Raw genomic sequence first — 144,179 nt, 5'->3', positions numbered from 1 at the left:
GTGGGGAACCTGTGACCTCAAGGCCATGTGGCCTTCGAGGTCCTTGGGTTCAGCCTTTTGACTGAGTCCAAGTTTTACAAAACAAATCCTTTTATTAAGGGGATTTGTTCTATGAAGTTTGGATTCAGTCAAGGCCAAGTGCGGCCCTTTGACTGAATCCAAACTTTACAGAACAAATCCTTCCTTGGTCCATATGAACATCTGGAGTGGAGATGTCTCTAAATTTAAGCATCTCGTGTTTCTTTTGAGCTACTACAGTTCTGCTCAGCTCAGAGAGCACAGAGCCTTCTCTGATACAAGCATACCGTGCTGGGTAGTCCCGTGCCAGCGTCTCCCATGTCTCACAATTGATTCCACAGTTATACCACCTGTAAGGTAGGGATAAATAATACTATACTATCTGCCTCAAAGGTAGTATTATGAGGAAAGTGCTCTGCAGACATTAAGTCCTATATAAAAGTAACATTATTCTGTATTATTATTGTTGTTGTTGTTGCTGTTATACCAGATCTGTGTGTGGAGCTCCCCGTGAGGAACTTCCTCCACCCAACCCCTGATTTACAGCTTATAGTTTTAGGGAATTGCCTGAAACACAGAGTTTAAGGAACTTGCCCAGGGTCACACATGTGATCAATATGTGTCAGAACTTTTCCTTGAACTTAAGTCTTCTTGACTCTAGGGGCAACTCTCTAGTCATTAGGCCCATACTGGATCTCATTATTGTTATTACATTTTAAATATTATATACCCCTCAGAGTATTTCTGGGCTCATACAAGGGAGTTTTGCAGATGAGAAGAGAGTGAGTGTGGCGAGGTATCATGTGGAAATGTGTGGTATGAAAGAAAAAAGGTGATAAGGGGCACAACTAAAAGTTGTGGAGGATTATCTCCTAGCTCCATGCCCCATAATGACAAGGAAGATGACCTTAATAAAACTGGGACACGGGGAAGGAGGTTAGCTCAGTCTTCCTTTCCTTTTGAACTTTCTCTGGCTAGAGTAGGAATGAATTATTTGGTGGTTTTAGTTCTCATTATTTTGGTAATGACTCTCCCCCCTCCTGAAGGCTAGAGAATAGACATCTCCATTAACTAAAAATATGTCCTTATTGCTAATAAATGGCCACCTCCCTTTTACAGATAAGAGATGTAAACAGGAAGGGAAGACGGTCTTCTCTCCCATTACGTAGACAGTGTGATTTTATAATTACGTTTTCTTTGTGACGTGGTTTTATGCAGCTTAAAAAAATTACTGGACTCACTAAACTTCTCTTTTGATCATCAAATTATATTATATAATGGTTCATATGATTAATACTCCTCCCTGCCCTCGCTGACCATTTGTGCTTTCTGTGTATATTAAAGGGCCACGAGGTGTTGTTGGCCAGACCACATCCAGAGTAATCGGTTCAGTTTGGGGCAGGAAAGTTTAGGGAGAATATTGACAAGCCAGAAAGATGAGGAAGTGAGGATTATTAAGATGCCAGATCAAGATCCCACCATTCCGGGATCACTTGAAAGAACTAGGGGCCTTTTCCCTGAAGAGGAGAAAACAAAGGAGACACTGTAATGGTCTTCAGTATTTGAAGGATGGCCAGAAAGAAGAGAGATTGCTTTTGTGCTACTTTGTCCTAGAGGGCAGAACTAGGAACGATGAGGGGAAGCTAGCAAGGGGCAGGTGTCAGTTCAATGGAAGAAGAAACTTCCAAACAATTAGAACTATCCAAAAATATAATAGGCTGCCCTGTAAGGTAGTGAGATCATCATTCTTGGAAGTCTTCAAGCAGAGATAGGATAATCATCTCCTGGGTATGCTATAGGAAGGGTTTCTCTGAATTGGGTAGAGAATTGAAATTGAAGATCTCCAAGGTCCCTTCCAAAACTAACATTCTAGGTGAGAAGACCTACCTCATAGCCCTATGCGTTTTCTCTTCCTCAGGGTTCTGTCCCCTTACTTCTGGGACTGAAAGAGATTGGATCTAATTGTTCAGAAGTTTCATTCCTCTTATTCCCTACATGTGTTTTATTTACCTAATAGTAGAGGGAGAAATTGTTCCTTTTAGATGGATGTTAAAATGAGATTCTGGTAGTGACAGACAGGATTGGACTGAGCCCAGGGCAGGACTGAGCTCCTTAGCTCACCTCTCTCTGTTTCAGCCAGCTGCCTCTTATTCCCTATTGAAAGTACCTAATGTCACCAGACCCTTAGCAGGTGATCTTGAGTTGATTTTCACCCTGGTCATACATTTTGCTTGGTTCTGATTTAAAGGCTCTGGGTCTATGATCAAGAAAAGTAGGTTGCTGTTATTCCAACTCCTCATGCCCCTCTTTGGGGTTTTCTTGGCAAAGATACTGGAGTGGTTTACCATTTCCTTGTCTAGCTCATTTTACAGATGAGGAAACTGAGGCAAACAGGGAGAAGTGACTTACCCAGGGTCACATAGCTCGTAAGTGTCTGAGTCCAGATTTGAACTCAGGAAGATGAGTCTTCTAGACTCTAGGACCAGCGCTCTATGCACTATGGCACCACCTCACTGCCCCTAATATGGGGTAGATTAATAGAAAAACAGGATTTAAAGTAAGAGCACCCAGGTTTATATCCTGGTTCTGCCACATACTAGTTATGTGACTTTAGGTAAGTCACAGCCTCTCTGTAAAAATATCTATAAAATGAAGGAGATGGACAGGATGAGGCTGTCACAGCAACAAGAGACCTTAGAACCAGTCCATGTCTCAGAAGACCATAGATGTCATAAATACATTCCTAGTACCTCTCTTTATCTGACGATGTTGACAGATCCAATCTGAGCTTGCCAAGGAATTAGTTCAACACAAACTTGAAGCCAGAAATGGTGAATACATAAAAGTAAAGTAAATGGGTCGGAAAGGCTCCAGACATGTGTACTGAGACTGAACAACATGGATAAGAGTCAAGGAACTTCTTAAAAAATGTACTTATTCTGTTTAGACAAAAGGATTGATTAGAAAACATTATACACTACATCATTGGTTTAAGAATCTTGTTCCAATGCAAATCAAAACAACTCTGAGGTACCACATCATGCTTATCAGATTGGCCAACATGACAAAACAGAAAAATGATAAATGTTGGAGAAGATGTGGGAAAATTGGAACACTAATACATTGTTGGTAGAATTGTGAAATGATCCAACCATTTTGGAGAGCAATTTGGAACTATGCCCAAAGGGCTATAAAAATGTGCGTACCCTTTGACCCAGCAATAGCACTTCTAGAGCTGTATCACAAACAGATCATAAAAATGGGAAAAAGATCCACATGTACGAAAATATTTATAGCAGCTCTTTTTGTGGTGGCCAAGAATTAGAAATTGAGGGGATGCTCATCAATTGGGGAATGGCTGAACAAGTTGTGGTATATGAATGTAATGGAGTACTATTGTGTTATAAAAAATGATGAACAGGCAGATTTCAGAAAAACCTGGAAAGGCTTGTATGGTCTGATGCTGAGTGAAGTGAAGGAGAACATCGTACACAGTAGCAGCCATGTTGTGCAATGACTGACTTTGATGACTTAGCCCTTCTCAGTAATGTAAGGATCTCTAAAAGTCTCAAGATGGAAAATGCTATCCACATCCAGAGAAAGAACTATGGAGTTTGAATGCAGATCGAAGCATACTATTTTCTCTTTTTTTCCTTCTGTTTTGTTTTGTTTCCTCTTTCCTGTGGTTCCTCATATTGGTTCTAATTCTTTTTTACAGCATGACTAATGTGAAAATTAAAAAACAAAAAGAATCTTGTTCCAGGCAAGCAGCACTCTGGCCTTATGTTATCCATCATGGACCCACAGGTCCATTGTAGTTTTGGTGAGATATTCATCTTATCAATGAACATTTCAAGGAATAGAAGGGGATAAGTCAAAAATTAGCAGAAAAGTACACAAAATCTTTACCATTCCACAAATGGATGGTTATCATCCTTAGGTTTTAAAATGAATTTTCTTCAAAATCTTGGGAATTTCTTGACCCAGACCACTTGTCAATAAACACTGGTACCTTTTTTCAGTTATATCTAGACCCAAAATTACAAAGTTCAAGGGTTTAACATAGAGTTTTAATAAATACCAAAAAGAAATCAATAACCAATGGGGTTGGGCCAAATGTTACAATCAGATATGAACAAATTAATCTAGGTTTCTGGAAAAATAAAGGGCATATTGAGGTAGGGCAGCTAGGTTGCATAATGGATAGACTGTCAGGTCTGGAGTCAGAAAGACCTGAGTCCAATCCAGTCTGACACACTTACTAGCTGTGTGACCCTGAGCAAGTTACTTAACCCTGTTGGCCTCAGTTTTCTTATCTGTAAAATGAGCTGGAGAAGGAAATAGCAAACCACTCCTATATCTTTGCCAAGAAACCCTAAATGGGGTCATGAAGAATCAGACATGACCAAAAAATGATTGAACAAAATAAATAGAAATATATATGTGTGTATCTGTGTGTATACTCTGTATATATACTCTGTATGTGTAGATATATATATATATACACCTACACATATACATATATGTGTGTGTACATATACATATATACATATACATATACACACATATATGTGTATATGTGTGTATGTATATATATTCTACCCTCTTTCTTCTGCTTTTCTTCCTTCTGTCTCCTTGGATTTGATGAATCCTGTTAAAATGAAGGCTCTGCTACCATCATCCCTGAAGCCTAACTTTTTTATATCTTGTGTTAGTAGGTGAACAATAACTACAGTGGTACCAAATAAGCTCTGTGTGTGTGTGTGTGTGTGTGTGTGTGTGTGTGTGTGTGTATGGAGGGAGAGAGGGAGAGAGACACAAAGAGAGAGACAGAGAGAGAATGTATTTTGTTAACAAGGTAAACATTTTCTGATAAAGTCTTAAATATTTCCAAGTTAGCAAGAAAGACTTACTATCCCATTCTAATCTATGAAGTCATTTTCATAAGGAATGGCAAATATAGCAGAACTCCAATATAACCTTTGCCCCAACTACAGATGGCAGCTACCCTCATTATCTGCCAGCAGGATAAGAAACCTCACCCAAACTAACCTAAACAAACTTCTACCTATCTATACCTTCTTCTCCCCAAAACTTTATCTCCATACCACAGATGCTCTTCTGTTAGCCTTTGATGGTTTGCAAGAGAAGTTTGGAAACTAGACTCAACTATATAAAGCAATAGAGGAAAAAATGTTTTATAACTTCAAAAAATTCTTGCAGGAAAATGCAGAAAAGGTATGCATACTGTTCGATTAAGCAGGGAGTATTGGCATAGAAACTAGCTACAAATTCTTCAAAGTGCTGACTGGTTCTAATTCAATGTAGCCAAAGGTTCACAAACTGCTGCCATAGATCAAAACTAAATTAATTAGGGGTGAAGAGGGAAAAGCAAAAAAGAATCTAAGAGGTAGTTTCAATGTGCTCTAGTGAAGGAAAAAAATACTACCAAACTCTACATCTGATCATATTATATTTAGATATGATGGACTTTAGAAAAAAAAAGTACAGTTCAGTAGAACACCAAAATCAGATATCCAGAAATGCAATGCAAAGATTAAAAGACGTTTTAAGGTATCCTACTTTCCAACATAGGGTACCATTTTTTAAAATTTAGGGCTACTGAGGGAAGGAGGTTCAGAAAAATTCAGATTATAACTTCATATGTTCAGAGAGGAGATGAATACAGACCAAAATAAATAAGGGAGGCTTTTTAAGCAAGGGAAACTCGAGCTATATACCTTGAATGATACATATAACTTTGATAGGCAAGGAATTAGAACAAAACCCAAAGATTTATAAAATAAATATCAACATTTCCAATTAGAATTCAAGTCCACATTTTGGCCGATCGAAGGTCAGGTGTTCTGGTTTGATGTGGTTTTTTGAGAAGGAGGCTGGGAATAAGAAAGGAAAGGGAAGAAAAGGAAAAGAAAAGAGGAAATTAAGAGACATAGAGCAAAAATATATGCTAAGAAAGAGAGAAAAAGGAGAAAAGAAAGCTATTTAGATGCGTATGTAACAAGAAAACAAAGGTGAGAAAGATTTTATATATATATATAACACATATATTTAAATATATATGACAGAGACACAGAGAAAGAGAGACAGAGGTATATATACACATATATGTATGGAGAAAGAGAGACAGAGACAGACAGACAAAAGACAGAAAGAGACAGAGATAGAGAGAGAGGCCTAGAGGTAACTATTTGAGGCAAATAGCGCTTACCATAGCCTGCTAATATACTTAGGCTATGTATTTCAGAGAGCTGTCACCTCTTCACTATGATTATAAATACCAATTATCTAATTAAGCACTAGTCACAACTCATTTAATCGACAATCATCATCCCTCAGGAATTAGAATTATAATAGTTGATCTTATATTTGTATAATGCTTTATAATTTTCAAAGAGCATTCCCATATATTACCTTGAACCCCAAAATTTTGTTGTATTTGCCGACTCCACTATTTGAGGTCCCTATATACCCTATAATTGTCCATTTAGAAGATAGCTTCAGAATGAATCCATCTTTTATGTATGAGAGTCAGTCTCTGAACTCCCACATAGTATGGATCCAAAATATACCATATGATTTCGCAATCCATCCAAGGTCTTTCTAAATATCTGATATCAAAAGGCATGTGTAATAAGCCTGCAGGTAATGACGCAGAAACACCCCTTTTAAAGGTATCTTATAGGATGTGTCCAGTCTGAAAGGGCAGGAGACCATGGTGTAGACTATGGCAGGTTTGTATGCCATAAACAGGAGACTTTTCAGACTACCAATAGATCAAAAGAAACCTGCCTTTTCAATTCAACTGAGAGAGCAGCCACTAGGTACAAGGTTCCATGGTAGATGCTACAATAGGGTATGAAGGTTTTAAAAACACAACACCTATCTTTAAGGGACCTTTACTCTGCCCTCCTTCCTCTGCTTGTCCTCCCTCTGTCTCCTTGGGTTGGATGGATCCTGTTAAGATGAAGGCTCTACTACCATCACACCTGAAACCTAACTTTTTTGTGTCCTGTGTTGGTAGCTGAACAATGACCACACTGCTACTCAAGAAGCTGTATGTGTGTGTTGGGGAGCTCCCAAATAGCTGCGGATCCTTCCTATAGAAACTTGCTCTTGCACTCTGTTGGAATGACAGCTCCAATGAGGCAGTGCAGGAAAAATCAGTGGTGCAGGGTATCACAAAAACCTGGGGAAGGGGGCAGTTATTGAACTGAAAACTCAACATGAATGAGATATTGAAGCAACAAAAACAAACGTGAGCTAAGACTGCATTAATAGAAGTATAGTGTCTAGAACCAGGGAAGTGACAGTCCTCCTGTGTTCTAATCTGGTCAGACCACATTTAGGTGCGACGGGCAATCCTGTGCTCCATATTTTTAAGAACATTGACAAGCCTGAATGCCTACAGAGGAGGGTGCTGCAGGAGGTGAAAAGAATGGAAATCATGCCACATTTTGTCCAGTTGGAGGAACTAGAGACGTTTAGTCTAGAGAAGAGAAGGCTTGGGGCTGGGGTTGGGGGGCCGGGGGGCAGGGAGGATATGATTCTAAAGAGCTTCCTTATGAAAGAGGGATTAGACCTGCCCTGCTTAGTCCCAGAGGGCAGAACTAGATGCAAAATGGGTAGAAGTTGAAGAGAGGCAGATTTCACATCAACGAAAGGGAAACTACCTAAAAAGTAGAGCTTTCCAACAAAGGAACAGGAGGTGCTCAAGTAGAAATGGGATATCATCTTCTTCGGAATATTAGAAAGAGAGATTCCTGTTCAGGTATCAATTGGACTCCATAAACCAAATTCAATTTAATTGAATTAAATACCAAGTAAATTAATTGAATAAAGGAAATTAAAGTAATAATTTAAAATTAATTAAAGTAATTAAATATAAGATAAATTAAGAATAAAAAATTACATCTGGGAGACAAGAGATGTTTTGTGGAGGAGGTAGCACAGCTGAGCCTTGAAGGCAGCTTAGGATTCTAATAGGAGTTGATAGAACCTAATGTAATAGGCAGAAGAGATGAGAGAGTGCATTCTAGACACAAGGGACAACCTGTAAAAAGCATGGAAAATGGCGTCTCAAGTTTGGAGAACAGGTAGTAGGTAGTTTGACTCGAACATAGCATTGTGAAGGAGATTCATCATTGCGTTATTCTTCGAGATCTTGGGAGTGGGGGGAGGGGTGGGCATGGCGGTACTCACATGCTCAGGACACAGCCTCATGCGGCAGAGGTTTCTCAAGAAGAGAGACAGCAGGCACCTAAAGGTGCCCTCTGCGAAGAGGAGCTGACACTGTGCCTCTATCCCTGTAGCGAAAGAGCAAATAAGTGAGCTCTTGGCGTGCCACCTCTGAAAGTTCTAAGTTTTCACGGTGAAGGGTTCTGCCTTGTTTGGAAATCAGTCGTACACTGTGATAAGCACGTAACTTCGGAGTTGGAAGGCTTCTTGGTGGCCACCTAGCCAATTCCATGCCCCCAAATAACCCCCACTTCACATGACTCCCCTCCCCACTACAACACCAGAGTCCCCGCTGTACAGATCCTGAGGTCTCATCCACAATGTTGTGAGTGAAAGTCTTCCAGAGCAGATTACCATGATATGTCATCAACAACAGAAACACTATTTATTAAATATATCATAAGGGCAAGGAGCTCTTTCTTCTGAGTACTTAGATACAATAGATGTATTGCTCTGTAAGAGCTCCTGCCCCCTGTAACTCAGGGTCAGCCAAATCTCCTACTCAAAGAGCAGTTGGAACTGAACCACAAAGACAGAACTGACATCAATATAATGGTTTACGGTTGGCCAAGCCCTATAAGTACATTGTCTCATTTGAGCCTTGCAAGACCTCTGTGAGGTAGGAGCTATGGGTGTTATCATTCCCATTTTGTAGATAGGGAAATTGAGGCTCAGGGAATGGTTTACCTACGGTCTCAGAACTAGTGAATATGGAAGGATGTGAACTTGAGTCTTCTTGGGTCCAAGTCCAACCTTCTATTGACCATTTCATAAGTTAGAAGGAGACTAAGAGGTCATCTGCTCCAACCCAGAAGGCCCAGGAATAATGAACTACCAAAAACTTGAAAGTTGATTCCAATAAGAGTGACCAAATAACAACGTCCGGGTCCAGAAAGACAGGTCGCCAAAGTTTACAAAGGTTTATAAAGAAGTAGAGCGGCAGCTAGGTGGGGCAGTGGATAGAGCACCAGCCCTGAGGAGGACCTGAGTTCACATCCGGCCTCAGACACCTAACACTAGCTGTGTGACCCTGGGCAAGTCACTTAACCCCATTGCCTAGCCAAAAAAAAAAAAAAAAAAGAAGAAGTAGGACAAAGCCTTTTCCCCCCATGCCACACATTGCAGAGTAGAGGGTTGAGATGGAAAGGAAGATAGAGATCTCTAATTTACAATGCCTTCCTTTGCCCAGTACAAGAATGTAAGTTCCTTAAATCTTTCTATCTCTGAGGTCTCTCTGCTCTCGTTGCAAAGTTCTCAATATTCTAGACTTGCCACCTTCTCAAATAACTTCCAGTGACTGAGCCTTTCATTTGCTCTTGGAGACAACTGGTTGGCCCCCTCCATGACAACTGCCAATGTCCCAAATCAACTGGCTGCTCTTAGTGGTTCACATTTGACATTCCGCAAGTCCCTCATGTTCTGATAAAATTACATGGTCCTTGAGAATAGATGCTGTTTTATTCCTTATATTTGTATCACTAGCACCTAACACAGGGACTGGCACATAGTAGAAACTTAACAATTGTTTGCTGATTAACAGTTTGGCTAGAATAGCTTCCAATATCCCTGGTTTACCACACATTGAGACATCTCAGGGACCGATATTCTGTCAGAACCAACAGAGAGCAATCTGGAGGAATATTCTGCAGTACCTTTTAGGGGTAGCCACAGCATTGGACAAGTCTTTAAGGAAATAGCTCTTTCCATAAACTGGTTTAGTGCCCTCTGGAATTTCAGTAAGAAAGCAGGCCCATGTGATATTCCTCTCTGCTACCCCTGAGTTTTAATTTCCTGTATGCTGAAGTTCAGGATAACATCCCTCCAGCCCAGATTAAGAGTTCATACTGCCCAATGGTGCCACTCCAAGATGGGGCAGTGGAGAACCCATCATTACTTCTTGGCAGAGTCTAAATTCAGAAATGCAGAGAAATTGGCAACAGCCTCAAATTCCTCTTTATATTATCTCTCCTAGGGCACAGGAGTGCTATGCAAATAAAGTCCAAGAAATAGTCCTGGGTATCTCATAGCTCCTTGAGGAATTACACAAACTGTATCTAATAATTAACCTGAATTACTCAACAATTTTTTTTCACATTTTGTTAGACTATTTTAGTCTGTATCTTAGACAATGAATTAAATAGAGCATTGTGGAAATAGTATTCCCAAAGACATTGGGAAAATCTCTAGTCTCTAGGTCAGCCTTGACCCTTTTGCCTTCAAATTGTGACCCAGACAGAGCCTCCTTACCTTTAGAACTTTATGAAAGCCAGATAGCAAGTGGCCAATGAAGAGGCCTACAATGACTGAAGTGCTCAGAGAGGAATTTTGCAGCTGTTTGGGGCAAGAGCTTTGCAATAACCACAGAAACCAGCAAAAGGAAATAAAGTTCCTTTTACCTCTCAGGGTCTATAAAATGAGCAGCTGGAGAAAGTGACTTCAAAGATCCTTTCGGGCTTTAAATCTGGCCTCCTACGAATCCGTACATTAGAAGATTAAACTGAGTGAAACAAAAACTTGTGATTGTCTATAGTAGGAGAAAATCTTGCTGGTTGAGGTGGATTTAACCTTGTAAAGTCAAAAAACACTTGCAACAAGACTTAATTTTCTAACTTATGAATAAAATATAATATAAGGATAGGGAAAGTTTGGGGAGGGGGTTAAAGAGAGAGTGTTTTCAAATTGCATTTGTACATGCCAACTAAAACAAGCAGAAAAAGAAACTCACAATTTTTTAAAAAGTTTACAGATAAAACTAAAAGGACAATGATACATCAGCTTGAAAATAGCTTCTTTCATATCATAAGGTCTGGATGCTGACAATGACATGCCATTTGATAACTGGTTTTGACTCCAAAAAAAACTTTCTGATTTTTTTTTTCTCCAAAAACACCTTTTTTCTTTATAGATGTTTGAACTGTGGTGTTGAAAGACTCCCAGATAGTGTCAACATCAATTAGATTGTGAGCTTCTTGAGGGCAGGGACTGTCTTTTGCCTCTTTTTGTAATTCCAGCGTTTAGTACACTGTCAGGCACATGGTAGGTGCTTAATAAATGCCTATTTATTGACTGACTAATTAGGCTTCAGTAAAAAAAAGTCCTGCTTTACAAAATTTTGCACATTTTGGGGTGAGGGAGGAGGTGGGAGGAGGAAAAGAAGGAAAGGGGTGACTTTGAAAGAAAGGCTTGCTATTAAACAGCTAACTTCATTGCAAACAAAAGACCCATGGGATTTGGAATCAGAAGACCTGGGTATGAATTTCAGTCATGTCTCTTATTATCAGTGTGACCTGACAAAAGTCATTTCACTTTCCTAGGCCTTAGCTTCATTAGCTGTTAAGTGGGGAACAGGACAGAATGATCCATTTTGGACAAGAACATACACAAGATTAAACTGAGTGCTATTTTATTATAAAGAGCAAGAAGATTGGCCCTAGAAAAGAGGTGAGAAAATGCATCTCCCTCTCCTCTTTGCAGAGACAAGGGACCAGTATATACTTATACTGGTACAGTATTACATATACTTTCTGGCTTGCTTGCTTGGTTTAGCTGAATTGTTTTATTTTGTTTTTCTTGCCTCTTTCCTTTTTTTCTTTGTTACAAAGGATGACTCCCTGAGTAGGTGAGGAATATAGTTGGAAATGAAGGTAAGGTAAAAACAAAAGTTAAACATTTTAATAAATTTTTAAAAATAAAAAACTATGTAATTACTAAAGTCCCTTCCAGTTCTAAATCCTACAATCTTGTGATCCGGTTTTCGTCAGAATATTCTTTTATTAGGGTATTAAATTTCACAAGGGCCGTGATGACTTTTTATACAAACTTTGTATCTCTTACACTGCCTAGCAAAGTCATATTTGAGGGATGAATAAATGGATAAAGGAATAAGTACTCTCTGACATCACTGTCTATGATCGCTCCACCAAAGGGTACCCAGCACTCTAGTTGGGCTGGGATTCTTAGGACTCCTACAAAAGCAGCTCCTTACCAAGACAGCTGCCTGAACAGAGGCAAACTTCCCAGTCCCCCACAATAAAAATCTCAGACTTGTACCAGACTCAATAATGATCAAGAAATCCAGTGAGAGACTATGGTGACTTCTTGAAATCCAGAACTACACAAGAGATCAGTCAGCAGTCCCCAGGCAATAGGATGGAGACAGCCACCAAAGCCAGTACCAATTTTAATAAACAAACTGAGCAAAAACAGTCAGAGAAAGGTGTTACCTGTGGGATTCTCTGTTAAAAGGCAGCAAAATGATAGGGTAGGCCCCCCAGTGAAGCTTCAGGTGGGTTATAGAATCACACTGGGCCTTTAGAAGCCCCATTTTGCTGCCACGACCAATGCACGTGTAGCTTGCAGCAGAACATCCCAGGGCTCTGAGGTCTCTGGCACCCTGTCCTGAGGTGTGATAGGGACACAGAAGATCCAGCACTCCAAATCTCACAGATCCATGGAAGGGTAGGTAACCCCAGGAGGAAAGGGTCAGCACAATAACTCAGACGACTCAGGTCAATACCAAGCAGGATTAATCACCCACCCAAAAGTGCAACAGGGGGCAGAGGCTGGCCTTGGCACAAAGCCCCAGTCTGGGAACTAAAGATGGAAAGATGGATAAACTGAAAAAGACACCAACCAAAAGTTTAAAAAAAATATTGCAAATCTAGACATCACCTCCAAAAGGAGGAGAGAATAATTCCAGAACAATTGTAAGCAGAGACTCAAGGGAAAAGGGGGGGATTTTCCATAAGGACTCCATGAATATATGGAAGAAATGAAGTATGAGATTAAAAACTAATGAAATAAAAGATCTTAAAGAAAGAATTGAGGAAGAATAAATATCTTTGAAGATAAAGTGTTAAAACTTACCTAAGTAACAAATTCCCTGAAAATTAGAATAAAACAAACAAAAGACAACCAATCCTTGAGATTGCAAGAAATTGCACAAAATTAAAAAAAAAAATAGAAGAAAATGGAAGAAATCTGAAAAAAAAACAACTAATCTAGAAAACAGGTCAAGGAGTGATGAATTAGGAATTCACTGGAATCCCTACAAACCATGGATTTTTTTTAAAAGCCCAAATATCAAGAAATCATAAATGAAAACTACCCACATCTATTAGAACCTGAGTTTATAGGGATCTTTCCAATGCTGTTAGCTTGAGGGCATTCCAGTCTGTCTGCCTCAATATCAATCAACAGTTACAGTTAATACTTTCTCTACTTCATTTGTTGACCCAGTTATTAGCACCTCAGTATCATTTAATTAATGTCAATTATCTTTTACAAAGATAGGAACAGAACCAGGGGGAAGGGAACAAGAATTAATTAAGTGCCTACTATGTGCCTGTGTTAAGTGGTTTACAAATCCTATCTAATTTGGGCCTCACAAAAATTCTAAAGAGCACCCCTAGAACCAAGAACTAGCCTTGCTCTGGTGGACCCTACCTATGATTGGGAGTTGAAATAAGGCCCACCAGAATCCATGATGGGCTACAGACATTTACACAAGGCCTTGGCTTTGGGGAAAATCACAGCCAGAGTCACTTCCCACAAAAAAGTTGCAACAATAACTCCTCCACAATCAGCCAACAATTCAATACTCTCAGGAATGCCAGTTAAGGTCTCTCAGGAATTCTCCTCAGAATGTCTTCACAGAAGGTTTTTTCTACAAAATAAAAGTTAATTCAGTTCTCATCGAGAATGAAGTACAGTTCAATTCTCTCCCTCTAAAATGGCAGTTAAACTCACTTCCCTCAAAATGACTCTTCAAACTCTCTCAGAGATGATGGTAACTTTCCAAGTCCCACACAGATTCATTTTTCCATGGCAGTTAACTGTAATACCTCACAGACTCTTTCTTCATTTCAAGTGATTCTCCAAATCTCCTCAGAAAAAACATTATGTTGTTCCCTTCTAAATACCTCACACAAGTTCCTCCAAGGATGACAGTTAACTGTCCCTCCCAATATTCACTTCCCTCTTTGTTAAAGAGACAATATAGTATACAGAGTGTCTGTGGGAGGGCCCAATACAGTATATATTGAAGAAAAATACCTATGACTCTTGGCAGAAAAGCAAGGAAACTGTAGAGGTAGCAAGTCACATACATTTTCATATCTGGTTGGTTTACTGCTTATTTTTACTTAACTTTTTTCTCTGTGAGAAGGAAGAGTGCATTTCAGATGAGTTTGGTCGTGTTTAGAAATGACTATGTAGACTGTGGTATAAAATATATAAAACTAAGATATACTATTGTATAAAAACAAATCATCAATAAACCATGTTTTTTAAAAAGCATACAGGCAAATCTCACTTTGCGTACTAGGGTACTCCAGGACACTGCATCATTATAAAGCCATCCGTAACAAAGCATATTTTATTTCCCCAAAGCAAGAGTGTGCTTTGATGAAAGTATTCTGTTACTGACCAAGGGCCATGGCACACATCCAAATAAGTGGGAGATACGGCCAACAGTATGCCATCAAGGCAAAGCTTCCAGAAAAATAAACTCAAATAAATCAGTGATCTCATCCATTCAGGGGCTCCCAGCAATGATGCAGATTGCCACACATCCATGCCTGCCCATTCCAGGTGATTCTTGGCCATGTTCTCCCAAAGTTCACGAAGCCAATGTTCTGAAAGCCTTCCTCACTTTTCTCTTGACATTACGAAGGTCTACCTATCACCTATCACCTATCACCATATCACCACCCCACCTCTTCTTCCTGTCATACCCTGCCTAAGTGACGTCCTTCACTTCTGACCTTCTTCAGAGTTCTTGGTTGGTTATGAGGAGCAGCATACCTCCACCACGCACCTGTGCGCTGTGGTCTGGGTGATAGTCATCTTTCATTCTTTAGAAATGGTGATATTCTTGCCACATCGAATTCTTTTACAACTGTCTCCTAACCACACATTAAAATCATTCAGGATTCCTTAGACGGAACAACACAAATAATCCTATTCAATGACCTTCTGGTGACAAGTAACAAACAAGGCATAAAAAGGGGAGACTGAGGTTCAGCAAAGGCATTCACCATTTAATTGGAGGAGATCCAGCATCCAAACAGGCCAAGTTGAAACGGGATTCCCCGGGGATAGTATTCTTCCTGTATGGCATGGTGACGATTCAGCAAGCCCCAGGGCACTGCGGAAGCCCCTGGAAGACCTTTAGAATCACTCAAAGTTGTTTGGCCCCAGATAAGAACCAATGAAAGAATATCTATTTCCCACATTACAAGATCAAAAATCTAGAGGGACCTCAGAAGGCAGTTAGTCCAATCCATTCTTTTTATAGATGGGTAAATTAAGGCCTAGGAAGTTTAAATGACTTGGCCAAGGTTACCCAGATACTAAACATAAGAGACACAATTTGAACCTAGGTCCACTGACTCTAATGCTGGTGTTTTTTCTGTTGTGCCAGTGCTTAGCACAAAATGCTGGGCAGCTAGGTGCTATAGTGGATAGAGTGCCAAGTCTGAAGTCAAGAGGACTCCTCTGCATGAATTCAAATATAGCCTCAGACACTTAGTAGCTGTGTGACCCTGAGCAAGTCACTTAACCTTGTTTGCCTCAGTTTCCTCCTCTGTAAAATGAGCTGGAGAAAGAAATGGCAAATCACTCCAGTATTTCTGCCAAGCAAACCCCAAATGGGGTCAAGGAAAGTCAGACATAACTGAAATGACCAAATAACAACAAATGAATTGATCCACATGGGCTGAAATACTCACTTGTGCTTGGCACTAAAAATGATTATGTGCAGGTTAAACTTGACAGGGAAACGACTGATCAACAACAAAAATCAATGCTACTTGACTGACTGGACCAAAGATAAGCTTCAATAATCATTAAAAAATAATAAAATTGTGTTCTAAATCCTGGATGTCCAACATTGACCCTAGAGTCACATGTCCCAACCTTGGCATGTGACTCATTTGAGATTCTTAGTAAAGAAAATTTTACTGCATTAATTTATACAAATAAACTAGGAGAGTCTAGCCACCTGAAATTTCTGATTAGGTGACTAACCTCTGAGCAATGTTTGAATTAGTGTAATACTATAAACATGCATTCTCTCTGATAAAATTGCTGAAATCCAAGCTGAGAGCCACCATCATTGATGTAAACCCAGAAGGAGAATTCAATTGTTCTTGAGAATAGTTGTTTGTTAAATATCAATATTTTCATTAACTGAGTCAAATACAATCAACAATTAATACTAAGCACTAGGATTTCACTTCTAGATAAACAAAGTTGTTTCAACTGTTTTAGGACTGCCCCCCCCCCCAAAAAAAGCCACATAAACTTCACCCTTGTCCTCAGTAATATTGTATGAGACCTGCACTCAGATAGATTTCTAAACAAGTAGCACACTGCAATAAAAACTTAGATGCCTTTTCTTTATCTCAGAAAATGGGCATAAATACTTCTGTGTACATGGATTATACAAGAAAGTACTCCAGTCTCTGATACCACGTAATAAATACAACTTGATCATATCATAAGCTGAACTAAAATTAATATGCTTGCTGTATTCAACATTAAATAATTACCAACAGTGTAGTCTAAGGAATTGCCTCGCCCTTTCAGAAACTCCTCCTCCCCCTTGTTTGAAACAAGGATAGCAGATAGCTTCACCTCTAGGAGAGGGGCTCCCTGGGAAGACCAACCAAATGCCTCCATGAGCTTTGGTAGATCACAACCCTGAAACTGTAGGATTTGTCAATTCCTAGAAAGCTGAGATTAAGGTCTCAAGTTACAGAGGGAATAATGAAGCCTTTATTTAGCCAGTGTTCATTGAAATAGGAGAAGATATAGAAAAGGAGAAAAAAAAATATGATAATTTACAGAGTTCTTTGTCACCAGAGGGCTTGGAGCAAAGGTGAGACAGGCATTGGTTGTTCAATTCAACAATCTTTAGGTATCTATTGACCCTTGCCCCAAAGGGAATCTGGCTCTATAGGCCCCAGCTCCTTATTTCCCTTTGAAAGCTTTAGCCTTACCGATCTTATTCAGATGTGCCTTCCTCCCTAGCCCTAAAAAGAATCTGGCTCCCAATTGTCTGTGAAGAACATCCTTAAACTTTTAGATTCCTTATAGACTCCTCTTATCTCCCTTCCAAAGCCTTATCCTCTCCTTTTGATCTTATTCAGATGTACCTTTGCCCCTAGCCCTAAAAAGAATCTGGCTCCAGTTTATCTAGTTTATCTAGGAACACCCTTAAACTTTTAGGTTCCTTATTTACTCCCCTTCTCTCTCTTTGAAAGCCCTGGCCCAACCTTTTGATCTTATACCGATGCCTTTCAAACTTCCTCCTTCTGGTTCCTTTCATTGTCTATTCCCATTGTCTGTTCAATCTCTCAGACCTTCCAATCGGAATTCTCTTCTAGACCCTTTTCCCAGTCCCCTCCTCTGGCCACCCAAAGTTACTTTAGTATATAAAGGGTCCACCCTGGCCCCCATTCAGGCTCTGAGAATCTCTCATGCCCAAGAGGCTGAGCTTTCTCATGCCTGCTCGTCCTTATGGGCATCACCTGGCCTATATGATTTATCTCTAATAAACTTTTTCTCTGGCTGGAAGAAGATTTGAGTTGAATTCTTTCAGGCAGGGTCTGGTGCCGCGATCTTGGGGGTCCATTCGAGCACCCCGAACTTCTAGACCTCTTCATCTATAACATGTAAAAACACCATGCTAGCCACTTTGACACTAAAAAAAAAAATAAATTACACAGTTTCTGCCCCAGAGGAGCTTTGGGAGGGGGGATTCATAGGGACAAAAGAGAGATCCAAGGCAAAATGTTATGCAGTCAGAGGTCAGTCAGTCCATAAACATTTATTAAGCACCTACTATGTGCCAGGCAAGGTAAAAGACAGTCCCTGCTCTCAAGGAACTCATAACTTAATGGAGGAGACAACATGCAAACAACTATATAGAAACAAGCTAAATACACAGGTTACACTGGAAACATCAACTGAGATAAGGCACTAGCATCAAGGAGGATGGGGAAAAGCTTTTTTGCAGAAGGTGGGAATTTGCCTGGGACTTGAAGGAAGGCAGAAGACAGAGTGGATGGAGAGAATTCCAGGCATGGGGAACAGCAAGTGACAAAGCCCACAGTTGGGAGGCGGAGTTTCTTTATGCAGGGAGAAGAAAGAGGCCAATGTCACTAGATCCAAGAGTATGTGGAGAGGACTTAGGTACGAAACAACTGGAAAATTGGGAAAGGGCCAAATTATGAAGGGCTTTGAAGGCCAAACAGAATTTTGTATTACTAGGAAGGCTAATAGACTGCTGTGTTGGAGAAAACTGAGAACTTAGGGTTTTCTAGTGCCTTGCACATTGTGTGGAATAAATTCTTCTTGAAACGAACTGAATTAAATTAGAAGAGGATGGACAAGGGCAAGTGGACTGTGCCAACATGGGAAGCTGAAACAATAGCTTGAGCATGAACCTGGGAGTTGGTGAGAAAGGAAAAGACTGGGCATGAAGATGGGATTCTTTGTTCATAGTTTGGGCTAGATGGCCTTTGCGGTCTCTTCGGAGGTTCTTTGAAGGCAAATTCGCTTCGGAGTTGATTTGAACTGATAGTGATGAGGGTGGCTAAGAAATTACTAAGAAGACAAAAGGAAAGAGGGGAAAGAGCACTAGTCAAAGGAACCTGAGTTAAAATACGACCTCAGATACTACCCCTGTGACCTTGGGTAAATCACTTCATCTTTCTAGCTCTCAGTTTCCTCATCTGTAAAATGAATGGGGTTGGACTAGTTAGATTCTGAGTTCCCTTGATCTCTAAACCTATGATTTTAGGATAAATAATGGAGGAAGACTGCCATTGAATGAATGAATGAAGGATTTACAAAGTACAAAACACAGGGATACCCACTGGGGATACAAATTAAAAATGGCGATGGGGCCAGCCCTTAAGGAATCCATAGTCCATGAGGAGGAGGCAAGAAAAGACTAGAGAAGCCACGCCTCAGGAAGGCAGTTTTTGGTGTGGCCTGAGGGCAGTAAATCGGCACACCCCTCCAGGCAGCAAAGGCAGTCATTATGTGAGTTATTACAGATTATGATTTGGTTACAGAACTGGGGGGGGGGGGGGGAACGAAAGCATATTAAAACGTTTATGATTGCCACGTTCAAAATAAAAAAGAATTTTTAGAAAAAAGAAAGTTGAAGGTTTTCTGTACATTGTCTGGGTGGGTCTCAGTTTCCCCAGGTGCAAAACTAGGAGTTTAGGCTCCACGACCTCTGAAATCCCTTTTAGCCCTCAAGCTAAAATGCTAGGGATTGGGTTAAGGGGATGCAGAGGGTGGACTGGGTCACCTTGGAAGAAAGGTACGGACCTTTCACAGGAAAGGAAGGCGGAGTCGCGGGGGGGCGGGCTTACCTTGAAGTAGGCGTACTGGAGGAACTTGTAGGGCTCGCGCCGCTGGAACTCCTCCAGCACCTCGCGACTGGGCTGCGACTGGCGGAAGGCGGGGAGCCCCTGCTTGCAGCGTTTGAGGCACCTCGCGCGGTGCAGCAGGTCCCCGAAGAGCCGCAGCTCGGGGAAGCCGGCGAACCTGTCCCGGGGCTGGGGCTGAGGGTCAAGGCCAGGGTCCGGAGCGGGTGCGGGCGCGGGCGCGGGCGAGGGCACGTCCCTATCCATGCGCACGGTGCTGCAGTTGAGGTGGCAGAAAGCCTCGCTGTCCCGCAGCAAGCGGTGCAGGCGCATGCTGATCTCCAGGTAGCCCACGCTCTCGGCCCAGTTCTCGTGGCCGTACTGGTCCAGGCCGTACTTGTAGGCGGACTCCAGGGGCATCAGCTCGTCCCGGGGGAAGCTGCGGAAGCTGTAGCGCTCGTACTGCGCCAGCCCGGGCCTCAGCGAGCAGCAGATGCACAGGGCGCAGAGCAGGGCTCGCCCCGCGCCAGCGGCCACCCAGAGGCCGGGGGTCCCGCCACGGCCGACCTGCCCCATCCGGCTGCCGCAGATGCCCTGCCCGGCGGCCTTCTCTCCTCTACTATTCCCACCAAACTCACCAAACTTGCCTCCTACTCCTGACCCCAACGGCTCACCCCTCTCCCCACCCCCACAGGGGGTGCGTGCCTGAACTGTCGGGGTGTCAGTCTGGGCACCACCACGTAGAGGAAGAGGTTAGGGGAGGGGTGGGTCAAAGCGGCAGGACGAGGGATCAGGAATGCGGGAGGAGAGTTTTCTCTTCGTCCTCCCACTCTGGACCCCAGTGGCTTGCCCTTCACCCACCCCCACGGAGAGTGCCTGCCTGATTGTCGGGGTGTAGGCCTGCGCGACCACCACGTAGCCAAAGAGGAAGAGGGGCGGGGGAAGTGGGGGAAAGGAGCAGGAAGAGAGATCAGGAATGCGGGAGGAGAGTTTTCTTTTTGCCCTCCCACTCCGGGCCTCTCTTGGTAGGACTTGCCTCGCTCGGGCGGGGATTTAGGAAAAGATTGACAACTTGAGGCTAGCTAAAGAGGGGAGGCGTCCCGGCCCAGCCAGGCTGCTGCCTCTGCCACTCTGGCCTTCCCTGGAGACAGAGGGGTGTTGTGTCTGGCAGGGGCCTCCATCAACTTTCCCTTCCTATAATCAGCAACGCCTTCCCCTCACATCTCCATCTTTTGGAGTACTGTGCTATCCATTAGACTTCCAGTTTCAATATTAATATCATCCACGAATTTTTCCACAGTCACCCTAGTCAGTCAAGAAACATTTGTTAAGCACCTACTATGTGCCTAGAATAGCCAATAATGATCTCTTCCCAAATACTCAACACTTCCTTCCTACTACTCTTTTGCCGTTGTACCTGTCTACTTTTAGCTATAAATGTAACTTATTTTGCTTATTAGGTGTTAAGCTTTTTGAAGGCAGGGAGCTGATTGGACTTTAGTCTTTGATCACAGATTTATAGCTGGAAGGGACCTTAGCAGCCATAATTTAACAAGAGGAAACTGATTCCTAAAAAGGTTATCTGATGTACCCACGATTACACAGCTAGTAAATCTCTGAAGTGGAATTAGAACTCAGTTGTTCCTGACTCAAGACCAGTTGCCTATCTGATTACACCACATTTACCCTGTGCTACCTAACTGCCTTGCCTTCCTGATTATAGTTGCCAATAGATTCAGAATTAAATTAGCCAGTTCTAGACCTTAAGAAATTGAAACATATAATATTTAAGAAACATATACTACTTAAATCTAACTATAGACTTTTTATTTTATTTTTATTTTTTGCTTTTTGGTGAAGCAATCAGGGTTAAGTGACTTGCCCAGGGTCCCACAGCTAGTAAGTGTCCACCTAGCTGCCCCTTAAACATTATTCTATTTCATTCCTTTATTTTTTTTTTGAGGCAATCTGGGTTAAGTGACTTGCTCAGGGTCACATAGCTAGTAAGTGTCAGAGGCCACATTTGAACTCAGGTCCTCATGACTCCAGGGCTGGTGCTTAATCCACTTGCCACCTAGTTGCCCCTGGACTTTTAAAATAATAGACAAACCATTCATGGTACACACAGGAAGGCAATGAGTCCTACCATATGCCAACCAGCTTCTCCAGTCACCAAATTTCTCTGCTGTCTATTCTGGTTCCTGATAGGCAGAATAGCTCACGTGACAATTCTTTAAATACAAATCTCTCTGACTTTTAAAGCCTGTCTCCAATTTACCTTTTTAGTTTTAATAGATATTGTTTCCCTTCATGAACTCTAGATCCAGCCAAACTAGCTTCCTTTCCATTCCTCTGGGAGTAGGGAGTTTTCCTAACACAAGTCATTCTATCACTCATTAGTAGTGTTAAATGGGGAAGAACCTGATACACGCCTAAGAGGCAGTGTTACAGAATGAATAGAGTGCTCCCACATCAGATACTTACCAGTTGTTCTGACTATGCCCAACCATGGTCCAAAAGGGAAGACGCTTCTTTCACTATGGAGCCCTGCAACAGAGACTCAGATCATCTGGACAAGTTACATCATTTGTAAAGGTTTCAGTCTACACATGCATAAAATGGGGTTACAAATAGAATGCTGATGGTGAAGTCAGGAAGATTTGTGTTTGATATTCAATAACTGCATGACCATGGGCAAGTCACTTAATGTCTTGGGCCTCAGTTTCCCATCCATAAAATGAAGAACGTAGTAGGAGTCAAATCCGTTTTATGTAGGCTGGACTCTAATCCTCTAAGGGGCATAGATTCCCATTCTGGGAATTTGGTTAGTCCAGGGACTTACCTTGGTTTTCTTGTCACTGGACGCATAAAAAATGATTGGTGCTGATTTGGTGTTCTTGTGGTTTGGCAGAATTTCCACCTCGGTGGAATATCAATCTGTCAGGTAACAAACATTTATTAAGCCTTTACAATGTGCCGGGCACCTAATGGCTTTCTTCCTCAATTTTGCTGCCTTGGTGAATATGAAAACCAAGGGGAACAGCATCTATTTGAATTGGTAATGGTAGCCTTTTAAATCTCATATTTTTATTGAATTTCATAGTCCATGAACGTTTCATTGCATTCCAGTCCCAAAGGAGTTCAAAAGATAGCTTTTAGCCTACCTAAGGGCATTACTAAATATTTTCAGGGGTGGGGTGTTTTCATTTGGAAAGAGCTAAACATAACTCTTAGGGTAATTAAGTTATCCAGGGGCCACATCCTTCCGTGCCTTCCCCCATATGGGGCTAAAACCTCTAGCAGAGAGACCATTGCTGCATGGGGTCCCTCCTCTGAGGACACAGCTGCTTACCTGATGACAGCACCAGACGCTACCCATGGTCCCCCAGCATCCCTGGGGAGGGTTTCCATGTCTCCTGGCCATGTATGATCCCCAAACCTATGTCCTATTAAGTGTTCCTGTATGTGAACCCTCCTCTACTAGTGCTATGGTATCCTCTGTACATGAGGAATATGGAATCCAATAGCAGCTGCTTTGAACTAAAGTGTCTTCCCATTCCCAGAAAATCATAGATTGAGAGCTGAAAGGGGACCCCAGAGGATCTCTAGTGCAGCCTCATTCCATAACTTTACAAACTAGAGACCAAAGCTTCCAAGCTAAGTGACTGGCCCAAATTTACACTGGTGGTAAGTGACAAAAGTAGAATTTGAATCTGGCAAAGATGGGATCTAGACCCCAAAAAAGAAAAACCCTGGACTTTCCCACATGGCCAAATCTCTGGCATTCCCCTGAAGCTATCATCCCATCCACTGGCCTTTCATTGTGGTTATGCCCAATCTGTTACCCTTAACCTAGCCTGGCCCTCCCTATGCCCTGGCTACTTCCCACCCTTAATCCTATCTAGGCTCCATTCTCCCTTGGCCACCCCTGGAGTTCTATTACCTCATAGACTCTATGGCCACTTCTAGATCCCTCCCATAGTCTTTATGTATATAAGGTCCACCTCATCTCCATTAAGATGATTGGATTCTTATAATCTAGCCACTGCTCAGATTTTTACAGTCTAGCCAATAGCTCACAGATGCTCAGATTCCTAAAATCTAGCCACTGCTGAGATTTTTACAATCTGGCCACTAGCTCACAGGTGCTCAGATTCCATAAGAGACTGGCCAATATGACGGATGTCTCACAAACCTCGTCTTTGGCTGAAAGAAGGCTTGGGTTGAATTCTTTCGGGCAGGACCTGTGTATCGTGATTTTGGGATTCCAGCATCCCTAACCTCTAAACCTCATCAAATTCAGGATCTTTGACTCCAAATTCTGTATCCTTTCCACTGTCCCAAGGTATCCCTTTTACCTAGTCTGGTTAAAAAGAAACAAATCAGCTGGGGGCTCAGGAGCTACCTACAGTTTAAGAGGCTGCCCACCCCCAGCCACAATGTTTCTCACATGTAGGGTGGCATTCAGAGGAACTCACATATGAGATGGAGCCATAATTACAGCCATTAATTAGGCTGTAAAGCCAATGTTAATGGCCAAAGAAAAAGAGGAAATGGAGGAAGAGTGGAAATAATGGGAATTAATAATTGTTGTTTTATGTTGAGGTTTAAAGTTGGGAGAGCTGGTTCAGGTGTGAAAGAATTCACTTAGACCTCTGTAACCATTTTGAGCTTTATTTCCTGAAAGCTTCACAGGTCTGAGATTAGCAAGGAGCTAAACAAAAGCCCTGACATAAGGGGAAAAACCAGGGCTATATAGACAGAACACTACACAGCCTGCAGGATGATCATGTAATGTTAGGGTTTCTTATGGGGGTTGAAGATGAGGGCTTACAAGATAAGGAACCCTGTGTCATGCCACCAGTTTGGGAAGATAAATGACCAAATAGGGAACTCAGGACAAGGGAGACAAAAGCAATTCTTTTGGTACAAGTTGTATAGTATTTCAAGATAAGGGGAAAAGGACTTGAGAAGTTCTCAAGTTCCAGGATCTCAAGATACAGGATGGGGTATAGAATGAGCTTCAAACCCCCTTGGGGGGCTGGGAAAGTCATTCTTAATATTCTTTTAGCTTTTAGGACACCATTTGTATCCACAACAATAACTAACATTAATATTACCACTTCATGATTTACAAAGTACTTCACAAATATTATTCATTTTATCCTCACAAGAACTGTGGAAGATAAGTATTTTTTATGTTGTTAAAAAAAAGATAAAGAGGTAATGACATGTAGGATCACACAGCTACTAAGAGTTCAAAGCAGGATTTGAACTCATGCCTTTCTGATTTGGGGCAGTTAAGTGGTACAGTAGATAGAGCAGCCAGTGCTTGGAATCAGGAAGACTCATCTTCATGAGTTCAAATCTGGCCTCAAGACATTTACTAGCTGTGTGACCCTGGGCAAGTCACTTAACCCTGTTTGTCTCAGTTTCTCATCTGTGAGCTGGAGAAGGAAATAGCAAATCATCCCAGTATCTTTACCAAGAAAACCACAAATGGGGTCACAGAGAGTCAGATATGACTGAAAAACAACTTAACAATTTCCTGATTTTAGGTCCAATGCTCTTTGCCACCAAGCCCAAGAAGCCAGGAATTAGAAGTATCCCCAAGAATGATCTCAGTGTTTTCGGTCAATTTGAAATTTTAGCCAATTGAATTGGGGGCCAGATAGGAGAGAATTTTTTTGCTTCAGAAATTAGTCTGGGGACAAAAATGGAATTTAGTTAAGATTTAAGACAGGAGTAGCAGGTACTGATGGCAAAGTGACTTAAAAGGAGAGAAAATTAAGCAGGGTCTGATGAAGCTAATGCATATATATATTTTTTTTAGCAAGGCAATTAGGGTTAAGTGACTTGCCCAGGGTCACACAGCTAGTAAGTCTCAAGTTTCTAGTTTGAGACCAGATCTGAACTCAGGTCCTCCTAACTCCAGGGCTGGTGCTCTACCCACTGCTCTACCTAGCTGCCCCAATGCATACTTCTGTAAGACAGCTTCATGTCATTTGGAAATCTGATAACACTAAACTCAATAGATCTCTGTCCAATGCTTTCTAACTGTAAGTTAAAATCACTGGAAGAGGCTGAGTTTATCAAAAGTTAAGTTTACTTGTAAAATCTCTTTATCTTAGACATCTCCTCTCACCTTGGTCTTCAATAAGGTTATTTTTATGCACCCAGCCCCTGTACTGTGTATTATTGTATATGGCAACTGAAGGAAACCAAGACAGAAAGTTAAAAGGTGTATCAGTTGTGTTCTTGGAACAACATTCCCATTTGGGCATTTAGAGGCACTGCCCCAAAACTCTGCTAGAAATCTCTTCTGAATTCTTGTTCTCACTCCCAGTTAAGAATGATACTTACATGTAGACAGGGTGTTCCAAGTCTTGGCCTATATATCATTTTAAGGCTTCAAAAGTACTTTGCTGAGAAGAGAGGTAAAAAGCATGAGTGCAATTATCTCCATTTTATAGCTCAACAAAATGAGGTTCAAAAGTCTAAATGATTTGCCCATGGTCACACAGTTGGTATGTGTCTGAAATCAAACTTAAACCCCAGATTTCCTAACTGTGAACCTATTTATTGCTCATTACACTACAATCCTCAGATAATTACAAATAGCCTGGCACATGATAGGCACTTAGGAAATATTTATTGGTTTTGAAAATTCTAGGGGATGTAAGAGTGGATAGTCCCTCAATCTACCTCTGTTGCTTTGGTCTTTCCAGGGCAATGGCTCTTAGAATTCCTAGGTTCTTTCCAAACTAAGCCCAAATGCTCCTGGAGATCTTTCCTGATCCCTCCCCACCCCCCAAACCACCTTGTTCAGGGTATCATCTGTCTTTAGGATTGGGTTTGGACCTGTGATTTCTTTGGCATCCAAGGGTGTGCTAATAAATGTTTAGCTCTATAGGGGGAAGAGATATGCAAGATACACTTTTAAATTTAATTGCATAATTAATATTTTCTCTATCACTTTCTTAAGTTTGGACAGACAATAAAACAATAAGTTAAGCCCTTATTTGTAGTGTTTGTCAAACACAGAAAATTTAATGACTAGCTTTCCCAAAGATGGCACCCCCTGGCTCCAGCATACCCCTGGAAGCACAATGGTTTTCAGACTTTTTGGTTTTAAGACCCCTTTATACTCAATAATTACTGAACACCCTTCGAAGAGTGTTTGTTTGTGTGTGTTTTAAAAATTTCGTATTATGATAAAAATAGTTTTGACCTTTCAGACCCTCTGAAAGGGTTTCAAGGACCTCCAGGGATCCCCTACCACCCCTTGAGAACAATTGCTATATGGAATTCCCAGGTGAGCAAACTCTCCCCTACTATGGAATGTTGCACATCTGTGCATTTTAAGGTTTACAAAATACTTTTCTTTAAAGAACTCTTGTGAGTCAGGTAGTATAAATGGATAGCATTTCCATTTTACATTTGGGGAAACTGAGGTTTGGAGAGGCTAATCAATTTGTCTGTTGTCACAGAACAGGTAAACATCCAAACCAAGACTCAAACCCAGGTTTCCTCACCCCAAATTCATTGCTATTCTCAGTGAACCACAGGGTCTTGTAATTATTTTTGGAGCCCAAATAATACAAACTTTGTGCATACAGTATTGGATGTGGTTCTAAAACTTTTGACTTAGATGGGATTCATTTCTTAAACCAGAGTCTATGAACTTGTTCTTTTTTTTTTAATTAAAATGAGCAGGTAGATTTCAGAAAACCCTGGAAAGACTCACATGAACTGATGCTGAGTGAAATGAGCAGAACCAAGAGAACATTGTAAATGCTAATAGCAATACTGTGTGACAATCAACTATGATAGACTTAGCTCTTCTCAGCAATACAATGATCCAAGACAATTGGAATCATGTGCATGTTGTCTGTCTGTCTGTCTGTTAGTATGTAAATGTCTGCCAGAAAAATTTTTAAGTCTGAAATTAGAGAAAGAACAGTGGGAAAGAACTCCCACTTTAGGCTTTCAGTGGGAGATTAAGGTTTTTTTTTTGGGTGGTCCCAACACTGGCCTAGTTGGGAGACCAGAATAAGTTAGATAATGAGTAATGGAATCAAAAAAGCAGGGAGGTACTGATAAAGGTTTGGAGCATGCCAGCCCAAGATGGATGAGAAGAATTTGAATTCAGATTTGGTGGGATCCCAAGACTAAGAGTTTGAATTGCTGTCTTGGTAGCCCTCCCATCAAGGCAATGTGTTTAGAGTTGTAAAAATAAGGGCTTTTCTGTCTTCTGTCCTCTATTTATGTAATGCCATCCCAATTAAGTTACTAAAGAATTATCTTACTGAGTTAGAAAAAAATAATAATAAGGTTCATTTAGAAGAACAAAAAGCCAAGAACTTCAAAGAAACCAGAGGGGAAAAGATGTAAAGGAAGCAGATCCAGTAGCATCCGACTTTAAACCATATTACAAGGTGAGAGCATTCTTGAAGTGTAGAATGAGTCATTTTTTGATTATTTTAAATTAAAATTTTCTTGTATAAATAAAACCCATACAGTCAAGAATAGAAGGAATCTAGAAAACTGGGGAAAAAACTTTCATAGACAATCTCTCAGATAGAATGGGATTGGGTTGGAATATTGCTGTGGTGTAGGAAATGATGAGCTGTTTGATTTAGAAAAACATGGAAAGACTTGGACTTATGAAATAAGATGCTCTCCACCTTCAGAGAAACAGATGACAACTAGAAATAAGCATAGTACAGTCTTAGATATATGTGTATATGAGTTTATTTGTGTTTATATGGGTACATTCATAGACACATGTATGTTTTATATATATATACTTGTATGCACTTAATTGTAGCCTTTGGGGGGAGAGGAAAAATAAAGAGTACACAGCAGAAAACAAAAGAAAACCAACAAGGAAGCAAAGAAAAGCTGGACAGCGTTGAAAACAATATGCAGTATTTATTAAATAGGTTTCCTTGAAATGGAAATTTATTGCTTTATATTGACTCCTCTCTTATGGTCTGCTGTGTACATGGCAATGGTTTTTTTTTCCTTTTCTTATTTTGTACTTAAATTTAAAATAAACTTAAAAACAAAAAAAAAGAAGTTGTCCAAAGCATAGCACTTTTGCACATAGAAAACACTTGATAAATTCTTTATTCATTCATTCATCAATGTATTAAAAACACAAGCGCGGGCAGCCAGGTGGCACAGTGGATAGAGCACTGGCCCTGCAGTTAGGAGGATTTGAGTTCAAATATGACCTCAAACACTTGACAATTACTAGCTGCATGACCCTGGGCAAGTCACTTAACCCCATTGCCTAGCCAAAAACAAACAAACAAACATCCAAACAAAACAACAAAAACAACACAAGCTCGCAGATCCCAGGTTAAGAACTCCTAATAAAGATGGATCCCCAGTTGTGGCCTCCTGACTTCACACACTATTCATTGAATGAGCGGTCTCTCACTCAAAGTGAGAACCTGAAAAGATCTTGGCTTAAAAGGGCCAAGGTCTCCCACTGCATCCTGGGCCACCTCAGGTCGTCCTGATCTTATTTGGCCACTGGACCTAGATGGCTCTGGATGAAAGTGAGGCTGGTGACTTTGCACAGCCCTGCCTCACTTAAATCCAATTCATTTGCAAGTCACTTCATCATCTCCCTGATGTCTTGGTCCAACAGCTGTATGACCCTGGACAAGTCACTTCACCTTTATGTGCCTTAGTTTTCTTATTTAGAAAATAGGAGAATTGAATCTGATGGCCTCAAGGGCCCCTTTTGGCTAGAAATCTCTGACCTGCTGACTTAAGGCTAATAATAGAATAATTAAAACAGTAAATTGACTGATTATGAAACATGGTGTGGTAGGAAGTGGGTTGAGTTGTGAAATAGGAAACTTTATCAAGGTTCTACCAATTGCTAGCAGTGTGACCTTGGGGTCTACCATTGGCAAACCATTCATTTAAGTTCTTTGAGTATCATTTCTCATCTGTAAAATGAGAACAATAAAACTTGCTTTGTTAACTTCATGGGGTTTTTTAAAGGGATATGAATACATTTCACAACGTATAAATGTTATATTAAAATGAACATGAAGAAAAGTTTGTAAGGCAAGCCAGGGCAGGCTTTGGGGCTCTAAGGTCCTGTACTCCATTTAGCTTGCACCACAAAGAGCTAAGACTACATTCTCCATGAGGCACCCATTGCCAGGTCAGCCCCAGACAGAGTGCCTGCAACAGTCTAAGCTGGAGATCAAAAAAAGTGGACCAGAAGGGAATTGGTGGCAACTTCTGAGTTCCCTAGGAAAAGGAGAAGGAATTCATACCTTAAGATCCTGCTTCCATTAAAGCTTTGCAGTTTCCTCCCATAGTATTCACTTGGTTACTAAGGAGATAAGGAGCTATTGAATCCCTGGTTTCCTGACTCTCATTCCAGCACACTAGCTATTGGATTGCTGACTTTCATAATATCAAGATAATGCAATCTTAGAATCAATCATGGGACCGATGGAAAGCCCCACGTGGAGTTATCTTGGTTGCCCTATTGTCTATAGGGAGCCGATTGCTCAAGTCTTGCATGTGAGTCTATCCTAAGGTTTAGAAATCCATACAGGAGAAAATCTTGGGGCCCTCCCAATGTTACCATAATCCATTTCCTACCATTCCCTACCTCTGTTTTTAGAGAGTTACCTTGGGGCTCAGAGACCCAAAGTCACACAGACAGTATATGGTGGAGGTCTTCTAACTCTAGTCAATCAACCAACAAATATTTCTTGTTCTTTTTTTTTAAAATTTATTTTAGACTTAAATATTTAAATACACAATAAGAAAAGAAAAAGAAACATTATAAACTTAAATATTGAAACAAGTACAAAATAAGAAAGAAAAAAATGACCATGTGCACAGTAAAACAAAGAGAGCATTAAAAATATACAGCAATAAATTTCCATTTCAAGAAAGCTTACATAATAAATACTACCATTGTGTTGAGAACTATCCATCTTTGCTTCCTTATAAGTTTTCTTTTGTTCTCTGCTGTGCACTTTTTACTTTGTTTTTTCCTTCTTTTCCCTTCTCCCCCACCAAGGTAACAATTAAGTGCAGATACACACACATATACATACATACACATATAGACATTTATGCACAAAGATGTGTGTGTATATATATATATATATATATATACACACATATATATATATGGATATGTATATATGGATATACATATGATGAGGTCTGGGAGTTAGGGGTGCTGGAGCCCCAAGATCACGAAGCATGGGTCCTGCCCGAAAGAATTCGGTCCAAGCCTTCTTTCTGCCAAAAACAAAGTTTATTAAAGATCCACCCTTGAGGAAAGTAGGAGTCTGCAAGTATTGGCTAGATTGTAAAAATCTGAGCAGTGGCTAGATTATAAGAATTCAATCATCTTAATGGAGATGAGATGGACTTTATATACAGAAAGACTATGGGAGGGAGAACTCCAGGGGTGGCCAAGGGAGAATGGAGCCTAGATAGGATTAAGGGTGGGAAATGGGGGGGGCCCACAGGGAGGTAAGACAATGGAGGGCCAGTCTAGGTTAAGGGTGATAGAGATTGGGTGTAGCCACAATGAAAGGCCAGTTGATGGGATTATAGCCTCAGGGGAACGCCAGAGATTAGGCCAAGTGGGAAAGTCCAGGGTTTTTCCTTTTTGGGGTCTAGCTCCCATCCTCATCACATACACACATATATACATACATACACCCATATATACATACTTACAGATACATATACTTAGATATCTATAATCATACTCATATAGGGACATATACATTCATATACATCTATGTAAGACCATACTATACTTATTTGCCCTCTATTTCTCTGAGAGTGGATAACGTCTTCCTTTATAAGTCTAAGTCTTTCCATATTTTTCCAAATCCACGAACTCATAATTTCCTACACCAGAGCGATATTCCAACCTTGTACTGTCTAGTTATTTTAAATAGTCCAAAACAACATTGATGAATGTGGCTGACACATAGTGTATGGTTTCCCTATTTTTCTCTTTTGATTAAATCTATTTTAGCATTAACTTTCTCCAGGATAATGATTACCACCCCTGCTCCTTTTCCCCTAACAAATTCTATTCCTGATTTTTATTTTATGTTTGTGTGTATCTTTTATTTCCTATCCCTCCTGACTCCTCTACTTTACTTCTACCTGGTACCTTGCCCTCCTATTACTTAACCTACCCCCCTCACCCAAGATCCTTCCTTAACCTTCCATTCCCATTAATCTAAACATGCTTCTATACCCCACTTTAACCTATCCCCTTCTCTTCCCTTCTAGGGATCCCTCCTCTATCCCTTCCCCTCTCCCTGTCACTTCAGTTCCTTCTAAATATAGATTTTTATACTCTTCTAGGTATATATGTATCATTCCCACTTGAATCCATTCCCGATGAAAGTAGGTTTCCAGAACTACCAGCCCTCCTCCCCCATCTAATTCTTCTAAGTTGGTTCTTCCTCTCACACCTCATTTGTATAAGATAATTACTCTTTTTAGCTGTTCCTACACGGTTTTACTTTTTATAATCATATCATATTCAGGTCTACCCTAATCTTTCTTATGAACTACCTAATTACTAATAACAATCTTAGACATGTGTTTTACATTTCCTCATATAAAAGGTAACATTCTGCCCTTATTGACTCCCTTGTAACTAGTCTTTGGTATGTACCTTCTATTTCTCTTGGCTCTTCTATGTCAAATCTTCTATTAAGTTCAGTTTATTTTTTAAACAAAATCCTGAAAGTCTGACAATTCATTAAATGTCCATTTGTTTTTTTCATTCAGATCAACAAATATTTCTGAAGCACTTGCTATATTCCAGGCGTTGTCAGGGGCTCCAATACACTCTCAAATGGATTTTTGAGCTCATTGATTTGTACAAGTAGCTCTCTACCAAGATAAAAAAATGAGACAGGCCTTTCACTCAGGTAGCTACTAAGGGAATACAACATGTTCCCAGATAAATCTAAGCAGGATATTTTCAAAATAAATACACAATGATTTGGTGGACTGGGACCAAGGAAGGACTTCCTGAAAGAAGAGGCCTTGGAGTCAAATTAAGTCTTGGAACTAGGCAGCGATGAGGAGATAAGACATTTCAGATATGAAGAAACAGTCTGTGCTGATCACAGAAGCAGGAGATGAAATCTGGCCTGTGGAGAACACTAAGAGGGCCATTTTACCTAGAGAGAAGAATGCTTCGGGGGAATAATGTGTGATCATCCTAAACGAATTGTGTAGTCACTGATGTTTTCTTAAGTTTAGGAGTGATTCCAAGGTCACCCTTTATCCTGTTAGATTTATACTACAATGGTGAGATCAAAGAAAAAAGGGAAGATCTTGGTTTACAGGAGGAAGGAATCTTAGGGATCATCACCCAACGACTTCATTTTACAGATAAGAAAACTAAGGCTCAGAGAGCTTAAATGGCCTCTTTAAAGTCAAAGAGCAGGGAAGCTAGGTGGCATAGTGGATACAGCACCAGCACCTGGATTCAGGAGGACCTGAGTTCAAGTCAGGCCTCAGACACATAACACTTACTAGCTGTGTGACCTTGGGCAAGTCACTTAACCCCATTGCCTAGCCAAAAAAATAAAAACAAAAAACAAAAAAATTTTTAAAAAAATTAAAAAAAAAGTCACAGTGGCAGTCAGAAGCAGTCAGGATTTGAACCTAGGTCTTCTGAATCCAACTGTAATACTCTTTCCAAGTTATTGCACTAAACTGTGCTTTAGCTTACTGAATGCTAATGAACCATTCACAGGGGAGCCCTTTACTTTGCACTCTGGACATTGGTGTGGATAAGCAATCACCTGCCTTGAGACTCTTACTTCTATGACATCATTTGTGAGTAGGGGTCAGGTTCACTTTTTAAAAATCTCATACTTTGTGCCAAGTTTGGCTTCTTTTTGTTTGAGATTGTGAGATTCTACTTGTGTGTTGATTTTACTACCATTTTTATAATTAATTTTCCTTTACATTTTTTTTTAGCTACTGGCTTGCTGTTGCTTTGAGATGCCATGCTTGCGTGGCCTTTAGTTTTCTCATCTGGGAAATGGGCGCTTAGCCCAGGTATTGTGCACTTACAGAGAGCATGTGGTGTGATGGGTAGTGAGCCAACCTTAAAGCCAGGAAAATCTAGGTTTAAATCCTGCCTCTGACAACTATTGGCTGTGGGATTCTGAGCAAGTTTCTTAATTTCCAGTGCCCTAGGCAACTCCCTTATTCTATAATTAAAAACGAGTTCGTTTACCTCCTGGGAATTCTCTACCCTCTATCAAAACAAAGTTTTTTTAAATAGTTACTGAATAGGCTGGAGCAGTCAATGGGTAACATTAAATGACCACTATATGAGCCTCATTTGACTGTACACGGGCTTTGTATAATAGCTATGTTCTTGGAAAATGGCTTTCAAGAGACAGTGTGGCACATAAGAAAGGCTCATCTGCTGACCAGTGGGTCACTTTGGGCAATCCACTTCAGTTCTCATGAATAATGGGGTTCTGCTAAGTGATCTTCAAGGTCCCCTCCAGCTGAGGCACAGTGGCTAGAGAGCTGTTCTTGGAGGCAGAGTTCAAATCTTGCCCTCAACACTCACTAACTTTGTTCTAAGTAAGTGACTTGACCTCTTTCAGCCTCAATTTTCTTAGCTGTAAAATGGGAACAATAAGAACTTTTACCTTACAGGGTGGTTGAGAGTATCAAATAAGAGATATGCTACTTCAAAGCATTACATAAATGCCAGATACTATTAATCTAATTATCACTTATTAATTAATTAATACTATTAATTCCTGCAATGATTTAACTCTGAATCTAATTTTTGTAAATAGAATTCTGTTTTAAAATGCATGGAGAGGGGCAGCTAGGTGGTGCAGTAGATAGAGCACTGGCCCTGAACTCAGTCAGGAGGACCTGAGTTTAAATCCAGCCTCAGACACATAACACTTACTAGCTGTGTGACCCTGGGCAAGTCCCTTAACCCCAATTACCTCACCAAAAAAATAAAATAAAATAAAATGCATGGAGAGGGGGAGACGTTGCTAGTTAATAAATATATTGACAATATATTTTTTTGAATTAAGGTGATTTATGAGACAACTCAGAGAGGAAAGCTGAACTTTTTTTCCAGTTATTTTTCTTTCTTTCTTTCTTTTTGCTTCACTATACGTATTTATATATATATATATATATATATATATATATATATATATATATTTGTTTTTAGATTTCAGCATTCACTTCTATAAGATTTTGAGTTCTAAATTTTCCCTACTTCCCTCTCCTCTCCCCTCCCCAAGATGGTATGCAATCTGATATAGGTTTTACATACACATTCATAATAAACATATTTTCACAACAGTCATGTTGTAAAGAAGAATTAGGACCAAAGGGAAAACCCACTAGAATGAAGAAACAAAAAAAAAAAGAGAGAGAGAGAAAATAATATGCTTCCATCTGTATTCAGACTCCATAGTTCTTTCTCTGGATGTGCATAGGGTTTTCCATCATAAGTCTTTTCCTGCAATGTCTTAGATCCTCGCAATTCTGAGAAGAGCTAAGCCTATCAAAGTTACTGTTACTGTGTACAATGTTCTTCTGGTTCTGCTCACTTCACCCAGCATCAATTCATGTAAGTCGTTCCAGGTTTTTCTGAAGTCTGCCTGCTCATCATTTCTTATAGCACAATAGTATTCCATTACATTCATATACCACAACTTGTTCAGCCATTCTCCATTTGATGGGCATCCTCTCAATTTCCAATTCTTTGCCACCACAGAAAGAGCTGCTATAAATATTTTTGTACATGTGGGTCCTTTTCCCATTTGTATGATCTGTTTGTGATACAGCTCTAGAAGTGCTATCGCTGGGTCAAAGGATATGCACATTTTTATAGCCCTTTGGGCTATAAATTGCTCTCCAAAATGGTTGGATCATTTCACAGCTCCACCAACAATGCATTAGTGTTCCAATTTTCTCACATCTTCTCTAACATTTATCATTTTCCTGTTTTGTTAGTTGGTCAGTCTGATAGGCGTAATGTGGTACCTCAGAGTTGTTTTGATCTGCATTTCTCTAATCAATAGTGATTTAGAGCATTTTTTCATATGACTACAGATGGCTTTAATTTCTTCATCTGAGAACTGCCAATTTGATTGTCTCAGTACAAAAGAGGGTAAGTTTATGATCTTTGGCCTTGTGATTGCATTCTCCTTGAGGAGACATACCTGAAAAAAAGGCAAATGGACAGATAATGACAACTCAAAATTACAAGCAATGATAATAGCTGGCATTTACATAGCCCTTTAGGGTAACAAAGAGCTTTACAAATATCCTTTATTGTCATCACAGTGACCTTGGGAAGTAGGTGTTATTATTATCCTCAGTTTACAGATGAGGAAACTGAGACAAGAGGTTAAGTAAAGGGTCACAAAGCTAGTAAGTGTCTGAGGCTGGATTTCAACTCAGGTCTTCCTGACTCCACATTCTAGCACTTTATCCACTTTGCCACTTAGCTTCCTCAATGAGAAATGAATGTGGTACAAGTTTACTGAGGCCTAATGCTCTTTCTATCTACTGCACCATCTAACTGCCCAACTGCAACTGTTTAGATAAGTGGGGCAGGGGCTATAAAAAGTAGTACTGCCAAGAGATATAGAAGGATAATGGTACCCTCAATAGAATTTTCAGTTCAGTTGTTTCAGTCACATCTGACTTCATGACTCCAACTGGGGTTTTCTTGGCAAAGATACTAGAGTGGTTTGCCATTTCCTTCTCCAGCTCATTTTACACATGAGGAAACTGAGGCCAAGAGGGTTAAGTGACTTGTTCAGAATCACATAACTAGTAAGTGTCTGAAACTGAATCTGAATTAAAAAGTTTTCCTGACTCCAATCCTAGTACTCTATCCAGCGTGCTACCTACGTGCCATATTTTGACGACTTTCAATATAATTAGTCTCCTTTGCAATCCTATGCATTTTATGCATTTAAAAAACATTATTTTGGGAAGGTTTCATCAGATACTGTCCAACGGGGCCATAATACCAAAAAAAAAAAAAAAAGTGAAGAACTGTGCTCTAGTTCAATTTCTCCCTCCACCTCCTCCATTTTACACATGATGAAACTAACGCCCAAGTATATCCCACAATGCAAAATCCACAGTCTGTGAAAAGATTGGCTGAAATCTTCGGCAGAGATGGTCGCTAAGGCTCATGTATAAGAAAGGGTAGATCATAAATTTCAAATGCTATAATAACCCAGCAGTTTATGCATACTAGAGTACTAGTACTATATACTATATATTAGTAGTATACTTAGAGACTAGTATAATTAGACGAAGAGTGGTACCAGTCGGTCATGCTACAAGCATTTATTAAGTGCCTGCTATGTGCCAGGAGCTGTGCTAAGTCCAGGACCAACTGGACAAGAAGACAAGCCCGGACTTTTTTTTTTGACTTGTGAATGATGATGTCTGAACCCCTAGTATTTCCACTTTTTCAACCCTAGGCTTTCACTTTAGGGCCAAAGGGTGGGGTCCAAGTCACCAAATGTTATTTGAAGGTAGGAGACTGCTTGATAAGCAAAGTCAGAAAGCCCTCAGCAAGGTCGAAATATCTGTACAAATGCACTTCTCCGCCCTCTTCCTCCAGGGGATGCCGTCACGTGTCCCACGTGGAGCTCAGGAGCTGAACATAAAACAACAAACAAACAAAAACAATCCCACCCCCATCTCGCTCTTGCTGTCAGCCCCTCGGCCAGTGGGGCCGCGCTGGTGATGCAAGCACGGCTGACAGCGGCTGGGGGTATGTAAGCAGCGGTAGGCTGGCCACGGGGCTAGAAGGAGGAGGCGGAGGTGACTAGCTGGAGGAGGAGGAGACTCGCCGGGAGAGGCCGGCTCGGGGCTGGGGCTAGAGTGCAATCTGGTGACTCAGGGCGGGCCCCGCAGGGCTCCTCTTGCTCGCACTGCTGGGCTCGCGTGGCCCGGCAGTCATGACTCGTCGGGAGCTCTGGTGTTTCCTGCTTCTGCAGCCGCTGTTGACTGCCGGTCTGCAGGTAGTGTGCTCGGAGGGGAGGGGGCCGGCCTGAGGCCCAGGTTGTAGCAGGAGCGGCGGCAGCTGCTCCTGCTCGGCCAAGCCACCCCCTCCCAACACCTCCTCATCTGGGTTTTCTTCCGGGACCCCACGCGAAGGGTCTGTCGCGCCGTTTGTGCGTGGTTGGGCAGGACGCAGTGTTCCCCTGCCGGGTGTGTGTGGTACGTGTTGTGTTGGTGCTTGCGTGGTGGTGCAGGCAGATGCTGCAGACGGGTGCAGAGGGCTGGCTCGCTGCTCGCATCTCCTGGCTGCTTCTGGAGACAGGGTGCCGGGCTCCCAGGTGAGCTGCAAGCTGGAGGCTGGGGACTGGCGGCCGGCTTCTCCCCGCTCCTCTTCCTCGCGTTTCCCTCTAGGAAGGCTGGCGGTCCCGGACTTGCCCCCGACTCTGCCTGCCTGTCCCCGGCCCAGGAGACTTTTGCTTTCCCTCCGCACTCCCCTGCGCAATGGGCAGCGGTTGGGGTGGGGGTGGGGAGATGGAGGACGCTTTCTTACGCCTGGGGCCTGGATGGGGTTTGGGTTGTTTGCCGGGGCAGAGCTGCTTCCCGCTCCTCGCATTTCTTTCTTTGCCCGGGGTTAGGGAGGGCTGTGCAGCCTGGGGTTGGTCCTTACCATGCGCATATTTCCATACTCTGCGCTTGCTTCTTTCTCTGTGTTGGAAAGATCGAGTCAATTTCCTGCTTGGCCCCGGGGGAGGCTGGGCTGGGTAAAGGAAGTGGGGGTCCTTCTAGCATCTTAGCCCTCCGGAGCCTTTGCGGAAGTCGGTGGCAGGAAATCCCCTCCTAGGCTCATGGGGTCAGTGCTGCCCGGCCCCTTGGGCCAACCCCTCCTTTAACAGGTGGGGAAACTGAGGCAAGAAGCCCGGCGACTTGCCCAAGAAGTGGTAGCCTATTTCCACCCAGGGTGCGCTTTGGTTTGCTTGGTTTCCCAGTGGGCATTTCCCATCTTTGTCCCAGAAGTTCTCGGATGAGTGCTTTTAAGCACTTTTAAGTACTTAATACCCACCCCCAGTTGGCCAGCTCAGCTCTGCCCACTGATCGGCAGGCTTGCCATGGTTTGAGCAGGAGTTTTCAGTTGGGTGACCAGATGTGGGCCAAATTCACCATTGTGTACAGTCAGAGAATGCTAAGATAGGGTGTGAGATGCATTTCTGCCGTAAAAGAAGTCATACAAGAAAAAGGCGTACAAGTCACCTTGAAACCTGGGCTTGTTAAACATAGTACGGAGAGAAGCCTGGATCATTGAGTCATCAGGTGGGAGGTGAGATGCATTATTGCTTGTGGATGACTGATCTTGGCCTCCAGGATCGGAGCTGGGGAGGAAAGAATCATCCACCCACCTTTTGGTTGGAGAATGAGTGGGTGAACTCCCACAACCCCTGCTTACTGTGTTTTCTGTTGGGAGAATATGAAGGAATTCTTTAGCCTGAAAGTAATGGGACATCATGTTTTTTATGAAGCAGAATTGAGTTGAATAAAATTTCACTTTTTGGTAATTATTCAGGACACCTTGCATATCCAGTTTAAAAATGTTTGGTAAAAGGCACAGAACTCTAAAAGCAGGGTTAGCAGCAGTATTATTAAAAAATTTTTTTTATTTTGTTAAATATATTTTCCAATTTACATTAAAATTTTTTTAACATTCTTTTTTTTAGAATTTTGAATTCGGAATTCTCTTCCTCCCTCAGGTCCCTTCCCCACCCATTGAAAAGGTAATCAGTATGTTAAGAAATTTTTTTAAAATAAAAAAAAATATGGAAAAAATCGTTCAAGAATTAGGGGCAGCTAGGTGGTGCAGTGGATAGAACTCCAGCCTTGGGAGTCAGGAGAACCTGAGTTCAAATGCAGCCTCAGACACTTGACAGTTACTAGCAGTGTGACCCTGGGCAAGCCACTTAACCCCAATTGCCTCACCAAAAAGCAAAAAAAAAAAAAAAAAGAAAAAAAAATTCTGAGGCAGGAGGGTCTTAATTTGGTATCCCTGCATAGATTTTTAGAGAGGGTATCCATGTACTTGGATAAGGCAAAAATTACATGTTTATTTTCACTTACCTCTAACAGAGTTTTAACATTTCTATCAATTATTTAAAAACATTGTTGTGGGAAGGGGCTTCACCAGAATGGCAAAGGGGTCTGTGACCCTGGACTAAGGGAAGGGCAATTTAAAAGCTGGGAATTAGCCCAAATAAAATCAAATGAGATAATAGTTAAAGCATGTGCCTGGCTTTGTAAATTTATATATACATATCTATATATACACACATTTATTTAGAAAAGCACATGCTTGGCCCTGTAAATTTACATATATGTATATATTTATTTATAAAATTACATGCCTAAAGCTTCTAATTTTACATATATTTTTATTTCTAAAAGCATATACCCATCACTGTAAATTTAAATGTATTTATTTATAAAAACACATGCCAGGCACCATAAATTTCATGTATTTATTTACAAAAGCACATGCCTGGCACTGTGAAGATGCATGTATGCATGCATATTTATATGTGCATATGTATATGTGTATGTGTATTCCCCATGTAGCCTCCAGCTCCTTGAGAATTCCCTATCTGGCTGGTCAGGATCCTCCCAGGGGCTTTTAGATTGCAAGGTACAAGACCAGTGATGAGTTCCAAGGTTCAAGACCAGTTTGCTATCAGCAAACTACAGGCCATGTGAATGCAGGTCATGTGAATGCTGTGAACTGGCTTCTTCTAACTCATAAGACTTTAAGATATTAAAATAGTCAGCTGCAAAATTACCACCCCCACTTAAATATATAATTTCCTATGATTTCAGCATAGGAAAATTTGAAAACCAGCAGTCTAATTTTGTCCTTGGGAACATTCTAGCTTACTTTAAGGAGATCACAGGGATATAGATTGAGAGTTGGAGGGGACCTCAGAACTCATCTAATCCAAAAAAGTATTTTACAGATGAGGAAACTGAGGCATAGTCATTAGATAAATGACTTAATAAATGAGACATTTATTAAACCCCTGCTCTGTGCCAGGCCAGAGAATATGTGAATCGCCCAAGGTCAGATGGGTCATGATCAGAGAAAGGACCTCTAAGGTCTTCTAGCCTGTCCCCCTCCATTCTTTTTTTTCCCTGGCGAGGCAGTTGGGGTTGGGTGACTTGCCCAGGGTCACACAGCTAGTAAGTGTCAAGTGTCTGATCTGAGACCAGATTTGAAGGTCATGCACTACCTACCAGCCCCATCTCCTCCCTTTTACAGATAAGAAACTGAGGAGTTAACTGATTTGCCGAGAGTTACAGTCTGAGTGTCTGAGGTGGGATTTGAACCTAGGTCTTACTGATTCCAAGCCCAGCATTCTGTCCATTATACCAAATAACAGGTTCTAGATTTGGACTTGGGTGCTCTGACTTCAAATCCATGACTTTTTCCCCTGCACATAAGGGGAAAGGTCCTAATTAAGGTGACAACATAGGTTCAAACAATTTAGAACTCTGCTTAGGCCACACTTAGTTACCTTGAAGTGCAAATAGACCATAGGAGGCAAGTGTAGAGCCCCTGTTTCATTTGTTACCTTTTAAGGTATCACTCTGCTTTGAATTTTATTCAGTAATATTAATAGAAGATTTTTTTTTAAGGTTTACACATCACTTTTCATCACCTTGTCTTTTTTCCTTTCAACAACTCTATGAGGAAGGGGCTATTATACTCCTCCATTTTGAGGAGACTGAGTCCGAGAGAATTTAAGGGATTTGAACAGGGTCATACAGGTATTAAATATCTGAGGTAGGATTTGAATCCAGGTCTTCTGATTTTAAACTCAATATTCTCTATACCTCTCAGACTACTCCTGCCAGCTATATTTTTCAAAGGGGTCTTTGAGCCTACCTCTGTGTAGAAAGCACTGCAATCTCATCCTGAAAATTTCATTCTAGTAGGCATCATGGTGGCCCTCACATTCACATAGTGACTTGGACAGACTGCTCTAGCATTTTGCGTGTGTGTGTGTGTGTGTGTGTGTGTGTGTGTGTATGTGTGTGTGTTCATTTTTCAATCATAAAGTCCTAACAACTGCCTGCTGCCTCTCTTTGTGGAATTCAGGATAGGGGAGGGTAGGATTTGGGCAGATTTCCTATTGTGTAGGGGAAAGGGATACTTGGATATTGAAAAAGAGCTGACGAAGGTTCCTGGTTGCAGGCAGACCCGACCTGGACGCATCTTCCCAGCTGGACTGCTGCCTGAAGGACCTCCTACCATTTGGACATCTCTCTCTGGGGAGCAGAAACAATGATTGTCCTCAGACAGCTGTCCCTGGAAGCAAAGGCCGCCTTGGCTGCGGCTGGAGTCTTCTTTTCCATGATGGTATCCCGGACCTACCTGTCGGGAAACCTGGAGATTGGGGTGCGGCGCTGGCTGTTCAGGCTACAGCTGGCCCTGTTTGCCAACGCGCTTATGCTGATTGGCTCCATGTACATCTGGAGGAGCACGGTCACTTCCCTGTACCACTCCCCTGCTGTGGAGTGGGGGTGTTTTTGGCCCTGGAAGGTGACTATCTTGGCCTTCCTGGCCTTGGCCCACTCTAGCTTTTTCACCATGCTCTTTCTTGTGGCTGAGGAGCCCTACCTGCTCGCCATGGTGGCCTACTCTAGCCTTGGTGCTTATATTATTATGATTTTCTTCCTCTTTATCCTGGGTTGCATGGAGCAGGGGTACCAGCTCTTGGCCTGGAGGGGGGGCAGGGTCAGCGGAAGCATTGACAAGACCAGGAGGACGGTCCTGAAGCCGGTCCTGGCTGTGGCTGTGACCGCTGTGCTCAGTGTGGTTGGGCTTCTCAATGCCGCCCAGCCTCCAGCAGTGAAGACTGTCCAGGTGCCCATTCACCAGTTGCCGCCGTCGATGAACGATCTGAAGGTCGTGCTCCTCTCAGACATCCACCTAGGCCCCACGGTCGGCAGGACCAAGATGGAGTTGTTTGTGCGCATGGTGGAGGCTCTCAAGCCAGACGTCACTGTGATAGTGGGGGACCTTTCTGACTCCGAGGCCTCCGTCCTCAGGAAGGCCGTGGAGCCCCTGGGCCGGCTGTATTCTCGCCTCGGCACCTACTTTGTCACGGGGAACCACGAGTACTACACATCCGATGTCAACAACTGGTTCGAGCTCCTCAAGTCCCTGAACGTCCAGCCCCTCCACAACGAGAATGTGAAGATCACCGCCTCTGGGACGACATCAGCGAAGAGTCAAGATGACTGGATCTGCTTGGCTGGGGTGGATGACATCGAGGCAGACATCTTGCATTACTCTGGCCACGGCATGGACCTGAACAAAGCTTTGGACGGCTGCAGCCCTGACCGCGCCACCATCTTATTGGCTCACCAGCCCCTGGCGGCCAAGTGGGCCCTTCAGGCCCGGCCGGACATCAACTTGATCCTTTCTGGCCACACCCATGGTGGGCAGATCTTCCCGCTGAATGTGGGAGCTTACTTGCTGAACCCATTCTTTGTCGGGCTGTACAAAGTGGGGCAGAGCACCTTTGTGTATGTCAGTCCGGGGACGGCCTATTATGGGATACCGATGAGACTGGGAAGCCGGGCAGAAATTACAGAGATCATCCTTCGCTCTCCCTGAACAACTTCCCTGCCCTCCCTCTGCCCATCCCCCATTGAGAGGATTTTGTCTACCTTAACCTGTACTGATCTGCCCTCTTTAGCCTTGCAAACAGATGGTGGGCTACCAGCCCGGGTTGAGTTGGAATTGATAATGGTATGATGTGAAGAAATCAGATTTCTTATTTTTCTACATAAGTGGGGAGGGGCAGGTTGGTTAAATATTTATGGGGGAAAGTCATCTTTTCCTATTTATTTGCAAGGCTTGTAATATAATTTATATTGGGATTTGTTAAATTTGTAGGTACTGTTTGTTAGGGGCAGGGAGCTGTTTGGAGCAGACACACTATAATGTCCAAGATCTTTAGATGATGGGGGAATGTTGAATATTCAGCAATATTTTTTTTTTATTAGGACTTTCTTTTCAGGATTTAGCTCAGTTTCCAGGGACTTTTTGATTCAGGACCTTTTTTTAGAAAGAGTTAGTGGGAAGGCCAAAGAGGAAATAGTCTCTCTTCCCAGTTCCATCCATATTTCTATCAGCTACTCTGGAAATGCAACTAATACAAAGACAGAAAAAATCTTGGTTTCCTTATTTTCTATTAAAATCCTGACAGTATCAAATTCTTCCATATAGACCTAGATCTCATAGTCCTCCAAAGTACTTGACTGAAATAATTAACTACCAGTCACCTGTCCTAGAGAGATGTTACCTAATTAACCCTTATCCCTTCAGCTTTTGAAGAAAAAGTACATAAAACCTTGAGTGTTGCAGTTAAAATCTGTTCATAATACGAATACATTTGTATAGCACTTACACTGTATGTAGTGGTTTGGCATACCCTTCATGGTAGGTTGGGTGAATGGTAGTCTTCTCATTTAAAAGTGGCACCTACCTTCCACGATAGGTTGTTATGAGGATAAAATGAAATATTTGTAAAACTCTTTGCAAACCTTAAAGCACTATATAGAGCCTAGTTATTATTATTATTTGCAGAAGAGACTGAGGGCTCAGAGAGGTTCAGATGAACCACCCAGGTTCACATACCTGGAAAATGTGAGGCAGAACTCAGGTACATTGACTAATAGTGCTGGGGCACTCTTTCAATGATCCCAGGCTGCTTTGGCATAGCTGGCTGATTCCCATGCAGTATTTAATTTTTGAATTTACCAGAGCTGGGATTCCTTCCTTCCTTGGGACACCCTTTCAGGTTACTAGCAAACTAATTTATCTTGCCACAGGTTAAATATTCATTGGCTCCGTGGCTCAGGAATTGGGGGTAGGGGACATCTAGTTTCTCAGGGGCATGGTAAGCTGATGAAGGTGACAGATTTTGCCTTCCCCCCCCCCACTTAGCCTCCCAATGATTATTAAGTCAACACTTGAATATGGTTGTTAGCCACTAAGCAAAGACTTATAGGAAGATTCATAGAATCCTAGACTTGCAGCTGGAAAAAGGATCTTAGGTAGGTACAATCCAGTTTCTTCATTTTATGAGGAAACAGGTCCAGGAAAATTAATTCTGGGGAAGTGAGATTTGAACACAGGACCTTGGACTCCCGAATCAGTGTCACGCTTCTACTCTGAGTGTGAAGAATTCTCCCCAAACTCCAGAAAGATTCTCTGCACATTCACGTTAGCCTATCATACCCAGTATGGTCCCCAAATGACCCAATGTCATTTAAATGGGAGCAACTCTGTACTTTGTATTTGTGGGTCCTTTCCCTTCCAAAGCACCCTGAGTTTGGAAGAGCCCTCTGCCAGTGATCCAGTGACTTCTCCAGAGGAAGTCTTTACCAATGCCTACCCATTTAGGAAATAGCCAACCCAACAGCACTGGGTGGGCTCTGGCCCTGTAGGCCTGGATAGCTAATGATCACAGGCATGGTGGGCTTCAGGCCCAGACCCACCCGGCATCTTATTATCAGTGGAGGATCCCAAGGAAGTAGTTACATTGGGTTGAATAGACTGGGGATTTTCGCTTACCCCTTTATTTTCCTGTTGCTTCAAGAGGATTGGCCCCTTGACAGACCATAGGAATTTACCACTATTTGAATGTGCTTCTGAATGGAAACCCAAAAATACGTTTAAAAGCCCTGTTGCCTGGGATCCTTCTCTGAATGTGTAGGATTAGACCTCAGGTACATAAGGAATGTTGGGCAGCTAATCCTGGAGAGAATGTTCTTATTGTGGAGGCCTCTCTGTATGCTGAACAATGTTACTTGTATGTATAAAAATACTTTTTGAGTTTGTTTTACTGTATGCAATTTGATTTTTTAAAAATATCTTTAATGGCTGTTGATGTAAACTCTCCTAAATCTGAAAAAGCTTATTTTCTTAATAGATTTTGAGCTGGAAGGGCCCTTAGAGGACATCTGGACCAATCTTTTACTTTAAACTGAGGACACTTAAGTTTTTAGAGATGAAATGGCCTGCCCATAGCCACCCAGATAGTTAAGTGATTCAAACCCAGATCTTCTGACTTCAAATCCAACTTTCAGTGCCATAGGAAGGTGCATTTTTCTCTTTCCCTTTCTCATCTTCTTCCTGTTAGGGTATCACAATTGGAAAGAGGTATGGTCTACAATCCTGTTTCCCAACTTCAAATGTCCTAGGGACCAGGAAGATAATCTAAAGTCCCCACTGGACCACTCAGCCCACCATGGTCTTAGTGTTCAGGCTCTCAGCAGCTAGGAGTGGTAGAGGGGGAGCGAGAGGGGGTGAAGGAGAAGGAGGGCGACCAGAGCTGGAAAGAAGCCTGAAGCTAGAGTGGGAAAGAGCCACATGCTAGCAGAGGCTTCAGGAAGTGAGGAGCACTGGTAGGAAGAGTTTGGGGGCCCAATCAGAGTCATTGCTTTGTGTGGAGTAGAAAGAAGACGCTACTCAACTCCAGGTAGATACCACCTACAGCCTCCTGTTAATAGAGCAGCCGATGGGGAGCACAGATGTTGGGTGCTCCCTGTGCCTCAGTTTCCTCAAGTGTTACTTTTAAAAGTTTGTTGAATCCAGCAAAGGGATTATTCCTTTAAGGATCCTTGTAGTTCTAAAATACCATGACTGGTGGATGCTTTTCCTTCTTGCTGACATGATGTCCCTGGCATATAGTCGGCACTTAAATGCTGGCTAATTAATGGGGTGAAGAGTCAGACAACAGTTAATTGATCAGCAGCTAGGTGATAAATGGATAGAGCATCTGGCCTGGAGTCAGGAAGACCTGAGTTCAAATACGGCCTTAGAATCTAGTTGTGTGACTCTGGATAAGTCACTTAACCGTGTTTGCCTTAGTTTCCTCATCTATAAAGTGGGCTGGAGAAGGAAATGGCAAACCATCCCATTCTCTCTGCTAAGAAAACCCCAAATGGAGTCACAAAGAGTCTGACATGACTGAAATGACTAACAAACAACAAATTAATTGATCCATATGGGTTGTCATCCTTCAAAAATGTGTAGAATGATAGAATATTCACTTGAGCTTGGCACTAATGTGCATTACCATGTGCAGGGTAAACTTGAGACCATCCATGTCCTTGCAAAGCTTACTGTTTCAAAAGGAGATTGGATCTACATAAAGAGCACATATAAAAAACATAAGTGATTTCAGCCATTAATAAATATATCTATGTAGGTTTTCTTAAAGTGATGAAGATATTTATTACTTTCTTCTTCCATGGAATTCTAGTCCTAAAAAGAGCTTTTTGGGATGATCTTGTCCAGCATCCTCCTCTTACAAATGAGGGAATGAGGGGCTAGAGAGATAAAATTATGATAGTGTTGGCACCATGTAGTGTTTGTTTTCATCTGTTATCCCTTGTATTTTGTTCCTTTCCAAGCATTTGTGCCTGGCTCAGTCTCTTAGGAGTGTCCAGTTAATTGTGCCTCTCTCTACAGCTGTTAGGTCCTTACGTGTTCTTGAATTGTAGAATTTTACACATGGGAGGGACCACAGGGGTCTTTGTCCAATCCCTAAGACGAGGTCATCCCAATTCCAATGGACATTCTGCCCACTACTTCCTTAAAAAATTAATTTAATTTAAATTAAATTAGCTTAAATTAAATTAAAATTAAATTTTAAAAAATTAATTAAAAAATTAAAAAAAAACTTGAATCCCAAATTCTTTCCTCTCTCCAGCCCCTTCTCCACCTATTGAGAAGGCAAGCAATATAATACCCATGATACATGTGAAGTCATGCAAGACCATATTTCCATAGTGCTCACCACTTCCAAGACCCAGTCTTTCCTCTCTTGCCATCTGGCCTTTACAGGATCAAAGAAAATCATAATTGTGAGGGACATGTAGACCAATCCATACTTGAGTGAGAATTCATTCTCTGTCACACCAGTACAAGAAAGGAATCTCACCTGGCAAGTTCTCATGACCGCATTCCCTTGGAGATCTCCGGTGAGGAGGAACTTACGATCTCCCTAAGTGCCCTTTTTCCATGCTGGACAGCTCTCAGTGTTAGGAAGCTGTTTCTCACATCCCACTTAATTAGAATGATGACCATCCATCCATCCATGGTTACTGGTTCTACCTTCTGGAACCAAGAGGAAGAAGGCCAGCCCCTTTAAGGACTTGAAGATGGCTCTCACTCTCTCCGCCCACAGCCGCCATTTGAGTGCATCCAGCTTCCTATGCTCTTCTGCCATGGCTGGGCCTCTGTAGCCTTCGCCTTTCTCACCAGTACTAGCTTTTGTCCCCTGTCTTCTCAGAGGAGTCGCATTAACCCATTTTCTTTGATCTTACTGCCCTCTAATTCTGCTCCTTCCTTGTCCTCATTTATACTTTCCTTTGTAGCATTTACCTTTCAGATTCCTCTGCAGTTCCAGATTTCATCAGCTTATCACTTTCTCAGTCACTCTCATATATGTTGAGAAATGAGTTTCAGAGATTCATGTCAAGGGTGGCCTCAGGAGACTCCCCATGGTAGTTATCCTTTCAAATGCAGGGAGCCTCAGTTGAACCAATCCTTCCTTTGTCCGGAAATTCGTCTTAGTAACTGTCCTTTCTCAGGTTCATGCCTTTGTGGAAAAAGGACATCATGGGAGTTGTGGGGTAGTCTTTGTCAGGCCTGGTGGCTATGGTGGATCCAGACATCCTGTTTTTCCTCTGGTGAGTACAAGAGTTGGTTTTAGGGGTGGGGAACCTGCCCTGGTTTAACTGTGTCTCCAAAGGTCCCTCCCAGATTAGGATGCTATGGCTTTATGGGCAACTAGTCCCATTTGGGATCTTTTTATTAAGCCACCTTCCACCTTCTTCCTCCATAATTTTTCCCTCTTCCCTTCCCCTTGGTTATGAGAACCAGCATGCTTCAGACACAAGTTTCAGAGAATGACCCAGAAATGATCCAGAAGTCATTGTGTCCCATAAGCTGTTTTCTCCGTTAGTCCCATTTACCTTGTACCTACCAGATTCAGTCTGATGGTGCCTCCATCCTGGCTTTTGAACAGCTCATAGGAACTTGCTTTAGTAGTCATGCCAAAATAAATCTTTCTCCTTCATCTGTGATCCAGGTAATCCTGGCACGACCTTATTCCCTTCTGGGTCTTTGTGAAATGGCTACTAAGTTTAATATTGCCACCCTCCCTCCACCTCTCTGCCCACTGAAATTCTATTCATCTGTCATGCATGACCAGCTCAAATCCGGCCTTCTCTCACAGGCCTTTCTACCCAAGAGTCAACTCTTGGGTAGAACCAGACTTCTTCCTTGGCGTTCTTCTAACTCCTCCTCCCCCTTTTTTGCAGTTAGTAAGTACTTAGCCTAGTGCCTTGCATATAGTAGGGGCTTAATGTTTATTGATTGACATTCCATATTTTATTTTTTGGCAAATTGTTTTATCTTCCTTACTAGAAGCCTCTTGATATCAAGGGCCATGTTTTAATCATCTTTGCATCCCCTTCAGTACTTCCCTTGGGTGTTTTTTCATATAATTAATTCTCATGAATTAGAGGAATTAGAGGAAGATGGTAATCTTACTGGATTTAGAGCTGAAAGTAGCCTAGGGGCCATCTAGTACAACCTCATTTAACAAATAAACAAATAGAGATTCAAAGAAGAGGGTGTGGCCTTATGGGAGTGCCTTCCTATGACTAGGGGAAATGTCTAACATGAACTGCATACCAGAAGAGGGCTCATTGTGGAGGAAGGGTAGATATAGTCATTGATTTGGAGCTGAAAGGGACCTCAGGGGCAATCTAGTATTTAATCCCTTTATTTTTAACAGTTGTGGAAACAGGTCAAGTAAGTTTCAGAGGTGAGATTCAAACCCACATCCATCTTCTTCCCAGTCCTCCTTAATCTTAGTGCCTTCCCTCTGAGACTACTCTTGATTTATCCAGTGTATATCTTGTTTGTAACCTCAAATGGAGTCACAAAGAGTCAGGAACAACTGAAAAACAACTGTACAACAACAAACAGTTGTATGCATGTTGTCTCCCCCGTTAGACTGAGAGCAGGGACTGGGTTTTTGGTTTTTCTTTTTTTTTTTGTTTGTGTGTTTTGGCTTTTATTTGTACCCCAGTGCTTAGCATGGTGATTGGCAAATGGTAGGTGCTTAATAAATGCTTGTTGCTTAGATTGAGTCTAGAATCCATACTCTTTCTCCTGTACTAGATTCCTTCTTGGCTCCACTGTGAAAGGGTCTTTGGGATCACTTGACGCATCCTGATGGTTTTGAATCTCTTGGGAAACCCTGACACATCTCCAGATCTTTCCAATGGAGTATTAGCATGGTAGCTCATTGCTATTGGAGAGACTAGGGAAGCCAAATACGGAAATGTTCAAAAACCAGCATGTTGGCCAGTAGGTGGCAGTGTTTTATAGGGAGTGGAGCTCTGGGCTTGGAGTCCGAAGACCTGTCTTTGAATTCTACCCCTGTTATCGACTGCTCTGTGATTCCTCATCTGTGAAATGGGAATAACAGGAGATAATAGGTTATCTCTTAGGGCTGTTAAGAGGATTCAGTGAGATCATGTATGCAGCACATTTTGCCACCCTCAAAAATGCTCTCCATAAATGTTTATTATTATGTGATAAGTTTTTGACCATACTAACCCATCAAATATAGCTCTTTCTTGTCAAGAGTAGTAACCCAGGCTATCTGTCAATCATCAGCAAGCATTTAATGGGTGCCTACTGTATACCAGGTCTATGTATGCTGTGGGAGGGGGAAGGTCACAAAGAAAAAAAAGACTGCCCCTGTCCTCAAGTAGCTTCCATTCCGAAGGATTCTCTGAAACCTTGGAGGAGGTTACTCACATGAAGGACTCTTAGTGAAGTCTCAAGGCCATGGGGAGGGCTCATACCCAGTACGTAATTGTGGAACTTGAGGGTGGCATGGCCCAGATCCCTCGTAACCATAGATCTCATGACATGAAGCCACAGTTGCTGCTATTAATGTTCTCACATGCTCTAGAAAATGTCTGTTGTGATTGTATTGTACTATAAACAGTTGCCTTTCCTCGTAATCCTGAAATGTGCACAAATAATGTAACAAGAACTGAGGCTGAGGGTAGAAAAACAAAGGGAATCTTCACAGATCCTCATTATGTGAATTGAATGTTATGTGCAATGTTTTAGGAAGGATTGTTGTCAATGACCATTGGAATGTTTCAGCAGGAGAGATAACTTTGAAAAAGACAAGAGCAGTTAAGAAGCACTTATTTTATTATATGTTCACTGTGAGATTCCCATCTTTTCTGTTCCGTTAAGCAATATTTATATTATATCCATGTGAGGGATGATGATGGGGTCCGTGATACATATGTGTTTTGCTTTGCACTGAATTATTTCTGTAGCTAATGAGTTTTTCTGGGATCACGTAAGTTGTAAACACTAGTATCTCAACAACATCCATACACTGCATTCTGATTATGAAATAAAAACGTCACACTTGGATTATCATTTCAGTGCTTGTGCCAGTTAATTTATTAGGTAAATATTTGGGCCTCAGGCAAGCAAGCTGCAGGGGAAAGTCCCTGACTTATTTCTGGCCTTCACACCGTTCACCGTTCACACCTGTTGGGTTTTTTTGTTTGTTTGTTTGTTTGTTTTTTTTTTACCAGTAACCCAGACTTGGAACTTGACAGTCATTTTCAAATGTTCCTTCTCTCTCTACCCCATTAATGATGGGATCTCAGGGCATATGGTATGGTCAATATTATACTGTACTTAGAGCTGGAAGACCTGACTTTGAACCAGCATCTCAGATACTCCACGACCCTGGCCAGTCACTTAATTCATGTAAACCTTAATTTCTTCTGTGAAGTGAGTATGATAGCTCCTATCTTACAGTGCTGTTGTGTCAAGATTTTGTGAACTATACGTATTTAAATGTGAACTATTATATTATTTTGAGATGTTTTAATATCTCTCCTGCCTTCCTATTGTCACCACGCTAGTCCAAGACTTTATTTTTTCTACCTTGATTATTTTAATAGCTTATTAATTAATTTTCTCTTTCTATTCTCTGATTCACCAGATGATCAACCTTCCAGAAGTTCAGCTTTCGTTATCTCTTATTTAAAAATGAATAGCTTCCCTTTAATAAGGGACAGATTTCTTTACCTAGCATTTAGACTCCTTTCCCCACCCCCCAAACCACCAGGACCCTCCATTCCAGTCTCCACAGTGGGAGATCGGGGTGCCTCTGCTCATTTCTCAAACATACTTCATTCCTGTTCCCACCTGGAATTTAGTCCTCTGGCCCCTTCTTTCGGTCCAAATATTGCTCATCTTCGGGTCCAGTGGTGAATAATGGGCACTTTTGGTAACTCTTTGCAGTTGCAAAGTACTTGATAGTTATCAACTCAGCTGATCCTTGGAGGCAGCTGCTATAAGCATTGTCCTCATTTTTATACTTAGAGACCACCTCCTCCAGGAAGTCCTCGGCTCTTTTGTGGTCTGTTTCCTTGTAACCCCAGGCAAATCTCCTCCTCATTTGTCAAATGGTATTATCCAATTATAATTTGTTATGTCAAATTATAAATGTTATATATCAGATTGTTAGATTAGATGGAAACTTTTGGAAGTTTGGTGAAGCCCATGAACTCCTTAGAATAATGTTTTTAAATACATATCAAAATATTTTGAGAAACAAGTTCATGGCCTCCGGCTTAAGAACCCTTGGTCTAGGGGCAGCTAGGTGGCACCGTGGGTAGAGCGCTGCCCTTGGAGTTAGAAGGATGTGAGTTCAAATTTGGTCTTAGACACGTAGTAGCCGTGTGACCCTGGGCAAGTCACTTAACCCCAGTTGCATCCCTTCTCCCCCAAAAAAGAACCCTTGATCTAGCCCAGTCCCTTTATTTTATATATAGGGAAACTGAGGCCCTGGGAGAGAAAATAGCCTGCCCAGGGTCGTGCAGCTAGTAAATGGCCGAGGTGGAGCTTGAACCCAGGCCTTCTGACTGTCTCTCATGAAATTTTCCTGACACTGCTGGTCCAAGTGACTGAACTCCAATATCACTTGCCCTAGGGACTAACTCTTTGTTCAGTATTTAGCAATATATTGTCTTAAGTTCTTGTAATCTTCATGTATGAAGGCTCTTTCTTCCCATTTTGAGGATAAACACCCTGATGCCAGAGGCTACAAAATACTTTCTTGTGTTTCCCTCAATAGTGTCTCTGTCTCTGTCTCTCCTCTCTCTCTTTTTTTTTTTGGCTAAGCAATGGGGTTAAATGACTTGCCCAGGGTCACACAGCTAGTGTCAAGTGCTCTTCTCTCTCTCTCTCTCTTTTCCTCTCTTCCCCTCTTTTTTTCTCTCTTCTCCTTTCTCTCTCTCCTCTTTTCTCTCTTTCTCTCTCTCTTCCCTCCTCTCTCTCTCTCTCCATATAGATATCCATAGAAAGATATAGTGAAAGTAAAAGGTAAGATTTGAACCCAGGTCTCCAGATTTCCAACTCTACCCATTTTTCTACCACACCACCAATGCTTTCTAACCATAGTTAGTGACTGTTAGTTCTCCCATTTTAGCATATCTCTCTCTCTCTCTCTCCTCCTCTCCCCTTCTTCTTTCTCTTTCTGTCTCTCTCACATCTCAGTTGAGCACATTTACCTTTCATTGACTTCCTTCCTTGCCAACCAAACTTTACTCCTCAGAGACATCCGTTCTCCCCCAACAGCCCTTGTGGTGTGTCCTAGAAATTCTAGACATCTACAAGTGTCTCCAAATAATAAGAGTTAGGAAATGTAAGAGGTGGCCTTGTACTCTTTTGGGCAGCTTTATGAGGCCCTTCAGAGTTTCCCTGAGCAAATCTGGGCTTGTCAGGTCCATGATTTCGAGGAACAGAGACAAACCCCAAGACTCATTTGCTTTGAATTTCTCAGAGGCTTCCCAAGCACTGGTGGACGTAGTCATTCAGGAGGGACGCAAGAACACCTCTGCATTCCACTGCATTGTGCCCCCATGATTTGTCTGACTCAGTGAAATAAAGCCACCTCCATCCAGACCTAGCAAGACCTCCAGGTAGCCTGTGGCTATTAGGGGCAATATGGTGGCTTCATAAAGAGCACCTTCTTTGAATGAATGCACCAGTCTGAGCTTAAGCAAGCCCCAGGAGTTGTAACTCTTTGATTAAAATTGTGAGTAGATCAAATAAGGGATGGGTGGGATTCCTTTGGAGCTGGGGGCTGTGCTCAGGTGCATTCATTGATGCCTATCACCATCTGAGGGCAGACGCCTAGTCTAACCAGCCCCATTAAAGGCTGACAGAAAAAAATGCCAGTTATGAATTTTACTGATGTTTCATGTTACAGCGACTTTGAAGCCCGAGTGTATTTTGGCTGAATTCTGCTTATTAAAAGTCCCATAATTCCTGTGTGGCCTTGGACAAGTCACTCAAGCTTGATTTGATGTATCAGTTGTGCTGTGAATATAATTTGGAAGTGATTTAACTGACACACTATCTTTATGCAGCTACTGATACTGGTGCTGTGGATGTGGCCGGAAGCCTAGAGAAATCAGGTCATGTTGCCTTTTTTTTTTGGGGGGGGGGGGGAAAGACCTAAAAACATCCCAGGTATACTCCCAAATAGTAAAACCCTCCTTTTTAATAGTAGGACCAGTTTAGAGAAATCATCATTGCCCTTTTTCAAGGAGACTGATGATTTCTGACTCCTCCTCCTCCCGGTCTACTTGGCCATTCTTGGCACAAACACAGACGCTGAGATGCCATCTAGATACGGCAGCCAAGAAAGTCAGTCTGATCCTGGGCTCCAGTTAAGAGGTGATATTTTAAATAATAAATGCATTTAACATTAAATTTAATATGTCCAGTAGTTCAGTTTTATATACAAGCCTCTCTTTTTGTTGCATATGGAAATGTTGATCTCTTGATTTTTAAGTTCGTGATTTAAAAAGGTGGAAAATACCTAGAGAAATGTAGTTCCCAAGAATAGAAAGGTGATAATTTTCCTCAGCTTTTTTCCTGGTGTTGTGCTCTGGGGGCTGTAATTTACGAAGGACATTAACAGGCTTCTAGAATAGGGTTACCAGCATGGTGAAGGGTCTCAGTTTCATGCCCTGTGAAAATTGAATGGAAAAACTGGTGGAATACTGAGTAGAGGGGGGCATTGTGGCAGTCTTCAGTTTTTTTGAAAGGATGGGATGGCAAAAAGGGGTCAGATCTGTTCATTTTGGCCCCAGACAGCGAGACCTAGAAATAGAGGGGGGGAAATTGTCAAGAGGCTTGAGGTAAGGGGGATCAAATTCCCAAGGCTCAGAGATAGCCAGTAGTGGGATGGGGCTGCTCCAGGAGTAGGTCTGGGCTTCTTCCTCCTTTTCAGGTCTTTGAAGCAAAGGTTGACTGACATTGGTTGGGTAGGTCACACAGGGGATTCTTGTTCAGTTATGGGTTAGGGTAGAATTGAGAGGTTTATAAACTCTGGTTCGTGAACTTTAAAAAGATTTTGTTTTGAGTACTTCAATAAATGAGTTTCTTATGTTATTTTATGTTGTGCATTTAAAAATCACTAGGCTGATTGTTGAAGGAGGCCAGGACTCAAAAAAAATTTTTTTAGAACCCTTAGGGACTCTAGTTTCTGGGATTCTGGGATTCTGCTTTTCTCCACTAGAGGACAGTGGTACCTTGACTGTATTCTCTCAGTCTTAGGGAGGGTAACAGGATACATCTCACTTCATCTTCATTTTCTCCTTGGGCCATGAGTATGACCCAGATAGTTACTGAGCAAAGGTCTCACAGTGACAGGTGTGTTTGCCTGTGGTTTCTCTTCTCAAAGGGCATAGGATTTGGAGCTGGAAGGGACCTTAAGAGGTTACCTGTTCCATTTCCTTTTAGAGAGGAAGAAATAGAAGATTTGAGTTTAAATCCTGCCTGTCTCTATCTGTGACACCTTGGGCACATTACTTAACCTCTATGGGCCTCTGTTCCTCACTTGCAAAATGAAGGGGTTGGACTTAAGTCTAGTCCCTTTATGACCCCTTTATATAGGAATAGATCCCTACAGGCAGCGCGTTGTCTTAGAACACCACAAATTAGCATTATGGTGTGTTATATTTTTATTTATTTTGTTAAACATTGCCCAGTTACATTTTAATCTGGTTCCTTTCATCTGATATTCAAGGTCGCTTCCAGCAATAAATCTCTGATCCTTTGTCCTGTTGTCCCTCATACAGCTAGTTATGTGCCGGAGATGGGGTTTGAACTCTTATCACCCTGACTCCAGGTTTAGTACTTGATCAAAGGGTGCTCTATGTGCTTGCCATCTTCAGATATGATCCGAATAGCATGGATACTCTTACCCTGTAGCACAAAGGATCAGAGGCCTTTCTGCCCTTTGGTCTAGCTGTTTTATTATTCTAGTTTTGTGTTGGTATGTTCTCTAGCATGGGAAGAAACTATAGGGGAAAAAAAAACCATATCATATAGTTAAGCTTTTGCAGATCACAGATAAATGTGGTATTTTTAGATAAAGGTCCCTATGTGTTTTTATTCCAAGCTCCCAAAGGCTTCTGCCAACTCCAGAAGATGGAGCAGCAATAGTGAGGAGATTCTGACAGAATCTTGTCTAAGAATGAGTGAATGGACAAATTCACACACACATTCATTTTGTTGTTTTATACAGGCCAACAGAACGTTTGAGATCGATTATAACGGGGACCAGTTCCTCAAAGATGGCAAGCCATTCCGCTACATTTCTGGGAGCATCCATTACTCCCGCATACCTCGGTTCTACTGGAAAGATCGTCTTCTCAAGATGAAGATGGCTGGGCTCAACGCCATCCAAACGTGAGTCACCAAGTACTTCTGAGGTTGGAATTGGGAATGAAGGCTGGCCTTGGGATCCCATCCCACTGGGAGTAAGCAGTCCTAAAGTCGCCCCATCAGCGCCTGAAAAGAAGGGTTGATTGGTCAAGAGTATGGCTTATAAATGCAAGTAGGGATAAGGGTTTTTTGAGGAGTATGTTTTGTTTTTTGTTGTCAACTACCTCTCCTTATCTCAAACTTTAGTAACTAGACCTAGATAATATTGTCATGGTTATTATTATTTTGGCTCAGACCTATGATTTTATCAGTGTTGGGAATTCCCAGTGTATAAACTCCGTCCACCAATGTACTTTTCTGTTACTCATCCTAGAGAGTTGCCTGGGCCCCAGGTTAAAGTGACTTGCTCATGGTCACACACAAGGGAAAAAGGAAGTTAACATGTATCAGAGATGGGACTCAAGTACAGGTCTTCCTGACTCCAAGGCTGGTACTGGAATGTAAGCTTCTGTCTTTGTGCCCCTCACCAGTTCTGACATGTAGGTGCTTAATAGTGGATTGTTATTATTGTCTAGACCTGAGACGTCTCTACCACTCTGGTTTCTCTAGGCTATTTGGGAAAATTGCTCTTGGTGGGGGGAGAACACTCAGATGATTCCTACCTGTCATTTGCCCTTATCCCCTTTCTTTCCTGTTAGTCTGTGACTAACCAGGTTATCACCTCCAGAGAAGGCTTTGGTGGAGATATTTCCTTCATCCCTATTAATTCTCCTCCTATTACTATAGTGCTTAATAGAGCAGGAAGCTCAACTGAAGCACCTGCCCTGGCTTTTGTACTGCTGATTATCAGCATTGATGATTTTTAAAGATATGAAAAAACCCAGAGGCTGGTGGTGACAGAGATAATTCACTGGAGAAAGCCCTGCATCTGGTGAATCACCCACCTCCGTGACCTTTGTACAGAGGCAAGAGGCGAATGACCTCGCTATCTATAGCCATTGGATGCTTTGTGGTTTAGGCATTCCTTGGCCAATCCTAGCATCCCTTAAATTCCCTGTTTGATGGGCTCAAATTCAGCAAAGACAGTTCTATGCTGTGTACAGAAATCCTAGTGTTCTTATCCCCATATTAATAGATAGAGAAGCTACAGAAAAAAAAATTGTCATCTAGTCTTGTAGCCAAAGCTCTTAACAGAGATGTGATTTCAATAGTTCACTTCAGCATGCATTTATTTGGCACCTGTTACGTACCAGGCCTTGTGCTAAGCTCTGAGAATACAGATACCAGCAGAAAGATAGTCCCTGCCCTCAAGAAGCTTACTTTCCAAGGAGGGAAGGTAACACATAAAAGGAGGCTGAAAAGGTGGGGCAAGTGTCTTGATGAAAGTTAGAGCCAGAGTGATCCAAGACAGTTCCAACGAACCCATGATGAAAAATGCCATCTACTTCCAGAGAGAGGACTGATCAACTATGAGTGCAGGTGGAAGTATATTTTTTCACTTTCTTCATTTTTTCTCAGGAGATTTTTGTGTATTTTCTTTTGCAGCATTGCTAATATGGAAATGTTTTGCATGACTTCACATGTGTAATCAATATCACATTGCTTGCCTTGTCAAGGGGTAGATGAGGGATGGGAAGGAGAGAATTTGGAACTCAATTTTTAAAAATGAACTTTTTAAAAAAAAAATGTAATTGAGAAAAGTTTACCAAAATAAATAAAAATATATTTTAATAAGAAAGAAAGTTAAAGCCAGAAGTACTTCCTGTAGAGGAATGATTATGAAGCTAAAGTGTCCACCGGTATCCTTCCCATACATTCTGAGCCAGTCATCTCCCCCCCACTCTCACAACAAAGATTTCCTTCTAAGACAATGGTCCATCCTAATTGTTTCAAAGACAAAGATTTCAGGCTTCTTCTCCTCTTCAGACTCCGAACCAAGGAGCGAGAAATACCCTCAGGAATTATGAAGGCAGCTGTGTGGTACAATAGATAGAGTGCCAGATTTGGAGTTTGGAAGACATGAGTTCAAATCCTGTCTCAGACACTCTGTGATCTTCAACAAGTAGCTTGACCACCCCAAGTCTCAGTTTTTTTATCTGTAAATGGTCATTATAATAGCACAACAATTACAGGATTGTGAGGACCAAGTGTGAAATAAGGTTTGCAAACCTTAAAATGCTAAGTAAATGCTAACTATTATTATTACTACCAATAATAATTTTCAGGCTTTTTCAGTCATATCCCACTTTTTGTGACCCCATTTGGGTTTTCTTGGCAAATATACTGGAGTGGTTTGTCATTTCCTTTTCTAACTCATTTTATAGATGAGGAAACAGAGGCAAATAGGGTTAAGTGACTTGCTCAGAATCACACAGCTTATAAGTGTCTGAGGCTAGATTTGAATTAATAACAATAATAATAATAACAAATTATTCTCATAGTTAACACAGTAAGTTGAAATGATGCAGTGTGAAAGGTTCAGGGACCCCTCAAGAGCCAGAGTACAGGACAGGATCTGGAATGAATTTAGCATTCTTTAAGTCAAATTGGCAAAGATTTGTTGTTACACTATTAAGTGGGCAAAAGTTCTTAAATAACCTGTGGCTTTAGGGGGCACATACAGTTTATATAAGATAAACTGTATGTGCCAAATATGCTAACTAGGTGATTCAGAGCAGGGATCAGGGAGTGGTTAAGGAATGGTAAGTTCTGAAAGGAACATGCACTTTTTGTATCTCCTGCGCCGGTGTTTTGCGCCGGTGTTTTACTCCGAGATCACCAGGAAAAGCCCAAGGTTTGGGGGCGGGTACAGTGAGGTGTGGTTTTTAGGTCTTCTCAGTTAATTAGTGGTCAGGGCCAACTGAGGGTTAGCCAGTCTGCTGCCAATCAATGTCTTATTTGACAAGATAAATGTAGGGAGTGTATATATGTCCATATATCTATATTTATATCTATGTATCTTTTATGTCTATATATCTATATCTATCTATAGCTATATATCTATAGATAGGTATTGATATATATAGATATATATATACATAGATATGTCTATAGATAATAGATATATAAATAGATATAGATATATCTATCTATATATATATAGATATAGATATATAAATAGATATATCTATATAGAGATATAGATATATAGATATAGATATATATAGATAAATAAATAGATATACTATCTATCTCTATATATCTATATCTATCTATCTGTCTGTCTATCTATCTATCTATCTATCTATATGGCTTAAGTCTAGGATATACATGAGGAGTCCAGGATGCAGATAATGAAGTAAGGAGTTGGTATAGATAGTCCAGTGGGTACCAACATCTTTATGAACCAGCACAAAGCCATTTCAAACTAATAACTTCTACAAGTTCGGTTTGTAACTGCACCAGGGAGAGAGATAGGTGTGTTGCTGAGGCCCACTCATGAGTAATTGCTAAGCGTAGTGTCCATTGGCTGGGGAGAAACTGCCAGGGATAATGTTTCTGAGGCTACGGAGAAATATGGTCTTGGAATTGGGGTCTGAGTACAAGCACCCAAGCACCCCGTCAATACTATGTGGAACCTTGAAAGACATTTGCTAAATCAGAGGTGGGGAACCTGTTGCCTTGAAGCCACATGTGGCCTTCTAGGCCTTTGGGTGTGGTTCAAGTTTTCTAGAACAAGTCCTTTTATTAAGAGGGTTTGTTCTGTGAAGTCTGGATTCAGTCAAAGGGCCATACTTGAGGACCTCGAGGGCCACACATGGCCTTGAGGGCCTAGGTTCCCCACCTCTGTGCTAAATATTTGGCCTAAAAATACCAAAATCCTTAAGACATTAAAAAAAAAAAAAGAAAAAGAAAAAAAAAAATGGGATCCTTGGTTTCTTCATTTATGTAGTAAATTGTACTAGATACTGTCTAAAGACACTTCCAGTTCTAAATCCTGTGATCCAGTGGAATGAGGCTAATTAGCAATATTTTTACATCCTCAGTTGTTGGCAGATGCCACAGGCACTTGTAATTTTAAAGGATTGGCATTAGGTGGCAGCATTTTGTGCGTATGGTTATTATCTTCTTTTCAAAAGACCCATTGAGTTTCAGTGCTATGGGTGCTGTGAAAATAATCATTGAGGCCTTTTCTACAACAAATAATTGATAAGATTGAGTGCATTTTAGGTGCTTCATCTAGGTTTGCAGCCATATAGGCATTTATGTACTTCATTTAAGAAGTCACGTGGGCATTTTAGAAGCATGTATAAAAATAATATTATAATAATAGCTAGCATTTAGGTAGTGCATGCTTTATACACATTGTCTCATCATAGCTTCACAGCAACCCTCAGCCCTGGAAGGTAGGGGCTAATGTTATCCCCATTTTACAGATGAGGAAACTGAGGCAGGCAGAGGTTAAATGACTTGCTCAAGCTCACAAGCATCTGAGGACAGATTTGAACTTGTCTTCCTGCCTACAGGTCTAGTACTCTACCCACTGCCCCACTTGGTGCCTTCTAATTCTGAATGAACAATACATCTCTAGCAGGGTTTCTACTTCTAGAGCGAATTTAGTTTCTTCTCTCTAAAATAAGCTTTGTGTGTGTGGGTGTGTGTGTGTGTGTGTGTGTGTGTGTGTGGCAGTGGGATTAAGTGACTTGCACAGGGTCACACAACTAGTGACTGTTAGGTGTCTGAGGCCGGATTTGAACTTAGGTCTTCTTGACTCCAGGGCCAGTGCTCTATTCACTGCGCCACCTAGCTGTCCTGCTTTTTTTTTTTTAAAACCTTTCCCTCAAACTTTATTTTTTTAAAAGAGAAATAATTTTATTTTTTTATTGCGCTAATAGTATTCCTAATTACATGATAGTTTTCAACATTCATTTTTTTGTTTTGTTATTTTTAGGCAATTGGGATTAAGTGACTTGCCCAGGGTCACACAGCTAGTAAGTGTCAAGTGTTTGATCTAAGGCTGGATTTGAACTCAGGTCCTCCTGACTTCAGGGCCGGTGCTGTATCCACTGTGCCACCCAACTGCCCCTCAACATTCATTTTTGCAAGATTTTGAGCTCCAACTTTTTCTCCCTCCATCCTTTCCCTCCCCCTCCCCAAGGTAGCAAACGATCTGATATCAGCTGTACATATACAATTATGTTAAACATATTTCCACATTAGTCATACTGTGAAAGGAGAAGTAGAACACAAGGGAAAAACAACGAGAAAGAAAAAACAAAAAAACAACAACATAAAATGAAAACAGTATGCTTCAATCTGCATTCAGCCTCCGTAGTTCTTTCTCTGGATGTGGATAGCATTTTCCATCACCAGTCTTTTGGAATTGTTATTAAAATAGCTTTCTTTATGAGAGCTGAAGGACTGCAACATGGAGCAAGATTTAAGAGAAAAGCATCCACATATCACTTTCAGGATCTGGATTCCTTCTTGTAGAAAGGTTTAGGCTTCTTGTCTTGAATACAAGATACTTTTCTAGTTAACCACTCCCTTCTCTGTTATTTTATTTTTTTTTTTTTTGGTGAGGGCAGTTGGGGTGAAGTGACTTGCCCAAAGTCACACAGCTAGTGAGTGTTATGTGTCTGAGGCCGGATTTGAACTCAGGTCCTTCTGAGTCCAGGGCTGGTACTCTATCCACTGTACCACCTAGCTGCTCCCCCCCCCCCCCTTTTCTTGACTTAGTAATGCTTAAGCAAAAGTCTTTATTGACTTTGTCAAATAACTTTAGAAGAAAATGTTCCTGTCTTGCCAGATATGTGCCCTGGAACTTCCATGAACCCCTTCCTGGAATGTATCAGTTCTCTGGCGATCATGATTTGGAGTATTTCTTACAGCTTGCTGATGAGATTGGACTGCTAGTTATACTGAGGCCAGGACCTTACATCTGTGCAGAGTGGGACATGGTGAGTGATTCCTGAAGGTGGTTTCTGTCCTTTGGTGCTGAATTGCATATGTAGTTGTGTGTTTTCTTTTGCAACATGGCCAATATGGAAATATCTTTTGCATGACTTCGCATATGTAATCTACATCAAATTTCTTGCCTTCCCAAAGAGTGGGGAGGAGAAGTGGGAGGGAGGAATTCAAAACTTTAAAATATGAATGTTAAAAATTTTTTTACATGTCATTGGGAAGTATTTAACAAAAATAAATAAAAATATATTAAATGAATGACATGTTTACTCTTGCCTGGCATAAGTTAAGCTTCCTTTCAGCAAATGGATGGATGCCTGTGTTGAAGATAGAATGAGGAAGGGAAACTGGGAAAAGTGGATTGATTTCTTATTATACTTCCCTTCATTTAAATTGCTGGCAAACCTAATAAGAAATGGCCCCTTATTTCTAACAGTTTAGGCCATTAAAATTTCCTAGCAGTTCTGGGAGGGTGGATATTACAGGTATGATTGTCCCCATTTTTACAGATGAGGAAACTGAGGTCCAGAGAATGTTAAGTGACTTGCCCAGTGTCACACAACCAATATGTGTCAGAATAGGAATTTGAAACTGAAGTCTTTCCTATCCTAAGCTCAGGACACTATGCACTTTCCCCTGCTGCCTCTTAATAAACAGTTTAAAAATTATCCTAGAAAAGCACATGTATTCATAAGAGGTTATCTCAATGAAAAAAGTCTTACTCTAAGAAAGTCTTTCTATTATTTTAATTTTACAAAATGGTATTAAAATGGTTCTTCCTCAAGATACATAATGCATTAAGACACATTATTTAGGTATTGTGTGTCTTAATGTTCATAAAAGAACGGTAAGAGGAAGCCGAACTCTTATCTTGGCCCTGGAAAACAGCTAATGAAACACAGCTTTCTCTTCCCTCCTTGCTAGAGGGGTGGAGGACTCACACTTTTGGTTGTTTTGACTTAGCTATTTATCTTTGTTTCTAGGGAAACATCAGTGCTTGGGGTTGTAGGGGTAGGAAGAGGGGTCATAGCCATAAATGACTGATTTTAAAAACAAAAACTATCAATACATCTTTTTAAAAAAATAATTCTCTTTTTCTCCTCCCACCCTAGGGTGGCTTACCTGCTTGGCTGTTAGAGAAAAAATCTATTGTTCTCCGTTCTTCTGATGTTGGTGAGTTGCTACCATTTGATAAACAGGTTTGTTGATAGCCAAAAGAAAAAAAAAGTAATTTCAAATGTTTTGACAGAGCACGTTAGCATGCATCTATTTAGAAGCTTAGTAAATTTGAAAAGTTAGTTATAACCAGGCTCTAAATTCTCCCTGGATAAGGGCCTCTTCATGTTTTTCTGTGTGTCATAGAACCCTTTGGTGATTTGGTGAAGCCTATAGACCCCTTCTGAGAGTAATGTGTTTAAATGCATACAATAAAAACATAAGATTACAAGGAAACCAACTGTATTCAGATACAGTACTCTCAAAACAAGCCTTTAGATCCCAGTTTAAGAAACCCAGCTCTAGATAAAGTATAGAATAAGTTTCACCAAAGATGATAGTTATCTACAACATTTGGCCAGATGCCGATAAGGAAACTCCCTCCTATTGGCAGAGGGCATCTGTGATACTCAGAGGACCCCACGGTCAGTACCTCTCAGTGGTGAGGTGTGAACCCCTGTCTTCCTGACCTCAGGGCTGTGCCAGCTTTCTCTCTGCTACAGATTGTGCCACCTTGCCTATCTGGCGTTTACATTTACCAGTTACTCTTATCATGGAGCTAATAGAGTCTCTTTCTCTCTCTCTCTTTCTCTGTCTTGTGTCTCTCTCCCTCCCTTTCCCCCTCCCCCTCTCCACTCCATCTTTCTCTCCCCCTCCCCCCTCCCATCTCTCTCTCCCCTTCCCCCTCCTACTCCTTCTCTCCCTTTCCCCCCTCCTTTCCTCTCCCCTTTTCCTCTCTTTCCCTCTTTCCTTTCTCATTCTTTGTCTTTCTCTTCCTCTGTCTTTTCTGTTTCTTATTTTCTCTCTCCCTTTGTCCTCTCTCTCTCTCTCTCCCTCCCCCTCCCACTTTCTCTCCCTTTCCCTCCCTCTGTCCTTTCTTTCTTTGTCTCTGTCCTTTCTCTCATTCTCTCTCTCCCTCTGTCCTTTCTGTCTCTCCCTTTCTCTTCCTCTCCTGTCTTTTTCTGTCTCTGTGTCTGTCTCTGTCCTTTTGTCTCTCATTCTCTCTCCCTCTGTCCTTTCTCTCTGTTTGTCTCTCTCTGACTGTCCTCTGTCCCCAAATGCCTACTTCATTAAGAGAGAGTGCCTTTCTTTGGCATTGGCAAGATCAGGCTAATGAAGTCAATGGTGGATACTTAGGTAGTGTTGATTTCTGGGGTGGTTCCTGTTCCTTTGACCACTCTCAGCATAATACTTGAGCCCATGATGCTGTTCGTGTTCATTCCACCCGACTGGTGGTGGTTATATTGGTGTGCAGAATAACCGGTGATCAATTCTTATGAGCCATTTAGCTGCTTTTTCATCCTCAAAGGCTCAAATTCCTGATCGATAATGACTTTGGTTTACAAAGCTCTTTCGCATGTTATCCTGTTTGCTCCCCACAACAGCCTTGGGACATATGCTATTCATATCTCATTTTATAGATGAGGAGGTTGAGGATGAGAAAACGTAAGTGACTTGCCCAGAGGTCCATATATGTCTGAGGTGGTATTTGAACTCAGGTCTTCCTGACTCTAAGTCCAACATTCTATTCATCATACCACCTAGTTATCTCTCTATATTGTATACACACCCCACACCCACACCCATATATATATATACACACACAGTATACACATAGACACACACACACACATAGAAACACACACACACACATATATACACACACACACACACATACACATATGTATATACACATACATATACAGTGTATGTACATAGAGACATACATATATGCAGGGGTGTGCTGGAGCCAGCTCGTACTGGCTCATAAGAACTGATTGTTAAATTTTTGGTGTTAGCATTTACATTTTAAGCTTCAGAAATTATCAAATGGTCCAATTCGGGGCTTGATTTATTGTTTTGTTTATTTTGTCTAGACTTAAGAAAGTGATGGAGAAAATGTCAATAAGGCAGATTAAACATAAAAGTGTGTCCTGTCTACTTTTTTCCCCCTTCATTGGAGAGCTGATTGTTAAACATCTACTAGCACATTTCTGCTATATGTATATATGCACATATATGGTGGGTGGGGAAAGAGAGAGATAGAGAGAGCGAGACAAAGGGAGAAAGGGAGAGGAGGGAGAGAGAGAGAGAGGGAATATTAATTGGACCTTAATGGGGATATGGGGAGATAAGCAGGACAAGAGAGGGGACTTAACATGTACCTACTTCGTAGGATAAAGTTAAGCTTTTGTTGAATGACATTGCTATTTCTGGGGACATGATTTAATGGTGGTATATTAAAAATCCCCCAAATAACCAAGCTCTATTATAACACACTTCTGGTCCTGCTCCAGGACATTGCAGTGACCCTGTGTTCCTTTCTTATTTCATGTTTTCTTGATTTTTTTTCTTTCATCTTCTCACTCCCCAGTAATAATCCCCCAACCCCAGCCCACATGAGACCTTCTCCACCTCTGTAACAAAGAAGGAACATTAAACAGAACCCTCCACTGTGACTCTGAACCCTGTAAACCCCTGCCCAAGGGGATGAGCTCTGGCAGATGTTACCTAGATGTGGAAAGGCTTGGGAGGAGGGGCCCCGTGGTGGACTCTGTGTCTGTCTCCTTCATCACCAGATTGGCCACAATTTCATTGAAAAGATCTTGTGTTATGAATTTAACAGACATGAGCAGTTATGAACATGTTAGGATACAAAGAACAGAAAAGAAGATAATATATGAAATGATGAAATTCTATTTCACACATTGTGGTTTTTACAAAAAAAATTAAAATGGTTGTAACAAAACTGCTCTGCATGTCTGTGTCCCCTTTCTGAACTTCCTACTACTCTTTCCTGTTTGTTAATATCTTCTTGTCGATCTTTTTCCTTTCTTTCCCTTCTCTCCTCTCTTCTCCTTTCTTCTCTCTTCTCCTCTCCTTCCTTCACCTCTCTTTTTCTTCTCTTTTTGCATCACAATCGCTACTCATCATCTCTCAAGCCAAACACTTAGCTTGAAAATCTCTAAGTTCTAGTAGATTCTAGTGGATCTAGTACAGAAGGGGTAATGAGTTTTTAAGCCGTAGCAACTCTGGAATTGTCTAAATTGTAGAGGATTTCATTTTTTTTCTTTAGCAGCTAGGTGGCGCTATAGTGTCTAGAGTGCTAGCCCTGGAATCAGGAAGACCCATGTTCCTGAGTTCAAATCTGGCATCAGATAATTATTAGCTGTGTGACCCTGGGCAAGTCACTTAACTCTGTTTGCTTCATTTTCCTCATCTGTAAAATGAGCCAGAGAAGGAGATTATCCTTCGCGTTCCACTATCTTTGCCAAGAAAACCCCGAATGGGGTCATAGAGAATTAAACATGACTAAACATTTTTTTGTGATAAGATTTTGGAAACACAGGTGGTGAGCTGTATGTTTCTTCTTCCTTTTGCCTCTCAGATTACCTTAAAGCAGTGGATAACTGGTTGGGGATTCTTCTGCCCAAGATGAAGCCTTACCTCTATCAAAATGGAGGGCCAATTATAACAGTCCAGGTAAGGAGTCAGGAGGGCTCTAGCCCTACTCCCACCTCCAAATGCTTTCTTTCAAGGAACTTCCGAGGGATTATGTGATGATGTCCACTTGTGACTGCTTTCAGAACAAAGTGCTGTCTTGCGTCATCATTCTGTTTTAGCTTTTTCTTATTGAATAGATGCAGTTTAGAACAAAACAAAATACTTCTTTTGTTATGTTTCATTATCATTTAGAAAAATACCGTGGCATAGTGGATAGAGAGTCCTGAACCTGGAGCGAGGAAGGCCTGAGTTCAGATTCTTTCCCTGATGCTTGTTAAATGAATGACCCTTCTCTGAGCCTCCATTTCCCCATCTGTAAATGGGGGTAAAAGTATAACATCTCCCTCACAAGGTTGTTGTGAAACTCCAAGGGGACAGTGCATGTAAAGTACCATAATGATTATTATTGCTCTCTGAAGGCAGTATCAGATTGTTTACAGCTTGTTGTAATAATAATCTTAATCATTATAGAAGTGCTTTGCATACATCATGACCCTCACAGCAATCTTGTGAGGGAAATACTGTGGTTAAATTATTACCCCATTTTGTGGATGAGGAAATGGAAATTCAGAAAAAGTTAAGTGACTCGTCCGAGGTTTAAGGGTGGGATTTGAACTTGGGCCTTCCTGACTCCGAGTGTGATACTCTGCCCACCATACCACACAGCTCCTGCTATATAGTTCATTTAGTCTCTCTGGTGCTGTTTCTTCATCCTCAAAGAGATTGGACTGAATCATCTCTGAGATCCATCCAAGATTCTGTGTAACAGGCAAAGAAAGTAGAAATGGACAGGTGTTTTTTTTTTCTTTCTTTTTTCCCTCCTAGGCTTTTAGGATTTAGAGCTAGCATTTTACAGAGGAGGAAACTGAGTCCCAAAAGTTAAATGACTTGCCCAAGGTCTTGCAGTGAGCTTTGGAAGCAGAATTTAAACCAAAATGCTCTGATTGTAGAGCCAACTATTCTTTCAATTTATTACACTTTGTCTCATCCTCTTTTCTATTTCTTGATTTCCTTCTTATCGCTTCTTTATTTTTCCTTACCCTCTTCTATTTTTTTGGGGGGGGGTTAGGCAATGGGGTTAAGTGACTTGCCCAGGGTCACACAGCTAGTGAGTGTTATGTGTCTGAGGCCAGATTTGAACTCAGGTCCTCCTGAATCCAGGGCCGGTGCTCTATCCACTGCGCCAACTAGCTGCCCTCCTTATCTGTTTTCTGTAAAATCCTTGCTTCTTCTGGGAGGGTATCTGATAAATGGTATCAGTGATAAGGATGGATCAGACGCTACTGTACATTAAAAATATCCCAGACTGGATTTCAGAATGACAGCCCATTAATATTGCTGTGGGCAAGGTATTCTTCCTTAGAACCTTCTCCCCATCTTCCCTTCAGTATCTCTCATACCCTCTTACTTTCTCTCATAGTCTGGCTTCCTTTATCTGTCCTTTTTCTTTAGCCCTCGTTTCTCCCTAAATCACTTTCGGTTTCTCCCCACAGCTTCTCCACCACATTGCTATTGAAACCTCTAAGTGATCTAAGTCATTATGAGCTCTACAGAATCTGATAGAGGCTTTAGGCCTCTCCTAGAAATTTCCTCCAGTATTTATTCATCCCCAGCAGATTTAGGGTGATAGGTAGCTCCCTCATCAGAGGAGGCCCGAGGCTATCAGATTTGATGAGGGAGATTTTGGGGGAGGATGAAGGGGATATTCCTGGTGTACTGGATGATAGCAGATGGCTGATTCCTATCTTAGACTTTCATAAGTCTGGTAGCCCATTCAGATCAGGAGACTGAGAAGGACCACACTGAGAGTTCAGGGCGTAAATTGTCTGGGAGTCCAAAGTCCTTGTGATTAGCCTGGTGATTATGGACTGTCTTTCATGGCAGAGCCCAACCAGAATTGAGTCAGATCAGAAAAATCAACCCAGTAGTATAAGGTAAATATTTGGCCCACTGACTCTGTGGGTTGTCTTGTCAATTACATGGGAAGCAATCATGACTGAGCTAAATTTACGGGAATTTCACCTCTATTCCTCTTTGGAGTTGTTGTCTACATCATCATCATTGTTATTATTTTGTAAAGTCTTGCTGGTCAGTGATTACTAAGTCAGTAAACATTTATTAAATGCTTTCTTTGTGCCAGCCACTGTGCTAAGTTCTGGGGATATAAAAAAAAGGTAAAAGATAGTTCTTGCCCTCAGGGAGCTCACAGTCTAATAGAGGAGACAAGAAGCAAACATATGTACAAGCAAGCTATCTACAGGATAAAAATTTTAAAAAGAGAAGGCACTAGAATTAAGGGAGGTTGGGAAAGACTTCCTGTCGAAGATGGGATTTTAGTTGGGCCTTAAAGGAAGCCAGGGAAGTCAAGTAGGTGGAGATGAAGAAGGAGAACATTCCAGGAATGGGGGACAGTCAGAGAAAAATGCCCAGAGCTGAGAAGAGCATCTTGTTCAGGGAATAGCCAGGAGGCCAGTGTCCCTGGACCAAAGAGTGTAAGATGACTGGAAAGGTGGGGGAGGGGGGTAGATCATGAAGAGTTTTGAATGACAAACAAAGGATTTTGTATTTGATCCTGGAGATGATAGGGAACCACTGGGATTTATCGAATTGGGGTTGGTGTGTGTGACACGATTGCATCTGTGATTTAGGAAAATCACTTTGGCAGCTGAATGGAGGCAGGCAGACTCACCCCCAGGCTCTTGCAGTAATCTAAGCCTGAGGCCCATGAGGTCCTGCGCTGGAGTGGTGGCAGTGACAGAGGAGAGAAGGGTGCGTATTTAAGAGATTTTGCACCGTATTGGATGTGGTGGAGAATGCGAGAGAAGTACATGATGGATAACACCAAGATTCTTATTCTAGATTCTTGAGGGACTGGGAATGAAGTTACCTTCAACAGGAGTAGGGAAGAAAGGAGAGGGGGAGGATTTCAGAGAAAAGAGAATCAGTTCCATTTTGGACATGTTGGTTTTAAGATATCTGCTGGACCTGCAGTATGAGATACCTGAAAGACAGCTGGAAATGTGAGATTGAAGGTCAGCAGACAGGTTAGGGCAAGATAGGTAAATTGAAGAATCGTCAATGTAGGGTTGGTAATTAAACCCCTGGGAGCTGATGAGATTATCAGATGAAGAGATTTAGAAGGAGAAGAGAAGAGGGGCCAAGACAGAACCGTGGGGGATGCCTATAGTTAGGGGTGGAAGAGGCGTCTGGGTGAGGATTGAGCAAAGGCAGCTGAGAAGGAGTGGTGTGATAGGTAGGAGAATGAAGAGAAAGCAGTGTCCTGAGAACAAGAAGAGAAGAAACTATCAAGGAGGAGAGAGTGATTAATGGTGTCAAAGGCTGCAGTGAGGTCAGGGAACATGAAGACGGGGATAAGGCCATTGGATTCGGCACCTGAGTAACTTTGGAGAGAGTGGTTTCCTTGGATCCATGAAGTCAGAAACTGGATTGTTAGGGGTTAAGGAGAGTGAGAAGAGAGTGGAGACATCAGTTAGAAGATGGCCATCTGGAGGAATTTAGTTACAAAGAGCAGATGAGATAGAGGATAGTAGTTAGCAGGGATGAAAGGATCAAGTGAGTCTTTTCAGGATGGAGGAGGCATGGGCATGTTTGTAGACAGAAGGAAGTGAGAGGGAGAAATTGCAAATAAGTGAAAAAATGGGAATGATGGAAGCAGTATTGTTGGAGGATGGAATGGGATTGATTGAGCAGATAGAGGACTTAGCTTTGGTAAGGCCACCTCATCATGTGAGACGGGTGAAAGAGGAGACAGTGGCAGAAGGCACCTATGTGACAGGAGATGAGGGAAAAGGGAGAAGAGGGAGTTCATAACTAATAACCTCATTTTTTTTGGTAAAATATGAGTCAAGGTTCTGAGCTGAGAGAGTGGAGGTAGAGGGAGCCATGTGAGATTTGAGGAGGGATGAGAAGATTTGGAAGAGCTGCTCAGAACAGTTACATGACTTTATCCATCTTCATTCAGCAACACAATTAAGGTTGTTGGCAGATTAACCAAACTGCAGCCCCCTTGTGGTGATTCAGTAGCCAGTTGGTCATATCAGTCCTTCCATAGTCCAGTGTCTCTTTCTAAACCTCAACTTGTATCCGTATTAAGACTTTATAATTTACTTAGATGCTGGCAAAGTGTTTGGCATCTCTCAGGCTCTTCTCGTAAACAAGATGGAGACATGTGGGCTAGTCGATAAATAGTTTAGTTAGGTGAAGTAGGAACCAGCGGAATGGTGGCTAGATCCAAAGGGTAGTCATGAGTGATTCATTGGCCCCTTCGGAAGTCTACAGTGGAGTATCCCAGAAGTCTATGCTTGGCCCTGTAATGTATGACATTTTAATAAGTATCTTAGAAGAAGGCATAGATGTTGTGATTATTAAAATTGCTGATGACCCAGAACTGGGAGGAATAGATGAATGATGCTGAATGATGGAATCAGGATCCAAAAGGATGCTGATGAGCTAGAACGTTGGACCAAATATAGTAAATTATTATTGAATAGGGCTGACTTTAAAGTCTTGCACTTGAGTTAAAAAAATTTCTGTGTGCAAGATGGGGGAGATATGTCTAGGGAGTAGTTCTTTTGCAAAAATCTGGGTCTTGCTGTGAACTTGCAGTGAACTGTAAGCTTAATATGAATCAACAGAGTGATATAGCAATCAAAGCTTATTCAATGTTTTATTAATTTTTAATAAATATATGATAATATAAACATATATAAATAATATAAAATTACACAATATAATTAATTATAATTAAAATAAATAATATAATATAAAAATAGACATTTATTATAATATACATTTGGCATATAATATGCATTATCTAAACTTTATTGCGTCCTTCCTATTGAAAAAAAAATTAAACATTTACGAGTGTTAATGGTCAGGTAAAACAAATTCCTCCATTGATCATATTTACAAATTTATGTCTTATTCTGCACTCAAGATCATCATTTTCCCATCATTCAGTGGGTAGCGTAATTCATCATTGGTCCAATCATGCATAATTGGTCATCAACAGAGGGATGGTGGCCAGGACTACGGAACTGACAGTCCTGCTGTGGTCTGCCCTGGTCAGACTACTTCTGTGGTGTTGAGGTTAGTTCTTGGATCGGTATTTTAGAAAGAGTATTATTTAGCTAGAGAACATCCAGGGAAAAGCAATCAGGATGGAGAAGGACCTCATGTTCATGCTGTATGAGGGTTGCCTGAAGTTACTAGGGATGTTTAAACTGGAAGAGAGAAGACGTGGGGTGGACATGATGGCTGTCTTCAGGTGTTTGAAGACTTACAATGGGAAGAATGAGCCTCCCAATATTCCTTTTATATATTTTCTTCCCCCATTAAAATGTCAGCTCCTTGAGGACAGGAATTGTATCTTTGCTTCTGTTTGCATTCCCAGCACTTATCACTATCAGCACCTAATAAATGTTCGTTGATTGGACTTTGAATTATTTTGTTTGGCCCTAGAGAGCAGAAGTAGAAACAGTGAGTAGAAGTTGCCAAGAGGCCATTTTAGTTTTGATGTTAGGAAAAATTTCTAAACTCCAGAATTACGCAACATTGGAATGGACTTGCAGGGGAAAATATGGCTTCCCTCTCATTGAAAGCCTTTGGACAAAGACTGATTGACTTCTGGTTAGGTCCTTTAGGTTGTGGAGGGAATTCTTGCTGTGCTATAGGTTAGATGAGTTGGCCTCCTTTCAGTTCTTGAGATTCTGAAGAAATGAAGGACTGCCAAGATAGATCATTTCATCTGACCTGAAGGTACCAAGTTTTAAGAGATGGTAACCCTCTTTTTGTTTATAGTTCTGAAAGTAAGCAGTGTTGGAAGACTTTATGATTTAGTCCTATAGTTATAAGTTGGACTTAAACTTCATCAAAATCATTGTTGCTGGGTCTTGATATCCCACTTTTACTGTGTGTGTGTGCGTGTTTTACTCCATTAATTTTATCTTAATTTTGTCTTCCTACCTCTCTTGTGGTGTCGTTCATTACTTCTTTCACCCCCGCTTTTTTTCTAACTTTCCCTACCTCATGACCATCCCCCTTCTTTAACTAGCCATAGGAGAGAACCAAAGCATATTTTTCAAAATTATTTGTTATAATCTATTAAGTAGAATTTTATGTCATCTCTTCCTAATCTGAAAAGCAGGCAAGTGTAGAATATTTTATATTTTCTTTTAAAAAGAAAAGACTTACCCACTTAAGAAACCCTCCCACCTGTTTAAAATTTTTTTTTTTGACAAATTAATTTTGGCAGATTCTCCAGTGAGAGTATGCCCTCTCCTTGCTACAATATATCAAGGGTTCTTTAACAGCATTTTTGTGTGTCAGTGGACAACCTCTTTGGGAGTCTGGTAAAGCTTATAATAGATCCCTTTTTAGAAGAATGTTTTTAAATGAATGAAATAGAATACATGTGATTACAAAGGAAACCAATTATTTTAAAATAGCTTTGAAGATATTTTTTAAAATTGATGAGCCTCAGATTTTAAGAAATCCCCTCTTTAGAGACATCAGTGATAAGTGAGTTCATAGATAGGAACAGAGATAGCCAAACAAGTGTTAATGATGGACTGAAAGAAAAGTCACCAAGCTAATGCCATCCTGTCTTTCTGGGTTTCAGATATCTTCTTTTTTTAGATCAGAAGATGTGTTTGAGAAAGTCCCATAACTTTTTGAAAAGTTGTATTTCATGTGGCAGCTTTTGTATTCTTAGAAGTGTTGAAATAACAAAATATGAAAGTATTTGCTCAAGGGCTCATTTCTCTAGGAAACTGACTACTTATGAAACTTTTTGGGACTTAAGATGCAAGAAAAGAGAAGGTAATTAAAAAAAAATCAGTATTTAGTTGACTCTCAGGTTTTGAGGAACTTAGACACAAATAGAATCCATTAATATGACGATTAATGTGGCAGTGCATCCATGCCTGTGCAACTTGAACAACCGTTATCTACTTCCTGTCCAAAGTCTACCTTAGGAAGTCCACCCAGCCTGCCGTGGGCCTTCTTCTAGATCAGGGGTTTCCAACTGTTTTTGCTTCCCTTGGCTTTCCAGTGATACCTGTCCGTACTGTCTATCTTATATGAAAGGAAATAAATTCTAAAGGTTACCATGCATATGCACATAAGAAATTAGAGATTACTTTTTCATTAGAAAAAACTTTATTCAGATGAATACATTATTTTTTTTAGCAGCATAAAGTTATTAAATGTTAATTTTTTCACTAACACTGCCAATTTTAGAATGTTTCAAAAGGTTGATATAGTTATTTGCCAAATATTTATTCCCCCTACTCTTGGAGTGGGGAGTTTGCATATTCCAAGCCCGAGTTCCCTTAATATTTCTGGATATCAACGGAAACATAGGCTGTCCATTGTTTATCCCTCACAGTGTGGCTTGAAATGCCTGGACCGAGATGTTGAATTTCCAGAGGGTCATGATAGCTTTTCTCTTTTCATGTAATTCACAGGTTGAAAATGAGTACGGAAGCTACTTTAGTTGTGATTATAACTACCTTCGTTTTCTTCTCAACCTTTTCCACCAACACCTTGGGAAAGATGTGGTACTCTTCACCACCGATGGGGCCTCTGAAAAGTACTTGCAGTGTGGCTCTCTGCAAGGTCTTTATGCCACGGTAGACTTTGGAACAGGTGAGTGGCCCATGTTAGCAAGCAGGACAATCTGAACCAGGGGTGCTGGGGTGTTTTGGCTTTTCCCCATGTGGACAGCTACTTCCTGTTTGCTTTTTTAGAGGCACAGCATAACATAACTTCTCATTCATCTTTGCAAGAAAGAGCTGATAGAATAATAAACAATGTGTTATCTTCCTACAGTGTTTTAGGATTTACAAAGTGCTTTCACGTAAATCACCTTAGTTAAAGACTAGAGTGCTGGATCTGGAGTCAGGAAGACCTGAGTTCAAATGTGCCCACAGATATTAACTAGCTGTGTGACCCTGGGCAAGTCACTTCACCCTGTTTACCTCAGTTTCCTCATCTGTCAATGAGCTGGAGAAGGAAATGGCAAAGCACTCCAGTATTTTTGCCAAGAAAACCCCAAATGGCATCATGAAGAGTCAGACAGGACTGAAAAAGACAGGAACAAAGCTAGTGTTTATTTGATGCCTGTTGTGTACCAGGCACTAAATTAAGTGCTGTACAGATTTTATCATCTCATTTGATTCTCAAAACAAACCTTGGAAGTATATATTCCCATTTTGCAGTTGAGGAAACTAAGGCAAATGGGCTTAAGTATCTTGCCCATAGTCACGTGGCTAGTAAGTGTCTGAGACCAGATTTAAACTCAAGTCTCCATGTCCAGTGCTCTGTCCACTCACTATACCATCTAGCAAGCTTCAAATACTTTCTATGTGACCCTGGGCAAGTTACATCACCTTTGTCTACCTCAGTTTCCTCAACTGTAAAATGAGAACAATGATAGCATCTACCTCCCAGGTTGTTGTGAGGATCAGATGGACTGATATCTGTACATCTGGAATAAGGTAACAGATGAAATGAGATAGTAGATGTAAAGGGTTTTGCAAACCTTGAAAGCTATATAAATGTTATTGATGATGGTGACGATGATGGCACCCTTGATTTGCCTCTCCTCCTCCCAAACTAAGACTAGTAGGCCCCTCACAGCATCGTCTCCTTTTCCCCAGCCATTCTGGGCATGTGGTGTGAATATTTTTACGCTAAATGTCAGTCAACAAGCAAGCTGGAGACAAAAGATAAAAATAAAAGCAGCTCCACCCGCAAGGAATTTATTTTCTATCAGAGAAGCAACGTGAATACATAAAAGTACACCTGATATATATATCAGGTGAAAATAAGGCAGTTTCCTGGGAGCTAGAAAGAGTAGCAAGCTGAGGGATTGGACTTAACCTTCTCCAGAAGGGGGAGTTTAGTTAAGTCAGCTTTGAAGGAGGCCAGGGATGCTGCGGCTGACATAAGCAGAAAGTTACCAGACTCCTCCGGTTGACCTTAGTCATCAGATCGTCAGCTCTTTGAGTTGACTGACGTCATTTGGTACTACCTCTGTCATCTGTCACAATGTCTGGTCCTTGCTTTGAAAGACATTCTGTTGAGTGACCGATGAATGCCCTATCAGTTATGGATGCTTCTGAAAGCAAAGCTATATAGGTGGGAGTGTCCCCACAGCGGAATTTATAGGACAGTTACTGGCTGTCAGTGACATGGTCTTCATTTCATTTATAAATCTTTGTGTTCATGTTACAAAAAATATATATACATATATAGATAACACACACACACACACACACACACACACATAAATGTATTTTTCTTGTCTCAAAAAGATGTCCCAAAGAGTATCCTGAGATTTCACATTGAAAGCCACATTGAATATGTTTGCTTTTTTTGAGGTTATATATTAATTTGATCTTTAAGCATTATCTTATTATAAAAAATACTTAGAGAATTTGTTTAGATCGTGAATCCCCACAGCTAGTCAGTTGCATAGGAAGTGGTAATGCTGATTTCCTCCCCACTCTAGGAGATACCTCGTTCCACTTACAAGGAAAGTGCAAGTCCTTTCTGCTGGCAGGGATGATTGGCCTCTCCTGTTAAAGGTGGACAGCACTACCTTTTTACAGCATCCTTCTCTGTAGAGTCAAAGGATGTTTCAGGGGAAGCAGAAATGGATTTGAGGGTGTGGCATGGTCAATTACAAAGTATGCTAGAAACAGAAGTTGGTTCCCAGAAGCATAGAAGATCAGAGATTGTAGGATCATTGATTTCCAGCTGGAAGGGGCCTTAGAGATGGTCACATCTTTCCACTTGCCCTGTCTTTATCCTTCCTCAAGTCACTTAATCTCTGTAAGTCTTGTATTCCTCATCTATACAATGAAGGGGCTAGATGTAGAGGCCTATAAGGTCCCTGCCACCTCTAACATTATAAATAATCCTCTAGTCCTGGCTCTAGCATTAGAACATAACCCCTGCTTTCAACAGGCCTACAGTCTGGTTGGGTGGGCAGGACAGATGAACATGAAGAATATATAGTAGGATAGGGACTGGACCACAGGGAGGTCTCCAATGAAGAAATGCCCCCTCTCAACCAGTACAGGTGGGTACCTTCTCTCTAAGTAAGAGTCTTAGTGTCGCCCCATAGCACTGAAGATTCGTGACTTGCCCAGGGTCACGAAATCAATATGAGTCAAAAGCAGGCCTTGAACTCAGGTCTTCCCAGCTCCTTGGTCAGTTCTGTATCCATGATGCTATACTTCTGTATAATAATAATAATAATTGTCAAACATTTATGTAGCAATTTAAAGCTTGCAAAGCACTTTGTGTATGTGTATGCATGTTTGTTTATTTTTGTATTGTACGTGTATAATATTAACATAAAGTAACATATAAATATAATACACAATATTTTATATACACATTATATACACACATATGTGTACATATACATACATATAATAATGGCATTATATATATTATAGAATAATTTTATATATTATAAAACATTATATAACATCATATTGTTATATAATATATATTATATATACATGTATAACATTATATATTATATATTGGATAACATACTGTATTATAAATTATTGATATAATACAATGTAAATTAATATAAAATTATATATAAATTATTTATATATATGAAGTAATTTGATACTCATACCAACTCTGTGAAGTAGGTTCTATTATTATTCCCATTTTGAGGTGAAGAAACTGAGAAAAGTTAAGTGACTTGCCCAGGTCACACAGAAGGATTTGAACTTGGGTCTTGGAGGACAAAGCCAGTGACCTTTGTTTGTGCTACCTAGTTGCTTATATTAAGGTCCAGGTAGATTATAGGTATCACAGGAGTCAAGGCAAAGTTGCTTTCAGCTCTGGAGTCTTCCAGGAAGAGAAGAAATAAATGCAAAGGATTTGCTATCAAAGTCCAAAATAAAGGGGGCCTGTTTATGCCTTGGGCGATCAGGGAAAGTTTCATGGACAAACTGCATGATTTCAATTGAATGCAATTCTTTATACATTTATTAAGTGCCTACTGTGTGCCAGGCATCGCACCTTGAAGGACAGATTGGCTATTTGGATCGATGTAGACAGGGCATCTGGAGTGGTGCTGGGGAGACCCTCAATGTCCTAATTCTTTTGACATTCTTTTTTTTTCTAATTCCTCATGAATGCCCATGATATCTCTTTTTAATCTGCTTTATTTTTAATCTCCTACATGCAGGTAGCAACGTTACAAACAGCTTTCTGATCCAGAGGAAGATTGAGCCCAGAGGACCCTTGGTAAACTTTGTTAGTTTCTTTCATATTAGTGCAGGATGGGCCCCAAACATAATGATTGTTGTAAGGTCAATGAAATATGTATGACAAAGAATCACAGAATTTTAACCTTTAAGAGGTTGTTCAGTCCAACCCATACATACCTACTCAAAAATCTACTCAACATCTTCCCTAACTCTCTAGCCTTCACCAAAAAAAAAAAATGTCCATAAAGCCTAATCCCTTGTGGCTCTAACATTCTTCCGCCCAACATACCTGTTTTTCAAAAAAAATCTTTATTTTTATAGCATCTTAATTTCCCATCCCCTCTTCCATGCAGAGAGCATCCCTAATAATAAAGAATTAAAAAGAAAAAGCATTTCAGCTAAACTATACCACAAATAATTAAAATCTGACCATATTTGCAATGTTCTACAATCATAGTCTCCCACCTGCAAAGAGGGGAGAGTTTCAAGTCTAACTTTTTGTATTACCTGAGAAAATATTATATAATGTCATTCTGCAACTTTTTTGGAAGTGGTATGTAGGGTACTTATAAGATATAACATGCTTCTATTCGATAGTGGTAAATGTTACAAGGGGGATTCTCCCTTGTTCATTCATAACCCCTTTACCCTTCTTCTTCTTTTTGTAGGTCAATTCAGAGTTTTACACTGGGTGGTTAGACCATTGGCATGAAGCGCACCAGACAGTCAGCAGCGAAGCTATTGTCACCACTCTGATGGACATGCTTTCCCGCGGTGCTAACGTTAACCTGTAAGTGAACCTGGAGAAAGAATTTTTGTTCTCATTTATTTTTCAAGGAACATAAGCAACTCTTTGGAGGATTATAGTGAACACTAAGTTGATTTTTTGTGAAGATAAATTATCTTCAACTCTTTGTTATATTGTATTACATTGATTAGAGTATGGCCCAGTTTAGGCCTAGTTCCTAACATGAGATCTCTTTGAAAGGCAAAAAATAGAGACGTAAGTAAATGAGAAATAGTGTGCCTTAGTGGAAGCCGTGGGATCAAGTCCCACTACTGTGTTGGCAGTCCCTGGAACATATAATAAATACTTGGTGAGTTGAATACTTCTTCATTTAGGGCTGTCTTATTTTTTTCTGCTTAAATTTCTTAGGTTCTGAATTAAAGCAGTACTTTAAATATTTAATTTTGTTGGTTGCTATTGAATCTTTTTTTTAATTGTATTTTTCTGTGGCATCATGGTGACTTTATCTAGGGGGGCAGTTAATCTTTGTGGCTTTATCTTTTGCCTTCAACTTTGCCAAAATCAAAGTCCACAAAGAGTATCTTTCCTGAATTACTAAGGGCTCCTTTTCGTTCAGCAGAACTCTGACAGCTCTCTTTGTCATTTTAGGTACATGTTTATAGGTGGGACCAATTTTGGCTTTTGGAATGGTAAGAGTTCATTTGATCTATGGGATTTTCATCTTCAGTTTTCTTTTAAAATCTGGGTGTTGCAGCCAGTTATATTTACATTCTATGAATTGAGTTTCTTTTGTTGCTGTTTTTTAATATAATTCACCGTTGTCTTTGCATTCGTAGGAACAACTGAAAAATTGTCCTAATTTCATTGCTTTTTCCAAAGACAACTGGTACTTCTGTTTTGTGTTTTCTTCTTTTCTTGGGGGGAGGTCAACTCTCCTTCTATGCCCCACCCTTCCTTTCCTTTTTATTCTGACTTTCCACATCTTCAAGTCTGACTTCATTTAGCGAAGAGTTCCTCTTGATAAAATGGGGCCCAACCTTCTAGGTCTCAGATTCATGCCAGCCAATTCTAAATGGCTCCAAGGCTGGTGAAGTTACTTCTGTGGTTTTTTCTTTTTTTTTTTTTTTCTCAGTATGAGAGTAGATGCATGAATCACCAACTTACTGGTTGGGCAAAGAAAGGGAGAAGTTGTAAAATTTAAATAATACTGCGCATCGACCTATAGTAAGGTCAAGGGTGAAAATAATTAAACCTGAGGGTTTTGGCATAGTTTGTAGCTTTGATGTTATCTGTGTATGCTTGGTTCTCATTACTTATGGTTGAAAGGAAAACAGTGAATAGAATGGTGGACCTGAAGTCAGGAAGAGCTGAGTTTGAATCAGACACTTATGACCATGAGCAATATACTTAACCGCTTTCAACCTCAGTTTCCTGATCTGTAAAATAAAGTGGGAATTATAGTAGCACCTACCCTTTTTTTTTTTTAAAGAGCTCAGTTGTTTGTTTTTGGTGGGGTTGGGGAGAAGGAAAAAAATCTTTATATAAAAATCTTACTGGAACTTACTCTGTGAGGTGGAGGTGAAAAGAGAGTATGTTCCAGGTGTGGGAGACAGCCAGTGCAAATGCCTAAAGAGTGGAGATGAAGCACCATGTGAGAAGAACAGCAAGAATGTTAAGTTAATGAAGAAGTTAGTCATGTTGACAGTAGTTTCAGGGTGGTAATTGCCTTTGATCACCTTGTCCCACTTATTAGCCCTGCCTATCCTGAACCAAAGAGGTCAGTGATGACTATGTCTCCCTTCTTCTCTTTCAATACCAGGGAAACTGAAATCTGCCCCCATTTTCTTTTTTTTTTTTTTTAAATAACATTTTATTTTTTTCCCCAATTACATGTAACAACAATTTTAACATTCTTTTTTTTTAAGATTTGTGTTCCAAATTCTATCCCTGCCTTCCTTCCCTTACCCCTCCCTTAGACGATAAACATGTATTTGCCACCATTTTTCTTGGTAGTTTGGTGGCTTTGGGTTGTGATCTGCATGAATGGAGCAAGTCTCTTGTACTAATGAAGATGATAAATCCATTGAAGCCTTCTAGAATGGGGTAGTATGAAAAAGTGAGAGAGGGTCCAGGTATTTCAGTGGCCCTGTAGTCTTTTATTTTTTAATTTATGATGCTCATATATTTTAAATTTCCTAATTCTGCCCTGCTGTTGCTCAAATCATTCTTCTTAACAAATAAGCAAAATCAAGTAAAAAAATAAATTAATACATGGGCATCTAGGTGGAACAGTGAATAGAGCGCCAGGTGTAGAATCAGGAAGACTCATTTTCATGAGTTCAACTCCAGCCTCAGACACTTATGAGCTGTGTGACTCCAGGCCAGTCGCTTCACCCTGTTTCCTCCCAGTTTCCTCATGGCAGACCACTCTATCATTGTCAAGAAAACCCAAATGAGGTCACAAGGAATCGAACACAACTGAAAACAACTAAACAAGTCTGATAATAGAGGCCTTATTCCACATCTGTAGCTCTACATCTGTCTACTGAGTGTTGGAATGGCTACTTAACCGTCAGTCCTCTGAAGTCACTACTTCTTTTGTCTTCAAGGCATTTCGTGTCCTCATGGAGCTTATTTTACTATGTTTTACCTAAACTTTAACTCCCTCCCCTCCCAGCACCAAGCTGTACACAGTAGGTACTTAATAAATGTTATCCAATTGAATTGTACTGGAAAATCATGAAATAATGGGTGTAGAGAAAGGCTTTATTTTTAGCCTCTATTTGACATATCCAGAAGCATTTTCAAGTGTGTTAATGAATGAATAAATGCAAAAAAATTTTTATTAAGTACTTACTGTGTTCCAGGCACTGGGCTTGCAGTGTATGGCCCAGAATAAAAACTCTCACTCAGCCTTAATGCTAATTTCCCTCTTTTGCATCTTTACTTTAAGCCCCAGTCAGGCGACAGAATGACTTAACATTCAGAATGGTATAACTTGTAAATTTCTAGTTCATTGTTTAGCCTCATTTAGGTTACCTAAGAAGACAAAAATTCTAGGGAAATTGTAGTTGTCCCCCTTTTGTGGGGGATAGGGAAAGTCACCCAGAGTATATGTTGACTGACTCTTTTCCCCAGGGATTAGAATTATTAGGAGGACAGTGTCTCCAGGTCATAGACCCTTCAGAGATTGTCCAGTCTAACCTCATCCCATCAAGGAGGAATACCCTCAATGCCATTCCTAAATGGCGGCCATTCAGCCCATGGCTGAATAATATGGGGTGATGAAAAACTCATGAGTTTGCAGGGCAGCCAGTTCTAGGTCTGGAGAGCTCTAATTGTTGGAAAATTGCCCCTTTATATTAAGAACAAATCTGCCTTCTGGTAGCTTTCCCTTTTGTTCCAGTTCTTGTCTTTGGAGTGACATGGAACATGTCTAATCCCTCATCCACCTCTAAGACTTTGGGGAGTAGCTCTCAATCTCCCACAAATCATCTTTTTGTTTTTATTTTATTTTATTTTTATTTTTAATTTATTTTTAATTTTTAATTTTCTAAAAAAAATTTTTAGGGATTAAGTGACTTGCCCAAGGTCACACAACTAGTAAGTGTCAAGTGTCTGAGGCCAGATTTGAACTCAGGTCTTCCTGACTTCAGGTCCGATGCTCCATGCACTGAGCCACCTAGCTGCCCCTACAAATCATCTTTTTACAAAGCTAATAAACACTTATCATTTGACACACATTCATCACCATCCTTGTCATCTTCCAATTTCATGGTGGCGCCTATAGATATGAACATTACTGTAGATGTGTTCTATCTAGAATATAGTAACATGGGACTGGATTTCCAATTTGTTACTTTTTAAAAAATCGCATTAGCTTTTTTTAGTAACTACTTCAAAAACTTGCCTTTTTTTTTTAACCTGAATTGTTCTTAAGCTACATCTCCTGTGTTCTGTTAGTTTTTTGAGCCTAAAAGCGTAGGACTTTACATTTGTATCTACTCAGTTTCACCTCTTCCCTACCCTTTAGAACCTTACATTCTAATGGGGGCAGAGTATGATGTTCTATGCAGTTGCTTTCTTATATTTCTTCTCTGGGGTCCAACTTGGTCCTTATAATTTTATAGCCTTTGGTTTTCAATGTTTTGTTTTCATTCTTTCCATTTATGTTGTCGTCATTTTGGATTTCTTTTTCTTGGTTCTGCCTGCTTCGCTCTTTATCAGTTCATAAAAGTCTTCCCAGAGAAGAACAATCAATCCTACTTCTACTTTCCAACTAAACAGTCCTTTAAATGCTTGAAGACAGTACTCTTGGCCCCTCAAGGGCCCTACATCTCATAATCATTCAAGAACAGTTGCTTAGGGGGCAGCTAGGTGGCTCAGTGGATGGAGCTCTGTCCTTGGAGTCAGGAGGACCAGAGTTCAAATCTGGACTCAGACATACAGCACAAACATTTGCTAGCAGTATGACCCTGGGCAAGTCACTTAACCCCGATTGCCTAGCAAAAAAAAAAACAAAAACACTTGGCTTAAGTGTATGCCAAAATGATTGCTTTTCCTTGAACCTCTTCTCATTGTTTCAACTGTTAAAAATTGTTACTCTTTTACTTCTTAGGAGCCAATACACCTTATTCACCACAACCTACTAGTTATGACTACGATGCCCCGTTGAGTGAAGCGGGAGACCTCACCGAGAAGTACTTTGCTCTGAGGGAAGCTATTGGAAAGGTGAGTGTTTTGTATAAGGATTCAGGCCTTGAAGGTCTGATGTAAGATGAAAGGCTCATAGGATTTAGAGTCGGAAGGAGTGCTCATAGTCATAATGATGGTGATGAGTAACTGGAGGTTTGCAAAGTGCTTTGCAAGTGCTGTCTTGCTTGCTCCTCATAACAACCCTGGGAGGTAGGTGTTACAAATGAGGAAACTGAGGCCAGAGTGGTTAATTCAGGTCTTCCTGAATTTAGGTTCAGCCTTCTATCTTCTGTCGCCTAGTTGTCTGTAAAATGACTAGATGATTTTTTGTGATTCCTACCTGCTCCCCAGATTGAGATGCTTTGCACATATGATTTGGTTCAAGTCCAGTGGGAATATTATTTTCCATTGATGGTCACAGCCAAGTTGTCCTTGAGGTTTACTCTGCATTCCTGTGCCTTGGACAGATGCTAGTAGCTTAGAGCTGGCCGGGCATTGATGCCTGCCTCTGACAGCATGACCTGAGCCTCCCAGGTGGCGTTTCCTGTCTCTGCTGTGGCTTTTTACAAATCCGCAGTCTTTCTGCTCAGTCACTTGAGTTTAAAAAAAATTTTTTTTCTCAATTACATGGAAACAAAAATTTTTAACACTTGTTTTTAAAAATTTGAGTTACAAATTCTCTCCCTCCCTCCTTCCCCACCTCTTCCTTGAGAAGGAAAGCAGTTTGATATAGATTATGCATGTGCAGTCATGCAAAACATTTCCATGTTAGCCTTGTTGAAAAAGAAAACACAGACCAAAAAATCCCCAAGAATAATAAAGAAAGTTTAAAAAAGCATGTTTTAATCTGTATTCAGACTCCATCAATTCTTTCTCTGGAGGTGGATAGCATTTTTCATCATAAGTAGTCACTTGAGTTTTGAAATAAACTTGTAGTACAAAGATTTTCCACTTGTAGATAGGGAGTGTACGTGTGTGTTTTTAAAAGAAAATTGTCTTAAATTTTTAATGTCATGTACAACCTTTACTTCGAGTTTTTTTAAATCTTTTTCATTTAATTAATTACTTTTTATTTTATTTTTTTTTGGCTCTGTCATTTTGAGACCAGAGGTTCAATGACTTTTTTTAAAGTTATACAGCCTTGGACCCCAACATTTCTCTATTGACCAGTGATCCTTCTGTTACCGGGGGTAGGGTCTATAAACTTGTATTGAAAAATATTTTAATAACTATGTTACAATAGAATTGGTTTCATTTGTAACCCTGTTATTTTATTTTATATATTTTAAAGCTTTTTTTTTTTTTTTTGGTGAGGCAGTCAGGGTTAAGTGACTTGCCCAGGGTCACACAACTAGTAAGTGTCAAGTGTCTGAGGCTGGATTTGAACTCAGGTCCTCCTGACTCTAGGGTCGCATTTAAAAACATTCTAAGAAAGGTGTCCAGAGGCTTTATCCAGTTGCCAAAGGAGGGCACACAGAAAATTAAGAACCCATCTATCTTCCATGGAGAAATATTAAGAGAATAGTATTTACGTTTTACAGTCAGATGTCCTATGGAAGATGGGACAATTCAGATTTAGGACGTGCTGTCCTACATAGAATATGGCCTGAATTTCTTTCCTGTCCTGCCATTTCAGGAGGGGGGATGCTGCTGGGGGCGTTCTCTTTCCAGAGGTTCTGGTTCCTGAGTCACATGCAGGGAAGTCCTTCCTCACACCTGTCTTTGTTTTCCTGCCTAGCTACTTGGAACTCCTGTGAGTTCCGGTCACCACCCTTCCAGAGCTCCCCTTACCACTTCAGAATCTGCTAAGGTAGAGAGCCCCTCCCACTTGTTTTTACTGAGCTGCATGGGCTCTGCTCTTTGCAAAGGTGAGGAAGGGGTGGGGTGAATGGTTTGTAGCTGCAAAAGCAGTTCCTTCTGGACAGGCAGAGCAGATGGGCGCCTGGTCCACCTGTTCGGTGCCAGGAGACAAATAGTTGTTAAGCCTCTGGTTTAATGCATTAGCGTGTTTTCAGAGGATGCAGGGATGAGTCGTCTTGACATGTTGGAGCTAGAAAGAACCGGCTGACCCAGGGATTCTTAACTATTTTGTGTGTCCTGATCCTTTGGCAGTCTGATGCCTTTGGACCCCTTTTCAGAATAATGTGTGTTTTTATTATAATTGAAGAAAATGCTAAATTTTAGAGTTTAGTGAAAATAAAAATAATTTTTTTTTCCATCCAAGCTCCCAGACCCCCAGAAATCTATCCATGGATAGATACCCTCCTGGAGTTTTCTATCCAAGTTCACAGACCTCTAGAAATCTATCCAATCTATCTTGGAGTTCTCTGGGATCCAGATAAAGAACTTCTGACCTAACCTAAGCCTGACCTGAAGCATAACTGTCTCCTATATCATTCCTGCCAAGTGATCCTTCCCTTGTAGGATCTGCCTAAAGCTCTCCAGCAATGTAGAGCTCACTCCTTCCCCTAGATAGCTGCTCATTCCATTTTTGAACAGTTCTGTTTGGGTCTTTGTTTCCTTAGACAGGGCCAAAATCTGCCTCTCTGAACCTCTGTGAGTGCTATGTAAATGTTAGCTATTGTTCTTACTATTTTTTGGCAGGGTGAGGCAGCAGTTGGGCAAAGTGACTTGCCCAGGGTCACACAGCAGTGTCTGAGGCCAGATTTGAACTGTTGTTGTTAATTATTTTATTATTATTATTATTATTAAAATAGAAATAGTCTCAGGTAGAAAAGGCCTCTATCACACATCCAAGTTAAAGATAATAGAATCAGATAATCTAATCTTTATATCAAAGCAGTCAGATTTAGCATTTTAATCATAGATTAGACCTGGAAGAAACCTCAGAAGTCCTTTAGTCCAAGAGGTCCAAAGAGATTAATTGACTTACCCTAAATTACACAGAGAGTAAGCATCTGGAGTAAGAATAGAAGTCAGGACCTCCGACTCCCAAGCCAGTGCTTCTTTCTCCTGGACTCCCTTACCTCCAACCATTAACTTTGAAGGGGATCAATATTTAATTTACTTTCCCTTTCTCATCAATTATTCGTTTTTCCCTTACCAGCCTACTCTGAAACTACTAGCTTGGAGTCAGAGACCGCCATCTTTCTTTGCTAGTTTGTGTTCAGCCTCTGCATCTGCTTGGCGTCACAATCTGCCTGGGTCTCATGCCTCTGTTGCTTTCTAACCTTTCTGATTAGCTGCCTAAATTCTTATTCTCTGGCCCCTTTCTCCATAAATGGAAGAAAGTTCTCCAGACAGTCAGCCTTGTTGTGATGTCTCCATCCTCACCCCGGAGCTGGAGGAGTCTCTTTTTGGGGGTGGGGGTTGTCCCCTCTATCACTTTCCAGCAAAAGCAGCTCAACAGAGACAAAATAATTTGAATGAAGTACTTATTCTTGCCTCTTAATTTATGTTAGTTACAGAGCTTCCGGAGCTGTTTTGTTTTCAAGGCTTTTTGACCCTTGTGGAGAACATGGTATACTGGAAAGGGATTTGACCTGGTTTACGGAGGCCCCATTGAGTTATTTGAGGGTGTGAGAATTATTAGTTCACAGGCTCAAGCTCTAGAATTGGAAACATGTTAGCAATGCTCTCTTCCACCTTCTCATTAGATAGATGGAGAGCCTGAGGCCAATTCAGGCCTTCACGGTTCTTTGGGTGGACTTGACTTCTTTCTAGTACTGTGGACTTGAGTTAATCAGAGTAGCCTCATGGTCTTGTACCATGTGTTTATTTATCTCTTTGTTCTGTTCTTTTGAGACCAACAATCATTCCCCTTGATTGAGGAGAAAATAAGAAAGATCAAAATTGAGTCATTTTGCCTTTTTTTTTTCATCCATTATCATTATCATCTCCATCCATGGGGAATGGTCCTGTCTTCTCTTTGAGCCTTCTCTTTTCCCCTCAATCTAACTAAAAACAAAGAACTCTGTTTTATTCCTCCTGAGCCATTCCATCTTGACAATGACTTTCCTAAGAAGCAGAGCCCGGAACTGAAAACAGTACCCAGCACACAGCAGGCACTTAATAAGTGCTTGTTGATTGGTTGCTCTAAGCAGGGCAGAATACAGTGGGAATATCATTTCCCTTGTTCTGCATACAGTATTTCTATTAATGTAAAGTTAAGATCGTGACCATGGGCAAGTTATGTGGTCTCTGTTTGCCTCAGTTTCCTCACCTGTAAAGGGATAATAATAGGGCCTACTTCCCAAGGTTGTTGTAAGGATCAAATGAGGTAAAAATTGTAGAGCAATTAGCACGGTGTCTGGCACATAGTATGTGTTATATAAATCTCAGCTATTTTTAGCTGTTATTAGATTGTAGCCCCGAGTGGCTCTGACGCATCCTGACTGTGTAACTGGGGGCAAGTGACTAAATCTCTGTCTCAACCTCCTCCCCCACCCTGTGCCTCACCAGGAGTTCCCTAACTGCACACCGAAGAAACCACTGGTCCAGCTCAGAGGAAGCCATAAATAAGTATTTTGGGCTTCTAGATCACAATTATGGTGACTTAGACTAGAGTTTGCTATCCACTAAAGCCCATACCCCAAGACCTTTTCTTTTTCTTTTTCTTTTCTTTTTTTTTTTTTTAGGCAATTGGGGTTAAGTGACTTGCCGAGGGTCACACAGCTAGTAAGTGTGTAAGGAGGCTGGATTTGAACTCCTGACTCTGGGTCTGGTGCTCTATCCACTTTGCCACCTAGCTGCCCCTACCCCAAGACTTTTTGAAATGGAACTATCATATAGACACAGTCATCCCAGTTTACAATAGGTTGTTATTCCTTCATTTGAAGATAAATTCTGGCAATGAGGTAGATACTTGGGGAGATAGTAAATGCCTCTGTCTTCTGACTCCTTAGCATTCTCTTCCTTCTTATACCATATTGCCCAAACTTTCTTTATTTCTGGTTTGGATAAGAATTCAGTTTGATTCAACTTGCACTTATTAAACACCTACTATATGCAAGAATTGTTGTGAGAATCAAATGAGTTAACAAATATAAAGTGCTTTGCAAGCCTTAAAGCGCTGTATAAATTGTTATTATTAATTTTCCTTGGGAGAATATAAGATTTACACAGATAAATAGATGGAAGCTATTTTTATGAGAGAAATCAAATTAACCACTGGGGGAGGGGAGAGGGATCAGGGAAATCTTTGAGGAGGTGACATCTTAGCTGAGCCTGGAAGATGAGGTAGTACTGAGTAGTGGTTAGAGTGCTGGACTTGAAGTCATGAAGACCTGGGTTCAAATTCTTTCTCAGACATTTACTAGCTGTGCGCCTTTGGGCAAGTCACTCTGTGTTTCAGTTTCTTTCTCTATAAAATGAGAGGGTTAGCGTCAATGGCCTCCAAGGACCTTTCAACTCTAGATCTTAGGATAAGGAATCTGAGTGGTGGGTAAGAGGAGAAAACATTCCCAGGCCTGGGGACAACTTTTGCAAATGCATGGAGGTGGGAGATTGAAGCATGAATAGCCAGTTTGGCTCCAATATACATGGAATGAAGAGAAGTAAATGGTAAGGCTTAAAAAAAGTTAGTTGGTGAAGCACTTTCAATTCCAAGTTAGTTTGTTTTAATCCTGTCCTATATTATATATGTCCCTCATCCCCTGCTGACTCTCTTCTTAGCTGAAATCCAGGCGTTCTTACACTTTGATGTTGAGTCGTTTCAGTCATGTTCAACTCTTCATGATGCCATTTGGGGTGTTCTTAATGTTATTATTACCCTCCTGTGATGGTGATGCTACTGATTCGTTGGCCATATGGAAAAGTATAAGGGGAGGAGAATTTACGGATCTGGAGCAGTGGCTGGTGCCTGTCACTTTTCCAGTCTGTAAAATGAAGTTTAAAAAAAAGACTCGTCATCTTCCACAGAAGTATGTAGGATAGTAAAAATGGAAGTACTTTGAGGTCTGTCTTTCAGGCAGGTAGAATTTAATAACGCATTAACAGTCATTCTTGAACTGTCTAGAGCTCCTTTCCTCCCACGTCAACAGTAAATTACTTGGGGTGATTGGGAGGGCTGCCCAGAGTGGAGTCCAGGAGAATTCAGACAGACCCGTGTCACCAGTTTTCTGTCTCTGAGGGAGATGTCGGTACCTCGTGACTTGACAGGTTACTGGTACTGAACAGTGATGACTCCAGGTAGTCTTACTTGCTTGAAAATTTCAAGGTGCCTCCTAGCTAGTAAATAATCCTCTTTGGTGTGGGTAAAAATCTGACTAGACATGGTTAACACTTCAGCCAGAGGTTCATAATTACTCTGCATATTTCAAGAACATTGTAGGAAGAAACTTTTTTTTTTGGGTCAGTTTTCATTTTAATTGTAGGTAACCTTTTTTGGGGGGAAGGGGGCGTTTCTCTGCAGAACTGTCTTAATTCATGAGGAATTTGGTGACAGTTGTCTGTTCTAACTGCTCACCAAGTTTCCAAAGACCCACTTTTGAGATTTTCTTGGTTTTGGGAATTCTGACAGTCACGAGGGACCCTGAATTCCAAGTCACCTGTGTCTGCCCCCAAAGAGTAGGGAATATAATCAGAAGGTCCCTAGGATTACACATTCAGAACTGCAAGAGACCTTACAGTATGTCCAATCCAACTCCATCATTGTATAATTGGAAAACTCAGGGCCAGAGAGTAGGGAATTGATTTACCCAAGGCCACATAGGTAATAAGTAGAATTTAAAAGAAGATCTGCTGCTCTTATCATTGAACCTGCCCTGTCGTCTCCCATCATTTCTACTTGGGTAGAATGTAAGCCCTCTTATCATGTGTCATCTAAGGAGCATAACACTTTACCAATGAGGGGCAGCTTGGCATAGGTATCTGATAGAGAGCTGGCACATACTACCTTTCAGGCTTTATTAGGTACTACTTATTCTCCTTCTCATCCGCTGCACTCTGGCCAGATTGGTCTCTTTGCCATGGCCAGTGTTGAGCTTGGAAGTGGGGAAGATTCTAGTTTCCATCTCAGACCCTTACTAGATGTTTTTTGGCTCTGCACAAGTCATTTTAACCTATTAGCCTCAATTTTCTCATCTATGAGATGGAGATAATCATAGCACTTATCTCACTGGGTTGTGATAATTGGATCAAATGAGATAAAATGTAAAATGCTTTGTAAACCTTGAGGCGCTGTAAATACGTGGCATCTTCCTCATTGTCATCATATCTCCTTCTCTTCGTACAGGCTGCCTCCCCTCCTCCCTCTCCCAAAATGCACTTCCTCCTCACTTCCAGCTCTTAGAATTCCTAGTTTCCTTCCAAGGTCATTGCAAACACCACCTTCTTTTCCTGATTTCTCCAGCTCCTACCCAAAAAAAAAAAAAAAAAGCCAAAAAACTTGCCTCCTAATTATTTTGCAAAGGGTGTCTCAAAAATCTTAGTGCAGCTTAAAACTTTGTTAAACTGCTTTAAATTAAAATTAAATTTGTAAATGTTGCTTAAATTGCTTAAAGCTACGCGAAGACTTTTGAGACACCTGTATCTAGTTTGTATATACTTATGTGTGCATGTCTCTAGAATGTAAGCTTCTTGAGGACAGGGATTATTTCATTTTTATCTTTTTTTTAAAAACCTCTTTGTCTAGCACAGGGCCTAACACCTAGTAAATGCTTAATAAATGCTTGTTGATTCATCAGATGTTACTCGCCACGTGACCTTGGGCAAGTCACTTAATTTCCCAGTGTCCTAAGTGACTTCTGAGTCTTAGATGAGTTTCAGATCTGCATTGCCACAAGGTAATTTCCACATGAGAAGTACCTTATAAAGATGAAATCATAAGTATGGATCACAGAAAGATAGGAATTTTGCTGATACGGAGCAATATTTGTGTGTTCCATGATGTGAAAGTGCCCAGGAACATGAAAGTATGGAAGTGACATAAAATGAGGAGGTTGGACTGACGGTCTTTGAGGTCCCTGAGGTCCCTGTCAGCCCTAAATAGCATCCTTTGAGCCTTTGATGCTTTCTGACCAAGTTGTTATTTATCTGTCTCCTGGCCAGTAAATTTGGAGAAAGGATCATAGATAAAGAGCTCGAGGGGACCCTCACACATCTTTGAGTCAAGGGCCATCGTTTTCCAGCATCGGTGAGGCTGATCTTTGCACTAGGTCGTGTAGGTCATAAGCAGCAGAGCTGGGAAGTTAGTGGCCCAGAACTGAATCAAGATCCACTTTGACTTTTGGCTAGTCACGTATAATAATCCCTAGTTCAGACGCGGCTCAAGTGAATAAAAATCCATCATTAATACTATTAAGCTTCCTTCATCCAAACTTGAGCAGAAGAGAATTCAAATCAGGGCTTCCTTTTCTGCTGCATTTCTCCCACCTGCCCCCTCAAACTCTGAATTTAAGAATCCCAGCATGGTAGAACTTGAAGGGGCTTACGAGACCGTGTGGTCCGGGGGGGAACCTGCAGCCTCGAGGCCACACATGGCTCTCTAGGTCCTCAAGTGCGGCCTTTGACTGAATCCAAATGTCACAGAAAAATCCCTTTAATTAAAGGATTTGTTCTGTAAAACCTGGACTGAATCCAAACTTCACAGAACAAATCCCTTTAGTAAAAGGATTTGTTCTGTAAAACTTGGACTCAGCCCTAAGGGCCGCACTTGAGGACCTGGAGGGCCCCTGATCTAGTCTAACCTCTCCATTAAGTATTTGAAGATCTGCTAACTTCCTCCCCTTCTTCCTTCTTTTCCCTGGCTTTTGTGGCACCCATTTCTCCCACCATAGTTCTGCTCTTCTGCTTAGAGTTGTTTGTTATTACAAAGAAGTTTGTACAGCATCTAGAACTCTGTAGAGGAAATGAGCTAGAAATAAACTTGTTTTCTGCCTTCTCTTAGAAGAGTGTTTCATTTTAGCATGTCTTCTAAAAAACACCACTGTCACTATATTTGTCATGCTGCTGCTAGGGTTTTAACGAGTTTTTTTTTCCCTTCCTGTTCATAGTTTGAAAAACTACCAGAAGGACCTATTCCTCCATCCACCCCCAAGTTTGCCTATGGAAAAGTTGCTATGAAGCAGGTAAAGAAAAAAAGCACACTGAATTTGGGCATGGTGCATAACAGCACGAGTGCGGACGAGTGTCTCATTGAACTTTCTGGAAATGATTTTTTTTCTAGGGGAATAATTAGGTGTATCTAAGTTTGGTTTCTGTGAAAATAGGAAAAAGTAGGGGACTTTCAGGGGGAAAGTGAGGGTGTGTGTATGTAGATACTAGGAGTATGGGCAAATGTTGGGAAGGTTGAAAGTGGAGGAATAATTGAGAGTGTTTAAAATATATCTGAGACCATTTTACTGGCAGAAGGCATTTGACAGGTTGGTGTAGTGGGATGTCCTTGGAATCAGGAAGACCTGGGTTTGGGCCTTACCTCTGCTACTGGCTACGTGACACTGGACAAATCACTATCTGTGTCGTAGACAACTGTTTAAGACTCTATGTGGCAGAACAATTGTCCATCATATTGGTAGAGGGGGAATTCCTTATGTTTGTGAAATATAATGGGTCTGGATTTAGAAAAATCTCAAGACACTCCTAGAGTCTATAGTGTTGTAAATGGTATGGTATCAGACGAAAGCCTTTTCAGTATACCTCACTTTTCTCAATGTTTTTTAGAGAGAGACGCTCTTTTCAACTTGGAATTGTGCCATTGTTCCATCTTTAAAATCATGCCCTTCCTATTGTGGTCTTTGGGTTAAGATGAAGAACATGGAGAAAGACTTCTAAAATGAATCACAAATAATGGCCATGAGCATTGTATGCAGCAGGGTGGGGAAAACAGAGGAACTTGTGTAGATAAAAAACAGTACCTGCATTGCACATGAACCCAAGACTTCCTCACTCTAAGGTCATTTCTGTATCTCTCTGCCATGACTGCTTTTCATAGATGGGTCCCTCAGATTGATTAAGTCTTTAGGTTCCGTAGACTAGGACTGGAGAGGTGAGGGATAATCTCTTGATACTCAGCCTTGATCACATGTGGAATATGGTATTCAGTTCTGGGCTGCACATTTCAGGAAGGACATTTATAAGCAAGAGCGAATTCAACAGAGAAGATGGTGGATGAGAATCATAGTAACAACAGCTGACCCTGATGGTGCATCTTTAGGTTTGAGCTTCCTGATAACCCTGTGAGGCAAGAGATAGTATCCTCATTTTACAAATTATGCTTTAGAGAGATTCAGCTCCTTGTCAGGGGTCACTTAGCTAGGAAGGAGTCACAGGAATCCAAGTGCTTTGATCTGTCCCCATCTTAAGACTCCAAAAATGTGTTAAACCAGAGCAAAACTTTTCAAGCTTGTATGTTTCTTGTGCAAAATTTGAGCATTCCACCATCTTTAAATTGTGCCATAACATACATGCATATGTACGTATATATATGTGTGTGTGTGCATGCATGCATGCATATCTTTATCTTAAGTGACATACCCAATAAAATTGCATCATGTTTCCATTCATGACTTCTATTGATTTCTAAGTACACAGCTTGAGGAGTGAGTCTCACATTTTCCACCCCTGGCTTACATCAGATATAGGTGCTCAACATACTACAAGAAGTGTGGTTTCTGTGACTGATAAGAATCTTTAGAAAAAAAATTAATCTTAAATCATACTTCTAAAGGGGCTTCTCTGATTAGTTATTTTGTGTAGTTGTTAGCTTGGGAAAGATTTTGTTTCCCCTCTTTCAAACATTTCTATTTCTATTAGAGGGCATCACCCTTCTTCCAGATACCCAGGTTTGAAAGTTCAAGTGTCATCCTCAAGTTCTTACCCCCTCCTCACTCTACATACCTACTTGACTGCCAGATCTTTGTCCCTCCATCCTATCTTTAGACTCTGTCCCCATCTCTCCACTCACACAGCCACCATCCCATTATACTCCCCCATAACCTTCAGCCTGGACTGTTTCAATAGCTGTTTCTCTCTGGTTTCCCAACTTTAGAGTTCTCCCCACTCCAGTCTATCCTCTACACAGCTGAAGTGCAAGTCTGACCGTAAACTTCAGTGGCTCTTATTACTCTTGGGATCAAATATAAATTACTTTGTCTGAGCTTTAAATCCCTCTACATCCTGGCCCCAGCTTGCCTTGCTAGCCTTCATGCACTCAGTGGCCTGACCAAACTGGATTTCTGGTTATTCCTCACACATAATAATCCAGGTCTTGTCTTTCCCTCTCTCCCCTTCCCACTGCCTCTTAGAATCCTTAATTTCCCTCAATATTGAACTCAAATGTCAGCTTCTTCTTGAAGCTTTTCCTGACCCCCCCCCCCGCGCCGCAAGCGGCCCCCCCCCCCCCCCCTTAGGCAGTTGGGGTTAAGTGACTTGCCCAGGGTCACACAGCTAGTAAGTGTCAAGTGTTTGGTCTGAGGCCAGATTTGAACTCAGGTCTTCCTGACTTCAGGGCCAGTGCTCTATCCATGCACCACCTCGCTGCCCCACTGCAAGAGCCTTTTCCCCCAAATCCCCTTGTATCTGTTAGAAGGTACTCCTTCTCTTCCTTTCTTCCTTCAAGCCCCAGCCCTAGCTCCACTCTCTACATGAAGCCTGTGCTGTCCTTATCCCCTTATCTGCCCATGTTCTTTCTCCCAAACTTTGTTGTTGTTGTTGAGTCATTTCAGTTGTGGCTGACTCTTCATGATCCATTTTGGGGTTTTCTTGGCAAAGATACTGAAGTGGTTTGCCATTTCCTTCTCCAGCTCATTTAATAAATGAGGAAACTGAGGCAAACAGGGGTTAAGTGACTCTGACTCTAACACTAACCCTAAATGCCTCGTATCTGAGGTTGGATTTGAACTCATGAAGATGAGTCTTTCTGATTCCAAGCCCAGTGCTCTGTGCACTATGGCGCCTCCTAGCTGCCCTAAACTACTTTTCATTTATATGTATTTATTTGTTCTCTATATACTTGTATATGTACTTCTTGTCTCCCCTATTAGAATATAAGCTCTTTCTAAGTAGGGATCGTTTCCTTCATTGTACTTGTATCTCCAGTACCTAGCATAATGCCCAGGATGTAGTCGATGCTTAATACATACTTGTTGATTGACTGATACACCTTCATGTTTTCTTCATGAATAGAGTGTAAGTCCCTTGAGGGCAGAGACCGTCTATTTTACTTTTTGTCTTTGTATCTCCATTAGCTAACATAGTGCTTGGCACATCGGAGATGCATAAGAAATGTTTATTGCTTCATTGATAGATTGATATGAGCATCTGACCAATCACTGACACAAAATGGAATTCAGATTTTTCTGAAATATCCATTGGAACCCTAATGAGTGCATGCATTTAATATTTTATCTTAATGTTTTATTAGATTAATATTTTATCTTAACCTAGAAAATCATTTGCCTCAAAAAAGAGAAAAATGAGTTTAGGGCAAAGAGGAAAACAATATATTTTCGGATTCCCCCTTTAAGGGGGAAATTGATTTTTTTACCCCGTAATTTAATATTTGGTCCTTTTAGGACAAGATTGTCTTCATTTACGTTTCTCGTGAATGGTGGTGGGGTTTAGTAACATAGTTGGAAAGTAGAGTGAATGCTGTGACTCCTTGTTTTGTGTTTGGAGATTTTTGTCGTATCCACCAAAGTCTTTGAAAACAGGCTTTGATGGTATATATGAAGACCAGTAGGCATTGACTGGGCATCTGTTTCCGGTTTGTTTTCAGGTAAATACAGTGGAAAAGACTCTTGATATTTTGTGCCCTGCTGGACCGATAAATAGCACTTATCCCTTGACATTTGTCGAGGTGAAACAGGTACGTTTTCCAACATATAGAATTACCGGTTAATAACACTTCAGTGTATTACCATTTTGCAGAGATGTATTTCTACATTGCTTCATTTTTCCCTCTCTGAGTTTGGCTTAAATAAGGAGCCAGGGATAAAAAAAGACTTTGGGTAAAATAATCATGGATTTTATTTTTAGAATAAATTTTGTTCTTATATTACCTAAAATTCTCTCTGTATCCATTCCTCTTCTCTCCAGAGCCATCCTTTATAACACTTTTTTTTTTTTTTTAAGAAAAAGAGGAAGAACTTCTCAGTGAGGGTAGGAGGGGACAGAGGGAGGGAGAAAATTTGGAACCCAAAGTTTTAAAAACAAATGTTAAAAATTGTTTTCACATGCAACTGGGAAATAAGATATACGGGCAATGGGGTATAGAAATCTGTCCTGCCCTACAGAAAAATAGAAGGGGATAAGAGAAGGGGGGGAGATAGAAGGGAGGGCAGTTTAGGAGAGGGGTATTCAGAATGCACACCATCTTGGGGTGGGGGGAGAGACGAGATGGAGAGTGAATGTTGGAAAGTGAATGTTGGAAACTAAAAATAAATTAATTTAAAAAAACAGGAAGATTAAAAAAATCAGTAAAATTGGAATCTTGGATTTTTATAGGATTTCATTTTTTGTTCACATACTGCTGAGTGCCTTTTTTTGCCTTTGCTTATTGCAATCCAGTCTCTACTAGCACCTTCTTTCACTGGTTTCTCTCTCTCTCTTTTTTTTTTTCTTTCACTGGTTTCTCATCTTGATGTGTTGGTGACCTTGGGTTCTCAAAGGCTATGTCTAACAGAATTCAAACTGGAAGTGCTTCCTAGTAGTGGCCTAGGGACGGGTTGTGTATATGTTTTCCAAGAACCCAATTGGCCAAGAGGCTCAGTCCCAGTGGCTCTCAGGTGCTGATTTTTGGCCACAGCTTACCGTCTTCCTCTTCACCCTAATTCTTGCCATCATCTTTAGTGACTTAGCTCTTCATATGAAGTTATACTTTAACTTCTCAGGTCATTGACCTTGTCAACTCCCGTGACTTATATCTCATGCCTACCCCCAGCCATCATTAAGGAGGAGTGATATATTAGACCTCACTATCTCTTCCCGTCTTCAAGACACTGAACTTTGAGGTTTTGCTCCATTACTGCAGTCTTCTGGCCTTCTACCACTTCCATCTCTACGCTCCTTCCAAATGTGCTCTTTTTACTTATCATTTCCTCCAGTACCCTGATGCCTCCATTTTCTCCCATTCTGTGTTCCCATTCTGATTTCACTGCCCTCTCTTCACATGTTTGATCCTGTAATTAGCATTTTTTTTTTACCATGCATCAAATCCCTTGCCCTCTGGCAAATCCCAACCATCATTTTGCTTTCTTGATTCTTACTCCAAAGACAATGAATACTGCTAGAGGAAGTCAGGAATCTCATGGCTGGATCCACTATAAATTCATGCTAACTCAGCTCAACTAGGTACAGCAGTTCTTCAGTTATGTCTCTTAGTACAGTGGTAAAAGTGACAGATTTAGAGCCACAAGAGTTGGGTTCAGATTCCACCTTTGCTACCACTTGTGTGATCTTGGGCAAATGGGTCTCAGTGGTCTTTTCTGTAAAATGAAGAGGTTGGACTCAGTGGCCTTCTAGCCTTAAATCCATTATTGTTTGATCCCATCATGCTTTACACAATGGCAACTCCAACCCTCCCTCCTCAAGCCCCCAACTCTACCCATCGTGCTCTTCTCTATGCTTATTGGAGACCCCAGCCTTTTTCTGTTTTCATTCATATTCTTTTCTTTCCTGCTGGTCTCAGAGGATGAGATGCCTTTCTTCCTTTCCAAATCAACCCTCCCACTTGTACTCTCGATTTCATCCCATCTTCCCTCTCTAGTAACTATCCCCCTTTCCATGTTATTTTTCTCATTTTCATTCTCTCCCTCTCTAATGGCTTCTCCCTCTGTGGCTAAAAAAATTTTAATTAAAAAATTTTTTAATGTTCATGTCTCTCCTGTCATAAAAGCAAAAAACCAAAACAAAATAAAAAACCCAAACCCTTCCCGTGACCCTCCTACTCCCTCATGGTATCATCTCTGCTCCCCTTCACTGAGAAGATTCTAGGTAGAGTAGTCTAGACTTACATCCTCCACTTTCTCACTTCCTACCCCCTTCTCAACCCTGGGAGTCTGGCCTCCATCCCCATCACTCTTCTGAAACCCCCTTCTCACCTTCCAGTGGCCATTGGATTTTTTTTCAGGTAGAGTCCTCTGCCTTCTCCATAGCATTTGATTCTGTCTACCCCTCCTTCCTTCATGCTAATCCCTCATTCTTCGGCTTCCATGGTCCTGCCCACCCTGTGGGTTCTCCTATTGCTTTTTTTTTTAGTCTTGTTCACTTGGGCGTTCCCCAAGGCTTGGCCCTTGGCTTTCTTGTTTTACTACATTCATTTCCCAGGCTAATCTCATCTGTTCCCACAGCTTCACTTATCCCCTGTAGGCAGGTAATTCCTAAAAATATATATGCCGTTCCATTCTCTCTCCCTAATTTTGTTCCATGATTTCAATTTTCCTGCCAGACATCTCCATGCTAGACATAGATATATTATCTATTGATTCCCTAAACTTGATATGTCTAAAATCAATCTCATCATCTTTCTCCTAAACCTGTTTCTACTTCTAACTTTCCTGCTTCCCTGCCCGATCCTTGAGTCTCCCTCTTACCTAGGTTGAAAGTGCAATGGTAGACCCAGTGCAGTAATGGACTCCATGTAAGACATATTCCATGACACTTGAAATAACTGTAAGTCAACCTTTGTTTTATATCAATCAGTTAGATAACCAATAAGCATTTAGTAAATAGTTACTGTATTCAAGATGCTGTGCTAGCTTTTTTTTTTTTTTTTTTTTTTGAGATGAGTCTTCCTATCTCATGTAGGCTGGAAATACAGTAGCCCCTCACAGACCCAGTACTGGTTAGCACCTCATCTTTATCTGATCTGGGCCCATTTGCCACTTCCTTGGGCAACTTGATGACTTCTTGTTTCTTGGGGACTCAACATATTGGTGCCAGACTTAGTGAGGACACCTGATGGGCTTTAGCTCATCTGTAGCTCAGAACTTCAAACGTAAGTGATCTACCGGTCTCCCCAGGAACGGGGATTTTTATAGCACTGTATTATCTCATTTGATCCCCTCAAAAACCCTATGAAGTAGGTGCTATTATTATTCCCATTTCATAGTTGAGGAAACTGAGGCAAATAGAGGTTAAGTGACTTGCCCAGGGTCACATAGCTAGTGTCGAGGGCCCAATTTGAAGTGAAGTCTTCCTGACTCCTGAACCACCTGGCTGCCCCTATATATACTTTACTCAGGGGCAGTAGGGAAAAGTGATTCTTACACACCTGGATGTGTCTAGAGGAGGCAAGGCGGTAGGGGTGGATAGGAATTCTAGCTTTTTTCGCCTTCTTCCAGGAAGAGAATGAGCTCTTTTGTGTTGGTTCATTGCTGCTGACCATTTCTCAGTACCTTCACATCACTGACTTTATCCCCATTAAGACTCTGGAGTTGGCGAGGTGGGCCCTTCCCTGTTTTCACTGAGTTCTGAGCCTGAGTAGCATTTTAGCCCTGGATCTGCCATTTCTTGGTGGTGTGACTTAACCCCTTGTCTGTTTCCCCATTGGTAAAATACTTGCCCTCCTATCCTTGATGACTTCTTGTGATGATTGGGAGAGGTGATGTGCCTGAACACACTTGGAAAAATATAAAACATGGGGCAGCTAGGCAGCACAGTGGATAGAGCCTCGGCCCTGAAGTCAGGACAACCTGAGTTCCAATCCAGCCTCAGACCAAACACTTGACACTTACTAGCTGTGTGACCCTGGGCAAGTCACTTAACCCCAGTTGCCTAAAAAATATATGTGTGTGTGTCTGTGTGTGTGTGTGTGTCTGTGTGTGTGTGTGTGTATATAATATATAAATATATACATATGTATATATATATATATATATGTATAAAAGAGCTTCTAATATGAGGTACACACCATGCCAAGTCAGGGTCTTGTCCCATAAAACTGTGATACTTTTTAATTATTAGACAAAAAAGGAAGTTCCCATGGGATGGTTTTATCTATCAATCACTTACCTAGACCCTTGATGTTTCTGAGACCCTCTACAGGCTGAAAAATACCTTTGAACTTAGCGGGGCCCATATAGCAAAAAAGGCTAGTTCCAAGTGAGCACAAAAATACGAAACTGCGGGGTAGGAGGAGGTATCTTGGTGTGATTAAAAAAAAAAAAAAGAACATTTGATTTGAAGTTAGCAGACTTGGATGTAAGTTCCTATTCCCTGGGTGACCTTGGGCAAATTGCTTTACCTCTCTGGGCCTCAGTTTCCCCTTTTGTCAAATAAAGACTAGATGAGCCCTGAGGTCCCTTTCAGTTCTAAATCTGTGACATCTCTTCTTTCTTATTTCCCCCGGTACCTAGCCTCATGCCTTAAATGTAGTAGATATTTAAATATATATATTTGTAGGATTGAGTTAAGTAAGAAATGAAAAAAAAATTAAAAGCAGTCCTTAGCACAGTCATTTCCTGTGCCCTCTGCCGCAGACACTGAAGGGACTTCCCCTCTCTGCCTTGGTTATAGCTTTGCAGGTATTGAGGCATCTTCCTCTCCTGCGTTAGAAGCTCCTCTAGACATTTCTCTCCCTCGGTGAGGTCTAACTATTGACGTCTCATTTTGATGAGTCTTGACATCTCATTTTGATGTCTTGCAGATATGACAAGAGGATTTTCTAGGGCAATGGACGTTCTTTACCTTGGGGCCAAGAAGCTGTTTTTTATTTTTTTGAAGACTGTAATCCTGTGTATGTTGTCTCATACATTTTAAAACATTATTTTGAGAAGAGGTCCCTAGATCTCACCAGACTGTCCAACGCATCCACGCCACAAAAACATTTAAGAACTTCTGATCTAGAGAGGAAATGTTCGTTCATTTTAGGAGTGTTTGGAGTTCTGGGGGGTAGTTGATTTGGAGGTTTGTTTTCTGCCCTTTGCTGTTGAACTCGATCATGTGTAAATGCTTTTTCATATGAATATGAATACGAAGTGTCCCGAAAATGCCGTTTTAAGCCATTTTAAGAGTTTGGGACACCCTGTGTAACGAAGCAGTCATAAGACTGTAGCTGTCAAGGGAGAAAGTTTGCTTCTTCTCCTTCTTCCCTTCCTTCTTCCCTCTTCCTCCTTCCCTTCTCTGGCCCTTCCCTTCTTCCTTTCTTCTTTCCCTTTGCTGCTTCCCTTCTTCACTTCCTCCTCTCATGTTCTACTTGCCAATCCATTTCCACACCATTCCTTTCCACATCCCATTTCCTGTGACTGGAATGCTTTCCTTCCTCACCTCAGTCTCATAGAATCCCTAACTTCCTAATTTATTATTATGAGCTTCGCAAACTTCTACAAACATGCACTTTTCCATATGCAAAGAAGAAAAAAAACAGGATTACATATGACATTGTGAATCTCAATTTTATGTACAGCTAATTTAACTTGGTAGTTTCAACACCGCCTACTTAACTGTGTATCCTCTTTTGAACATCCGTCTGCTCTCTTCTGTCTGTTTTTAAAGAATATTTCATTGCCCTTTTATTTTTTTCTTCCCTTTTGGAAGGAATGCTGTCACTGCCTCCCCTGCCCCTTTCACTCCATAATTCTTCAACACTCTCTTTAACAAAACAGATCCTTTTATCAACCAGGTCCAGAAGTGGATGTCTAATCCTAAACTCTTGAGTCGATCATCTCAACAGTAAAACAAAACAGATTCTTTCGTCAGCCATGTCCAGAAGTATATGTCTAATCCTAATCAGAGTTTTTCTCTGATTAGCGTATGCACTGTTCTCTTGATTCCTGCCTGGGTTTTCATGAAACCATCCCTTTGATCATTTCTTAGAGCACGATAGTATTCCATTCCTTCTGTACGCCATAATTTGTCTAGCTGGTTCTCGATTGACGGGCATCACCTTGGTTTCCCAGCTCTCTGCTATAATGAGATAGACTGCTATGAATATTTTATTTACATCGGCCCTTTTCCTCTTTTTGGATCTCTTTGGGGTATAGGCTTAGTAGGGATATTGCTAGGTCAGAAGGGATGCAGAGTTTACTGATTTCTTGGATATAATTTCAAATTGCTTTCCCAAATGTCTGGACCCATTGACACCTCCTCTAGTATGCCATTATTGTGCCCATCCTCTCATATCCTTTATAGCAGTGATCATTTTCCTTTTTTGGCATCTTTGCCAATCTGGTTAGTATGAGGTAGAACCTCAGTTATTTTCATTTGGATTTCTCTCCTTCTTAGTGAGGGGCAACTAGGTGGCACAATAGAGTGCCAGCACTGGAGTCAAGAAGACTCATCTTTCTGAGTTCAAATCCCGCCTCAGACACTTACTTGTCCACTTACCTGGGCAGGTCACTTCACCCTGTTTTCCTTAGTTTCCTCATCTGTAAAATGAACTGGAGAAGGAAATGGAACACCACTCTAGGATCTTTACCAAGAAAACCCTAAATGGGCTCATGAAGAGTCAGACATGAATGAAATGATTGAAAAACAACAATATTCTTAGTGATTTGGAGCATTTTTTCGTGAGTTGTCAATAATTTGCCTTCTTTCAAGAACTGCCTATTCATATGTGAAGTTGGCTTCTGGGCAACATTATCCTTTGACCCTTTATCAAGTGGGAATGAGCTCATGTTTTTATACAACCCAAGCTGTCTTTCAGAACTCTGCTATGCAGAGGATAGCTCGTTTTCCTTGCCTCTTCTGTTTTTAATTCCTGAACTTGCCATATAAAGAACATTTTGCACTAAATAGGTAAGACAGCTGTATTCCAAATTCAAGTTGGACCTCAATATAATAGAAGTGAGTCTCCAAGGAAAATATAAGGAATTTGGTTAAACTGTTGGTCTGTCCATGAAAACTGGAAATACCACAAGTAGACTTAGTCATATATACCCATGTGTGGACATGTTGCATCCCCTGTAGAATGTAAGCATCTTGAGGACGAGAACTATTTAACTTTTTTATCTTTAAATTCACTGATGGGCTACTTTTACAACACATATAACTCAGTGTTCCCTTAAAACTAATTAAAGGATTTATTGATTTTCCCCCCCTTTTCTCTAGTATTTTGGCTTCGTGCTATACCGAACAACACTTCCTAAAAATTGCAGTGAACCAGTGAACCTTTCTTCCCTTAATGGAGTCCATGACCGTGCCTATGTTTCTGTGAATGGGGTAAGAATTGGCTTCCAAAGTGCCTGTTGAGATTTTGCTGGATTTATTCTTTCTCCATGTTTCCTGATCTTTGTGACTGAGTTCTTTCTTATTTGACATTGAATTTGTAGGTTCCCCAGGGAATTCTGGAAAGAAACAAAGTGTTCTCTATCAATATAACTGGGGAAGCTGGTGATACCCTGGACGTGCTTGTAGAAAACCTGGGGAGAGTCAACTATGGAAGCGAAATTGACGACTATAAGGTAATCTTAAAGTTGGGTTGGGGCAGTCATTTGAAGAACTTGTTTGGTCATTCAAGGCATTCAGAGAACAACCGTTCAGTCATTTCAGGAGTTTTGTGGCACTTAGCACGGTGCCTAGCTCATTAGGTGCTTAGTAAGTGTTCATTAACCGAATGAATGTCTGAGTATTTACAATGGGTCTTTTGTTACTACCCAACTCTTGTGACTGTTTTTGTCTTTAGAATCTAGTCAAAATCACAGATGCCCCACAGACCTGTCCACACAGTGTTAACATTCCAGGAGGTTCAAGGCTACAGTGAGTCATCACTAAGATTTACTTGTACTTGATAGGTAGGGACAGAGTTTCTTGGATTGCCATGGTCAAAACATTCATTACCTGGCAACTAGCTGTCTGCTAATGAGCCTCCTGTCTTTAGTGAAGCTGGTCCTCAGTGCTGGTCATATACTCATTGGAAATCTTGGAAGATGTCATAGCCTTCCACACACATCCAGGGCCACATCCACATCAGGATGAGGATAATAATGGAGGCAGATGAGGATAAAGAGATTATCCTGCAGATGTGTGATTTCAATGGCATAAGGAATCATTAGATGAACAAGTATCCTCTACTAATGCAGGTTAGTGCCTTCTCTGTAGTTTAAATCCATATCTGAGGATCACACAGCCAATATGTGTCAGAATCCAGATTTGAACCTATGTCTTCTTAACCCCAGTCTTCTATCCATTAAACCAAATGAAAGACAGTAATATGAAAAAAATGGCTCCATGAACTAATATGTAGCTAAAATTCCATTCTTTACATTCTGAAAATATTTGGAAAATGTTTCATTTGAACATAACATTGTTTCCTTTTTAAAATTAAGTATAATATTTTCAATGAACAAAATTCTATTTTCTCTCCTTCTCACCCTCATTTTTCTTTGAAAAAAGAAAGAAAAACTCTTGTAGTAAATATAGACTACAAAAATAATTATCAAACACTGGCCAGGATCAAAAATCTATGTCATATTCTGCATCCCCAGTCAGTCAACATGGCATTGTTTCCTGATTTTAGCCTAGTGAAATGAATGTTACAGCAAGTGATTGTAATATAATGAGAAAAACTCTTGTAGCAAATGTAGACTACAAAAATAGTCATCAAACACTGACCAGGATCAAAAGATCTATGTCATATTCTGCATGGCATTGTATCCTGATTTTAGCCTAGTGAAGCGAATGTTATAGTAAGTGATAGTAATATAATGGAGAGGTTTTTTTTTTTTTTGGTGGAAAAATGATCATTTATTTGGAGATGAGAGGGACTGTGAAAGGCATGGAGTACCAGCCCTTCATTTCAATGATAAGAAAGTTGAGACCTTGAGAGGTTATGTCACTCGATTAACGTGTAAGAGGTGGGATTACCCTGGTTTTCTCTGGCTCCGTGTGTAGCTCTTTCCTCTGTACCATGCTGGCCACCTTTAAGCCAGAATGAAGCCTCAGAGGCAGAGTTCCGAGGCTAATTAAGTTCACCCCAATGGAAATCTAGCAATGTTCTCAGATTTATGGAATGGGCCAAAGAACGATATATTTATTACTTCAAGCCCAACCTCCCTCATTTTACAGAGGAGGGACCTGAAGCCCACTGAGGGTGCCCAAGGTCCTGAACATTAGAAGACTAGCCCTGTGTGCAGTTTCAGATCTCTGATATAAAGTTTGCAAAGGAGACCCCTTGTGATCCACCTCCCCTGCAACACACGCACGCACACACACACACACACACACACACACACTCACTCACTCACTCACTCACTCACTCACTCACTCACTCACTCCAGAGTAGAAGCTCTGGATCTTATTTTTGTGATCTCTCCCTCCTTAGCATTCTCATTTCATCACCATGAGACACCTAGCACATTCTGCTTGAGATAATAATTACTTTTCCTATGTCATACCTGTAAACTCAAGGGCAGGGACTATATTATTCATTTTCCCAAATCCAAAATGCCTTGTGCACTGAATATGCTGTATTTTAATAATAACTACCTCACATTTCTATGGTATTTTGAAGTTAATGGGAATGATCTCATGTCATTCAAATAGCACCTTCTATGTGCCAGGTACCATGCCAAGGCAGGGGAAATACAAATACAAAGCATGAAGCAATGCCTCATCTCCAGGAGCATAGCTCGCCGGACTGTTGGAACTCATCCTTTATAGAGCTCTCTAAGCTTTGTAAAGAGCTTTAGTATTTTTAATAATTAAAAGTTCACAAAGCATTTGACATGCATCCTCTCATTTGACCCTCCTACCTACTGTATGAGATAGATGCTATTATCGTCCTCACCATACAAATGATGAGACCTCAGAGAGGATGAGTGACTTGCCCACAGTCACACAGCAAGAAAATGTCTGAGGCAGGATTTGAACCCAGGCCTTCTTGATTACAAACCCGCTTTTTAAACACTACACCAAGGTGCCTCACAGAGCAACAGAAAAGGATGCTTTGTTAAGCAACTCAGGAAAACTGTTTTTCAGGTATAACTTGAGCTGGTGCAGGCAGACCCAACCACAATGGACCAGCTTCCTCCCTTTGCTTCCTTCCACCCTAATATTTAACTCAATAACAAGTTGGGCATTCTGTACTCACTGTTTAACTTTCCCATTATCTCAAGGGCAAAATAAAAATTTCAGAAACAAAACACTTTCAAGGTGGCAAAACAGATATTCCCCAAGTCAACCCTGCAAAAAGGGTAGTGCTTATTTGATTTAGAGGGTAGGTTCTTTCTTTAATGCTCAGCAATCTTGGGATAACCAGGATGTTCTGCCAACCTCATGACCCTCAATTCCAGTCATTAGAGAGCCAAACAAATGTCCTGAGGCCCACCATGTTTTATCAAAAGCTGGGGTGGCCATAAGGACAAGAATTCAGATTGGGACAAAATCCAGGAGAGCCCATTTCTGGTGTTGAGACTCAGAAATAAGCCCCTTAATGACTTATCTGGGTCATATTAGGCTTTGAGTGAATGGAAAGTCATCTTGGTTCCAGCAAAACCCAATCTCAGCTCCAGGCTAGCTGACTCGGGTCAGCTCTAAAATGGAATTCTCCCACATTTAGATGATTTTGCAAACCCAACCCTAGATGTATAAAGCACATATACAGATCAGGAAATAGAAAGTGATTTCAGGCATGGGAGGGGAACACAAATAACTAGGGAGAAATCAATCAACAAGCACCTAGAGATACATATTATAATATAATATGTTACATATATATTATATAATATATATTAAGCACCTAGAGATGCTTATATATCCACTCCTAGAACGAAAGAAAGCTGGGCATCTAGGTGGAACAGTGGATAGAGCTCAGGGCCTGGAATCAAGAAGATCTGAGTTCAAATCCAGCCTCAGACACTTACGAGCTGTGTGATCTTGAGCAAGTCACTTAGCCCTGTTTGCCTCAGTTTCCTCATCTGCAAAATGAGCTGGAGAAAGAAATGGCAAACCACTCCAGTATCTCTGCCAAGAAACTAGGGAACCGAGGGATTCCTAGTTCCCTAGGAGTAAGGGACTGAGAGGTGGAGGTGAGGAGAGAAAGAAACCCAGGCAGGGGTGAAGGAGGACAGGATGGAAGTGTCATAGATGGGGGAGAGTAAATAATCCAATTTAACTAGAACATAGAGTAGGCTAGTGTTCCCCAGGCTGGAATTCAGCCATCTGCAATGAAAGGACATGACATAACCTGCCACATTTCTCATTTCTCAACCGTTTCAACTTTCTTTGTATTCCTTTCAATTGCAGTGATACTATTACACAGCAATTCTCACATCTCTTCCTCCCCAAACCGCTTTTTTAACATATATTCATATTTGTATTATGTATTTTGTTATTTTAGTTTCTATTATAATATTTATAAATATAACATATATTTATAATATACTTACATACAGAAGTATTTGTTATACTTAAAATAGAATTATGTATTTTGTTCATATGTATTTATTATTTATAGATTTACTTTATTTTGTATATATTCATATTTGTATACATTTTATTTCAGTTTCTTTTATAATATTTATAAATGTAACATATTTATAATATACTTAAATGCAGAAGTATATATTATACTTAAAAGAGAATTAGACATTTTGTTCTTATGTATTTATATATTTCATTCATTTTGTATATGTTCATATTGTATGTCTTTTTGTTTCTATGATTTTTAGAAATATATATTTATGTTTGTACTCTTATCTGTTATATAACATATGATAATATAACCTATATAATATCCTTGTGCATATATTTATAGTATAAATATATATTTTGTTTCTAATTTTTATTTTTGTATATATTTATTTTGAATATGTTTATATGTGTCTGTGTGTAAACATAGACACATGTTGTTTCCTCCATCAGAACAAAAAATCCATGAGAGTACAGACTGTTTGCCTTTAGCACAGTGCCTAAGTACATAAGAGACGCTTAACAAAATGCCTGTTGTTTGACTGATATAGTACAAAACCAGACAGATGTTATCTGTTGGATGATCGATTGGCATATTTATTGAGTGCCTCCTGCAAGAAAGGAACATAGTTGTCTCTTGATTCCTTAAGGCATAGAGAGTGGACCTGTGATGTTGTTGGCCTAGTGGGCTTCGAGGGCAGCCGGCTCCCTCTACCCGCCATTGCAGTTCAGCAGCCTTGGCATCGTGTAGTTCTAGAGAAGTGCCCGGAAGACTGAGGTTAAGAGACTTAAAGGTCAGACAGCCAGTGTGCATCAGAAGCAACACTTAAACTCAGGTCTTCCTGGCTTCAAGGTTGGCTCTAGCCAACCATTGCACCACAGAGAAATTCCAATTTATCTCACAGGACATCTTACATATGGATTCAGTCATGTGACTCTGAGACTTTGACTTGTCCCTTCTTCCTGATGCATCTGGTTTTTGGTTTTTGTTTTTCCCCTCTACTTTTTTCTTTAGGGTCTGATTTACAATTTAACCCTTGAGTCAGTCATACTCAAAGACTGGTTAATATTCCCGCTGGATATGGAGGACACACTGCAGTGTTACCTGAGCAGCAATGCGGCATTCAAGAAGAATCCTTCCAACTCGACTCTCCCATCTTTTTATGTTGGTCATTTTTCCATTCCTACTGGAATTCCCGACTTGCCTCAGGACACCTATATCCAGTTTCCCAATTGGACCAAGGTATGATCAACTCGGAGCTTGGGTGTGTTCTGTTTAAACAGAAGTCTCCATACGTAGTCTTTGGAATCTGTATATGTTGTCAGTATTGGTTTAAAACAGATTTCTTTTAAAATTAAATTTTATTTTATTTTCAGATCTGCATTGTTTCCCCTCCTATTGCCACTGAAAACCCTTGTTACAAACATATATAGTCAAGCAAAACAAATTCCTGTGTTGGCCATGTCACACCCTTCCCTCATCCCCCATTGTCCCCCCTCCCCTTAAAAATAATTTGTCTCAGTCTCTTCTCTGAGTCTGTCGTCTCTCTACCAGGAGGTGGATGACAGGTTTCATCCAGAGTCCTCTGGCGTTGTGGTTGGTCATTGTGTTGAGTTCTAAGGTTTTCAACATTATTTGTCTTTACTAAATTGTTGTTGTGTACCTTGTTCTCCTGGCTGTGCTCACTTCACTCTGTATCAGTTCGTGCAAGTCTTCCTTTGTTTCTCTAAAACCATTCTCTTTGTCATTCATTTCTTACAGCGCAATGATATTCCATAACAACATAGATTGTAATTGATGGGCATTTCCTCAGAATTTTGAGGTCTTTGCCACCATAAACACAGCTGCTATAAATATTTTTGTACATATGGGTCCTTTTCCTCTTTCTTTGATCTCTTTAGGATATAGACTGAGCAGTGGTCTTGCAGGGTCAAAGGGTATACACATTTTAGTGACTCTTGGGCACGGTTCCAAATTGCTTTCCAGAATGGCTAGATCAATTCCCAGTTCTACCAACAGTATATGAATATACTTGTTTTCTCATAGCCCCTCCAATGCTGGTCATTTTCCTTTTTGGTCAGTTTTGCCGATCTCAGAGTTATTTTAAATATCATTTCTCTACTTATTAATGGTTTAGAGCATTTTTTTTCATATGGCTATCAGTAGTTTGGATTTGTTCCTATGAAAACTGCTTCTTTGTATCCTTTCATCATCTGTCAGTTGAGGAATGTCTCATGCATATAAATTTAAATCAGTTCCCTAGATTTTTTAGAAATGAGATCTTTATCAGAGAAACTTGCTACAATTTTTTTCCCATTTACCTTCTTTTTTTTTCATTTTAGCAGTATTTGGTTTTATTTGTGCAGAAACTTTAATTTTATATAATCAAAATTGTCCATTTTTACCTTCTATGATCCTCCCTATCTCCATGGATCTAACAGATAAATTTCTTCATTGATACTCCACTTCGTTTATAATATCACTCTTGATATCTAAGTCATGTACTCATTTGGGGTTTGTCTGAGAGATCTCTCTGTCTATCTACCTACCTACTTTTCCATCTATTGGTCTGTATCTTGTTTCTGTCAGACTGCTTTCTAGTTTCCCCAGGTTTTTGTTGAATAGTGAGTTCTTGCCCCAGTAGCTGATATCGTTGGGTTTGCCAAACACTGATCTCTAGGCTTATTTGCTTCTATATATTTTGTGCTTAATCTGACCCACTGATCAGCCTCTATTTTTGTAATTAGTACCAAATTGTTTTAATGATTACTGAAAAGCTTCGATTCTTAACCTGGTGTCTACAGAGAGATTCTGAGGGAATCTTGAACTTGGGAAAAAAATACATCTTAATTTTTACTAACCTCAGACTGAAATTTAGCATTTCCCTCAGATATGAATTTCTTAAAAAAAAATAAAAGAGCATCATTCTGAGAAGAAATCCATAGGTTTTACCAGACTGCTAATACTTAGCACAGTGCTTAGGTCCGTAGTTAATAAATGCTTGTTGATTTGACCTTTGACCACCAGGATACAAAAATGATTAAGGATCCTTGGTTTAAAGAACGAGAAATTGCTTGATTGCAATATTAAGTGAGATAAGGATATGATAAGGATGTTAAATGTTGTTGACTCCCCTGGGAGCAGGCTTTGCTTTTATCCTATGAGTGCAGATTTGCATTTTTGAATTTATAAAACTAAGAGGTAGAGGAAGAGAGGAGTGAGACCAAGTGACTTCCGAAATCTGTTTTATTTATAAAGTTCTATGACTCTGAGATGCGTCATCCTGGGATGCATATATTTGTCCATTTATCCTCCAGGCACTGGTCACACAGACCCAATCCTCTCGCTGTCATTTCCTCTGTTCATGTCCATCCCTGTCCTGCCCTACCACCCCCATCTTCAGGAGCCACTATGGGTCTATAAAAATGACTTTGATTTAATGAATGAAATAACTGATAAAGATGAGCAGTGAGATAAACGTGAAGGCTAAGATTTATTTGGGTGATTAAACTGGAAAAAAAAATCAGTTCTTGCTACTAAAATATTTTTTGATTCACTCTTTTGAGGTTGCCGGTGCTTTTGTCTTTCCTAAGCTGCCTGTGGCACCTTTACTTCCCCCATTAGCCATTCTGTGGCACTTAAGCACCTGTTTCATTGCGTAGAGGTAAGAAGATTTCACCCTCAGTCCTCCGTCACCTTCCGTCAGGCATTTTTGTAGAAGCATGGATTTAGAGCTGGGAGCGACCTCAGAGGTCCTGGAATCCAGCCTCCTTATTTCACAGATGAAAAAACAGAGGCGTGGATGGGTGATGTGACGCCCTGAGATCCCACAGGTAGGTAGTTAATGCCAGAACCCAGCCTTGAACCCAGGCTCTTTGACCGCAGATGCAGCAGTGCTCGGCAGTCTCTCCATTCAGATTCTTTTTATCCAGAATTTCTCTTCAAACTCCCCATTTTTCATGAGGCAGGTGATGATCTCTGAAAGGAAGTTTGGCCAGGAAGGAGATAAAAAAGTGTTACCAGTCTCTGCCCACACAGTTGGTGCTTTTCCAGCTTATCTTTACAATCAGCATTTCAGATCGGGGAGATAAAGCTTGGCTTAGCAGGTGGAGGCCTTGGGAGCCCTCTGTTTGTGGGTTCTCATGCCTGGCGAAGAGCTACTACCATCACTGGATGACTCTTTGTCTTAGGTTGGGCCAGATGAAGTTCAGTTCAGCTGTGGGCAGAGCAGTGTGCAAGGCAAAGATGAGATAACATAGGCCCTGAGGCTGTCATGGGATTTCCATTCTAGGAGGGGGGATGTTTATCTGTGTGTGTATGTGTGTGTGTGTGTGTGTGTGTGTGTGTGTGTGTGTGTGTGTGTATGTGTAACTATATAGGAATTTGTGTGGTATATATATGTATGAATTCATATGTATAAATAGGCATGAATAGTTTATGCATAAATATATAAAGTACATATATTTATATGTATCCATGCACACACATACATAATACACACATATACAGTGTACCTCTATTTATGATATCTGTGTATATATGCATACATATGGATGAATACCTACATGGATTTTGGCCGTATATATACACTGATGTTTTGTTTTGTTTTTTCAACCAAAGACAAGGTTTATTAGAACATCTGCCATATTGGCCAGACTCTTAAGGAATCTGAACATTACTGAGCTATTGGCTGGATCATAAGAATGTGAGCAGATTTTAAGAATCTGAGCTATATTTATGTTAATATATGTGTATAGACACATAAAGTAAGCGATCTATATATATCAATGCACACATACACATGCACACACATATCAATGCACACATACATATATACATATACATGTTTGGTCTATCTTTGTGCATGTATGCATACATAGGCATGGATATCCATATGTGTTTTAGGTGTATATGTGTGTGTGTACATTTAGGTTTGTACACATGCATGCACATGTAAAACAAATGTTTTCATGTATTCTGCACACATAAACATGTATACAATACATGTATGCTACATCTTTGTGCATTGTGCATATATGTATATGTGTATGCAGGGGTGTGCGTGCACACAGAAATGTGTATTTAGAAGGCTATACATATGTGTCTGTGTATATATGTATATATGTATATATGGCTATACATATATATGGATATAAACACATAAAGTATACACAATATATATCCAAAAACATGGCTATTCATATGTATGCATGCACATATTTCCATGTGTATGTGTGTATGTATATTTGCACACGTATATGAATATCCATGTGCATGTACAGGATATAAATGGAAAATCTTATGGTTGGATTCAAGATGAAATTGAATAAGGAGAAATGAAAAGTCTTATTGTTAGACTCAAAAAAATCAGCTTCTCAAGTGAAAGATGGAGAAGATGTGGTTAGATTTGGTGGGTTTAGTGGATTTCAAGTTGAATGTGAATCAATAGTGTGATTTTTAAAAACTTAGACCTGTGACTTTCATTGGTTTGTCACTCCTGCCGAAGAAACAACCTCTATTTTAAAACTTTCAAAAAATATTTTTCAGTTAACAAACATTTATTTTCTCTTTTCCACCTCTTGCATTCCTACCCCGCCTTGAAAGAGAGAAAGGGAAAACCTTTGGCAAATATTGCTTAATCAAGCAAAGCAAATCCCCCTGACTGTCCAAAAATGTGTGTCTCATTCTGCATCTTGAGTCATTACCACTCTGGCAGGACGTGGGTAGCATCTTTCAGCTTTGGCCCTCCTGATGCCTGGTTAGTCACTGCACTAGACTTCTCCCTGATACTCCTGGTGGGAATGTGGATTGGCACCTGTTCTTCAATTTAGAATTGTTAGATGGCTTACCCAGGATCACAGCTCGGTACGTTTCAAAGGTGGGACTGAAATAGAGGTCACCGTGGCTCCAAGACCAGCTCTCTCTGTCCCACATCATAGCTGCCTCTAATACACCATGTCCCATAGTGTGGTTTTAAGCACTGAGACTTCGGGGAGATACTGTATGGTAGTCAGTAAAACCAACGTGGTATCCATGGACAGACATAATATCTGGGCCTAGAAAGGTGCTAATTTTTAATTTTGCTGAACTCTACACCCTGTTTAGCCCCCTTTTGAAGTTTTGTTCACAATTCTGAACAGTGTATTTTAGGACACCGAAGATAGTGAAGGGTCTTGATCATACCACGTGAGGGTCAGGTGGAAAAACTGAGTGTATTGAGTTTGAAAGAGAGAAGCATTAGAGGAGGTGGTTCAGGCATCTAAAGCACTGTGGTTTGGAAGAGGGATTTCTCCCAGGTACCAGGAGGAGAACACTGAGTGGAAATTGCAAGAGAGGCACATTCACGCTCAATGTCAGGAACCCTTTTTGACATTGAGAGTGGAAGGGGGTTGCCTCTGCAGGTACTGGGTCCCTCTTACTCACAAGAGGTCTTCAGATTCAGGCTCAAAGAGCCCTTGTCAGGTGTGATTTGGAGGGATTCTTGTTTGGCCATGGATAGGATTAGATGGGCTCTGAGTTCCCTTCCAAGTCTCAGATTCCGTGAGCTAGGAGACTTAAACAAAAATACATCTTATCAGCCAAGAAATAGGTCAGATATTTCCTGGAATTAACATTCATTCGAACAGCTGAATGGTGGTTGAAGTTTATTACACCTGTTGAATTAAAAAAAAAATTTATCAACAAATACAAGGTGTCCCCAAAGTCTTAGTGCAGGGCTTATGCTTTTGGAGGACACCCTGTATTGGAATGCCTCCTTGCGGGAAGAGTCATTCAGAGAAAATTAGATATATCAGGTTGTCAAAGATGGAAGGGACTTTAGAAATCATCTCATCCAATCCATTTTTACCAGTGAAGAAACTGAGGCACCCAGGGGTGGGGAACCTGTGGCCTCAAGGCCACATGTGGCCTCTAGGTCCTCAAGTGTGGCCCTTTGACTGAATCCAAACTTCACAGAACAAAAATTCCCTTAATAAAAAGATTTGTTCTATAAAACTTGGATTTAGTCAAAAAGCCTCACCCAAGGACCTGAAAGGTTAGCCTCAGTTACTGACCACAGACACAGTGCCTGGTACATAGTAAGTTCTTTGTAGATGCTTTTTGACTTGACTCTACGGCATCCAGAGGGAACGTGACTGGCCCAAGGTCACACAGGTGAATTAGAAACCTGAGTCATGCCTCGGAGATCTTATTTCTAAACCAGGGATCTGGAATTCCTGTGAACTTGCGTTTATATCTATATAAAGATATTTTTATATATGTATGCATGTGTGTGTGTGTGTGTGTGTGTATGTATGTATGTCTCTATATATGTATATATATGTATATATTTTTTGATAAATGTATTGGTGTCTTTTGTAATCCTAATTGGGGTCAATGGACCCATTGGATCCATGGATAGATTTCAGGAGATCCATGAAGTAAGATGAGAAGAAAATCCATCTTTCCTTCAATATAATTGGTTTCCTTTGTGATCTTATGTATTTTACTTCATGCATTTAAACACATTATTCACCAGACTGCCAGAGGGCATGTCTACACTGGATCTATGTAGAGAGGCTGCTTGCTATCTGTATGACCCTGTACAGGTCCTTTCACATCCTGACCCTCAGTTCTCCTCTGAGGTATGTTCTCTAAGGACCCTTCCAACTCTGAAGCTTGTATGGTCACCGCAAAAGGGAGAGATCAGGTGCCAGACACAGACTGTGCCTTCGGCCAGCCCGGCCTATGGTGATGCTGAAGACATAGGCTAAAGCAAAGTCTTCAGCCTTTGTAACCCGGAGAAGATGCCCCTTATTCTGGTCTCTGAACCTCCCTTCACAGAGCTCTTTTCCTCTTGACCGAAAAAGTGGGGTGACTGCTCTTTCTCCCTTGCACCTCCACCCCCTACTATTGCAAAAACAAGCCACTGGCAGATTTCTAAAGTGATAAAAGCTGTCAGTATGCACACCTTTTCAGCATGGATCAAGATAGCATGTCCTGCAGAAGCAAGACAAATACTTCTCAGAATCCTCAAACTGTGAAACTAACCTTTTTTTTTTTTCTAAATGACTGAGGCCCAACAGCCAGTTTCTAATCACTGGTTTCTCAGTCCCCATTGGCACGTAAACGACGTGATCATTGGCTGTCCTAGGACAGGTAACCATGGTGATACTTGGTATTTTGAGAGATGTATCCCACTATCCCATCCCCCAGCCCCCCAGCTCCTTGCCCAGGATGCAGATGGCAACCCTTCCACACCTTCTGCTCCTAGGAGAAAGAATTCACAATCTGGACTTTGGAGAAAACTGGGTTTTGAGGTCTGCCTCTGACACTAGGTACCCAGCAAGCTTTTATTAAGAGATTACTATGTATTCTAGAAAAAGAACTATGGAGTCTTAATGCACATCAAAGCATATTATTTGCTCTCTCTCTCTTTTTTTTGTTTGTATCTTCTTTCTTGTGGTTTCTCCCATTGGTTTTAATTCTTCTTTACAACGTGACTAATATGAAAATAGGTTCAACATGAATGTATATGTCGAGCCCATATAAAATTGCATATTGTCTTGGGGTGGGGGGAGGGGAGAGATGGGGAGAAAACCTGGAACTCAAAATCTTATGGAAGTGAATGTTGAAAACTAAAATTAAGGGGCAGCTAGGTGGCGCAGTGAATAGAGCACCGGCCCTGAAGTCAGGAGGACCTGAGTTCAAATCTGGCCTCAGACCAAACACTTGACACTTACTAACTGTGTGACCCTGGGCAAGTCACTTAACCCCAATTGCCTTAAAAAAAAAAAACTAACTAAAACTAAATAAATAATAAAAAAGATTATTATATATAAAGCACTGGGCCTATGAATGATGGCTATATAGAGAGAATGAGGAACAGGTCAAGGCACTCCCATTCTTCTGGAGAATGCAACATGGAGACAGTTATGGATGTGATAATCTGAGGAATGAGAGAGCGCTGCTAACCGGGGGATCAGGAACGGCTTGCTTCCTGTAGAAGGTGGCACCTGAACTGAGTGATGAAGAATGCCAGATTCAAAGCAGGAGAGCTTTCCAGGCATAGGGGCCAGTGGTGGGAACTGGAAGAACCCAGTTGGGGGATGTAGCAGGGAGGTAAATGGAGCGCTCTGGGAGTAAATGTGGTGAGAAAAAGAGTAAAATGAAATGGGCATTTTAGGGGAGGCTGGAGCCAGGTTGTGAAGGACTGCCAGTGGTCGGTTTATGCTTTACAAAAAAGCTGGTGGTGTTAGGAAGTCGTTGAAGGGCTTGTTCAGGGGAGAGCCAACCAAGATGATGCTTGAGTTTCAGAAAGATCATTTTATTAGTTGTGCTGAGGAAAGATTGGAAAGGGAGAGGCTGGAAACCAAGAGCACTGTTAGGAGATCGTTGTGCAAGGCACGGTGAGACGTGATGAGATTCTGGGCTCAGCTCTTTGGCTCTGGATGGAGAGGAGGAAAATGGGGATGGAAAACATTCCACTGGAGGTAGTGGAATCAGCAGAGTTTTAGCAGTTGATTGAATGTAGGGGGAAGGAAAGGGAATGAGTTGAGGATGCCTGAGATTGCAAACCTAGGTAACTGGAAGTATGGCGGCGCCCTCGATAGACATAGGGAAGCACTGATGGAGAGAAGCTTATGAGGAAATATAAGGACGTCTCTTTTGGACATGTTGAGCCTGAGATGCCAACAGGACATCCATTTGGAGGTATCGAAAAGCTGGTGACACAAGGTTCAGGAAAGAGCCCAGGGCTGGATATATAGATGTGGGAGTTATCAGCATGGAGAGGATCACTGAACCCAGGGCAGCTGATTGAACAGGGGTACTTACTTACCCTTTGAGTCATGGACCCATTTGGTAATTTGGTGAAGCCTATGGACCTTTGCTCTGAGTTATGTTTTTAAATGCATTTTATTAGGATTACAAAGGAAACAAACAATGTTGAAATAGTTTAAATACTTTTAAATCAAGTTCGTGGACCCCAGGATAAGGATACGTGCCATACAGAAAGGGTATGTAGAGAGAAGAGAAAGCACAGAAAACCTGTCCTTGGAAGAAAGGACAGGAAAGGAAACTGAAAATCTAATGCTTCACAGAGCATAAACTGCCTTCCCAGATCTTAAGATGCTGTATAAATGCTACCCTCATCATTAAAGACCAATCGCGTGGGAGGATAGTCAGGAATAGGCATTATTTCACAACCTTAGGGAGGGAGTTAACAGTGTTAAATTCTTCCAGTGAAGGATGAGAAAGGCCATTGGATGTAATGATAATACAATAATATTGATAGTTACATGGTGCCTGCTATTTGCTAGGCATTCTGCTAAGAGCTTTACAAATAGTATCCCATTTGATTCTCACAATTACTGTGGGAGGCAGATGCTGTTAATACCCCCCCCCCCCCAGCCCCATTGTAAGGATTAGGAAACTGAGGCAAATGGCAGTTATTAAGTGACTTGCCCAGGGTCACACAGCTAGTACGTGTGTGAGGCTGGATTTGAATTCAGGTCATCCTGACACTAAGCCTGGCACTCAGTGCCACCTAGCTGCCCAGTTTTATCCTTAAAATTTAGCATTTGAAATGACATTGGTAACCTTGGAGAGGACAGTTTCAGTTGAGTGATGAGATCAAAAACCAGATGCAAAGGACTGAGAATAAGTGTAAGGGCAAGCAGTGAACGTAGGTGGCGTTTTTTCTAGGAGTTTGTCTGTGGGCAAGTCACTGAACCTTACTCACCCTCAGTTTTCCTCGTCTGTAAAATGGGGATTGTAGTACTTCTCAGCTTGCTTCAAAGGGCTATCTTATTATTTAAACGAGATAATGTATGACTCTCCTTGATAAATGTATGGCCTGTGAGTTCTTTTAGGTAGAGAGAACAGGAAATAAAAATGTCTTCTCAGTCAGAAAGTTTGACTCGGTCTTCCTCGGAGGTAGAACCCCTGGTCTCTTTGGGCACTGAAAAGCTGGAGGAGCATTTAAGGAGGCCAGTGCCCAGGACACAGGAAGGAACATTTAGAAACATTTGGGTTGTTTAGAGTCAGTCCCCTTCTCTGTGCCATGTATGAGCACCTGGTGGCTCCTGAAGTTGGCCATGAACCATCTTCGTTTCTCTGAAGTCGAGGTAACTTTTCAAATGCATTCACTCATTTTTCGGTGTTCTGGCTCAGATGCTTTTGCCATCAGCAGGACGGCTTTCTCACAGCCTCGTCCCCAGCCTGTTGGGGTTCTTCATGTGGACCTGTCAGACCCTAGTTCAGGTCATGACTGTGGGAAAGAAGTGCATTTGGGTGCGCAGAGAGAGATGGCCATGATGACCAGGCTGATAGACCCTTATCACCAGCAGCATCTCCTCTTCAACAGCTGTTTACCTTCTTGGGTGGACTTTGACCGTATTCCTTCTCTCTCTTGCAGGGACAGGTATGGATCAATGGCTTCAATCTTGGACGCTATTGGCCAGCTCGGGGCCCCCAGGTCACTCTGTATGTTCCAAGACACATCCTGGTCACATCTGCCCCGAACAACATCACCGTGCTGGAACTGGAGAGATCTCCATGTAACTTCCAGGAGAAATGTTTTGTGGAGATGGTGGACAAGCCTGTGCTCGATGGACCCCTGTCCTCTTCGGAGAAGTCCTCGAAGGTGGTCAGGTCGTTGTGAAGGCTGGACGGTCCATGATACCTTCAGAAGGACCATCCTCTTGGAATCTTGACTTTTTTATAGAACCTAATGAGTCTGGTCTGAAATCTAATTTTACCCTAGCTGATTGGAGAATTGTGTGTGTGCCTGTGCATGTGTGTGTGGTGTGTGTGTGTATGCGTGCACATGTGCATGTGTATATATTAATTGTAAGGGCTGGGTTTATTTGTTGCCTTGTAAATTAAAATCATGAGCTCCCTGTGGGAAAGAACCAAGCCTCTCCAACAATGACATAAAGCCTGTAGTGCCTATTACCTCTACAAGGTCTTACACCCTGTGGGCGCCCTGTGAATGTTTGATATCACTGATCATGGTAACAGAACAGTAAAGCACACACCCAGAGTATTTTATTTTGCCTCAAGTATTTTTTGATTTATTTGCAATGGAAATTTCTAGGGAAGAGTTGTGTTTCCCGAATAAAATTTATACTCATTTGATCAATGTGTTTTGAATTGTTTTCCTTTAAAGCAACAGTTTGGGGTCTTTGTTTCTGACTTCTATTTGAAGATTCACCAACTATTCCTATGATGTCATCTTTGATGGACTTTGTATTCATTAAAACAGTACTCAAGAGGCATGTAGGTAGTACAGAGGATTGAGTCCCAAAGACTGAGTTCAGATCCGGCCTCAGACACTTGTAACCCTGGGCGAGTTCCTTAACTGGTGTCTGCCTCAGTTTTCCTATCTGTAAAATGGGGACAATAATAGCACCTACCTTGCAGGGTTGTTTTGGGACTCCAGTGAGATAAGTTATGTTAAGCACTTTACAAAGGCATTTATGAAACTATTGTGGCAGGTAGGTTGCTCAGTGGATAGAGCTCTGGACCTTGAGTCAGGGAGACCTGAGTTCAAATCCAGCCTTAGCAAATTACTAGCTGTGTGACCCTGGACAAGTAAGTCACTTTACTTCTATCTGCCTCAGTTTTCTCTTCTGCAAAATGGGGATAATAATAGCACCTACTGCCTAGGTTTGTTGTAAGGATCAAATAAGATAATATTTTTAAAGCATCCTGTAAACCAATTGAGTTTAAAACTTTAAAACTTTAATTATTGATGATAATAAAACCTTTAAAACCTTAATATTGATTTAAAAAAATCTAGCGTTTATGTAAACATGTAAAGAAAACCTTGTTTATAGCTTAAGATATTGTATAAACTCGTATATTCTTCAGTTCTTCTGTCTCTTGCTATGAAGCCCATATATGCTTATAAAATGACCACTTTGTAGTTATATAAAAACAAGGAACTTTAGGAAGCTACCTGAAAAGGTTTTTTTAAAAACAATTATACTTTATTTTGCCAGATCTCTCCCTACTTCCAGCTTCTCCCCCATTCATTGATAAGGAAAGCAATGTGATATGTTACACATGCGAAGTCTTGCAAAATGTATTTTCATATTAGCCATGTTGCAAAAAATAATTATGTAAATACTAGATATTATCAATAATCATAATACTTTGTTAATTCAAACATCTTTAATTTACTCAGTTTGGGTACTCCGTCTACTAGTTGCAGATTGGAACTCTGATACAACTGATAAAACTCTGATACAACTCTGATAAGATAACCTGGTCATCTTAGTAAAATGATCTTTGTAAGCTAGAACAATTCATAGGGGTAGCTAGGTGGCGCCATAGTGCACAGAGCGCTAGGTCTGGAGTCAGGAGGATGCATCTTCCTGAGTTCAAATCTGGCCTCAGACGCTTACTTGTTATGTGAGTCTGGGCAAGTCACTTAACCTTGTTTGCCTCAGTTTCCTCATCTTTGAAGTAAGCTGGAGAGGGAAATGGCAAACCATTCCAGTATCTCCAAATGGGGTCATGAAGAGTTGGATACAACTGAACAACAACAACAAAATTCATTCCTCTGAGCCCAGCCTGATGATGACAGACCTGTAAGATAGCCTAAGCATTTATTAAGCACCAGCTGTGTCCTACGGCCGGTCATTTGACAACAGGCATCATGTCCATCACCAGGTCTATACGTCTTGCTTGGTAGGATCTTCCAGATTTCCACAATGCAGGCCAGGACTTTGAGAACCCAGGATTACCTCCACACCCCAATGAGGTATTGATAAAGGGCCTACATTAGGAAAACATTTACAGGCTGGAATTTGTCCTGATGAGAAGACCAGAAAAAAAATGCTGTAAGAGGCTCACTTGTAGGAACTGTAGATATTTATCATAAAGAAGAGTTAGGCTTAGGGAGGAGGTGAAGGTGTCTTCAGACATTTTAAATAACTATCTTGTGGATGAGGGGTTAGATGGGTTCTGTTTTGCTCTAGGGAGCTGAACAATCAGCAGTGGGTAGCAGAGGGAGATTTGGACTTGATAGAATGGGGGGCTCCCTACCTCCCAAGGCTTTTCAAGAATTCTGGGCTTCCAAGGGAATTCTGAATGACCGCTTTGTCAGGGGTGTTAGGGGGAGATTCTTGCTCAGGCACAGGTTGGATTAGCTGGACTCTGGGGACCCTGCCAGCTCTGAGATTCTCTGAACGTGCTTAAATGTCGTTCAGAAAAATGACTGGTCGTTTAATGCCAGCCTAGGTGGAATACCTTGGCTTTGCAAAAAAATATGGTAAGGAGGTATTTTTGTGAGTGTCTGAGATGACTGTTTTGCCTGCCAATTTACCACATCTGATTTAATGAACCACATGCTTTCCCCCGTTTTAGTAGACAGATGTTTCATGTGTTAATTATGTAATGGAGGTTTTCTACAGTTCTGTGGAGTGATATGTGCCCAGAACGAAAAATATAGGATTAAAAACCCTAGCTTTGGGGCGGCTAGGTGGTGCAGTGGTTAGAGCACCAGCCCTGGAGTCAGGAGGACCTGAGTTCAAATCTGTTCTCAAACACTTACTAGTGGTGCAAGTCACGGGGAAAAAAACCTACCTTCAGTAGCAACACTTATGTATAAAGGTTTGTCCAGCTCCAACATTGTCTTCTATCTTTGAGGTTTTTAGTCTTAGTATATCAAGTTATTGCCTAGAAAAACCTCAGTATTTGAACGGTTACTCACCAGTCAACAAGCATTTGTTATTATGCTTATTGTACGACAGGCAAACACAAAAAAGAAAACCTTGTTTACAGTTTAGGGTATTGTACAGTGTAGTCTTCACTTCTGTCTCTTGCCGCCAAGCTCTTGTATGCTTATAAAATGACTTCTTCATAGTTATATTAAAGCAAGGAGCTTCAGGAAGCCACCTGATAAGATTTCTCTTAAAGCACTGTAATCTTCATATTTAAATTGAAACTTTCTCAAAGACCTAGTGTATTAGTGATTTCTGCAGAGCAGAACTCAAAAGAAATTGTAACTATCTTGGCACTGTGATTCAGTCATCACTGCTGTTGGCATGTTACGTATTTGTATACTTACTGAAGACAAACTGAAGACATAACAAGGAACAGTGTGGGTGAGAAATACTCTGTGTGAAACCCAAGTTTCACACTGACTTGATTTCACACAGACTTGCCCAAGGTTTTGTAGGTATTAGTGAGCAGGGCTTGTATTAGAACCCAGGTTCTCCAAATCCAGATTCCTTCTACTGTATCAGTCCTTAACAATGACCCTAACAGGTTCATTGACTATTTAATTGTCCAAAATAGATAACAGGGAGGATTGAGGAAGCAGCTTCATGAAGGTGGGGGTAGGAGTTATGCAAGACCCCATTAGTTACTTTTTAAGAAAAGGCAACCCACAGCAGCCCCTGACTAGGAAGTTGGACATGTGAGTAGAGAGAAGGGGTTGGAGGAGAGAAATGTGAAGGTAAAATTTATGAAACCTGGCCACTAAATAGATATAATGGAGAGGGAGAGAGAGGAGTCCAGGACAATGCCAAGGTTTTGAATCTAGGGGACTTGAAGAATGGTGGCACGCTCAACAGAAAGAGGAGAGTTTGGAAAAGAGGTATGTGTGGGGCTCAGAGAAGTGAAGGAAGATAGTGAAGTCAGTTTTGGACATGGGGTATCTCTTTAGAGATGTCCAAAAGTAACTGGTGATGCAAGACTGGAAGTTGGGAACGATCAGGGCTAGATATATAAAATCATAGATTTAGAGCGAGAAGAAACACTAGGAGTCATCTAGCCCAACTACCCAACAACTGAAAGACCCTCTAACATTGTTGACAATTCATTTAGTGTACAACTTTTCACTTACATCATAGTAATTGTATAGTGAGTGTTCTTTTGGTTCTACTCATTTCTCTGTGCATCAATTCACACAAATCTTTCCATAGTTTCCCCCTGTCCTGAATTTGTTGTATTCATCAATTCTTACTACACAATAATATTGCATTACATCTCATATACCACAGGTGATTCATCCATTCCTCTAATAGATTGACACCTACTTTTGTTTCCAATTCTTTGCTACCAAAAATTGCTGCTATGACTCTTTGGGTTGTCATCTTTTTAAGGTAAATTCATTTTGGAACAGGGACCCTAGAGCACAATCCCATGGAAAGAGACCCTGAAATCCCTAAGGCCACTGCTCAGAAAGCCACCGTGTTGGAGAAATAGGGTGGGACCATGTGGAGAAAGGAGCCCACCTGAGAGCAAGAGTTAGGCATCATGTTGTCTGGTAACTTTCTACTTTCACTAATTATTTTTTGCCAAGTATGTGCTAAAGTCAATGGTTTCTCTGCTGTTGGAAGAATAGAAGCGCTGCTAGTCCTATGAGTTTCAATGGCTGAGGCAAAACCCCAGTTCCTCCTAGTGGTTCTGTTTTTGCCAGGGCATTGATGTGACTCAGACTGAAGGAGAAATGCGTTGTAAAGAGTTGTTTTTGTTCTCCCCAGTGGTAACTCAAGTTGGGTGTGGTATTCTATGTTATGTTAGACCCATGGGAACCAAAAAAATCATAAATTCTAAATTTCAGGAAATCACTTTTGAGAAAAGTGATTACTAAAATCAAGATTCTATTGTTCCCATCACATAGCCTTCCTTCCCACATCCCTAAAAAAGGATGATTCCCTTTGTTTTGCTCTTAATAGAAATCCTGTATGTGTAGAATCATCAGCAATCTTAGTTTGGGAATTTGCTATCAGGAGGTAGGTAGGTAGGCTGACATTCACCCCAGAGGGCACCAACTTAGAGATACTTGTGTGTTGCCTTCTCTGGCTCTTCCCTTATAAGCTCTTTCCCTTTTGAAAAGAAAGACAGTCATTCTGAAAGCCCCCCTTTTTAGTCAACGTAGGGGCCTTTTCAGGTTTGTGGTGCAAGAGACAGTCACAGTAGCACATAAGCTGAGAGAAAAGCTGTTGGTTTCCAGACAATGATTGAAAACTTTGATTTTAAAGTAATTCTTGGTTGGAAGCTGAGGCCCTACCTTCCCTTACTCATGATGCTTTCTCCCCTGTATTGGCCTTTGCCATAATAATCTGTGGTCTTTCAAGGCTTCATTGTTATTTGGATGGTATTGTGGCAGGGGTTACTCATAGTTATCAGAAAATAGACCAAAAAAAGTCCCAAGACAAATTCCTAGCAATCTGTGAAACATTGCATGAAGAAGCACTTGCAGGAACTCCAACTGTGGGGTTTCTACATTTTGCCAAGGAACTAGGGTTTTGCTTCTTGAAAGTTCTCTTCCTGAAGGGTTAAGTTGTCCCATCTTCTAAAGTTGTTATCCATGTCCTTTCCAAACCAGCATATTGGTGCTAGGCAGGTGTGGCAAATATAATTAATATAAGGTTATAATATATGATATAATATAATAATAATATAATATAATATAATTAATATAATATAATATAACATAATAATAATCAGGTAAACTGAGGTAAATAGAGCTCTGAACAAAATCAGTTTATTAACAGTGACTCTTGTAACTGTTAACAAAGTGGGTCAGCTGGCAATCTCAGTAAAGCCAATGACCCCAATAAGAAAAACGCCTATTTTTGAGAAGGCGGGGACCCTCTTTATTGACACACAACAAAGAAGGGTTCTTGGTAAGCGTGGAGAAAAAATGATAGGTTGTACAGTTGGGGCAGGAACATTATGATTGACTATGCCAAGAAAGGTAGGCTGGCATTCATCTCCCCTCTCTGACAATTAAGGAATCTTAAATTGCATCTTGTAATCTTTGGTAGGGAATCAAAACTACCAGACTTACTGTCTTCTTAGAAGGGATAAAAATCCTAATTCCACAAGGACAGGCAAAGACCGATGACAGATCTTTTCAGGATGGTTAACTTGTTAACTTAGTTAACTGGTGGGACTTAAAGATAACAAACAGTTATCCTGAAAATATCCCAAGGGTTACTGTATGAGAGAAAACAACTTTTCTTTTAATTATAACTTTAATATAAAGACTGATACTATAAGCAAACCAGGAGAGCAAGGAATAGTTTACCTGTAAGATCTATGGAGAAGGGAAGAATTTATGACCAAACAAGAGATAGAAAACATGATGAAATGCAAAATGGATGACTTTGATTACATTAAATTGAAAAGTTTTTGTACAAACTGGGAAATAAGAAATACAGGAAATGGGGCACAGAAATCCATCCTGCCCTACAGGAAAATTGAAGGAGAAGGGGATAAGAGAAGGGGGGGGAGAGATAGAAGGGAAGGCAGACTAGGGCAAGGGGTATTTAGAATGCATGCCATCTTGGGGTGGGGAGAGGGGCGAGATGGCATGAAAATTTGGAACTCAAAATCTTGTGGAAGTAAATGTTGAAAACAAAAAAATAAATAAAAATTTCCATTTAAAAAAAAGGTTTTGCACAAACAAAGCCAACGCAACCAACATTTGAAGGCAAGCAGAAAGCTGGGAAACAATTTTTACAGCCAATGTTTCTGATAAAGGCCTCATTTCTAAAATATATAGAGAACTGAGTCAAATTCATAAGAATACAAGTCATTCCCCAATTGATAAATGGTCGAAGGATATGAATAGGCAGTTTTCAGAGGAAGAAATTAAAGCTATCTATAGTCATATGCAAAAATGCTCTAAATCACTATTGATTAAAGAAATGCAAACCAAAACGACTGTGAGGTACCACATCACACCTATCAGATTGGCCAACATGACAAAGCAGGAAAATGATAAACATTGGAGATGTGAGAAAATTGGAACACTAATGCATTGTTGGTGGAGCTGTGAACTGAGCCAGTCATTCTGGAGAGCAATTTGGAATTATGCCCAAAGAGCTATAAAACTGCGCAGATCCTTTGACCCAGCAATGGCACTTCTAGGGTTATATCCCAAAGAGATCACGAAAACAGGAGAAGGACCCACATGTACAAAAATATTTATAGCAGCTCTTTTTGGTGGCGGCAAAGAATTGAAAATTGAGGGGATGCCCATCAATTGGGAAATGCCTGAACAAGTTGTGGTATATGAATGTAATGGAATACTACTGTGTTATAAGAAATGACGAGCAGGCAGGCTTCGTTCAGAAAAACCTGGAAAGACTTATATAAACTGATGCTAAGTGAAGTGAGCAGAACCAGGAGATCATTGTATACAGTAACAGCCACATTGTGCAATGACTGACTTTGATAGATTTAGCTCTTCTCAGCAATGTAAGGATCTAAGACAACTCCAAAAGCCTCACAATGGAAAATGCTATCCACGTCCAGAGAAAGAACTATGGAGTCTGAATGCAGATGGAAGCATACTATTTGCTCTCCTTTTCTTTCATTGTTTTGTTTTACCTCTTCTTTCTTGTGGTTTCTCCCATTAGTTCTAATTCTTCTTTACATCATGACTAACGTGAAAATATACTTAATATGAATGTATAAGTAGAGCTATATCAGATTGCTCACTGTCTTGGGGAAGGGGAAAAATTTAAAACTCAAAATCTTATGGAAGTGAATGTTGAAAACTAAAAATAAATAAATAAATACCTTAAAAAAAACCCAGAATATTCTCAAAAAAAATTATAACTTTAAAGTAACTCAGAGGGAAAGCTGAATTCCTGAGCTTCATTCAGAGACATAGAAGGGTAACTTTAGGCACAGCAGATTTAATACAAGATAAATTCAATACAATATAGAATAAGAGTGGCATTAATTTAATTTTGTTCACAGGGGAGGACACTTGTCTGGCAGCCCACAGGGTTAGGAAGCAGCAGCAGGCTCAGATTGAGCCTTCCCTGTAGAATGTGGTGTTGGCCCACTCTTAAGCTTTGAAAGCATTCACCTAAGGAGAAGAGTAGAGAGAAGCTTGTGAGACCCCTGGAGTGGGTTGGAGCAGTGGGCAGAAACTTTGTGGGGTGAGGGTTCTTGCAAATGCTTCTTTGAACAGTATTTGATAGAATGCTAGGAATTTATCTTTGGACTTTTTTTTTTGGTCTATTTTCTGATAACCACAACGTAACCCCTGCCATAACAATGAAGGCTTTAAAGACCATGGATTCTTTTAGCAAGTGCCAATATAGGAGGGAAGCATCATAGGTATGGGAAGGTAGGGACTCAGATTTCAATCAAGAATTACTTTAAAATCAAGATATGAGTCCGTATCTTGAGTCCATGGGTATTTGTGCACTTAGTTTGAAAAATATTTTGAGAGCTGACTTTCATTACAATAGTCTTATGCATATCATCCATTAAAAAAAACTTATTTTGCGAAGGGGCCATAGGCGTCACCAGAACATCAGAGGGCTCCAGGGCACAAAAAAAGATTAAATATCCCTGCCCTTGTCTCAGAAACGATAACAATAGATTGAAGTCACATAGCCCTTTTATGATCACAGAGCTCTTTGTAGACATTATTTCATTCGAACCTTACAATAATCCCTAATGATAGATAGTGCTAGCACTATTATTTCCATTTTACAGATGAGGAAACAGAGGCTTGAACAAGTTGTGATTTGCCCAAGATGGTTTACAGCCAATAAGTGCTAGAACTAAGACTTGACATTAGTTCTTCTGACTTGAAGTGCAGTGTTCTTAACACTAACGAACTGGGATATAGATGATCACTTGGTCCTCATCACCAAGGCCAAAAGTCCTAGAATCCAAATGCACCAGCCAACTCCTCCAGATCCTTCAATTCTCCTCCCCTTGTATTTTTCCATGTGGCTGACTTCTCAGTAGCATCACCAATCGTAGGAGGGTACCAGTTAGGCAGTTGGCATAATAGGAGAAGCACCATGAGGTGGTGGGAAAAGTAGTGGGTTGGGAATGAGGAGATTTGGACTTGAATTTCAATGATGGCACTTAACAACTTATCAACACTTATCACCTGTGTGATTTAAACTCTCAGGCCTCAGTTTCCTTCTCTGAAAAATAGGGATAATAATAATGATGATAGCACTAGATAGCGTTGTTGAGAGGGTTGTGCTTTGTAAACATTGAAATGCAAGACAAGTGTGGTTTGTAATTCTTCCTGGGATCATACATGTAGACCCAAAGGAGAGCAAAGAGGTTAATAAATTTTTCCAGAGTAGTAAGTAACAGGGCCAAGATTCTGATGGAAAATTCAGCATAATTTTCTCTGCAGCGTGATTCCTCCTTTAATGTCCTGCTCATATCCTACCTACATGATGGTACAGATAGAACCTGGGTTCTCAAATTCTATTCCAGCCCAATCACAAGCATCAGTAGGTCCTGCCAAGGCTTCAGTAATGAGGTGGTGATGGACTGTGCCTGTTTTATCTGAAGACTTTGATCTGAAGTTTAACGTAACATTATTGGCAGGCATGAATTTCTTGGCTATAGCAATTCATGATGATCGTCTCCTAGAGCACTGTATGGTGTGGTGAATAGAGTCTTACAACCTGGAAGACCTGTATTCAAATTGCTGGCATGAGTTGTGTGACCCTGTACAAGTCTCCTAACCTCTCTAAGCCTCAGTTTCCTTGTCTGTAAAATGAGAATAATCAAATTCTGCCTCCTGGAAGAAGGCTTTTCTGGTGCCTCTCACCCTACCTCAGCCGCTACTAATGCCTTCCTTTCTAAGGCCATCTTCCATGTTTTCTACACAATTATCTTGTACATACAAATTTATGAATATATTTTCTACCCTGGTAGAATGTAAACTCCCTGAGGGCAAGGACTATTTTTGCTTTCTCTTTGTATCCTCAGTTTTTAGCACAGTGGTTGCTGGCATATAGTGAGCCTTTAATAAATGCTTCTCTTTTGATTGGCAGTATCTACTCCCAGAGGGTTGTTATGAGGCTTAAAGGAGATAAGAGCTTTGCAGACTTCAAAGTACTGTAGAAAGGTCTGTTATTATTGTTGTTGAAGGAAGTATTCAAATGAAATCATGAATATCGAGCATTGGTACTAAGTTTATTGTAAAGTATGCTATGTATCCCTGCTATACAGTGACACCAGCAGAATGTTGGTATTAAAAAGCTGGACCTTGGTTTCTGGAGAAAGCTTGGGGTCATTAAAAGAGCTATACAATTTCTTGGATGCAAGCCATCCCGCTCTACTCCTGTTCAGTTCTGGGCCCAACTTATCCATACATGCTCTTCATGCATGGACTAGCTGTATAGGTTATCCATCCAAATTCATGTTACAATGTGGGCAATATATATTCTTCATCTGTTGGTCTTTCTTGTGTAGACGGTCAGGCCACAGTCTTTGAATAGTTATTGGTCTCTTCTAAGAGGCTCTGAAATCTTCCTAGGCTTAATGCAACCAGTACAATGTCTTCTGAAAACAGGAACATCCGCAAGGAATACCTTTTTCATTTTGCCCTGTGCTCTCAATCTCCTCCATCACAATGACTTTGTCGAGCATATGTCTCCTTTTTTTTTGTGAATTGTCTGATGTTTCTGATAAGAGAGTTAATGAGCCAGATTGTTTCCATTGTTATAGCTTTTAAGGAGTAATTTTGCTGTATTGATGTGAGTGGGCTGCAATATATAACCAATGAGAAAAATTTAAGGATAGCAAGAGTAAAACATGTCACTAGGGAAATGTATGATAAAGACAGAAGATGGGTTGGTCATGTGGTGAGGGCAAGGGATGACAGATGGATATCTAGATACTCCACTGGTATCCTCATGATGTCAGGGGGAAATAAACAAGGCCTCCCGAATATTAGGTGGATCCACTTTGGTGGATTTATGGGAAAACTTGGATGATAGTTGAACATCAAGGGCAAGCATGAATGGATTGCAACGTACATCCTTGAAGGCAACACACAAGTGCCCAAAGCCATATATAACATTCGAGTATTATATATTGATTAATGAAACCAGCTGCTGCTGCTTAGCACCCACCCAAGGACTGCGATTTGGTTGAATTTGTGCTCAGAACTTCTGTCCAATCTGGTTTGGTGTCATACCTCAAACTCCAGTCTAGTCTGGAGTCTCTCTTTGCTACTATTCAGTGAAAGCTATTGATTTGCCCAATTTAGTTCAAATCAACACTTCCTTAAGTTATGGTATAAGCCTTGCATAGTGAGGTTTGGAATAGAGATCTCTGAAATTATCTGCTCCTTTGTGATGTGATCACAAGTTGACCGACATTTGTTAAGCATCTTTCACATACTGGGTGCTGTACCTGTACCAGGCACCAACGATATAAAAGACAAAAGTGAAACTGTCCCTGCCCTCAAAGAGCTTACATTTTACTGGTGGGAACAATATGGTTGTTTCAGATGTTTGACATGCACCCTTACACTCCTCAAGGAGCGGATGATTTGATCAAGGCTTTGATCAATGGATAATCAAGGACTCAATGATTTAGCCCAATGGTTACCAGTAATGCATTGGAGTTGAACTGAAGTCTCTCTCTCAGGCCAGCTGCGTCTTTATGCCCTGGGCCCTGGCCATGGCTTGTGTGTGATGTGGGCCCTTTGACAAATGGTGGATTCCAAAGTAACTACGTTGGAAAGTTCAGTGAATAACTGGCCTGTGTGAAAGCAACAAGTGGGTGGAAATTACATGAAACAGACTTAGAGCAGTTATGAGTACCTCTCATAGGTGGGGTCTCTGCAGGGTAGGACGAGCTGTCCAGAGGACATGAGGGAAGAGAAGAACAGTGGGTTCCTATGAAGTCATTACTTAAATGATTTTCAGCATTGGAAATGCCCCTTGATGCTGATAAGGACAGCATTATTTTCTCTGTGGTTAATTAGAATATTTTTTAATCCTCCTGCCCTTTCTGTATCATACAAACTATACTCTGGTTTCAGAGAACTGAAATACCCTAAGAGATGCTTAGTGCTAGCATAGTTTCATCTTTGATGATTCAGAAAGGGGCTTTGGGTCATCACCATGAGGATGTTATCATTTCATAATAATGTATGTTAACTAGAACCCAATGAATGTGACCTTCTAATAACTGTATTTTTTTCTTTTTTCCCCCAAAATGTTTTATGAATTTATTTTTAATTATCAACAATCATTTCCATAAGCTTCTGAGTTTTAAATTTTTCTCCCCCTCCCTCCCCACCTCCCTCCCCATGACGGCTTGCAATCTAATATAAACTGTATTTTTTTCCCCAAAACTAGCTCACCTTAAAGATTGATTTTCCTAAAAACATATTCAGATTATGTCCTTATGATGAATTTGGGATCATTATAAATTCATTGTAATCTCCTGCATCTTTAAATCTGCAGCACTGGGTCAGTAAGAATCACTATTCAGTTCTGAAGGACTTCAAGTTCTGTTTTATTCAATGATGTTTGCTACAGTGATGCTCCATTCATGCTACTTCATTTATCAGGATTGATCAGGAATGTTTAGTCTAGAGAAGAGAAGACTCAGGGACTCATGTCTGAAAGGCTCTTAAGTGGAGCAGATATTCAGCTTATTCCACTTGAACAAGAACTGGGAACAATGGGTAAAGGTCACAGAGGCAGATTTAGGCTGGATGTCAGAGAGAACTTCCAAACAGCAATCAGAGCTGTCCAGAAGTAAAGTGGACTGTCTCAAGAGATAAGAGTTTACCTCTTCTTGAAGGTCTTCAAGTAGGAGCTGGATGACAATTTGTTGGCTGTGTTTTAGTAGGAATTGCTTTGGTGTCTGGGTTGGACTGAAAATTCCAGGGGTCAGCAAATGTTGGGCTATGGGCCAAATTTGACTCTCCAGTTGTTTTTATACTGTCCATGAGGTAAGATTTTTGTTTACAGTTTTAAAATATAGTTTCATTGGTTTTTGCTTTGTTTTCAAAAATATTTTATTTTTTCCAATTACATGTAAAAACAATTTTTAATATTCTTTTTTTTTAAAAAATTTGAGTTCTAAATTCTGTCCCTCCCCTCTTCCCACATTGAGGAGGCAAGTAATGTGGTATAGGTTATACATGCGCAGTCATGCTAAAGACATTTCCGTATTAGTCATTTATTGTTTCTAAAAAGCAAAAACCATTCTTAGCTCACCCGGCTGGATGTGGCCATCTGGACCATAGTTTTCTGACCATTGGACTAGATGACTGTTCAAGTCCCTTTCAGTTCAAAATTCTGTGATTTTTTGATTATTTGAATTATCTCCTCAGGAAAATGTATGACAGCAGATCATGAGAAGCCAAAATAATTGATTAATAATTTTTAAAAATTATTAAGTATGTATTATGTACCAGGCACTGTTCTAGGCACTGTGGATACAAAGGCACAGATGAAACATTCCCTGTCCTCAAGGGGGAAATAATATAAGTAAATAGTGTAATTTACATGTGAGTAAATACTTTGGGGGTAGGGTACCAGGTCTTTGATTTTATTGAAACAGGGATTTCCAAGTGAGGAAATGCTCTCCCAACACATATTGGCACCTGACCTGCCATTTATAATCCTAACTTAGATAATTACCTGTATATCTCAAATAAATAGAAGGTGATATTTTTAGGTAAGGAGGGAGCCATCAGAGCAGGAGAGGGGAGGCAGGAAGGACATTGTGGGGTGACATTTAAGCTAGATTTTATAGGAAGCCAGGGATCAAAGGAAGAGGAAGAGGTGGGGTGGGAGTGCATTCTCAGAACTGAAGGCGAGCCAAAGGGCAATATGGGCATGAACAGATGACAAGTTTATTCTCACTGAGGATTTGGATACATACTAAAATAAAAAAAACAGAATCAAGGACAGGTATGACCAGAAAAAGATGAGGAATGTCCATGTATCAAAAATGAGTGATAGTAAATGGACCGTCCAACTGCTACATTGGTACCCTTGAAAAAAATGCCCAAGTAAGGTTGCCAGTATTTTGGTGGGGATCCTCTATGGAGAATTCCAGAAGAACATCGACGGGAACTGCATACAACAAGAAGTTCCAGAGGTGGAGTTCTACACCCCTCATCTGTTGGGAAGAGAATACCCTTAAGCATGAGGTCAGGTCTGTATAAACTAAGTGAAATTTCAAGGAATGAATTGTACCACACAAGTGAAATTTCTAGATTACTGACTCACGCCTCTTTAAATGGCAGTACTTCTATGGATAAGTAAGTTTATCAACGAGGGTACTTCCTCCTAAGCACATCACAGCCCATCCATGCCTTCTCAACCCATGTCATGCTTGTGTGCATTTTTGTAGATAGAATGCTGGACCTGGATTCAGGAAGACCAAAGTTCAAATCCAGCCTCAGAAACTTCCCAGCTGGGCAAATCATTTAACCTCTTTCTGCCTCAGTCTTTTTATCTGTAAAGGGATAATAACAGTACTTATCTCCCAGGATTATTTTAAGGATAAAATGAAATTACATTTTTCAAGTGCATTGCAAACCATAAGGTTTTATATAAATGTTAGCTATTATTGTTATTATTATTACTATTATATTTTCATAAATTCTCCATAGAAGATATACGCAACACCCTAGAAGCATTTTTCTGATTTCTAAAAAACAATTCATTGGTTCTCATGCAGCACTCACACATTCAGTCATTTTTTCAGTCATGTCTGACTCTTTGAGACCCCATTTGAGGTTGCTTTGAGTTTTTTGGGTTTTTTGGGGTTTTTTTGGCAAATGTACTGGAATGGCTTGCCATTTCCTTCTCCAGCTGATTTTACAGATGAGGAAACTGAGGCAAACAGGGTTAAGTGACTTGCCCAGGGTCACACAGCTAGATGAGTCTTCCTGACTTAAGGCCTATCACTCTATCCACCATGCCACCTAACTGTTATTCTTCATTTTCATAATGTAATTAACTCCCTGTCTCTTCTACTCATACAATATCCTTAAGGATGTCTTTTATTTATTATTTATTAATAATTAATAATTATTATCATTTATTATTCCAAGTCATCATTGGTAATAGTTGTAATGGAACTACAAAACATTTTCCATTGCCTTTTTGTCAATTTTATTTTATTTTGAGGTTGCAGTGTTTAGTAATTTGCAGACATATGACATCATCAGGAGAACATTGGTGTTAAAAAAAGTATGATTATTGGCAGCAAGTAGTTTGAGATTATTGACTGAGCCACACAATTTTTAAAGAGTGACTAAACCCATTTTCTTCCTTCTTTTTATTTCTGGGAACAGCTTACTGGCCATCTGTAATGCCTGTCCAGGAAAAAAAAATAGTAATAAATTAGCTCACTGGACCACTCATCCAACTGTATGTAATAATCTGGGCAATGTGGATTTTTGACCTGCTTTATTTTTCCAATGCATGTGGCTTAACCCAATCCCTTTGATTATTTTAATTAATTTTAAATTATTTAATTTAATTTATTTAATTTCATTATCTCATTGAAGCAGCTGTGTAGTATTCCATAGATTTATTGAGTCAGCACAATACCGTCTGTGAACAAAAACATCTGACGAATTTTATCAACAATAGAGAATCTCTCTTTCGTACAGAATCTATTCAGGATGTCTTCCATGACACTGGCGAAGACAATTTATGAATTCGTATATCATTTTGAGTATCATTTATTGTCCTGTCCTGTCTTCAGAGGCCACCAAATGTCCTCAGAGTTCTGTGCTTTTTGAATTTTTATATCTGATTTTCTATTTCATTTTTTTTCCTGCCAGTTGTAACTCCTTGATACTATCAGTTTGCCACTATTAGTTCTCTCTTTCCTTCTGATTTGTGACTCTTTGTCTGCTGTGGGCTAGGAAACCAGGTAGATAAAAAAAAAACTGGTGGAGATTGTGTCTGAAAGAGGAGTCAAAACACTCTGAAGGAGGGCCTGAGGAAATGTTCTAGAGTGGGGAGGGATTTTTAAGCTTTTGGGTATTATGGACCCTTTGACAGTCTGATGAGGTTAATGGATCCCTTCAGAATAATACATAAAAGAAAACACATAGAATTACAAAGGGATCTCTAACTATATTCAAATATGGTTATCAAAATTTTTTTTTAAAAACAACTTTCTTGGAATTACAAAGGGATCTCTAACTATATTCAAATATGGTTATCAAAATATTTTTTTTAAAAACTGCCTTCTTGGGGCAGCTAGGTGGCGCAATGGATAGAGCACGGCCCTGAAGTCAGGAGAGCCTGAGTTCAAATCTGGCCTCAGACTAAACACTTGACACTTACTAGCTGTGTGACCCTGGGCAAGTCACTTAACCCCAATTGCCTTAATAAAACAAAAACAAAAACCACTTTCTTGGACTCCAGAGTTCTGGAGTAAAGCCATGAATTCTGTGCATGGATTTTGTGACACATATTTCTCATATATGATATTTCATCTACTATATCATGCCTTTGCACAGGTTGTGCCCCATGTTTGGAAAGCTCTCCTTTCTCCACTCCACCTGTTGTAGCCCCTGTCTCAAGCCTTTATGGCTTAGCTCAAGTGCTACCTTTTACAAGGGGCAGATGTTGACTCCCCCACTTTCTAGTGTCCACCCAGAAATTGCTTCATTTTAAAAATACCTTTTGTATTTATTTATCTGTGCGCATGTTATTTTCCCCATGTAGAATATAATTTTTTTTCTTTTGAGAACAGGGAATGTTCTGCTTGTGTTTTTGTATCCTTACACATTGCCCAACACATTTAAAAAATGCTTGTTAAATTGAATTGAATTGAACTTCTAGATTCTTTTAGGCAGGCAAAATTGCTGGATTCCTGGTTCTGCTTACTCCATTCTGCTTCAGTTCATGTAAGTTTTCCTATTCTTCTCTGAGTTCTTCCTTTTCATTGTTTCTTATGGTGTAGTGATATTCCATTATATTCCTGCGTCAATGTTAAGAAAATGTAGCCATTCTCTAATCAGAGGAGCTAGACTACTTGGTTTCTAGTACTTTGCTACCACAGAAGACTTTATTTTTTTATCCCTTTAAATGCACTAAGTATTGTATTATATATTGTAGCTATATGTGTTTGTGTCTTATGTGCCTACTAGATTGTAAGGCACTGAGGGTCCGATAAATCTATCATGGTGCCTAGCAAAGTGCTGTGAACACAGTAGGCACTTAATAAATGTTTTAAGATCATGATGGTGATGAAAGGATTATGGGTGAAGGCTTTAGATAACATTATTGTAAAGATTATCATTATGATTATCTGTTGAGTCCCTGGGGGCCTCATTAAAATCCTAAATTATACTTTTCTTGACTTTTTGAAAGCAAAATAGTTGAATTACCTCATTATTTTAAAAACCATTTTGTCAGATTCAGTGGTGTACTAGAACTCTTGCCGACTCTTAGAAAGTACTAGGAGTGACTAACACCTGGGTAAAATAATATGACTCTTTGGTTTCTCACCTTCTTGTTGCTATCTTATTTTTAATAAAAACTGAACTTTAGCTGTATTTGCATTTGACTATTTGGGAAGTAAACAGTGGGTTAGAGAGAGATATTCTTTCTAGGCTAAACCACAGCCCAGAGAACCTTCACACAAACACCCGGTCAAAGGTGCCCAGATGGTCAGTCACCTGCCCAAGAGAAAGGAGGCCCAAAGGTGCTCGTATCTATTTACACTGGAAACAAAACAGCAGGAGAAGCTTTTTGTTAGCAGCATAATTAGTTGGTGGTCGCTCGTTTGGATGCAAAGTAATCTAATAATCAATATGGGCTGCATTCACATCAGTGCCAGGGAGCCACATACATGCCTTCCCTGGTCACTTTCCTTACAATCAATATACCAGGAGAGACACATAGAATTAGAGAAAGCTCCTGGGAATCCCAGCAATTCAGTGCCATTCAGTTGGTCCCAATCCTGCCATTAAGGCAGTGATTTTGACCAGGGAGATAATAGTCCTGATGTACCTTTCATATTTTGGGAAGGACATTGATGAGTTGGAGAGTATCCGGGCAGGGCAACCAAGATAATAAAGGACTTTGTGATTAGGCCAGATGAAGATCGGGTCCTGGGAGTGTTGAGCCTGGAAAAGAGAAAACTTGGGGAGGGGGAGATAACGTATTGCCTGTCTCAGTTTTGGTTTGGGACAATTTATTTTTGTGTGAGAGGAAGAAGGTCCATCTCATTGCTGTTCCTGATATCTGTGGTGTCTGATGCTTTTAAATCATCTCCAGGGATTGAAAGAATGTAATCTCAGACAAGCACCATGTCACTGAAATTGCCTGAGCTATCTCAAGAAAACTTTGCACCACAAACTAGCATGTTTTTAGCCAATGAGGTACTGACTAGCCACAGCCCATAAGGTCTCTAGGTGAGGAGAGGAGGGACGGGGGAAGAAAACCACAAATACACATGTGACAAGTGTACATGAGGTCTGGGGTCTGACGACACTCACTCTTACGACACTCGACCTCAGCCTGCCACTTGATTCATGAACTCATTCAATTTATTAGTGAGCCTTATAATGATTTATGAGTATATTGAATAATTAATTTCTCATGAATAAATTTGTGATCTCTTATTAACTAATTAGCTTGAGCTAATTCATTAAATATTGATTATTCAATGACCTCGAAAAACCTTTTCTATTAGTAATTACTAAGTGCATGATTTATTAACAATAAGAACAATAACAACATAAAGACAAACACTACACATATATGTGTGCATGTCTACATGTGTATAAAGGGATATATCTATCTGTTTACTATTCTTCTTATTATCTTATCTATTTACTGTACAATATTTTGTTGACCAATATCACTGCCAAAATAACTTCAGACCCTTAAAAGTCAAGTAATTGATTCCTCTTCAGTTGTCTGGAAACACAGTCCCAAATTATTCAGTTCACTTTAGGTAATGATTAGATCTATTAAGCATCTTCTTCGTAATTCTCTTTAGAATTCCTTTTTTCTCTTTGTTTTCCCTTTGATAAGCACAGGTAACAATCTCTCTCAAAATACCCTGTACTGCTAGCTCCTCACAGACTCTTCATAAAGTTATTTTAACAGAGTTCTCTTCATAAGATTTCCTCATAAAGTGACACTATAGTTGTCATAAGAAAGAAGTCTATTCCTACCTTCTTTCTCTCAGTTGTATAGATTCGTTGTAGATTCTCATGAACCACACAAATGCAAATACCTTCTTTCTGACTACATAGGGAAAATCACATTCTTCGTGCATCACTGACGCACCTTCTCCCTGTGTCCATAGAGAGATGTGCTAACAATTTCTCCCAACATTCATCTGAGCTCTTAAAGCTACAGTAGCAATATTTATAGTCTCTGGAGTATAGATATTTGAAGCAAGGATTACACACACGCCCGGGCATACACACAAACACACACACACACACACACACACACACACACATACACACACACACACATGCTGATTTCCTCATCACCTTCCCAAGGATCAGCAGGATCATAGAATCATAGAATCTCAGAGTTGAAACAGACCTTAAAGGCCATACAGCCCAATGGACATCTGAACAAGAACCCCCTCTATGATGTACCCAACAAGTTGTCATCCAGTCATTCCTTTAATATCTCCAGTGAGAGCAAACTCATGGCCTCTTGAAGCAGTTCACCCCACTTTTGTGTAGTTCTAATTACCAGGAAGTTTTTCCTTTAGGTCAAGACACTATTTGATGCTTTGCAACTTTTATCTCTTGTGCTTTGTTATTTCTCCCCTGGAGTTCAACAGAATGAATCTAATCCCTCTTCTATTGGCATTTCTTCAAACTCTTGGAAACAGTTAACATGCTCTCCTAAATCTCACCAGGCTAAATAACCCCAGTTCCTTCAACTATCCTAATCAAATGTGACCTTGAGTTCCTCTATTATTCTATTTGGACACTCTCTGGTTTATCAATTTCTTCCAATAAAGTGAAAAGTGGGATGGGAATGTCACCTCAATAGTCATAGAGGATGCCATAATGTGGCATTAGCCTTGAATGCAATACTATTGACCCCTATTGAGCCTGCAATGACGGAAACCCCCAGATTTTTTTCAAATGAACTGCTCTCTGGCCAGGCTTCTCTCTCTCATTTTGTACTTGTAAAAAATATTTAACCCAAATATAAAAGTTCACATTTATCCCTGTTGAATTTAGTCTTCTTCGGTTCATTCGGCCCTGTGTTCTAGCCTGTCAAGATTTTTTTGGATCTGGACTGCCATGCAATGTGTTAACCAGCCCTCCTAGCTTGGTGTTGTCTGCATATTTGATAAGCATATAGTCTCTCTTCCTTTGTTCAGAGACCTCCCTCCAAATTGACATTGATCTACTGAGAATGACTTTATGGGGTCCAGCCTTCCAACCAGTTCTGAATCAACCTAACTGTACTATTGTTTATGCCACCTTTTTTTTTTTTTTTTTTTTTGGCTAGGCAATGGGGTTAAGTGACTTGCCCAGAGTCATACAGCTAGTGATGTTATGTGTCTGAGGCCAGATGTGAACTCAGGTCCTCCTGACTCTGGGGCCAGTGCTCTTTGCACTGTGCCACCTAGCTGCCCCACACCTTTATCTTTCTTCTCCACAAGAATAGCGTGAAAAGCTTTGTCAAATACTTTACTAAAATCAAAGCAAACTATATTTACAGCATTCTGAGCTACCAGTCTACCTTGCCAAAAAAAAAAAAGGAAATGAAGTTAGTCTGGCATGACCTGTTCTTTGAAGAATCCATGCTGGCTCTTTGTGATCACCTTTTCCTTTAGAGATATTCAATATCTATGCTTATATGAATATATTTTAGGATTTTTCCAGGAGTCAAGTTAAGCTCACTGGATTACCAGTTTAAGACTCAATTCTCTTCCCTTTTTTGAAAATTGGGACCTTTACCCTTTTCCAATTCTGTGGCACCTCTCCTGTTAAACATTATCTTTCTAAGATCATCGATAGTACCCTGACAGTACTAGGGACATTTTTGTTCCTCTGAGTCTAGAGTCTTGAACTTGGCAAGAAGAAACTATTTACTTACTACCTTCCTGTTTTGGGGAGCACCAATTCACTTTGGTCAGAGTCACCCTCCAGAAATAAACCTTAAGGCTACTATAATGCTTTATAGGAGTAGCAAGGTTGTTACTATGATCAGTAAGATCTACTCTTCCTCCTCCTTAAATCCACTCCCCCACCCCCACTCTAAGCTGCCCCTGAACTACCATAATATTGGCACAGCAAAGCTTAACTAGGAGTGGCTCAGCATCCTTCCTTGCCATTGAACCGATTCAGATTTCTGTGACTTAGTTTCACTACTGCCTCTGGCTAGGGTGCTAACATTCCATAGGATGCATCACTTTGGACAGCCACATAGGGAAAACATCTAACTTTACCTATCCTACCTCAAAACCACAGGGGACAACTAGTTCAAAGTTCATGGGGTCATCTTCTCTGGGATTCCCCAAGAATTTCCCTCTCTAATGTCTATTAGCATCGGAAATCCCCATTGAAATACAGTGACAGGATTCCCCCTAAATAACTAAGGTTCTTATTCCACATCTACCAGTGCCATTACTAGCTAGGAATGTCATGGGGCTCACCCTGGGGGCTTGAATTTCTTTTTTTTTAAATTTTTTAATGTTTAGGCAGTTGGGGTTAAGTGACTTGGCCAGGGTCATACCCCTAGTAAGTGTCAAGTGTTTGGTCTGAGGCTGGATTTGAACTCAGGTCCTCCTGACTCCAGCCAGGGCCGGTGCTCTATCCACTGCGCCACCTAGCTGCCCTGGGCTTGAATTTCTGAAGGCACTTCTAGAACGAGGCATAGGTTTGTGTATGTGTTCAGAAGGTTTTTAAAGGAGTTTCTGGAGTGGATAATTGGCACCTGTTGAACTTTGGCAGCTGATGGAATTGTGGCTAATGCTAAATGGTTTATTGGTAAACATTTATTTGTACCCATTATATTATGGAGGGTAATAAATATTTATCTAACACTATATGCCAGGCACTATGCTAAGTGGGTTTTAAAAAAAAAATACTGTCTCATTTGGTCCTCACAACAACCTGAGAAGCAAGTGTTACTATTATCCTCATTTTACAGTTGGAGAAACCGAGGTAAAGTAAATTCCCCAAGATCACACAGCTAGTAAATGTCTGAGGCCACCTTTGAACTTCGTCCTCCTGACTCCAGGGCTAGTGCTCTATCCACTGTGCTACCTAGCTGCTTCATTAGACTATCTATCCTAAATTATACTGTACTCTATATTATGCTATCATTTCATCATTGCTCCCTGGCTATTTTGAATGTGCCTGTTTTTCTTTCCTAATTAGACTGTGAGTTCCTTAAAGAAAGGGACTACATCCTTCCCTGTCTTAACGTCCTCCACAGTGTCTTGTGTGATGCTGCCTTTGGACTCAACAGGACTGGAAACCTATTCAATTCCATGTGCTTTATTGGTATCTTTTGTTTTTACACAGTTTCATTTTCAAGTTTATCTCTCTTCCTTGACTTCCCAGAAAGAGAGAAAAACAATTAATTCAGCAAAAGTAACCAATGTTTCATCTGAGTCTGACAGCATAGGCAGTGTCCCACACCAATAGCCCCCCATTCCTGAAAAGAAGGGAGGAAGTTGCATTTTTTCCAACGTTGCTCTAGGGCTATGCTTGGTCATAATTACAGAGCATTCAGTTTCATTTTCTTTTGATCTTTCCAGCAAGGTGGTCCAGTGGATAGAAATTATTATGATGATTTTGAGTGTCCATCTCCTTATTTTCTGAGTGATAAAACCAGAGTCATTAAATGAGTTTCCCAGGATCACCCAGATGAAGGTTTCTGTAATCTCCAGCCAGCACTCTTTCTAAGCTCTACTTTAGTTTGGTATATTACGTATAAGCAACTAAAGCATGCATAGAATGCTGGACATGGAGTTAGGAAAAGCAGAGTTCAAATCCTGCCTTAGACATTTCCAAGCTGAGTGACCTTGGGCAAGTCATAATGGCTGTCTGCCTCAGTTTCCTCATCCGTAAAGTGCTGGTGACAGTAGCTCCTACTTCATAGAGTGGTGGCAAGGATCAAGTGAAATAACGTGTAGAGCACTTATGTTAGCAAAAATTCATTCTGCTTACTTTGAATCAGTTTACATGAATCTTCCCATGTCTCTCTATAGTCTATATATTTATCATTTCTTTTTTTTTTTTTTTGGCTAGGCAATGGGGTTAAGTGACTTGCCCAGGGTCACACAGCTAGTGAGTGTTATGTGTCTGAGGCCGCATTTGAACTCAGGTTCTCCTGAATCCAGGGCCAGTGCTCTATCTACTGCGCCACCTACCTGCCCCATATTTATCGTTTCTTAAGGCACAAAAATACTTTATTCATGAGTGACAATTTGTTTAGCCGTTACCTCCTTGATGGACATCTGCTTTGCTTCCAGCTCTTTTCCCACTTCAGAAAGCGCTGCTATGAATTCTGGGGTGTGTGTGATCTCTGTCTTTGACTTCCTTGGATTGTACTCCAACAGTGGACTTTCTGGATCGGAGGGTACAGACATTTTAGTCATTCTCTTGGCATGATTTCACATTGTTTTCCAAAATGGCCCACAAGTATTTCTTTAGCACCTACTCTCTGAGACACACTGTTCCTTAGGAGAGGTTGGGAGGGGAAGATGTATGTTTTTGGTAAGACGGAAGTCCTTGTTCTCATGGCTCTTGGTGGGTTTGGGGGTGGGGGTAGGGAAGCAGTTTCTTAGTGGGGGATGGGATGCAAATGCAAATAACTACACCACACAATTATATATGAGAAGTATATTTAAAAAGTCCAAAACAAAATCACGTGAGAGGTCTTTGAGAGAGGAATCACTATTGATAAGGGAAATCAGGGAAGGCTTCATGGTCAGGAATTCAATAGGAAAAGGTTAGTGAAGCAGATAATTTTTAGGGCATCTTTTCTAGCATCTTCCTCATCCCAGGAGGTGAGCAATTTGGTCCTTTGAAAGGTTGCTCAGACTCAGGGGCTGCATGGAGGGAGCTGCTGAATCCCACTGCTGCTTCAGTCCAGTGAGAAGATGACCCAATGGCCTGGGCTGCCTGTGTCCAGGGTTGTGACTATAACTCCCACTATATTCACACCTACTGCTTCATCACTTGCCCATTGCTACAGGATTTTGAAGTAAGTAAAAAATGGTAAATGGTAAATGGTATGGGTGATGTCTTTGACTCGAGCATAAATTGGATTTGAGTGAGGCAGAG

At 40.7% G+C, this 144,179-nt stretch overlaps 3 protein-coding genes across 5 annotated transcripts in view; 2 read left to right on the top strand and 1 right to left on the bottom strand.

Annotated features, from left to right (window-relative positions):
- Positions 1–20,636, bottom strand: part of CRTAP (cartilage associated protein) — a 74,134-nt gene extending 53,498 nt beyond the window's left edge. The window contains exon 1 of the mRNA XM_027847946.1: positions 19,668–20,636. Coding sequence (XP_027703747.1) covers positions 19,668–20,237 — 570 coding nt within the window. The 5' untranslated portion in view covers positions 20,238–20,636. The remainder of the gene's footprint in view (positions 1–19,667) is intronic.
- Positions 20,637–37,566: 16,930 nt separating this feature from the next.
- GLB1 (galactosidase beta 1) lies at positions 37,567–120,286 on the top strand. 2 transcript variants are annotated; one of them, XM_027847821.1, is made up of 16 exons: positions 37,567–37,747; positions 56,447–56,610; positions 62,336–62,486; positions 63,606–63,666; positions 67,097–67,191; positions 74,700–74,880; positions 78,458–78,516; positions 79,148–79,269; positions 79,876–79,916; positions 83,846–83,958; positions 92,877–92,951; positions 96,599–96,688; positions 103,870–103,980; positions 104,091–104,222; positions 109,184–109,411; positions 119,565–120,286. In XM_027847821.1, the coding sequence occupies exons 1-16, from the start codon at positions 37,685–37,687 to the stop codon at positions 119,808–119,810; spliced, it is 1,932 nt and encodes a 643-aa protein (XP_027703622.1). In that variant the 5' UTR covers positions 37,567–37,684; the 3' UTR covers positions 119,811–120,286. The 2 variants fall into 2 exon arrangements, with proteins under 2 accessions (XP_027703622.1, XP_027703623.1); XM_027847822.1 differs by lacking the exon at positions 37,567–37,747 and adding an exon at positions 43,413–43,521.
- TMPPE (transmembrane protein with metallophosphoesterase domain) lies at positions 37,680–43,409 on the top strand. Of its 2 annotated transcripts, none has more exons than XM_027847823.1 (2): positions 37,680–37,747; positions 41,959–43,409. In XM_027847823.1, the coding sequence occupies exon 2, from the start codon at positions 42,049–42,051 to the stop codon at positions 43,384–43,386; it is 1,338 nt and encodes a 445-aa protein (XP_027703624.1). In that variant the 5' UTR covers positions 37,680–37,747; positions 41,959–42,048; the 3' UTR covers positions 43,387–43,409. The 2 variants fall into 2 exon arrangements, with proteins under 2 accessions (XP_027703624.1, XP_027703625.1); XM_027847824.1 differs by lacking the exon at positions 37,680–37,747 and adding an exon at positions 37,996–38,065.
- Positions 120,287–144,179: the final 23,893 nt, after the last annotated feature.

Source organism: Vombatus ursinus, unplaced genomic scaffold, assembly GCF_900497805.2.
Source record: "Vombatus ursinus unplaced genomic scaffold, bare-nosed wombat genome assembly UNPS02005459.1, whole genome shotgun sequence".
Taxonomy (NCBI): domain Eukaryota; kingdom Metazoa; phylum Chordata; class Mammalia; order Diprotodontia; family Vombatidae; genus Vombatus; species Vombatus ursinus.
Note: the sequence above shows the minus strand (reverse complement) of the source record. Positions and strands in the feature narration are given on the sequence as shown.

Excerpts from the sequence above, each read along its gene's own strand:
- GLB1 (XM_027847821.1), top strand. The coding sequence starts at position 37,685 with ATGACTCGTCGGGAGCTCTGGTGTTTCCTGCTTCTGCAGCCGCTGTTG. Across the intron at positions 74,881-78,457 it reads CACGGTAGACTTTGGAACAG|GTAGCAACGTTACAAACAGC; the intron begins GTGAGTGGCCCA and ends TCCTACATGCAG. Across the intron at positions 104,223-109,183 it reads GCGAAATTGACGACTATAAG|GGTCTGATTTACAATTTAAC; the intron begins GTAATCTTAAAG and ends TTTTTTCTTTAG.
- TMPPE (XM_027847823.1), top strand. The coding sequence starts at position 42,049 with ATGATTGTCCTCAGACAGCTGTCCCTGGAAGCAAAGGCCGCCTTGGCT.